The following is a 121,896-nucleotide window of genomic DNA, read 5'->3' on the forward strand; positions in this document are numbered from 1 at the left end:
TTACTGTTTTCTGCAAATAACTCAACCCACAACAATTAACGTCCAAATAGCTGGCAAGACAAGTGAGTACGCCTCACAGTGAACATGTCCAAATTGTGCCCAATTATGTTGTCGTCCCTCCCTGGTGTCAATGTTCTAGGTGTGAATGGGGAGCAGAGCTGTTAAATTTGGTGCTTTGGGTACAATTCTCTCATACATGTGTTCAGCATCTTATCCAGAGGTTGGCTTGATAAAAAAAAAAGGCATGAGGCATGAGTGCTGCCAGCATTGCTGCGGAGGTTGAAGTGGGAGCTCAGCCTGTCAGTGCTCAGGCCATATGCCGCACAGTGCATTAACTCTGTCTGCCTAGCCGTCTTCCCAGAAAGACGCTTCTTCTGAACCTCTTCTGAAGGCCCTTCAGAACCTGATGTGAGCCCTCAATTTGCTGAAGACAAGGTGGATTTGGACAGTAAAGGCGTGTAAATGCAGGGAAATGGCAGCTGCATGTTCACTTTTTTGCACAGGTAGATGTTTTATTGAAATGATGAACACTTTTCTGTGTAAATATGTTGATTGTGATAAACATTTTTTAGCTATTATGGCCCAAGTCCTTAAATTTGTCTCTTGCTTGTTCATTCAGTTTTCCTCAAAATGGCAATCTGTTCAAGCTTCACTTCTGGGGAGGAGGGCGAGGAGGGGGAGGAGATGGACAGCTCTCTCCACTGTTTTGAAACTGTATTATACAACCGGATTCCAAAAAAGTTGGGACACTAAACAAATTGTGAATAAAAACTGAATGCAATGATATGGAGATGGCAAATGTCAATATTTTATTCGTAATAGAACATAGATGACAGATCAAAAGTTTAATCTGAGTAAATGTAACATTTTAAAGGAAAAATATGTTGATTCAAAATTTCACAGTGTCAACAAATCCCCAAAAAGTTGGGACAAGTAGCAATAAGTGGCTGGAAAAAGTAATTTGAGCATATAACGAACAGCTGGAAGACCAATTAACACTAATTAGGTCAATTGACAACATGATTGGGTATAAAAAGAGCTTCTCAGAGTGTCAGTGTCTCTCTGAAGCCAAGATGGTAAGAGGATGACCAATTCCACCATTGTTGCGCAGAAAGATAGTGCAGCAATACCAGAATGGCGTTACCCAGCGTAAAATCGCAAAGACTTTTAAGTTATCATCATCAACCATGCATAGCATCATCAAAAGATTCAGAGAATCTGGAACAATTGCTGTGCGTAAGGGTCAAGGCCATAAAACTCTACTGGATGCTCGTGATCTCCGGGCCCTTAAACGTCACTGCACCTCAAGCAGGAATGCCACTGTCAAGGAAATAACAGAATGGGCTCAGGAATACTTCCAGAAAGCATTGTCAGTGGACACAATCTGCCGTTGCCAGCTGAAACTCTACAGTGCAAAGAGGAAGCCATAGAGGGCGTTTGCACTGGGTCAGGGGTCTTTTAAAATGGAGTGTGGCAAAATGGAAGACTGTTCTGTGGTCAGATGAGTCACGATTTGAAGTTCTCAATGGAACACTGGGACGTCATGTCATCCGGACCAGAGAGGACAAGGATAACCCAAGTTGTTATCAACGCTCCGTTCAGAAGCCTGCATCACTGATGGTATGGGGTTGCATGAGTGCTTGTGGCATGGGCAGCTTGCATGTCTGGAAAGGCACCATTAATGCAGAGAACTATGTTCAGGTTCTAGAACAACATATGCTTCCATCTAGACGTCATCTCTTTCAGGGAAGACCTTGCATTTTTCAACAAGATAATGCCAGACCACATTCTGCAGCAATCACAACATCATGGCTACATAGGAGAAGGATCAGGGTCCTGAAATGGCCAGCCTGCAGTCCAGATCTTTCACCTATAGAGAACATTTGGCGCATCATAAAGAGGAATGTGCGACTAAGAAGGCCCAAGACGATTGAACAGTTAGAGGCCTGTATTAGACATGAATGGGAGAGCATTCCTATTTCTAAATTTGAGAAACTGGTCTCCTCTGTCCCCAGACGTCTGTTGAGTGTTGTAAGAAGACGGGGGGGCTGCCACACAGTGGTAAAAATGGCCTTGTCCCAACTTTTTTGGGATTTGTTGACGCCATGAAATTTTGAAACAACATATTTTTCACTTAAAATTATACATTCATAGTTAAAACTTTTAAACTAATAGTTTAAACTTTTGATCTGTGATTTGTGTTCTATTCTGAATAAAATATTAGATGTTGGCACCTCCACATCATTGCATTCAGTTTTTATTCACAATTTGTTTAGTGTCCCAACTTTTTTGGAATCTGGTTTGTACTTAAGATTTTAAACGCTTGGTGTCAATATTACAGATTGCTCCTTTTAAATTTCCAAGACTTGTCTGACTTTGAAAGAAAATATGTTTATGTATAAAGATGTTTTTGTTGAAGTAAATGCCAATACTACTAAGATTTATTGGTGCCCCTAATGTCGGCCACCTCACCTGCTTGTGACAGTCAAACAAGACTGTTGCTACCAGTTTCAATTGTTTACAGTGGTTTACAATGAGATTATGTTTGCCCTGTGCTGGAATATGTAAGGATTTTTCCCTTTAAAGAAAATCAAGCTACCCGATAACTTTTACATGGAGAATAATATCTGTCGCAAAATGGTAATGCAGTGTGTTCTACATGCAGTTTTGCACACGCAGAATTGCAACATTGTTAGAGATACTTAAATATAGTTTAGATGTGTGAGTTTGTGCAAAAATGAACTTTAAATGCTCTACTAAGGCGTGAACTTATGTTTTATTGTTTCACTTACTGCGATTGGTGAAGAGAGAGAGCACCATATGTGACAGTGGCAGGAAATAGGGGTACAGCCGGGGTAAGGGGGAAGATTTATCTAAGATAACTTAGATATTTTCTCAGCGTGATTAATGAAGCTAATTAATCACTAGCATTAAAATTTGTTTTCCTTGGTATTTCCTGCAAACACAATACTAATCCTGTAAAAAACACTTTGTGAAATCAGACTACCCCTAACTATGACTGCTATTTGATAGGTTGTAGTTACACTCACTGTGCAGAGTCCTCCATATCCACTTTTTCCACAGAAGTGAAAGGAAAAAATGGCACTTGTGAAAAGTCAACAGCAACTGTTTCTCTGTGCTGGAGTCTTGTCAAAGGAGTGGGGAACATCCACTTACTGTTATTGAAACACCACTCTTTTAATTCTTCAAAACATGATTTAGATTAGTAGAATTAAATCATTCAAGATTGAAATAATTTTCATTTTTGAAATCATGTTCAGAAGACAAACATAAAACAAATTTGTAAAGTTTACTAACTCTTTACTAAAATTCCAGTGTTGTAGGCCAAGCATACTTGTCAGTATAAGCCAAGTATACTTAAGTATAATTGTGATTAGTATATCACTGATAAGTACATAAAAAGTTAACTGAAAATATACATATACATGCATTTTTTGTTTGTTTGTTTTAAAGAGGTATACTAATAGCACACTTAAATAAATTTCTTTATTGTAAGGGTTGACAGCATGGATGCTTCACTCTGGTGTATATTTATGTGAGATTATTTGTGTTGTAGTTTTACTGCGTTCCTGGTGCACTCTTCTGCTGAATAGTGACAACAATAAATCCATTTAAATTTCAAGAGTAATTGAACACGTTTATCTCTCTGCCAAGCTGTCAAAGTGGTTTACATGTGAGGGCAGAATAATCATATCTGTTTAAAATGCTAATTTGTATCATCCAAGAGTGTTGTTTATATGCAGCAATGAACTGATTTTGTACTAGACAAGTGGCACTGCACTCCTGTTCAAGCTAGAATTTCACATTCACCATTTCAACAGCAACGTTTGAGGACTATGCTTCTATCACTAAATTCCGCATCATTTGCCATAAATATGAAGCTCTTTAAACATAGACACTCACTAATAAATCCATTCTAGTCTATGAGTACATTTTCTGACAAGAGTTTTAACACTTTAGAATTTACATTGTGCAAAATTTATCATGCCTTCCTCAGAATGAGTACAATAAAAATGCATACTTAGCTAGACAAATAGAATTTTTATGCTCTAACAGGTCAAGCTAATTTTATTATTCTGTGGTCACATTTTTCATGAACATGCCACAATATTTAAACATCTCTCACTGGTTCAAAAATATTAGTATAATAGAAGAGCACACAACTGCTTAACAATTATGTCTTCTGAAGTAATAATTTCAGTACCATAAATCAAAAATCAAAAGTTTTATTAAATTAAACTTCACTTTTCCAGATTCTCTCACATAAAGGTAATTATCCATCACTGTTTAAGGGATATATGTTGACAGCATAACCAGGATTGTCACAAATCAACATTTAACACTAGAAATACTGACTTTTGACAATATCTGGTGAAACTGAAAAGTAGAATCCTTGATGTAACATGAACATTTTCATGTCATCAGCTTTTCTGCATTTAAAATCTTTAATATAACATGTCTGATTTCAGTACACTGCAGAGCATATATGAGAGGATTCAGAATGCCTGGGACAATATGGAACATCAGGGCTGCCGCTTTCCTGTACTCTGCAACACCAGAGAAACGATGGAGTATGATCATGATACACCCACATGACCACATGATCATATAAACGGTCAGGTGTGTGCTACAGGTTTTCAAAGCTTTGCTGTTTAGAGATTTATTTTTGCTGGATAGACAAACAGCTGCTATTTTTGAATAAGTAAGTCCAATAGTTGCAATGGAACAGCCAGCTACAGCTGCAGTGTACACAAGGCCATAAATGTTATTAATTTCAGAACTTTCACATGAGAGTTTGAAGAGTGATGCATTATCACAGAATGGGTTTGCTATAAATGTTCCACATCGATTCAGCCTTAGTGTGAGACCTAGCAAAATACAAACGAGCAACAGTGTCACACCCCAGGCTGATGCAGTTAGTTTAGCCACCATTTTAGTAGTCATAATAGTTGTGTAGTGCAGTGGATTACAAATGGCAACATACCGGTCAAAGGCCATAACCATAAGTACGTAGTTAGAAGCACAGCTGAACATATGATAACCGAAAGCCTGGGTAACACAATCTACATAACTAATGTAACGCTCTGAGTCTGGCTTCAACATATCCATCATTAATCGAGGGACAACAACAGAGTTTCCAAACACATCATTAAAGGGAAGGTTACAGAAGAGAAGGTACATAGGTTTATGTAAACTTCTTTCCATTATTATTAGCAGGAGGATTCCAGTGTTGGATATTACAACAAGCACATAAGCAAACAGTAAGGAAAGAAATGTTGGATAAATGTAATGCTCAGAGATTACCAGTCCCTCCAACTGCAAAACAGGGCTATTATAGGTCAGGTTTTCCATTGAAAAACGATAAAACTGTTGATAAAATAAGGAAAAATGTACTCTTCCACTTCCAAACCCTGAAATGGAAATTGCTTTGCTGTATTGATATCATTTACATGTTCAAAATATATACATAGATGATATATTTTCTCCTTGGCTGATTAAAAATGAACAAGTAGTAGAAAAAATATTTGGGAAAAGAAATATATCACACTATGGTTTCAAATTTTCAATTTTAAAAATTAGCAAACCCCAGCACTGTCATTCAGTTTTCTCTTTTATAAGGAACTTGCCAGGCAATACATCTTTTTATATACTCTAAAGAACTCATGGGATTTCCCATGGTGTGTCACTACAGCAGTTTTTTTTTTATTGATTACAATGTGTACCGACATGGATATGTCACATTTAGGGGAGGCGAACTCCAATATAATGTTTGGGCAGGAGTTCAGCATGGCTTTGAAATGTATGCGTGAAGCTATGAGACAATGTTGGACAGGTGAACTCGAGTGTCAGATGCAGAAATTGCAATCAATTTGTAGGGTATACCATATATATGACTGAGAGGGGGAGTTTGGAGATGGTTCTATTCCCAAAACTTTGGTATCACACGCTAGTTTGCTAGTATGTGTAAATGTATGTGAAGCCAAGTACCACCCCCCTCCCCCCACCAAAATAAGCGTTTTTGGAACACTATGTAGTATTTTACATTACAGCTTCTGAATGATTGTAATGTTCCACGGTGCTGTAATTGGAAGAATATGGCCTCTTTGTTGGCTACGATGGGTCCTCTGCTAGTTTACTGCACTAAGCAACTTCTGAATCACGGAGCGGAGGACTATTGAAAAACATGGGTAATGCTTAACGACACATAGCTTAGAAGTGGATGGTTGCCTAGCTACAAGAAGAATCTAGCTCTGTATTCCCAGTATGGACATTATATGGCAGAGAGAGAAAGGGGGTGCAAAGAGAGAGAGAATGAGTGGCCGTATAATAGTTAATACAGGACTAAATTTATACAGTAGAGTGAGCTGAAACAGACATGAGGAAACAAGTTGGGATAGTAAGCATATGTTGCCTTTTTCATGTGTTGCTAGTTAGTGAACATTTTGTTGACAAAAGAGTAATAATCAGTTTCTGAGAGTTACTGAACAGGGTTTGCAGCTATGGTTATAATGGTTGTTATAATTGTGCTTACATTGGCTAGTGTACCAGCGGAGTTACACTTTATGGTTGTAATAACATGGTCCAGTGTGTATTCTGAGCAATATATGGGCTTTATCATGTAGTCAACAATATTTTATTTGATTACACACATTCCCCTGGCTCAACATCAGCTGGAACCCTGAGAGCCATTCGCTACTTTTGTAAACATCACTCAATGAATGACTGAGAGAGAATGTGAGAGAGGTGTGCGTTTGTCTGTGAGAGAAAGGCAGGGAGTGTGTGTGCGAGAGCCGGTTGTGTTTGAGTGAGCGAGCGAGTGAGGGAGAGAGAGAGATATATGTGCAAGACTTGATTTCACGACAGTACTGTAAACGTGAATTACACTCGGCAGCAGGCAGGGGGTGCTCAGGAAACAAAAAAGCCCATTCCTACATTGTATTCCTTTAAGTGCTGTAGAAAGGTCAAGGATGAGAGGATGTGTACATAAAGGTGATAAGTTTGAGATATCCGATGTTTGAGGATTAATAAGATGACGATGCAAGCATCATCGGAGTGTAGAAGCATGACACAGTTATGAGATGGCTGAGGTAATCAGGCTGATGGGAAGTGGACAAATGCCCACAGTAAAACCCACTGAAACTATGAACAGAGCAGCATTAACAAAATGAGAGATCTTCAGTTGTCATTAAAAGGTTTAATTAAAATATTAGCATTCCATGGGCACCATGATGATTGAATATAGACACAAAGCCAAAAGAATATATGAACAAAGAACTGGCATACATACATAATGTTTTTGTAATTACTAGTTTCAGGTGTGGTTTTGGGCTAGCACCAGATGTGAATTGCTGGGGGTTTCCTATCTAGGGACTTCTCACATATAGTGAAGTGGTCTGTAGCAGTCTGTCTGTGGTATATCTATGTGGACCCTCCATGTTCTCTTTCTACACAAAGACAGGTCTCTCCTAACTTGGCTAAGTATCCTTACTTTAATCTTCTTTCCATTCAATAGCCCTCTCTTTTTCTTTCAACATGCATTTCTCAATTCCTATTCTCTCACCCTTCAGAGTCAGAAGACTCAGCATTTTTATCACAACACCAGTAATTTGTTAAAATTATCTATCCACCATAGTCATCTCAGTCCCAGACCAGGGTGGTAGGTGGACCCTGGAAATGCCAATCAGCAGTTCAAAAGGCAGACTTCATCTCAGCCCTGGCATTGCACCATCTCTGCACTTCTTGGCATTGAGACCTGGATCACCTCTGAGAACTCAGCTACTCCAGCAGCCCTATCCTCTGCTTTTAACTTCTCCCCCTCTCTGAGAAAATCTGGTAGGGGTGGTGGCACAGGTTTTCTTGTGTTCAGAAAGTGGACCTTCACTTTACTCACTTTTCCTCATCTTTCTATTTCATCTTTTAAATATTTTCTATTTATAGATATTGTAGTGTATGTTGTGTATATACTGTAATATATATAAATATATATATATTATATATATTTATATATTGTGTTTGTAGCGTTTGACCTTATTCAAACTCTTCTGATTACTGACGTTTTGACTAATGATAATAATTGTTATGATTGACTTAAATGAAAGTAGTTAGAGAGTGAATACCGTCATCGCTATGTGAGTTCTTCAGGATTTTCAGACTTTTAATGAACAGATTCCACACACTGTTATTTCAAATAATGGAAATATTTTATGAAAAGGAAAAAAGAATATTCACTTAACATAGCATAATCTCAAAATCTCACGGCATCAATGCAGGTGAAGCCGATTCGAATTTAAAGATAAGCTAGGCGATATGACTTGTAACTAATGTGTTGCTAACTGAGATTTAATTAACGTATACATTTATCAAGAGACTTAATTCAATTTTCAGCTCTGGAAGTGCATAGTTTTAGCTTACTTTTCATCGATCTTAACCACTCGACGGGTACAGAGGCTCTTTGAGGTTATGGAAGAGAGGAGTCCCGATTAGTTCCCGCAGTTCTTCCGTGGAAGTTTTCAGGCTGGGTCAGCGTGGATTTAGTCACCCGCAAGTCAAGCCGCCTCGGGCGTACTCAGAGTGTGGTGACGTAGACGAAAGGATTCCCTCTGGCTCACTGTCCTGAGTGGGAGGTTCCAACCATATGGAGGCTTTGGACGAGAAATTTCGCTGGTCCGTGCAGTCTCCAGAACTGAAAATCGAGTCAATAAGCTTATACTTATTTTACGATTTTCCTCTATCTCGGCGGTGTTTCTTACTCTGGACATGCTGTTCGTCCTGTGCGGATGGGTTAACAGGAGTTCAGGGCGAGGTCAATCCTGTTAGCCATCTGTTAATCTTGCATACGATAAGGTTTGCCATCTTGACGCCGCTCGTCATAAAACTGGATTGTTAATCCTAGTCTTCACCACTTTGTTTGATTTTCTTTTTGCCTAAAAGCATCATAAACTGGGTGTGTTATCTTTAGAGGAGGGGGTCATAGCCAGGCGTCCTTTGATGCAGACCTTAGGTGTGTGCATGTGTGTGTGTGGGGAGGGGAGCAGAGACTGTACGCACACACACAATTCCGTGGAATGTGGGGTTCTGTTCGAAAAAAAAAATCCTTATTAGAGTGGAGAGTCTTTCATTCAGAACTCTTCATTTCTTTATTCGATCCATACTCCACTACAATATATTAATATATCTATTGTCCCTATCTCCTCTAAGCAGCTTAATTGAGTCTCTCCCCCATCGATGGACCACCACTCATTCTCCTCAGTGAATTCAACCTTCCAACAGACAAGTTGCAGTCATCCTGCCTTGAATAACTGGCATCATCCTTCGACATCACCCTCAACCATTCTCCTCTGACTCATAGAGCAGGCAACACTCTGGAAATCACAGTAACACCCTTTCACTGCTCAGATCATCACTTTCTTTTACACTTTTTGACCCTGCTCTTCCTGACCATGTCTTCCCTCCTCTCCTCCATCTCTCACCTCAGTTATCTTGACTACCCTTCCCTACACTGACTCTCTCTTCTCTCTCCTTGGATACAGCCACAGATACTTTACTTTCCTCACTCTTATCTGTGGTTAACCTTTTATGTCGTCTGTCCTCCAGGATCCTCATCACCTGCCCCTTGGCTGACAGATGTTCTCTGCAACCACTGGAGAGAACTAAGAAAGGCAGAGAGAAGATGGGGGAAATCCCAGCTTCCCTCAGATTTTCATTCCTACCAATCTCTCCTATCAAGGTTCTCTAATGAAGTAACTTCTGCAAAGTCGTCTTTCTACAGAGGGAGACTGGAAGCATTAGCATCTGATCCATGCAAACACTTCAGAATTTTCTCCTCTCTCCTCAGAGCATCTACTAAACACTGTAAATTTAATGTTACTTGGAGTAATTTCCAGAAATGTTCCAACTGGAGCACCCAGAGGAAACCCACACAGACCAGTGACCAGAAACAAGTTATGACAAACTAGAGACATATTTCCCTCCTTAGCCCTAACCCCCATTTTGCCTAGGAGTAGGGTTTTCTCAATTCTTGTTGAAGAGGGGTAGGCCTGAGACAAAGGACTATATACACAACTTGAAACAGATTAGTCATGGGCACATTTTAAATTCTTTGTGAAGCAGATGCAATATGGCATTGACCAGAGATAATCACAAATATCAGTAAATATCCTTTAATAAGCAATTCTCATCATATACTATAACAACTATATTATCTTAGTTTCATGTGGTGTTAATGCATTATCTTTCTTTATATCTTAACAATGATAAAACATCAATAATATTTTTCTGAGGTCTCAGAATTTCCGGTTCAATCTTAAATGGCGAAGTGAACACAATCCACCGTGCCATCCGCCGTTGCCAGCTGAAACTCTACAGTGCAAAGAGGAAGCCATAGAGGATGTTTGCACTGGGCCAGAGGTCTTTTAAAATGGAGTGTGGCAAAATGGAAGACTGTTCTGTGGTCAGATGAGTCACGATTTGAAGTTCTCAATGGAACACTGGGACGTCATGTCATCCGGACCAGAGAGGACAAGGATAACCCAAGTTGTTATCAACGCTCCGTTCAGAAGCCTGCATCACTGATGGTATGGGGTTGCATGAGTGCTTGTGGCATGGGCAGCTTGCATGTCTGGAAAGACGCCATTAATGCAGAGAACTATGTTCAGGTTCTAGAACAACATATGCTCCCATCTAGACATCATCTCTTTCAGGGAAGACCCTGCATTTTTCAACAAGATAATGCCAGACCATATTCTGCAGCAATCACAACATCATGGCTACATAGGAGAAGGATCAGGGTACTGAAATGGCAGCCTGCAGTCCAGATCTTTCACCTATAGAGAACATTTGGCGCATCATAAAGAGGAAGGTGCCACAAAGAAGGCCCAAGACGATTGAACAGTTAGAGGCCTGTATTAGACATGAATGGGAGAGCATTCCTATTTCTAAACTTGAGAAACTGGTCTCATCATCTGTTGAGTGTTGTAAGAAGAAGGGGGGATGCCACACAGTGGTAAAAAATGGCCCTGTCCCAACTTTTTTGGGATTTGTTGACGCCATGACATTTTGAAACAACATATTTTTCCCTTAAAATGATACATTCTCTCAGTTTAAACTTTAATCTGTGATTTGTGTTCTATTCTGAATAAAATATTAGATGTTGGCACCTCCACATCATTGCATTCAGTTTTTTTGGAACAACTTTTTTGGAATCCGGTTTGTATATATATATATATATATATATATATATATATATATATATATATATATATATATATATATATATATATATATATATATATATATATATATTTAAAATTCCTAATGTTTAATTCACAAAAAGTCTAATTTCTTCAGTAACATGCTACTGACATAGAGAAATTCACAAACAAATCCACTCTAGTGTATGAGCACATTTTGGGCAAGAGGGTTGACACATTTTACAGCTAACAGTGTGCAAAATGTATTTAATGTTATAAACATTCATTCATTCATTCATTATCTCTAACCGCTTATCCAATTCAGGGTCGCGGTGGGTCCAGAGCCTACCTGGAATCATTGGGCACAAGGCAGGAATACACCCTGGAGGGGGCGCCAGTCCTTCACAGGGCAACACAGACACACAGATACACATTCACTCACACCTACGGACACTTTGGAGTCGTCAATCCACCTACCAACGTGTGTCTTTGGACTGTGGGAGGAAACCCACCCGGACACAGGGAATATTATAAACAAATAATTAAAATAAATAAATATTAAAATTATAAGCCAATCATTTTTATGGAAAAAGATCATTAAATTGAAGTAACAATTTCAGAACATTAAAAATGTTTTAATAAAATTAAACTTCAGTATTCTCTCACCAAACTCTTATTGTCCAATGTTTACAGGTTACACCTTGACAGCACAACCAGGACTGTCACATATAAACAGTTAAAATTAGAAAAAATTACTTGAGAATCCTTGATGTAACATGGAAATTTTTATCTTGGCGTCAGCTTTTCTGAATGTAAAATCTTTAATATAACATGTCTGATTTCAGTACACTGCAGAGCATATATGAGAGGATTCAGAATGCCTGGGACAATATGGAAGAGAAGGGCTGCTGCTTTTCTGTACTCTGCAGCACCAGAAAAACGATGGAGAATGAACATGGAAAACCCACATGACCACATGATCATAAAAACAGTCAAGTGTGTGCTACAGGTTTTCAAAGCCTTGCTGTTCACAGATTTATTTTTGCTGAAGAAACAAACAGCTGCTATTTTTGAATAAGTAAGTCCAATAATTGCAATGGAACAGCCAGCTACAGCTGTGGTGTACACAAGGCCATAAATGTTATTAATTTCAGAACTTTCACATGAGAGTTTGAAGAGTGATGCATTATCACAGAATGGGTTTGCTATGAATGTTCCACATCGATTCAACCTTAGTGTGAGACTTAACAAAATACAAACGAGTAGCAGTGGCACACCCCAGGCTGATGCAGTTAGTTTAGCCACCATTTTAGTAGTCATAATAGTTGTGTAGTGCAATGGATTACAAATGGCAACATACCGGTCAATAGCCATAACCATGAGTATGTAGTTAGTAGCACAAGTGAACAAATGATAACCAAAAGCTTGGGTAACACAATCTACATAACTAATGTAACGCTCTGAGTCTGGCTTCAATATGTCAATCATTAATCGAGGGACAACAACAGAGTTTCCAAACACATCATTAAAAGGAAGGTTACAGAAGAGAAGGTACATAGGTTCATGTAAACTTCTTTCCATTATTATTAGCAGGAGGATTCCAGTGTTGGATATTACAATGAATGCATAAACAAACAGTAAGAAAAGAAATGTAGGATAAATGTAAGGTTCAGAGACAACCAGTCCCTCCAGCTGCAAAACAGGGCTATTATATGTCAGGTTTTCCATTTAAAATGAATAAAGCAGTTGATGAAATAAGACAAAAAAGAAAATAAAACTACAAACACTGTCAACACAAAATAATTGGCAGAAATTGTAAGTCTTTCTTTAAATATTTTTCAGTTAACACATACATTTATATGTGTTGTCACTTCTGCTTTTCCATTTTCTCCATTGACACTGCAAAATTGAAATAGAAGATAATTTGCTAAATTAATAATCATTTTCATGTTTAAAATACACACATTTTCTCCTTGACTAACTAATCTGTCATAAAAATAAGATTAGCATACCCCAGCACTGTTATTCCGATTTCTTTTTATTTACTAAGGAACTTAATGTTTGGAGCAAAACAACAACTGCCAGGACAGACGGCCTTTTATTTACGGACTCTAAAGAGCTCATGGGATTTTGGATGGAGTGTCATTACAGTAAAGCATTTTGGTTGGAATGTGTACCAATATGGGGGCATTACAATTAGTTTAGTGTTTCAATACTTTGTTTTGAAGTTTTTATGAATTTTCCGTGCTCTGACACACCCAGATAGGCTCATTATATAATTTATTGATACTTGTTCATTATATCATTTTAAATCATTATTATCATCCACACATAAATTAGGGATTATTATAAATTATTTTAAGCACATTCAACATATTTCTGTCTGAGCCGCCAGTAAAACACTAATGTTAAAAGGTTGTATACACCAGGTGGTTAATTCAGTTGCTTGGATATAGGTCTACCAACTGAACGAAAAAAAACTTCCATAAAAATGCATTTATGATTAAATAGTAACTAAAAACTTTAAGTAAATATCTGATCATAACAGTTTTCTGTACAGAAAACACATATTGAGAAAAATCACATACATATTTGCCATTTTCTCCAGGGGAAGACGTAAAAGGTCACAATATGTGTCACATCTCGTAAATTCGTGTGTCATCTAGAATCCTGATTTTCCCAATGGGAATTATGGCTTGGCCAGTTATTTGGATGCAATATACAAGTGGGAAAATTAGTATTTCCCAGTTTCTGACCACACTCAAATACAGCATTACTTCTTGAGAATCCCAGATGTTTGACCTCAGGCCTAGTATTTTTTGAGATCTGAAAATTTAAAACTTGAATTTATGGGTTTGAATTAAAATTTATATCTGAATATTTCACACCATCACAAGATCCTAGTTAATCAAATGTTATATAATTCAAATATAAAACATTATTTGAACAAATATATTAACACATTTTAAATATTCATAATTCAGATTCAAATACTATAGTGAAAAATATAATATGTAATATAAATACAAATACTATTGTGTAACCTTCAAACAAAGGTAGCCTGTAAGATGAAGTATCAACTTCAACCTTGAAGAAATATTTCAAACTGTTGGTCATTATTTGTGTCTTGCCTCTTTTGCTTTTCATTACTTTTGTTTGCCTTGTGTCTGATATTTAAAAAAAAAAAAACTTTTCCAAATGATTGGTTTTAATGTCACCGCGACCCTGAATTGGATAAGCGGTTACAGATAATGAATGAATGAGTAAATGGTTTTAATGTTATTTAATGTCTTCATGCAACAATATTAAAGTACATGCCAATATTTTATGGCAGTACAAGAAAAGATCTTAAAAGATGTCAACTCAAAATACAAGCTAGTAAAATATTCTGTCATTAGTGAAATAAAGATTCAGGTGTAAACAGAACAATCATGTAAAGCCTTCCTGTGTATGAATATAAAAGACAAATCCAGTTTGGTGTAACCTAAAACATTGCAATGGTCTGTGATATATAGACTAAAACACACACAAACTGTAGTTATATATGTGAAACTATTATTTGTTATATTAGTACTTGAAAACACTTCTAACAAATCTAATCAATCTTAAGTACAACTTATTTTTCACCTTTACGTGGGGCTAAGGGTTTAATTTTCCAACACAAAGTATAATATGATGCATTATAAAGATGGTGAAAGAGGTCCTTTAAAATCCTCATTAAGGTGCCATATTTTTGAGGGTAGAATTTTTAATACAGCATGTCGTATCTCAGTAGTTTGCAAGGCATATATGACAGGATTGAGAATTCCTGGGCCAACATGGAACAACAGCGCCGCCCCTTTCCTATAGTCTTCAACACCAGAGAAACGATGGAGTATGATCATAGTAAAACCAGATATCCACATAATCAAATAGACAGTCAAGTGTGTGCTGCAGGTTTTCACAGCCTTGCTGTTCAGAGATTTGTTTTTAGTAGTGAGGCAGACAGCTGCTATTTTGGCATATGTAATTACAATGCACCCCATTGAAGAGCCAAGTAAAAGTGCTGTATACACAAGCCCATATATGCTATTAATATACGGATTCTGACATGACAGTTTGAAGAGTGAAGCAGTATCACAGAACGGATTTGCTATTCGTGTTCCACAGTGATTCAATCTTATTGTAAGAGCTAACATTATACTCACACAGACCAGGGACACACCCCAGGCAGATGCTGTCAGTTTGGTCACCATTTTCATAGTCATTATAGTTGTATAGCGCAATGGATTACAAATGGCAACATATCTGTCAAAGGCCATAACCATGAGAATAGTATGAGAAGCAGCAGCGTATGTGTGGTAGCAGAAAGCTTGCGTAACACAATCTATATAACTGATGTAACGTTCAGACACTGGCTGAAAAAGGTCCATCATTAACCGAGGGACAATAATGGTGTTTCCAAACACATCATTAAAGGGAAGGTTACAGAAGAGAAAATACATAGGTTCATGTAGACCACTTTTCATTGTTATTAGCAGAATGATTCCAATGTTAGACACCATAATGACCACATAAACAACCAGGAAAAATAGAAATGTAGGATAAATATAATGCCCAGAGACAACAAGTCCCTCCATATTTAAAAGAGGGCTATTAAATGTTAGGTTTTCCATATAGAATCAGTATAAAATCTAATTAAATTTTAAAACTAAAAAGGACATTGTGCTTAGAAAATATTTAGAAATGTAAGTAAAGGTAACAGTTTAACATGGTAGCAGGAAGAAAAACATGTCTTGTTTCAGTGTTGCTCCAGTACCTCCCATTATGATAAAATAAACAAACCACAAAATATTGCATACCAGTTATATATTGTAAAAATCTAGTTAAATGACTACACCACAAGAACTGTATTAGCTACCTGGCCTGCCATCCTTTTATTGACATTCTTTTACTCGTGGGACACCAAAAGCAGTGTGCAAAACCATGTAGTTTACAATAACATGTGACACTTCACATGTGACACTTCATTGTAATGTGCAGATTAAAATGAAACAACAATAGCAGAAAATCCATGGTATAGGTAAAAATGACAACTGAAATACATTGAAATGTGTAGTGAAGCCAGCAAGGTTGATATCTCCTTATCTACCTTCATTGTCTGTAACAGCTTCATTTTCTTCAGGGTCTTGGTGGGTCCAGAGCCTACCTAAAATCAATGGACGCAAGGGAGGAACACACACAGGACAAGGCACCAGTCCAGAGGGCATCACATACTCACTCACACCAATGGACAATTTTGAATAGCAAACATATGTTTTTTTAATTGTGGGAGGAAACCAGAGCACCCAGAGTAAAAAAGTGCAGACACTGGGACAACAAACCAAATTCCTCACAGACAGTGAACCAAGGTGGGGTTTGGACCTGCAACCCAGGATCCTGGAGCTTTTTGACAGTGACACTTCCTGTTTTGCCCATGCTGCCTATTATTCCTTTTCTTTCACTTTTTTTTGTTCATTGTTTATTTGTTAATTCATTAATTCATTCATTCATTCATTCATGCATTTATTCATTCATTCATTCATTTGTATCCACTTGAATGCAACTGCTACACCATTTTATGCCAAAGGGAATATTTCAAATTAAGCATAAAAGCTGATTGTTTACAGTATAATAAATATTGAAATCAGAATATTGTGCAAAATGGAATTCATTGCTTTGCCTGAACATACTCTGTGGTTGGGCGCATTGAATTTAATGGAGTGTTGTCACATTTTGTCTCTCTTCTGTGCTTTCTGTTTTCTTTTTGTTCTTTTTTTTTTGGATATTTGTTTTGGTCTCACCATGTGCTCATGTGTTCCTAAATTACATGTGGATCTAATCTTCCTGTCAGTTTAAAAGATGATTACTTTGTCTATGTATTTGCTACTCACAGTTTGTTAGTCTCTATCTTTTATTCATCTCTTTGTTTTGATGTTTAGGTCTTAGTGGGTCTTTGTCTTAATCTTGTATTCATTTCCTGGTTTGTCTCTGTTCTGGTTTAATCTTAAGGTCTCAGTTCCTTTATGGTTCCATCTAGTGTCCATGTAGTGTTTTTTCTGTTTTAGTCCTTTTGTCAATTTCTTGGTTTTCTCTGTACACATTCTTATAAATATTAGCTATTTAGTTTAGTGGCTGCTTGTTCTTTGTATTCCCATGTTTAGTGTCTTTCCTTCCAACCAATAGCACAACAACCCCCAATTGATTATTTGCATTAAGATAAATATCCACTGATTTGCATACATTTTAAGAACAAAATCTGAACAGTTGAAAAAGAGTGATCAACTGATTTACACAGCACAATTTAAAGTGTGAAAAACTGTGATAAATTTAAATTCATACATAATATAAATTCATTACAAACAGAGTGATCTATATTAAGCATTTATTCCTTTTAATGTTGATGATAATGTCTTACAGCCAATGAAAACCCAAAAATCATTATCTCAAAAAAATTTGAATAATCAAGACAAAACACCTGTAAACGTTTACGAAACCTTTAAAATTGTCCCTTAGTCTGGTTCAGTAGGATACACAATCATGGGGAAGACTGTTGACTTGACAGATGTCCAGAAGGCAGTCATTAATGCCCTCCTGCTGTATCCAAGCATATTAATGGAAAGTTGAGTTGAATAAAATGTGCACAAACAACAGGGGTAACCAAAGCCTTAAAAGGACTGTCAAGAAAAGGCCATTCAAAAATTTGGGGGAGATTCACAAGGAGTGGACTGCTGCTGGAGTCAATGCTTCAAGAGCCACTACACACAGACGTATCCAGGACATGGGCTACAACTCCTTGTGTCAAGCCACTCATGATCCAGAGACAACACCAGAAGTGTCTTACTTGGACCAAAGAGAAAAAGGACTGAACTGTTGCTCAGTGTCCAAAGTCTTGTTTTCAGATGAAAGTAAATTTTGCATTTCATTTGGAAATCAAGGTCACAGAGTCCTTGGAGGAAGAGTGGAGAGGCACACAATCCAAGTTGCTTGAGGTTGTGTTACATCAAGTCTAAAGTCAGCAAAGCAGTCTACCAGGAAATTTCAGAGGACTTCATGCTTCCCTTTGCTGGCAAGCTTTATGGAGATGTGGATTTCATTATCCAGCAGGACTTGGCACCTGTCCACACTGCCAAAAATACCTGGTTTAAACACAGTATCATTGTGCTTAATTGGCCAGCAAACCTGCCTAACTTAAACCGCATAGAGAATCTATGAGCTATTGTCAAGAGGAAGATGGGAGACACCAGACCCAGCAATGCAGTAGAGCTGAAGGCCACTATCAAAGCAACCTTCATAACACCTCAGCAGTGCCACAGACTGATCGCATCCATGCCACGCCGCATTGATGCAGTAATTCATGCAAAAGGAGCCCCAACCAAAAAGTATTGAATGCATATATTGTACATACTTGTCAGTAGACCAACATTTCTGTATTAAAAATAATTGGTTTTTAATTGGTTTTATGTAATCTAATTTTTTGAGACTTTTTTGAGTTTTCTGACATTTGGGTTTTCATTGGTTATAATCCATAATAATCAACATTAAAAGAAATATACGCTTGAAATAGATCACTCTGAATAAATCTATACAATTAATGAAATTAATTAATTAAATAAAGTAACTTTTTGATGATATTCTAACTTATTGAGATATTTGGATGCGATAACACTGCAGGAAAGAGTTCACTGACATCATGCGCTTTACTGCATGTTGCTTTTGAACATTTACTTTTTGTGAAATTAGGCACATCCTAACAAAGTGCAGGAAAATAAAGACAAATGTGTATTTTTAAACATTTCTTTTATGTATTCTATAAAGGGCTCAGAATTGACCAATGTGTGATAAAACATTTTTATGCATGACTTGAAACAGGGTACCTCTCCCATGTTGTTTGTCATGGGAATGAATCTACTCGTAAAAGGCAGCATAAAAATTATTCAAATAGATAAATATTAAGTCATATGAAGAATCCATGAATATGCCATAAAAGCTTCATCCCATGTGCAAGCCAAGTGGATCCTGGAGGCACTTGATTATGTAGCAGCGTGAAAAAAACAAAAAAAACAAAACATCAACAAAACCAAAAGTGTCAGGAAGCATGGTCATCAGAAATGGGAAACTCACCAGCAGATATCAAATGTTGTGTTGTGGTTCATCTTAGGACTGTTGCACACCACCAGATGTTGTGTTTTCCTGGTTAAAATCTTCAGAAAATAAACATTTATTAGTGATATAATGGTGACAGCAGACAGACCCAAATTCATAAAATCTTTAAGAATAGAGTGTAATAACAGAGATGTGAGGGAATAGAAAATTGCTAGACATAGGTGAAAAACTCAGGGAAATACTGTTAAAATCCCTGATTTACCACAACACCACTGAAAAACACTATCTGAGAGCAGTCAACCACATGCTCAGGTAGAAAGCCATGCATAAACAAAAGTGAAGTTATAAGAAATAACACAACACAAATAATAGAGGTAAAATTACAATCCAACTATTTTGGAGATTAACATCACCCATATTACTGGGAACAAGCTAGAAACATACTCTAGAAGGTGGGCCGTCTATGACGCGGCATCACACACAAACAATCATTCATTCACACATTACATTACAGGTCAGTCGGAGTGTCGGTTGTGATTTGAAACTGCAACCCTGGAGATTTGTGGCGGTGACATCACCTGTTACTCAACCATGCCACCCTCTATTAATTCATCTATTTATAAGATATTTTTAAAGCTGTCATAAACAGATTTTAAATTTCTCTTAATGTGACTAGTAGTTTCCAAATTGAGACTTACCAGTCCCCCAGCTACAAATGTTTGATGCTGAGTGTTTTGTCACAATTTTAATATAGCATTCAGCATGTGAGCTTAGTCAGCCTATTAATTAACCTGAAGGAGAAACTGAGTCTCTTTTGTTACTAAAGGTAGCTGTCCAAGAGCTCTGCCTATGTCCTCTGCTAGCTGCTGGTGATGTACACAGATTTCTTATAGTATTTGCACTTATATTTGATCCATCTGAGGCAGCATGATCTGTCAAATAGAACAGCTCCAGCTCCAGGTGACTGTCCATAAGAAGTTTGATGTGTTGTCTTGGTGGCTCTTCCCAGTGATCCGGTTTCCTTTTACTTTTCCACCATGTTTTAGTCTGGTGTTTTCTTATTTGTGAACAATAGTGCTTGTTTGTTTCAGATTAGTTTTCTTCTATTTTTGTTGAGAAATATCTTATTGCTCATGTCTTTTTTTTATTGATTTTTTTTTTTTTTTGCTTTTTGCTTTTCAAATTTGATGTTTTTCTCCAGTTTTGTTAATAAAAACTTGTTGCACTTGTATACAAGCCTCCAGTCTCCATTAATCATTATGGCAACTCGGTGAAGCTCCATTACTCCAGAAAATGCAGTTCCACTGCTCAAGAGACCAATACAATGGGGGTCTTGTACCCTACAAGTTCATGGCTTGCATTGCATGTTGGGACCTTAGAGCTACTGCTTCACATATTCTTTCTACTGGACCGGCTTTTTCTAGGAGGATTTTACAAGATGTGTGTGCTCAAATTAACAAGTATGCACCTTAAAATTTTGTTGCACTTCATTCTGTAGTTTTTCCCAGAAGTTCAGTCCAACTTAATGAGGATTTGCTTTTAAAGGAACACTAGGTAAAACCTTGAGTCACCATAATTTTGTTTTGAGTTTGAAGCTGTAATTGTAAGATACAATTATTATGTAGTGATCCTTTAAACCAGAAAAACAAATTTACAAAACAAAGCTACCAACACTGTTTAGAAGCTGTCTCAAATATTTAGAACACAGCATGTCATTTAGAGTCCAAGTAGATAAAAGCCAGTGTAAAATAGCTTACAAAGTTCTGGAAGGCTCTCAAATAAAAAAAAGGAATGAATGAAGGGGATGAATTGAAAACTTGATTTATGACTAAATGGGAATTTTATAAGCATTTCAAACACACACTTTTTCACACGTTGAAATGCCCGTTTGTTTATATTAGCTTGAAGCCAATGTCATTTAGTTGGAAAAAGTGCATTAAGATGTTCTAAATGAACAAAACGTTACATGTGGATCTTAGGTTGACAAGTGGTGCATATTAGAGATTACAGTAACACATTTGATATTTGTTTGGTGTAAGAATGCATAAATATTAGCTTTCAGCATTACTAATAACACATGAACTTCTATTCATTTACTTAAGATTGTTAGCCAACATTTTAATATAAAGATTACATTTACTGTTGAACAGGTAAGATTTTCCCAAGAAAAAATATATATTTATAATATATTACCATATAATGTATATTTCTACTGTGCTTGACATTTTCTTGGCCCATGTCAGAGTAGAGCAACACATGACATACATAACCAATAATAACAAAACCCTGCTTATCTAAAGGGCATGTCAGTGTTGTGTTACAGTTTTGCTGAAAGATGTTCTATAACAAAATGAGGCATGTTAAAAAATATATAATATTACTGACAATAGTAAATCTGATGAAGCTCATTTTGTCAGCTCATGTATATAACTAAATGAATATATAAACAAATAAAACAATTGTTATCAATCCTGTTATAAGATAAAATTGGTAATTAACATTTTATCTATGGGTGTCAAATGATTCAGATAATTGAAAATACAAGTTTGTTCACTATAATATTAGAATATTGGAAAATACATCATAGGCAATAAATGTACAAGCAAATATGACATTTCTTTAGACTAGAACTATTGTAAACCTTCCAGTCTAACTGGAAAACCATTATTGAATGGTGCATGAAAGTCACAGTTATGGCTTTACCTTCTTTGTTTTCAGTATTTTAATCATAACATGTCTGATCTCTCTAGACTGCAGTGCATACACAGCTGGGTTCAGAAGGCCTGGGACGACGTGGAAAAGCAATGCAGAGAGTTTCCTGTAGTCTGCAACATTGGGGAACCGGTGCAGTATGATGATGAGAAATCCAGATAGCAACATTATCAAATAGACAGCCAAGTGTGTGCTGCATGTTTTCAGAGCTTTGCTGTTCAACGTATGGTTCTTACTAGTAAGGCATATGGCTGTTATTTTAGAATATGTAAGTACAATGCTTCCCATGGAAGATAAAAGTAGAACGACAGTATAAGCCAGGCCATAAATGTTATTAATATAAGGGTTCTCACAAGACAGTTTAAACAGTGATGCATTATCACAAAATGGATTTGCTATGATTGTTCCACAGCGATTGAGCCTTATGGTGAGACCTAATAAAATTCCTACAAGGAATATTGCAGCACTCCAAGCTGATATGCTAAGTTTAGCCACCATTTTAGTAGTCATAATAGTTGTGTAGTGCAATGGGTTGCATATGGCAACATACCTGTCAAAAGCCATAATCATCAGTATAGTGTGAGAAGCAGTTGCATACATGTGAGTACAGAAGGCTTGAAAAACACATTCAGTGTAACTGATAGAGCGTACAGATGCTGGCCTTAAAAGGTCCACAAGCAAACGGGGGATTGTGATGGAATTTCCAATCACATCATTAAAGGGAAGGTTGCAGAAGAGAATATACATAGGCTCATGTAAATTTCTTTCCAGAGTAATAAGCAAGACAATTCCAGTGTTGGTAACCATAATAAGTACATAGAAAATCAAGAAGAATATAAATGTAGGATACAAAAACTGTTCTGGGACCACCAGTCCTTCCAATTGTAGAATGAGACTATTAAATGTCATGTTTTCCATTGAGAAAGAAATATGACAGCTGTTAAAAATAAGAAGAAAGCAAAAGTGTGTTAGAATGTTCAATATTTGAGTGCACAAAAAAGTCTGGGGTATTTATATATTTGGCTTATTTGTGTTTCTTAAATCCTGCTCCTTTAATTTTAATTCCTACATAATCATGTCTTTCAACTTTCCACTGTTTCAACTTTAAAAAACATAAGGTTGCTTACTTCTCATTTGTTATGATATCAACAAACACAAAACAGATAAAACTCAATATATACTAAACTAATTAAAAGTAAACCATAAATTGTGTTACTGTTTTGATCTTAAAATCATAAAGTTAACTATAAAAAGCTAAATAGTTTAGCATAGTATAAGTACATACGTTTATATTTAGCAAAAATTAAAAATTAATTTACTTGGGTTAAAAATATGTAAAGTAAACTACAGGACCAAAAAATGTGTTGTGCATATTACAAAAAAAAAAAGAATAACTGTAGTAGACACTTGGCTAGCTATCCTTTTATTAACACCCAGGTCTTCCAGTAAAGAGCTCATGGGAATCTTGATGAGGTGTCAAAACTGTTGTTTGAATCTGTAACAGACTAAAAATATAGTCATGAGCTTTTAAAAACAGAAACACTTCAGCTCCTTAGAACACAGTATACTGTACATTCTAAATGTTAATTTATATATCACTATTATTATTATTATTATTATACAATGTATAATGTCTTAGAATAATTATACATATAAAAATTACTCTTGTAATAACTAGTAATTTCATACTAAACATATGACTGTAGTTGTTTAAGGGCTGTGAAAAATAGTGCAGGATATAGGTTATATAATAATAAAGTAACCTCGCCCCTGAACTGGATAAATGGTTACAGACAATGAATGAATGATTAATACAGTAGGACGAACTTAGTTCTGAGTCTGCTGATAGAAAGTCAATTATTGTGTCTTTTTATGCAATTTAAGCACCCATAGATTGGACATGGTTTACTCTTATATAATTTTGAATCAGCATATGCATGCTGACTTTTTCATTTACATTGCAGTCAGTTTGCTTTATGTGAGAACCAGTGTCACTATTTAAAGTTATGCTTTATTTTTGCTAGTACAGACCATGCCCGTAAAGGTTGAAACAGGGAGGTGAACTTTTTTTTTGAGTAGCAGTTCAGGGTGGCTTATGGATGCATATGATGCCAGACTCCAAAAATTATAGCGTAGCTGCGAGCAGCTGCAAATGGAAGGTGTGGGTGGGTTGAAGGGCATGAGCTAGAAAGCTGTAGAGTATGAGAAGCACAGCAGCAGAGGGAGGGGGTCCAGGACAAGGGTCCACAGCAGCACCTAGAAAGAGAAAGTGAGAGTTGTAAAGTTAGAGGCTGGGTATGGCATGACTACAAAGTGAAGGGCTTGGGACAAATGTCCACAAGCTGTTGAGTTAGAGGCTGGGAGGATGAGGGCAGAGTGGGAAAAGATGAGTGGGCTTGATGATGACCAAACACAGCCCCGAATATGAGGCAAAGGATCAGCAGAAATGAACCCAGAGCAGAGGAGCGAGCAGACCTGTCAAGTCTGTCTCATGAGTCATGAGGCAAATGCAGCAAGTTTGATAAAGGGAAGGGGTGGGATGATAAAGGGAGAGGTTGGATGATAAAGGGAGAGGTTGGATGATAAAGGGAGGGGTTGGGATGATGAGTAGAGACAGAAAGAGGAGGAAGACGGTATAAGAGAGGAGAGAGGCTGTGTCTAAATGGGTGCAATGCTGTCATTCAAGGCATTGCTCTGAGGGAAGGAGGTGCGGATTCAGAATGAATGCTTAAACATGCTTTCTGTTCCAATATTTTCAAAAATACCATCATCTTGGCAAGCGCTGAAGCTGAACTACTATCCTGGTAATGTGCAGAAGTATAGCAGATTACAAGCCATTTTCTAATGCAGCTGAATTTCAAAGCAGTCCTCTAAGGCACTGACTAGCAAGACAGCAAGGACAATAAGACATTGAGGCTATTGCCTTCAGACACAACCAAGAAAAGTAATAAGATTAGGAACGCTCCAGCAGGGGGGAGATAGGAGGTTGTGACGCCATCCATTGTTGCACAAGGGCTCCATACATGGGCAGCAGGGTTCCTCTGGTTAGCTGAATGAGTGAAGGGGATGCCGTTGTTTCAGAGCACGTTATTGGAACACAGAGGCTGTTCAGTCAGAGAGGAGGAAATGGGAGGCCCAAGGCCACATGCCATTGGCGGAGGTAAAAGTTGGGTTTCACGTCACTGTGGGAAGAGAAATAGGAGAACAGTCAATGTAGAAGCATGCATTCATTCATTCATTCATTCATTCATTCATTATCTGTAACCGCTTATCCAGTTCAGGGTCGCGGTGGGTCCAGAGCCTACCTGGAATCATTGGCCGCAAGGCGGGAATGTAGGAGCAGGTGCGCTTAAAAGTTTTAGCAGTGCGATCACTGGGGAAGCAGGCATGACAAAGGCTGATCTCATTCCCCAAACACAAGGCAGTCCCATAGCTGTTTCACCAGAGGAAGAGGAAATGGGAGGCTGGAGGCAGAGGCAGTGTTACACTCTGAACGCTGCTCTTAGAGGGATGAAAAGCAGGAAAAGCCGGGTCTGCACTGCAGCGCTTGTAGCAGTGGAGCAATGGGGCAGCAGCCATGATGACAAGAGATTCGCTTTCCCCAAACACGTGGCAGTCCCGTAGCAGTGTAACCAGGGATGGGGGTAAAGGGAGGCTTGAAGCTGTGTGCCGGTGTCTGAGACAGATGTGGGTGGAAGAGAGAGCAGAGGCTGCACACGGATCTGGAGCTGGAAAGACCGGAACGCACCTCAAGGTTTACACTGAAACGAAGCAAAATGCTTTCTTCACCATCTTCTGGCAGCTTTGGGATGTGTCTCTTAAACCCAAGCAGGTTTTTCTGCGGCAAACAAGTGTGTGTGGTTGGAGTCAAATGCTGTGTGTGAATGAGAGACTGTTTAGTTTTTGGATATTGGACAAATTAAAATATTAAACCATGTCAAAAATGCACACGTAATTAATGAGATTAAACAAGTTTTAATAGCTTTACTGGTAGAATAGACAAGTCCAGACCCCTTCCGTTTGGTTTTAATACATGTTTGTAATCTTACAGAGACGTGTAAAGGACAGGGAAGGCTGAAACATCGGCTATCAGTCTCGCCTTCATTTTCTTACACTGAGTTCCACTTGGGGCTTGTGACATGACGCAGCCCTTTGCATGCAGCGCTGATGCACCGCGAAACTCATTTCTCATTTGCATAAAGTTGGAGAAATCTCAACTTTTTGCCGCTCGCTTTGACTCATTCTCACTGCTACCGCTCCCAGGGTCCTCTACGCGGAGCTGCCACTTGTCTCCATAAAAAACAATAGGAATCGGCACGAACGCAGCCGGAGCGACTAAGGTCGATCGCAGCCCCAAATACCAGACAGTCCATAAACTGTTTAGCCAGAGAAGGGGGGAATAGACGACAGCCAAACACGGCTCCAAATACGAGGCAGGAGGATCAGCAGAAATGAACACAGAGCGGAGGAATGAGTGGACGTTATGAAGCAGTTGAGTCCAGGTCCGTCTCATGAGCCAAATGCAGCAAGTTTGTCCGAAGCGGAAATGATGTGAGTTTGCAGGGTGTATATAGAGCTGAGGGGAGTGGTTCGGGTGTGGTCCTACTCCCAAAATTATGGCCAATTAATGTGGCACTTAAAATGTGTTTTAATGTGGCACTGTTATGTGTGTGTGTATTTTTATTGTTTTTATGGTTTGTTTTGTTTTAATTGGCCCCTTAATCTAGTAGTCTGGCAATTTTTAAGGTGATGATTTTATTAAGGTGTCACTATTTAAGGGGGTAATTTAATTAAGGTTATTTTTCAAATTAAATGCCATTTTTTAAAAGTTGGCATATTTTAATGAGCACCCTCCAGGGTGTGCCTTGCATCCAATGATCCTATAGGCTCTGGACCTACAATGACCCTGAACTGTATAAGTTGTTGTAAACAATGAATGAATATTTTAATGAGATGGTCAGAATATATTGGCAGTCTTTAAAGTAGCACAAATTTTAAGGTACAATTTGATTTAATGTTGTCAAGCACTTTGCTAGGATATTATCATGATTTTCCAAGCCAACATTAAAGATTTTCCCCCAGAAGCATCATTTTGAACATATGAATGTTGGATTTTTAAAGTCATCTGCATGGCAGTCAGTTTGCTTCATATGAGAACGACATGTAAATTGTTCCCACAAAGCTTCATAACACAATGATTTCTGCTGTTTCATATGCCTAGTAGTTTTTTGTGTTGTTTTGTTTTCACATACTTTTATGTGGTAAACAATTATGGTCTATATACATTCATAACATTATTTTCATTCTCTTCTTGAATTCACACCTTGTCTCTTGATCATCTATGTCCTTGAGCAGGAGACAGTCTTTTATATATTTCATGTGTCTTTAGGCCAGCAGACTGAATTAGCAATTCTTTCAAACAGCTAGTGCCAATGTAAGCACATTTGTAGCTCCGTACCATTACAAACTTTATTTGTGTCTCAGAAATAATATGAGGCCTGACAAAATCTTTTATTTGTTGTGTGCTTCACTGGTCAGTGGCTGCATAATCAAGGCAAGATGCCTGTTTGCTCCCCTAAAGTTAATATGCATACAAGTAATATTGTCATTAACTAAAATAAACAGTCAATTACAAAGGCCAACACTGACAGCTAATGGCCTTTGGGGTTGCTCACACCACCAGTGACCAAGAGTTTGTGTTATTGTTTCTAACGTATGCCATGGGACCCATTATTAAAATACAAAGGAAATCAATTGCCTAAGGTGACAATATATTCTGTGGGTTTTTCTTTTTTGGCTAATTGCCTGTGTGCCTTATTCACACCACTTATTTTCCCTTACATTTTCCTAAAAATGAACAAACATTAAATTGTGTTTACTTATGTAAAAGCCCATTTTTAAGACATGTAGGAATATTATGTAAATAATGCATAAAGGGTGGGTTTTGATAATTGAACATTAACTGACAAAAGTACAAATAAAAATTTCCAATGTTTTTTTTTTTTTTTTTTTTTTACTGAGCAATTAGATTATAATATGTAAAAATAAAAAAGTAACAGTGTAATTTGTGGCTTAAATGGAAAAGGAACAAAGAATAGTATCCTCTAAGGCACAACCCAGGCTGTAAATTAGTTCTATGTAATTAGTTCAGTTCATTTATGACTTATGTCCTGGTCATTCCAAATGTTATTAGGGCATTAATGACATTTCCTAAAATGGCTAATGGACAGAGTGTTGGCTCCTATGGCACTTGATTTCTCTTGGTCTCTTTTCCTACTTGTGCATGTGTCCACTCATTTTAGAACCACCACAAAGAGAGACAGGGGAGCTTGATATGTCTTGGGACTTCATTATTGTCTTCCCTCATTAGCTTAAGATTTAGAATAAGATAAACATTCATTTGGTTAAGAATTAGCTCCAGTGGGATTAATTATTATTTGACATGTTAATGCATTTCAAAAACACCTTATTTTAGAACTCATTAATTGCAGTGCTACAGTTATTTTCCCATTATGGAAACAGATTGACACAAGGGTCTCATTAACAACTTAGCAATGCTCATTAAGTCATTAATTGCTTCTTCAGTGTGGTTTGTTAAGTGCAGCAATGGGACAATGATGATGAAAGAATGTCCCTGAGAGTGCCTGGGCTGTAGTATACTGTATTTCTTCAAGTTTAAGTCTGTTTACAGATGACCATATCTCATATTTAGGAAAAATGCATTAGCAGATTATTTGATTCAATTAAAAATATCCAAAAGAATGAACCATCCTACCAATGTACAGAAATATAAATAACTGGTGCTAGAGGTCCAGAGAAGCAGATATATCTTCAGTACAGCTCAGAACAAAACATTATGCATTACATCCTATTCTTGAATTGATTTTGTGATTATGTAGAATAGGATGTAATGCGTATCTGAGATTTTAAACAGTAAAAAAAGAGAATCCTGCATCATTTTTAATAAAGTAAATAAGCTTCCCAGTGGTGTGTTCTTTGCATGATATGTGCAAGTGTTAGAACATTGCTTCACATATTTTATTTGTTGTTGTATTCTGTAGTATCATAATGGTTATTCGCTCACAAAATCAATTCTGTTCCTTACTGTTACATTACATTACCTTAGTTTTTACTGCAATATAAATCATTATTTCATCTTGTGAAATGTATTCAAGCGGATTAATATTATGACCTCAACCTCATTTGCACCGACAATTTAACATTCTAGGAACATTGTCTAAGAATGTTCTGAGTATGTGCAGCGTAAAATCATTCTCTTAACAATATATTAAATTTTGGAAAATTTGCTTTGGAAATGTTCCCTGAAAGTGAAAAAAAAATGTTCTTAATGTTTCCAGAACATTTTTCCCTTGAATGTTATCTCAACATTATTTACACTGACAATTTAATGTTCTTTAAAGGTTTCTAGTTCCAGTTTCCTTGTTCTTTCTTATTCACTCACTGCAAGGTAGTAGAATGTATACTCTATAACATCTTTTGTGCACGGCATTGGAGAATTTGTATTGTTGTTTTTGTTTTTTGCACTTTGTATCAGATATGAGGAACGGTTCCCATTTGTTAGTAAATAATAAAAAAAAAAACTTTCCTCAAATCACTCTGATTTGTTATGGTGGGCTAATCCAATTATGAATCAATGGTAAAATACATTTGGGGCAGATCCATTCATTCATTCATTCATTATCTGTAACCGCTTATCCAGTTCAGGGTCGTAGTGGGTCCAGAGGGGGCGCCAGTCCTTCACAGGGCAACACAGACACACACACTCATTCACTCACACACTCACACCTATGGACAATTTTGAGTCGCCAATCCACCTACCAACGTGTGTTTTTGGACTGTGGGAGGAAGCCGGAGTACCCGGAGGAAACCCACGCTTCCACGGGGAGAACACACCAACTCCTCACAGTCCATTTGGGGCAGATAAAACACAAAATTTTCTTGAAGTTATATTGCGGCTTTTGACTTACAAATAGTCAGTGTGAAAGGGTGTCTGTGACTTTTTATTCCTTCTTTATTCATGACTAAATTATTCACTTGTGATAAGGTTGCACTGTACAGCAGAAGTTAAAAGAAAAATGGCAATGGCCTTATTGAAGAACATATAGCAAGAACTTATAGCAAGAACACAATCGGGTAGCACTTTTTGTTTTCTTTTGATAGTTTATCTGAAGTTGGGAATAACTTTTTCTTTCAGCTTTTATTCCTTAGTCATACATCCTGTATAGTATCTATACATATAATATAATATAATTTATACTTATAATGTATAAACTAATGGCTTATATCCTCGTGATCCTGAGAGTCTACCCATTTGACCGATGAATAATATGTACACATTGACTCAAATGTGGCTCAGAGAAAAATCTGAATATCTGCACTAATGTTATAATGTCACAAATATTAGCACATATTGGTCCACTGGCATAAAAAGGCTGGCACACCACTACTGGTTGACTGTCGACCACTGCGGGTCTACCATCGGACCACTCAGATTACTGTTCTATGTACAGGATATAACTAATTTTTAGACCCTCAAACACTTTTATTATGGAAAACAAACTAATACAAATATTAGCAACAGCTATGCGAGATACAAACCGGATTCCAAACAAGTTGGGACAAGTAGCAATAAGTGGCAGGAAAAAGGAAATTGACCAATTAACACTAATTAGGTCAATTGACAACATGATTGGGTATTAAAAGAGCTTCTCAGAGTGTCAGAGTCTCTCTGAAGCCAAGATGGTAAGAGGATCACCAATTCCACCATTGTTGCGGAGAAAGATACCAGAATGGTGTTACCCAGCATAAAATAGCAAAGACTTTTAAGTTATCATCATCAACCGTGCATAACATCATCAAAAGATTCAGAGAATCTGGAACAATTGCTGTGCGTAAGGGTCAAGGCCATAAAACTACTGGATGCTCGTGATCTCCGGGCCCTTAAGCGTCACTGCACCTCAAACAGGAATGCCACTGTCAAGGAAATAACAGAATGGGCTCAGGAATACTTCTAGAAAGCATTGTCAGTGAACACAATCCACCGTGCCATCTGCCGTTGCCAGCTGAAACTCTACAGTGCAAAGAGGAAGCCATTTCTAAGCAAGCTCCACAAACTCAGACATTTGCACTGGGTCAGGGGTCAGGAGTGTGGCAAAATGGAAGACTGTTCTGTGGTCAGATGAGTCATCCGGACCAGAGAGGACAAGGATAACCCAAGTTGTTATCAATGCTCCGTTCAGAAGCCTGCATCACTGATGGTATGGGGTTGCATGAGTTCTTGTGGCATGGGCAGCTTGCATGTCTGGAAAGTCACCATTAATGCAGAGAACTATGTTCAGGTTCTAGAACAACATATGCTCCCATTTAGATGTCATCTCTTTCAGGGAAGACCCTGCATTTTTCAACAAGATAATGCCAGACCACATTCTGCAGCAATCAGAACATCATGGCTACGTAGGAGAAGGATCCGGGTACTGAAATGGCCAGCCTGCAGTCCTTCACCTATAGAGAACATTTGGTGCATCATAAAGAGGAAGGTGCCACAAAGAAGGCCCTAGACGATTGAACAGTTAGAGGCCTGTACTAGACATGAATGGGAGAGAATTCCTATTTCTAAACTTGAGAAACTGCTCTCTCTCCTCTGTCCCCAGATGTCTGTTGAGTGTTGTAAGAAGGGGGGATGCCATGCCATTTGTTGATGCCATGAAATTTTGAAACAACATATTTTTCCCTTAAAATGATACATTCTCTCAGTTTAAACTTTTGATCTGTGATTTGTGTTCTATTCTGAATATAATATTAGATGTTGGCACCTCCACATCATTGCATTCAGTTTTTATTCACAATTTGTTTAGTGTCCCAACTTTTTTGGAATCCGGTTTGTATAATAATGAGTATAAACCTGATAAAAAATGATTATGCTGAAAATTTTGACACTGTGCTGGATTCAAATTATTTACTAATCTTATTTATAAAGGATAACAAAAGAACCTAATGAAGGAAAAAATTGTAAATTGGACTCTGAATGGAAAAGTGCTAAAATGTGGCATTTTGTCTAAAATTCTGTTTAATCACCAGTGGTCCACCCAGAAAATGCTGTGCAGAGCACTAGTAGTCCTCCAACTTTGCCCTCAGTGGGCCAACAGTGGTCCGCCATCTCCTTGCTATCAGGGAAACTAATGTTTGCTCTTTTAAACTGAAATTAATATAGCTATTAATTAATTAATAATAGCTAGCTAAATAAAAGGCACTAAATCCATGGGATGTTTATATATAATGTTCTACAAACCTCACATAAAACAGGTAATAATATTAAAAAAATATTTTATTCCTCACTTCTAACCTTGGCTGTTTCTCAATACAAAATACGTTAAATTCAACTTGTGAGTTCAAACTTCCGAGGACGCTGTATACTTGATGAGTCACTGTCTCTTTGGCGCGAAATAAATGTATAGCACTGAGGTTGCATTCTGGGATATAGGACTCTCTCAAGGCTACAGAAGTCATGTCCTATTGCATGTGCATTCTCGAAACTACGGGTGGAGCAAGAACACATCCTGGTATTTTAACTGTACTTGGCAAGATGTGGACTTGGGCTGAGACTGATGATGTTTCCCACAAACATGAGGACACAGGTACAGACAAGAACACGTACTGAGAAACAGCTCTTGTCAGTACAGCACCCTGTCTAGAATAAACTGGACAAAACTGGTTCCACCTGGATTAAACTGGTTCCTCTAACTGCCAAATTGGTATAACTTTGGCAACAGGATTCAAAATGGGCTACATTGTAGAATACATGTGATTTCTCTTAAAAGTAGTTTCCATGCAGTTTTATGAAATTTCAGTTTGGAAAATTTAGGAACAATAAAACATAAAGTAAGTAAAATATAAAAAGTAATTAAAATATTATTGAATTAAATATAAAAAGAGTCAAAACATTTTCACATAGTTGAACACAATTAATGGATCTTTCAATAGTGGATATTCTTACAAGGCAAGTAATGTTAGATTTAAGCATGCATTCACTTTGATTCTATGCATTTAAATTGGCTGCCTAGAGCTATTTGAAGCCTGCACGAGTCCCATGACCACCAAGCATTCTGGAACCATGTTGACTTGTCTCTCTTCTCTATAAGGCTCTGGGTGAAACAACAATGACAAACTAAATAAATGAATCACTTAAAATGTACTGACATATTTCATCAGTCAGCTAGGAACAAACTTGTAAAGACAAACAAAAAGAAGTGCACTAATGTACTGCATTACAACACCAGTTGTAAAAGCCACTAAATTCCACTAATCTCAGTGTGCATTTCTCACACCTGGCATGATTATAATTATCAAAAAGCTTGATCATAATTTCCAAATGGTCTTAGATAGAATGATGTGTTTAAGGAACTGATATATTGCCTTATTTTTTTACCTTTTTTAAACTGTTTAAAGGCTTTAAAAACTAATATATGAATAATAATCTCTTAAACATCAACCAAGGCATTAATTATTTGGTATATTTGTGTCCTGAAAACACAATTTCAATCCTTCAAGATGTTCACTGGAGAGGGAGAGCTGCTATTTAAACAGACACAGAACTTTTCCACAAATGTGGAAATGAATCACATTCCAGTTTGTGCTTTTTGCATATTTCCCACAACTTGAAAAATATGTTACCAGATGGAACAAAAGAATGGCAGGTTTTTCCACCATGAATCATGATATCTTCTGTGGGTGTGTCATATAATAAGCTCAAGAAAGGGTGCAGAGACTGGAAAAAAGGTTATTACAGATTGAAGATGGATGGGGTGTTTTGCCAGTGTATTGTGTTGTCCTCAATATCATTCTGGATAATAGACCAGTAAGCCAGATGACTGGGGTGGTGTATTGAACAATGCAATGTCCTATGCTAATGACACAGCACAGAAAAATATAATCTGTGGAACATTAAGGCAAGAAAATATAAGTCACTTAAGCATGGAATGTGAACATAGCCTTTGACATATTACTGTTTTTGACCATTTATTTTGTGTCTCTACAATCTTTAGGTGCAAAAAACTTTAAGTGATGCCATAGAAAGAATCACTTTTAGTTCCATAAGAACTATTTTTGCTAATGGATAAAGAACCTTAAGATCGAGTGATGGATTTTTAAAACGTTATTCACACTCAAACATCTCTTAAACAGATATAAAAGTGGTTCATCTATGGCATGGCTCAAAGAACACGTTGTAGCACCTTTATTTTAGGAGTGTAAAGGAAAACATTAGAAAGCTTATGAGATACATTTGATTCATGTTACAGCAGTGTAAACGCATCCATCTATACCGGACACAAAAAATCCCTAGTACATATGTATGGAGTTATATTTGTGCCAAAATTTACACAAAATATATTCTGCAAACAAAATTCAAAACATATTATTATAGAGGGGTTGGACAATGAAACTGAAACACCTGGTTTTAGACCACAATGATTTATTAGTATGGTGTAGGGCCTCCTATTGCGGCCAATACAGTGTAAGTTCATCTTGGGAATGACTTATACAAGTTCTGCACAGTGGTCAGAGGGATTTTAAGCCATTCTTCTTGCAGGATAGTGGCCAGGTCACTACGTGATGCTGGTGGAGAAAAACGTTTCCTGACTCGCTCCTCCAGAACACCCCAAAGTGGCTCAATAATATTTAGATCTGGTGACTGTGCAGGCCATGGGAGATGTTCAACTTCACTTTCATGTTCAACAAACCAGTCTTTCACCAGTCTTGCTGTGTGTATTGGTGCATTCTCGTCCTGATACACGGCGCCACCTTCAGGATACAATGTTTGAATTGTTGAATGCACATGGTCCTCCAGAATGGTTTGGTAGTCCTTGGCAGTCCTTGGCAGCCCATCTAGCACAAGTATTGGGCCAAGGGAATGCCATGATATGGCAGCCCAAACCATCAACTGATCCCCCCCCCCATGCTTCACTGTGTTGGCATGCTACAGTCTGGGTCATACGCTTCTTTGGGGGATGTGGGGAAAACAGTAAAGGTGGACTCATCAGAGAACAATACATGTTTCACATTGTCCACAGCCCAAGATTTGTGCTCCTTGCACCATTGAAACCGACGTTTGGCATTGGCACATTGGCCGTGTATATTGACCCTGTGGAGCTCCCCACGGACAGTTCTGGTGGAAACAGGAGAGCTGAGGTGCACATTTAATTCTGCTGTGATTTGGGCAGCCATGGTTTTATGTTTTTTGGATACAATCCGGGTTAGCACCCAAACATCCCTTTCAGACAGCTTCCTCTTGCGTCCACAGTTAATCCTGTTGGATGTGTTTCATCCTTCTTGGTCATATGCTGACATTACCCTGGATAACGTGACTCTTGATACATCACAAAGACTTGCTGTCTTGGTCACAGATGGGCCAGCAAGACGTGCACCAACAATTTGTCGTCTTTTGAACTCTGATATGTCACCCATAATGTTGTGTGCATTGCAATATTTTGAGCAAAACTGTGCTCTTACCCTCTGCTAATTGAACCTTCACACTCTGCTCTTACTGGTTCAATGTGCAATTAATGAAGATTGGCCACCAGGCTGGTCCAATTTAGCCATGAAACCTCCCACACTAAAATGACAGGTGTTTCAGTTTCATTGTTCAACCTGTATGTTGCAAATACAGAAGAGAGGGGAACAAAAACTACATCCAATATATATTTTTAAAACACAGTTGCCAAATTTGTTCCTTTACAGATATTTGATACTTGTATTTGTTGGCATTTTACTTTTCCACAAGTAATTTTCCCATCTCCCATCTCCAGCAGTGCCCTGAATTAAACACACGTTGTACACGGTTTGGATACTGTGAAGGGAGATAGCTATTAAAAATGAGTCTGAAAATGTTAGATTTGCATTTAATGAACTGATCCAAAGCTAAAGGATTAATGGAATCCACTAAATTTTAAGCAAAGCCTGGAATCAAATGTGACAGTCACTGATTGAACCTATTTTAAAATAAATAATGAGTTGATCTGTGCATTACAAAAAAGAGCCAAAAATGTAATAGGACAGAAAGGATTCTGTAAGAATGTGCAAAATTTCCAAATAGTAGGACAGACATAATCCTTGTTAATGTTTTGCTGAGATATTTGCATTAATCCATTAACTCACTCATTCATTAATTCTGTAACCGTGTCATCCTGATCAGGTTCACAGTGGGTCTGAAGCCTTTAGCCTTTAGCCTCTGGTATCATGGGGAGCAACACATAACACTGAATAATATGCTAAATATATTAATATGATCAAGAACAAGATTTGTGGTTACAGATTTTGGAAGATTACTTTATTAATCTAAGGCCATTTGAGGCTCCCAATATTTTAACTTATTAAAGGAACAATTTCATCCTTTTCATTATCGTGAGATGCCCGAATGCTGTTTTCTCTGTGGTATCCAGAGGATCTGTCCCTAATGCCTTTGATGAGTGTCGTCTCTCAGGGACAATGTCTAACATGGAAGACAGATATAAAAGCCAGTGCATATTAATGTGGGACATTAATTATTTAAACTATTTAGGTTTAATTACCAAATATTCATCAAAACCCTAATTTTCCATTTTGAAAATGTTTCTTTTTTAATATATTCTCGTGAATTGTATAGAAAGTGAATCCTATAAGTTTAGCTCTTGAAACCTGATACTTTGAAATAATTTTAAACACATTAAGCATATCTCATGCAATCAAACTCTTCTAGCATTTCTTTGCTTTTGCGCATGGAATCTCTGGACATCCCTCAAACTGGTATCTTGCCCACTTTTATAATGGGGGTCATTGCCTACTGTTTAATCCTCTCCTGCAACCTCACAATTTTGCTGACCATAGCCCTGTACCACAATCTCCACAAGCCTATGTACATTCTTCTTTTCAATCTGCCAATCAATGATTTGATGGGTGCGACAGCTCTCTTTCCACAGCTCATTGCCACCATCCACTTGCAGAACCGCAGCATCTCCCTCCCAGCATGTGTGTTCCAGGCTTTGGTGGTTCACCTCTACTGCGGTGGAGCTCTCATCATCCTTACTGTCATGGCTTATGATCGCTATGTAGCCATCTGCCAGCCACTGAGTTACCATGCTATTATGACCCCTGGCAACTTGAAGAGGATGATTGTGGGCATATGGGTTACTGATGTGGCCTTAATAGGGACTTTGTTTCTGATGCTGACCCCTTTCAGCTTCTGTCAAACTGTTATTGCTGATATGTATTATAACAATCCCTCTATTATGAAATTGATCTGTGACAACACTGCTGTTAATAATGGATATGGGTTGTTTTTATCTGTGTTCCTGCAGGGAGTATCCACCATTGTGGTAATATATACCTACATTCAAATTCTAAAGACTTGTCTGTTTAATAAGCAGACTGACACAAAAAGTAAGGCCATTCGGACCTGTGCAACACACCTGGTGGTGTTTATTGTGTTTCAAGCCACCACAATCTTCTCAGTCCTCTCTCACAGATTCAGCCAGGTGTCTCCCTACCTGCGGAGATCTGTGGGCATATCCATTTTAGTTTTTCCTCCTATTCTAAATCCACTCATATATGGTCTCAACACCAAAGAAATAAGAGATAAATTACTGTTTCTCTTTAACAGCAATAAAATTAGCTGCAGAAAATGATTTAAAATAAGGATATATGATTATATTTCCTTCATTAGAATCGATCAGTTTATTGTGTTTTTAATGCAATGTAAATGATATGGATTTTTTTTTATATTTATCACTTGCAGTAAAAATCTCTCTTCAAATATATTTTGTGACTAAATTCTAAGTTTTCTGTAGGCCCCACATCCCTGAAATAAACATGAGATGAAATTATATACTCTATTACTATTATTAGTTCATATTGTATGCAAAAGTGCTTTTTGGATAAAAGAATGTGGTTCAAAAAACATGGTTCAGTTTAAGAAAATAAAGGGTATTTTAAGGAAAATGAGCTGTTTGATCTAACTGCATGGGAATCACATTTGATTTCACTCTTTCACTCCACTCAGTGGTGGGTTGATTGATTAATTCATTCATTGTCTATTAGGAAATTGTAGATGTATTCAGACTATGAATGAAAGATGCATGGCACAGTGAATGAAATCGAAAATTAAAATTTTACTATGATGAATGTCAACATCATGCTTAATATCAATAATCCTTGATAGGGATGTCAAGCCCAAAAGCAAGTAATAAGTAATTACTGTATTTACTTTATTAATTTATATATTTTTAGTTACAATAATAATGCTTCACAATAATTGCATTAACAAACTGCATTCTTACAAATCCATGATTAGGCTAAATACACTGTCAGTTCACTGTCTGAATAATATAGTTATTGCATAAAGAAAATTAAAAAATAAAATAAACCTCACTATAATTTATGAATTGCAGAATGTATCATTAATGAGTGCTGTCATTAGTTGGTAAGCATTGCCACAACAAGCAGAATTTATAGTGAAGGGGCCTCCCTAAACTCTTAGAGACAATGTGCAAAGCAGATATGGACGCGAAGGACACAGAGGATGGATACAGGGTTTTTTTTGCTGGACCGCCTGCCTGACCGGCCTACAAGAGGCATATGCACTTACTCACGGACTTGCTGACACCTAATGTTGAAACGCGTATGCACGAGTAGGAACTGTTATTTCAGCCATATTTTACAGAGAGAACTTAAGTTGGTGCCACAACACCACTACACCGTCTGTTGTTAGTTCAGCCATATTTCACTTTCCAGTTCGTGAACTAAATTTGGAACCATTGGGCGGTGACCAGAGGACCTCTTTTTTCCTGGACAAGTACTGGACCTAAAAAATGCGTGTTCAAGGGGTCAGATAGTTGAGAGCTAAATTGGAAAACACTCACGCTGTTTCAGTGCTGTAGGTCAACCATCCACCGCTGTGAGCAGCTCAGTGTTTTACTGGAGCCTCTAACAGAAATGTGTTGAATGTTGTTGAGGTAATATTTGTCATAGTCTCTTCTTTATGTTTGGAGAATGTTTCTGTGACCCAGACTTTTGTTTTCTAGATATATTTAATAAAAAGAAAGTCATCTTGTCTGTCCCTATAATGACACGAATACACAGACACTTCTCACCGTTACTGATTTTCTGACAAGCCAATTACATCTGCACAGCTTTTTGTTTAACTTTACACTAAAGCAGACGAAATTTCTGGATTACTAAAGTTAGAACCTCAGAGCAAGGTGTTACTCAAAATAAACGGGATTTGAATTAGTTACAGCACTGTTTTATCAGTCGGACGCTTATAGAAATGTAATTCAGTAATAAATATCTAGTTCCAGCGATGCCTTTATCAAGTATAGATTACTTGGTTGATAAAATGTTAAGGTGCTTGGTTTTAGAAATGTTCAAAAACAAAAAATATTTTTATAGTTCACACTTGTTATTATTGTAAACAAAGACATTGATATGAAATTATGAAAATATAATTATGCACATAGCCCAAGAATATCAGGCAAAGGAGGTGGAGTATGTGTAATTTACCAAAATACCCTAGAAATTAATCTTAAACAATGTGACACCTTCTCTTCTTTTGAGGTTCTCTCCACTATTATTACAAATCCGGTCACAAAAAAGGACGCATTTTTATTATGCAACATTTACAGACCACCAGGGCCTTACTTAGAATTTCTGAAAGAATTCAGCGATTTTGCTACAAACCTAGCGGTGTGCAATCATAAAGTTATAATTGTAGGAGATTTCAATATCCATTTTGAGAAGGAAAGTGACCCACTAAAAAGGCATTTACCTCAATCTTAGACTCTATTGGTATTACTCAAAATGTAACAGGGCCTACACACTACTGCAGCCACACTTTAGACTTAGTTCTGACACTAGGTCTTAACATTGACAAAATTAATATCTTACCGCAATCCTCAGCAATCTCCGATCATTACTTAATTTCATATGAGCTACGTTTTAGCCATAATATATGTAAGAACCCTCGCTATTCTACAAAGCGTATAATAAAACCATCTACCGCCCTACAATTTATAGAAAACCTACCAGAACTATCGACCCCAATTCCAACTCCATCAGACCCAATGGACCTAGATGTACTAACTGATTACCTAGAAAATACCTGTCGATCTACTTTAGAAAAGGTAGCACCACTTAAACATAAAAGTATAAGACAGAAAAAGCTCGCACCATGGTATAATGATAAGACCCGTACTTTAAAACAAACATTACGAAAACTAGAACGGAAATGGCGATCAACCAAGCTTGAAGTGTTCCATTCTGCCTGGAAGGACAGCCTTATAGAGTATAGAAATGCCCTCACTAAAGCTCGCTCAGCATATCTGGCCTCGCTGATCTCCAATAATAAAAATAATCCGAGAGCACTGTTTAGTGTGTTTTCTAGAATTACAAAAAATCAAGCAGGTTCTGAACAACTAATTCCAGCAACTCTCACCAGTAAAGATTTTATGGACTTTTTAAATAATAAAATTGAGAATATTAGACAACAAACTCAAGCCACAGGATCAAATCCATCCTGGCTGCCACCCGATGTGAATGATATAAAACATAATATAACTGTAAAAGAAAGACTTGAAACCTTTTACCCACTCCCACAATTAGAACTAGAGAAGATTATCACCTCCGCAAACTGTACAACTTGCACACTTGATGCAATTCCCACAAAGTTGCTCAAAGACGTACTACCAGCTATTAATGATCCTCTTTTAACTATAGTAAACTCATCCCTTAGTCTGGGCCATGTACCCAAAGCTTTTAAACTAGCAGTTATTAAACCTATGATCAAGAAACCAAATCTTGATGCTAGTACACTGTCTAATTACAGGCCTATTTCTAATTTGCCATTTCTGTCCAAGATCTTAGAAAGAGCTGTGGCCCAACAACTTAGTTCATATCTACATAAGAATCATATATATGAAAAATTCCAATCTGGATTCAGGCAACATCATAGTACAGAGACAGCTCTAGCCAAGATAACAAATGATCTTCTTCTTGCCTCTGATCAAGGCCACGTATCCCTGTTGGTGCTTCTTGATCTAAGCGCAGCCTTCGATACAATAGACCACAATATTCTCATAGAAAGGTTAGAAAACATGGTTGGAATCACAGGGACAGCCCTATTATGGTTCAAATCTTATTTAACGGAACGTTATCAATTCGTAAAAGTAAACAATCTAAATTCAAATTATTCTAAAATAAGATTTGGAATTCCACAAGGCTCTATTTTAGGACCATTATTATTTACATTATACATGTTACCGCTAGGCACAGTTATAAGAAACCATGACATTAACTTTCACTGTTACACAGACGACACACAATTGTATATTTCAGCCAAGCCCGATGACAAACACAGATTAAAGAAAATAGAGGACTGTGTAAAAGACGTGAAAGGCTGGATGTTGCGTAACTTCCTCCTTCTAAACAGCAACAAAACAGAGGTCCTGCTTTTGGGTCCAAAAGTGGCAAAAAATAAATGATCAGATTTAATTTTAAATCTCGCTGACTCTCCAATTAAACCTGGTTCAGCAGCAAAAAATCTTGGTGTCATAATTGACCCCGATTTATCATTTGATCAACACATAGGTAGTATCACTAGGACAGCTTTTTTACACCTTCACAATATTGCTAAGATTAGAAATGCCTTATCCCTTCAGGACGCAGAAACATTAGTATATGCCTTTATTACTTCAAGGCTTGACTACTGTAACGCACTACTGTCAGGATGCACCACCAGCAATTTAAGAAAACTTCAACTAGTTCAAAATGCTGCAGCTAGGGTCCTCACTAAAACTAGAAAATTTGAACATATCAGCCCAGTTTTATCATCACTTCATTGGCTGCCTGTTAAATTCCGCATTGACTACAAAATTTTGTTATTAACATATAAAGCTCTACATGGGCTTGCTCCTGAATATCTTCAAGATACAATTTCCTATTATGAGCCTCCACGTTCACTCAGATCACAGAATACTGGATTTTTAATTGTTCCCAGAATTCAGAAGGCCTCAGCTGGGGGAAGAGCCTTTTCTTATAAAGCCCCCAGACTCTGGAATGATCTTCCAGAAAATGTTCGGGACTCAGACACAGTCGCAATCTTCAAATCTAGGCTAAAAACACATCTGTTTAGTTTATCTTTTGGTAGCTAATGCTCCCCCATAGATAAAGGCGGCAGATCCGGGGGGTCCATGGACACAGGGAATTATAGTAAACTGAGACCCTGGTGCTGTCGTCCCGTCGCTTCTCGCGATCACTCAGGTTTGTTGACGGTGGAGCGGAGGGATGCCAGTGTTTCAGGATGCTCCCGTGTCTGTGTGTCCTCCAGGTTCTCTCCTTTTAGTTAAAGCTGTCATAGTCAGATCTGCCGGAGTCATTAGCCACACTCTGGAAATTTTCATATTTTCTACTTTACAAACACAAAACAGTTCAAAACTAATTCCATCCCTTTACATCTTTCCGAGTAAACAACTGCCCACCTGTCTGTCTGGACATTGATGGATGACTGTCGATGACCTCCACGCTTCAGACCAGCTGCCCACGCTCCAGCAACCACCAAGTGCCTTGAAGCTGTCCCTACACTGAAGTTCTCATGGACTACTAACTATCATCACCAGTAGATTGACCAGAGGAGGATGGGTCACCCCTTGTGAGCCTTGGTTCCTCCCAAGGTTTCTTCCTCAGCTGGGGGAGTTTTTCCTTGCCACTGTCGCCCCTGGCTTGCTCACTTGAGGGTTTTACATTTGTTTTTACATTTCATGTCAAATCTTTGTCTTACTGGAATTCTGTGAAGCTGCTTTGTGACAACATCAGTTGTGAAAAGCGCTATATAAATAAATTTGATTTGATATGAAAGCTTCTCCAGACCTTCCAATGACAAGGGGATGTATTTTGGGCTTTCCTGGTTTTGAAATGCCAGAAACACCTCTATGACACTGGCTTTATGGCTAATGGCAGTCTGGCTAAACTAGGCTTGTCTAGTTTCTAAACAAAAGCAACTAGTACTCACTTGGTGGTGTGATTTAAGGGTTTTCTCTATTTCAATGTTTCTCAGAATGAAACCTCAAAAAATTCACAAATTAAATAAGGAATTTATTAATAACTGAAATATGTAAATTACATAATGTTTTAGAGTTTATAATCATGCTTTAAGGAAATACTTTTGTGTTAAAAAATAACATACAACACAGGCATACACCATAGTTCATTGCGTCTGTAATGGAATGTGGGAACGGACAACGTGAAATTTATTACAAATGCCAAAGCAGGAATGAGAAAAACAAGCTGAGACCAAGCCCAAGAAATACTCTGGAGGCCAGAAGGACTAAATCTAGAAGTAAAAATAGAGAGAAACAAGCAAGAATTACGTATACATGGTCTAAAATGTTTTGAGAACCGCAGCAATGAATAAAATGATGATGTGTATCTAACAAATCAACAACACATGAATAAATTCTATTTCAACAAAAGCTACACTCATTCATACATTTAAAATGACCAAACTTTTAGTGCCCTAGTAACTGTAGTCTTCAAATTCCTTGAAGAATCAAATGCTTAATGATTTGTTAAAAGATTTAGTTTGAGCTCCTTCAAAGGTTTACAATTTAATACTGAATTGAATGTAATCAGATAGGAATACTCCGATATGGGAATTCTGGGCGATATCCGAAATGATAAATGTACGTATATGCCGATGCCAATATTAGTGATGTACAATGATATCGGATTTAAAACAGCATTGACAGAAAATTGCTATTTACAAATTCTGTATCTGCAGATAATTGCCTTGATTTTGCTGTTATTTCAAACCAACACATATTTTATGCCAGAAAACATGTGTATATTGGAATCGGCAGATATGTACATGTATAAGTTTGGATTTGGAATTCCCATATTGCTATGTCCTTAGCTGATGTACACATTAGTTAAGATATCCTGACAAACATTGACAAATTCATCATTATTTTCATAACATTTTAACTTAAAACACATTGTACACAAAAAAAATAAAAATAAAAAAGATTTTAGATTAGCAGGTCATGACCAGGTGCAGGTCATAAAATTAGACTATCATGAAAAATTAGATTTATTTCAGTATTTTAATTCAAAAAGTGAAACTAGTATATTATACTAATTCATTACATACAGACTGATATATTTCAAGTGTTTATTTCTTTTAATTTGATGATTATAACTGACAACTAATGATAACCCCAAATTCAGTATCTCAGAAAATTAGAATATTGTGAAAAGGTTCAATATTGAAGACACCTAGTGCCACACTCTAATCAGCTAATTAACTCAAAACACTTAAAATGGTCTCTCAGTCTAGTTCTGTAGGCTCCACAATCATGGGGAAGACTGCTGACTTGACAGTTGTCCAAAAGACAACATTAACACCTTACACAAGCAGGACAAGACACAAAAGGTCATTGTAAAGAGGCTGGCTGTTCACAGAGCACTGTGTCCAAGCACATTATAGAGATGCGAAGGGAAGTAAAAGATGTGGTAGAAAAAAGTGTACAAGCAATAGGGATAATCATACACTGGAGAGGATTGTGAAACAAAACCCATTCAAAAATGTTCACAAAGACTGCGAAATCAAGGTCCCAGAGTCTGGATGAAGAGAAGAGAGGCTCAGAATTCATGTTGCTTGAGGTCCAGTGTAAAGTTTCCACAGTCAGTAATGGTTTGGGGTGCCATGTCATCTGCTGATGTTGGTTCGCTGCTGACCAACTTTATGGAGTTGCAAATTTCATTTTCCGAAAGGATTTTGCACCTGCACACAGTGCCAAAGCAATCAGTACCTGGTTTAAGGACCATGGTATCCCTGTTCTTAATTGGCAAGCAAACTTGCCTGACCGTAACCTCATAGAAAATCTATGGTGCTTTGTGAAGAGTAAGATACAATACGCCAGACCCAACAATGCAGAAGAGCTGAAGGCCACTATCAGAGCAACCTGGGCTCTCCTAAAACATGAGCAGTGCCACAGACTGATCGACTCCATTGCCATGCAGCATTGCTGCAGTAATTCAGGCAAAAGGAGCCCCAACTAAGTATTGAGTGCTGTACATGCTCAAACGTTTCATATTCATACTTTTCAGTTGGCCAGCATTTCTAAAAATCCTTCTAATTCAAATTTTCTGAGATACTTAATTTGGGGTTTTCATTAGTTGTCAGTTATAATCATCCAAAAAAAGAAATAAACACTTGAAATATATCAGTCTGTGTGTAATGAATGAGTTTCACTTTTTGAATGGCATTACTGAAATAAATCAACATTTTCATGATATTCTAATTTTATGACCAGCACCTGTATATAAAATGAAAGGTGTCTCATGAGAAAATTGTCATCCACATTTATTTAGCTCACTGTTCCGTACAGAGATTAGTCACAGCTTTAAACACCTTTTTAATGTAACAAATTAAATTATAGATTTAAAACTCTTTAAAACTAAGAAAAATATGAATAATAAATAAATGAATGTTACAATAAAACAAACATAAATACTAGTAGACCTATAGCAACATATTAATTCTACAATACAGTAGTACAGAAACAAGACCTTAAGGCCTTTGTGCTTCTCTGCACTGCCAGATGTGGAAGAATCTGAGGCAATTTTTTTCTACACATTCATCAGTCTTTTTTTTTTGATCATCCTGTCTCCTTCTGGTATAAAATAAAGATGTCAGTTTGAAAACTTGCAAAATAAAAGCTATCATTTGTCAATACTTTCACTCCGATATCATTCATCACTAATCAAAGACTGAATGCTACAGCAGAATACTTTTTAATATGTTAGAGTAACATTGCTTCATAAATATAACCACTAGAATAAATAAGGAGCAGGCAAAAGTACCACAAAAAAAATTTGCTCTGTGTATATATTATGCTATTGTATACATTTAATAGTGATAAAACAAATAAATTTATGCCAGCAGTCAACAAATCTAAATAACTCAAGTTACAACTGAGTTTCTATGGTAAATCAAACTGTCAAAGTGTATAAAAACTTAAAAAGACAAGTTAAACTTCAGCCACATACAAACAATTGTCATTTTTCTCCTCAAACATACATTTCACCTTAAAAGGTGAAACCAGAGAGAATTACAGTTCCCCACATAGACATTGCCTTTTTAAGGGTGGTGTGGCCATAAAACACCACAGGCCACTTCACCATGTATAGCAAAATACAAGTAAATTAATTCAGTAAATTCCAGTTGAAAATCTTTATTGATTATATAGTGGAATGCGTTGAGAACAAAATAACATTAAAACAGAGGTCATTTTGCAGGGTGCTGACACTGTTCCTTCTGTTCCTCCTTACACAAAGCAGGAGGTAGCAGTCCTGCGCTGGGTTGTTCCAGATAGTCATTGTTAGTAACTAGACTCTAAAGTCACTTTTTCCTTTGTGTCTATAAGAATGAATTATCATGAGGTGGCTAAGTAACGTTTTCTATTTCTGTCCCCAATGCCTTTGATGAATTTTGTCTCTCAGGGACAATGTCTAAAGTGGAAGACAGAAATAAAAGCCCATGCATTTTGGATGTGGGATTATGGTTGCACTAATGTGGATGGACACAATGTTATTCTAGATGGATTATATTTAGGTTTAACAAAATATTTTCTTTTAATTTACTTTTTTAGGTATTCTCATGAAATTCATTTAAAGTTTAAAGTAATTCAAACTAATTAAGCATATCTAATGCAATCAAACTCTTCTAGCATTTCTTTGCTTTTGGGCATGGAATCTCTGGACATCCCTCAAACTGGTATCTTGCCCACTTTCATCATGGGGGTCATTGCCTACTGTTTAATCCTCTCCTGCAACCTCACAATTTTGCTGACCATAGCTCTGGACCACAATCTCCACAAGCCTATGTACATTCTTCTTTTCAATCTGCCAATCAATGATTTGATGGGAGCGACAGCTCTCTTTCCACAGCTCATTGCCACCATCCACTTGCAGAACCGCAGCATCTCCCTCCCAGCATGTGTGTTCCAGGCTTTGGTGGTTCACCTCTACTGCGGTGGAGCTCTCATCATCCTTACTGTCATGGCTTATGATCGCTATGTAGCCATCTGCCAGCCATTGAGTTACCATGCTATTATGACCCCTGGCAACTTGAAGAGGATGATTGTGGGCATATGGGTTACTGATGTGGCCTTAGTAGGGACTTTGTTTCTGATGCTGACCCCTTTCAGCTTCTGTCAAACTGTTATTGCTGATATGTATTGTAACAATCCCTCTATTTTGAAATTGATCTGTGACAACACCACTGTAAATAATCTGTATGGGCTGGTTGTGACTGCATTACTGCAGGGAGTATCCACCATTGTGGTAATATATACCTACATTCAAATTCTAAAGACTTGTCTGTTTAATAAGCAGACTGACACAAAAAGTAAGGCCATTAGGACCTGTGCAACACACCTGGTGGTGTTTATTGTGTTTCAAGCCACCACAACTTTCTCAGTCCTGTCTCACAGATTCAGTCAGGTGTCTCCCTACCTGCGGAGATCTGTGGGCATATCCATTTTAGTCTTTCCTCCCATTCTAAATCCACTCATATACGGTCTCAACACCAAAGAAATAAGAGATAAATTACTGTTTCTCTTTAACAGCAATAAAATTAGCTGCAGAAAATGATTTCTGAATATGATGTATTTATCTTTTTCTTCATTATAAACTACATATTTTTGTCTTGTTTAAACTGCAGAAATTGATTAACATCCCTGACATGGAATAAGTGGACATGAAGATCAGCTGAGATTTTATAGTCCTATGTATGGGAATCACAAATTTGGACTTCACGGAATCTGTTGGGTTAATTCAGAAAGCAGAATATTTCCAATGTTTTCAATGAACAACTGAATATTTATTTTGTAAATAAGATTACACTTTATTGATCTGGAAGGAAATTGCAGCATCACAGTACTGTACATATTACACAAAAGCAGATGTTTATTAATCAGAATAAAATGGGTTGGGGTTTCAGTACAAGTACAATTAAACACAAACTAACAAGAGAAATATGTCAATTATTCTTAAGTAAGTATATACTTACAAGAGCTGCATCAATATGTATCAGATCAATAAAAATTGGGAAAGAGGAAAGTAAGACTGAAAAGTTCATAGAGTACTCAAGACACATTTAAATCTGAACACGTTCCACAATAAACAGCATGGCATGTGAAACTGTGATGCTACTGTGATAAATATATCCAAATGGGCTTGGACCTCTTTGAAAAACACTTGTCACATAACACTATCTACCAACACATCAAGAAATGCAACATGAAGCTCTATCACACAAGGAGAAAGCCACATGTCATATGTGTACATAGGCTAGACAGCTGTGTTCTTTGGGCCTAATCTTACCTCAAATAGTCCACAAAACATTAGAAACGTGTGCTGTGCCTGAATCAAAGTTTCTTCATAATAACTTGTACAAGCTGATCTGAATGACTGAAAACTACAAAACGAAGCCAAATGCAAAATGTGTGAACTAATATCCCTAATTTACTCATGTAACTTGCCTTTTGAAATTGCACTGTAATAAATATACATTAGAAAAATGATGTATGCCTTCAGATTACAAATACAATATGTTTTGGTTTAAATGTAAATCCACTCACAAGCTGCCATCAAGGTCTTTTTTAAATCCTGGGGAGTCAGTAGTTTTCAGCAAGACAGTAGAAGGCCTCATTCTGTAAGTGCTTTAAAAACATACAGAATGTATGTGCTTGACTAAGCTGCCTGCAGTCTATATATGTCTTCTATGGCATATCATAAAAAGGAAAATCAGTCAACGGCGTTTAACCACTGACCACCTTAAGTCTTATAATAAGCCAGAATGGACAAAAATTCCATTTGCAATGTTTTAACAATTTGTATCCCTGGTTTCCAAAGGATTAAACAGGTGATTTAACAGAAAGGTGATATAACCAAGTAGTAAATATGAATCTGTCCCTGTTTTTTGAGGTGATGCAGGTGTCAAATTTAAAATATGTTAATATTTGCAAAATAAAATCAAGTTGATCCCTGAAAACAGGGATCAGTTATTAGACCTACAAGTAAGTTTTAAATTCTATACTCTAAGGAGATTAAGGAGAGTGGCTGAGGCTAAATGTCTAAATCCAGAGGAGAGAAATTTTATTTTCTCAAGGATGAACCAAATGAAAATACAACATTATCTCTGATACACACATGTGCCAGAGCCAGTCTCTTAGGCTAGCTATATAATTGCTGTTTGGCCAATGTATTAATGTGGACAACAAAATATTATTTTACTACATCATATGAACACATCTGTCCTTCACGTTGTGTGAAAATTTCATGATGATGAACAAATAGATATTCTCCAAAATTGGCTGGAATATAATCTTTTTACATTGACTTCCATCGAACATTAAGGAGGCTTTTCCCTTCTATTGTAAAGTGAGGGATATTTGCTATTTTGAGAGATATATGTTTTAATTGGACAGTGACATATTCAGTTTTTCTTTTCTCCTGTTCAAAATATATATATGTAACTTCAACAGTAGAGAAATAAGACAGAATATCGTTTTTTATTCACTGATGCACACATTGTTCAGATGGGAAATTTCCACCAGAGGGCAGTGTTATAAAACTAATAACCAGGGCCCAGATTCCCAATCATCTTAGTGTTACTATCATCTTGGGAGATAGATAGATAGATAGATAGATAGATAGATAGATAGATAGATAGATAGATAGATAGATAGATAGATAGATAGATAGAGAGAGAGAGAGAGTGAGAGAGAGAGAGAGAGAGAGAAAGTGAGAGTGTTCAGTGAGATGCTCACTCTACCAATTACATAATCTTCTTTATTGTGACGTTAAATTGACATCCATAAAATAAAGATGTATACAAAGACTGCATTTATTTTGTCCTCTTGTAGTCAGAAAACGTAGAGGTACACAGAGTGCACCATTTGATGTGTGTTGAAATGTCCCAGGGGTCAGTGCTCTGTGCTAGTTCTTTTAGGCAGATTATTTATTTGCTTACAGGAGGCATAAAGGTCAACATTGGTGTCCATTTCTATAGAGTTATTGGGTAAACAGATGCTTTTCCATTGATCAGTGCGTGCTGGAAATGTTATTTATCAAGGTGGGACATGCAATTGCTTACATAAGAGAGTGAATTAATGGTTTTGTGGGTTGTCCTTTGATAGTTTGCTTCATCCTGATCAGGGCTGTGGTTGGTCTGAAACATGCCCAGATTCATTAAACATAATGCAACACTTCTGGATATCTGGCTAAAATGCATCTTAGACCACCACCTGAGGTATAGAGATCAGTTTAAAATGTATATTAAGATGGTGCTAGCTTTATAAGAAGCCTTGATGTTTGTGGTGAAAATGGATGGCTCTTGCTTCCTTTGCATTCACCACATAATATGTGGAACCATATACCTATCCCGCTCTCATGTTCAGCAATCACTCAAAAGTTTGTGGAGCTTCCAATGGTATTCTTCACTGGACCCGACCAGTTCTTACTGAGACTGAGAAGAGACCAAGGGAAGACTACCCTCACCACCCCGGACTGAGTGGGATTTAATTTGCACCAGTCACTATTCATTAACCGACAGAGCACTACTTTGGAGAATAGAAGAATGAAAAACGTTCTCTTACCCCTTATCAAATGTGTAGTAGGGGCAATATACTCCATAAGAACTAAATAAAAATGTTTTTGTCTAAGTCAATGAGTATTTGCTGTATCATAGACATGACTATCCTTTTAAAACATGCGCAAGATTAAAAGGAAACAGATGTGCCTTTCAATCTTGTAAAGCTCACACTGTGCCAAAAAAAAAAAAAAGAAAAGAAAAGAAAAAAAGCCCGCCCATTGCAGCCTGTTAAAGTTGTGGAAAACTTCCTCAAAGTGAAAGCAGGATAGACTACAACTCAGCAACTCCAAGTAAGTGCACTTATGCTGATCTCATTTTTTTAAACACATGATATTGAGTTGCAATAATTAATGATTATATTTACTTATTACCTTAGGGTAAAATGTGCAATTTTTAAATAATTACTACAAATTATACATTATAATTACTAATTATATTAATGCAAATAATTTTTAAATATTGATTTACAGTTAATTCTGTATAAGAGACATTCTTAAACCTAAAGTTTTAGAAAGCTAGAGAACATGCAGGAGTGCATGTAATCTGAGACATTCTGTAGGGAATGTAATTAAGCTTCCCATTGGGGAACATGTTGGCAGAAAGAAACATAATGCATAAACACTGGCAGTGGCATTTGATCTACATTTGTAAAGGTTTTGAGAACAGTTTGACAACAAATTGGGAATGTTTATGTTCACATGTGCATGCTTTAGCTTTGCCAGTTTCTAAGAGAATATTCTGACACTAAAAAGTAAAAACAAATTCATGCCACATTATATATGCTGCGTTAGATTTTGGCTGCTGTGACTATTTTTTCTATCTTTAATTCTGTTAAAATATATCTAAAATCATCCATTCTGTTTGCTGTCAATGGCAGGTTTTTTTTAACTATTAACCACTTAGTGTCATAACAAATGAATTATGTTTTATAAAGAATGTGATATTAATTCTCATTAGTAATTTATCAAAGCAAGCTGGTGTATGTTTTTCAGTGTGCAGAAAAAACCTTTAAGCAATATTTATTTTTTCATATTGAAATTAAAAGACATTTTCTCTTCAATGCTCTTCAATTTTTACATCAAGTCATTGTGTCATTTCATGTAAATATATGTGCATTTTAACACAACAAAAACAAACATGGCATAGGCAAAAGAAACAGAACACTAGAGAAACTCAGGGACAATAAGAAACACAAGAACATCTACAAAAGTACACAAACTGAACTAGGTGACAAAATTAAAAGTGACACAACAAAGACAGCGACACAGAGCTTAAACACTTAAGACAATGGAGAGAACCTGTGAGCTAAGTTACATGACCAACCATGTAACCATGTCTGGTAGTCAACACACAAGGGAGCTTAAGTGCATGGCAACCTAAACCAACAGAGAACGTGACTTAAATATGACAAAAGTCAAGAACCCAATTAAACAAAAGATCTTGACATTACCACCCCAAAAAGGAATGAGGAATAAACAAAAATGGAATGGGAAATAAAATTAACCAGAGAGACTAACTAAACAGACTATAACACAGGAAATTGCATCAAATACAGAATAAATCTTAGGAGAACAAGATGACAAAATTAACCAAATTAAATATACAAAACACAAAAACCCTGGTATGAGAGCTAAGTCACATGATTATCCAAACGTTTACATGTGTGGGGCATTGTAGATGAAAAACATGAGAACCTAAACACATAGCAATCTAAACAAATAAAGAATGTGACCCAAATACAGCAAAATGCCGGAACATAATGAAACACTTGACTAGAACGAACACAGGTCAAGTTTGGTCCATAAGTTGCTCTGGAGGTAGTCAGCTACAGTTTGAGTAAATTGTGTTATTTCCAACAGTAGTTAAATCTAGTGCACAGGAGAGCTATTCTTCTGATCTGTCCATATTTAAATCTCTTTTCAGATCTGTATGTAATGTATGAGTTAATGTTGTCTATTTTCACAGCTCAGCTTTTCAGTTCTGCTTTTTAATATATGGTTTAGTTTTGTTATATTTTTTATTGAATTGCATTTTATTCTAAATGTTCCTATGCATGTTTGTTTCCTCTGATTGTCTTTAAGGTGACAAGTGACTCTGAGTATCCTTAAAAGCACTATATACAGTAAATATTATTATTATTACAGTTATGAATCAACTGCTAAATGATTTCCTGGGGGAAAATTAATGAAGGACAAAATGTATTCAGTGTGTTTTCATTCACCTTTTCATTATGTTAATGTTCTCCAGACAATATTTAGATGTGGTCACTTTGGGCAAAGATGCATTATTGCTGACCAACTGACCATATGACACAATTCCTGTGAACAAACTCTCCCCCACCTATCAAATAGCAGACTGCTTAAGTAAAAATGAAAGTGGGGAATATGAGCCAGACCAGAGCAAGACAATGTGCTGTCTGTAAAGCACATTGGGCTGCCAAACAAAAAAAGAAATGCAATGACAAGCTTATTTTCTTGGAGGAAGCATGTAGCATTGTATAATTAGAGGAGACCTAACAATTGAATGAAAATGTCAATAACAAAGTTGGAGAGAGAATTGAATTATAAATATATAATTACACAAGGACATAGTGTCCTTAAAGCAAACCAGCGAATAGCACCCCTTGTGGAACTTCCCTACAGATTATTTCAGTGCAATGGAAAAAAATGATCCCAACACATGCTCAGTCAATACATAAATACACCGACTCTTTCTCTAGTTGTTCTCACCTGGCTAATCAGGCAAGGCAAAACATTAAAAAATATAGGAACATAATAAAGCACAAATATTCCAAAATCTAGCAGGGCAACTCTGATTACCAAGTACAAGTATACCCAATGTCCTTATTTAGCTTAGTTCTCTGTGATAGATGAGAGATTATATTAATATTTGTTGTGTTTCTCAGGCTGTGACTTGGTAAGAAGAAGCAATGACAGCTACAGGTCCACAAGGAAACCCACAGAGGGTGAAATCTTGCAGGGTCCCAAACATTTTTTATAACATCAAGGTAAGTTTTCCAAACAAATATAGGATATATATATATATATATATATATATATATATATATATATATATATATATATATATATATATATATAAATCTGTTGGTGTAAGAGCTACTATTTGTTAGATTTGATTCTTCTGGTTTTTGGATATTGTTTGTCTTAAATTAAACACCAGACCTCAAAAGGGAGAGGTGCTGCTAAGTATTTCAGGTTATGTCAGTAATGCAATACATACCAAAAAAGGGAAAAAATAGATTAATAACTACATTAAATAGCTAAAAGAGTCTTTTGCTGTCAAAAATATACTTAAAAAGTGAAAGTGAATGTATCTGTTACTGAGTAAACAGGGTAGCCTGGAAATCATTAAACTAAACAAACCCCAAGGAATGCTGTATATTGGACTTCACAGTGAAAGGCAATGAGTTTGAAACACAGCTAGAATGCTTCCTTACTGTCATAACACTGCAGAAAAGCTTAACCCACCTACATTTCCTGAACTGTGTGTCGGGAGGATTGTTTTTTTCCTGACATTCAGTACATATCCTCACTTTGTTCTTCAGACAATGGAGGAAAATTAAAATGGTAAAATGATATTAATATAATCATAATCAATAGAATAAGCTATTGAGATTTTTGTATTGCAGTCACAACACTGTGCTATTTGTTTTTACATTTATTAATGATTATATATGACAACTTAACATTTTTTCACATTTGTGTAACAGATGTGACATGTACAAAAGATGATACTGTCAATGATCTGGGGTAAAAGTTGTTTTTGTACTTTCTGACACTCTGAATTCTGTTACTGTATTTGTTGTCATGGCACATAAATAGATTGCGTGCTTGACTGGCAATCTTGAAAGAGAAAGGTGTGGTTAAGAGCAGAGCAGTTCAGATAATGTCTCCCTTACACAATACATATGAGCATAATAAATCCTTATTTTACTTAATAAGTTTTTATTTTCACAGGCCTCCATTTCAAAGATCACAAATGTCACATATTTTCAAAGAAACGTGGCAGATTGGTTTATTTAATTAATTTATTTATAGTTACATAGATGCATAGTTATATATGCCTTTTTAGACACCCAAGGACACTTTACAACCAACACTGCACAGAATGCTATTCCATTCAACATTCTGTCCAGACAAACTTGTGAGAACTGGCAGAGAAATGTGCATTTATGAATTTATGTAGTTACATACTACTTAAAAATTCATTAATTCATTGTCTGAAACCTCTCATCTAGTTCAGGGTTGTGGTTGGTCAAGAGCCTACCTGGAATCACTGGGTGCAAGGCAGGAACACACACTGGAGGAGGTGCCAGTCATTCACAGGGCGACACACACTCACTCACACATTCACTCACACATATGGACACATTTAAGCCGCCAATCCACCTACCAGTGTGTGTTTTTGGACCATGGGAGGAAACAGAGCACCCAGAGGAAACCCATCAGACACAGGGAGACCAAATCAACCTCTTATGTGCTGCGCCACCATGCTGCCCCACTACATAAATTACTATATCAATTAAAATGACATAAAATAGCCTGCCATAATGGTTGATTGTGAGCCTAGCGATGGTATTAGACTCAGAGATGAAAATACTTGTCAAAATAATTAGTTGGGATAGACAGGCAGTGTCATGCTAGGTTGGCAAGATACAGGTGTTTTAACAAATTTTATATAAAGTTACATTAATACACTCAGTTGTAGCATTTAAGCATTTCTTTGTAGCACTTCCCTGGGAAAGTTCTACTCAAATGATCTCCAATCATATTATATTAGAAAGACCTTTTTTTATTCATTGGCCCTCAGTAGAAGTACATGGAATTTGTTATTTTGTTACTTTAGTTTTTTTTTATCATTTCACTGGTGTTTTCCATAATGATCATATAGGGTGTTTCTAGGAATTGGAACATTACACATATCTCTTCCATAGATATGAGTCTATGTGTTTGTTTCTTCTGAAATTCAGAGTTATTTCTTATTGAGACACTTACAGCATATATTGGTTTTTGTTTCAGTTCTTCGTACTGTGCCATGGAATGCTGCAGCTTGCTCAGCTATTGGTATCTGGCTATCTGAAAGGCTCCATTTCCACCATAGAGAGAAGGTATGGCCTCTCAAGTCAGAAGTCTGGACTGTTGGCTTCTTTTAATGAGGTAAGCAAATTTTGTACTCCTCACTAAAATGATAAATTAGTGCTAAATTCCAACTGACCAAAACCCTCTTCAGGTCAGAGAAAACCTAAATTCTACACAATTATGTCCCTGAAGTAATTTCTGGATTGTAGTTGCATTACTTATAATAAAGTTCCTTCACTTTCAACCTTGTAGACACATGTACTCAGTTGTGCACATACAGCTTGTACAACCACCACAGAAAAGCATCAGTCTAAGGTCACCAGGTCAATAACAAAGGTTTGCAAGAATGGTAAAATGCCCCTAGCCTTGGACTGTGAATCAGTGGATCTCTATACCTTGGATCCAGATCCAGAATGAATTATCCAACATAACTTTCATTCATTCATTCATTATCTGTAACCGCTTATTCAATTCAGGGTCGCGGTGGGTCCAGAGCATTGGGCTCAAGGCGGGAATACACCCTGGAGAGGGCGCCAGTCCTTCACAGGGCAACACAGACACACACACACATTCACTCATACACTCACGGACACTTTTGAGTCACCAATCCACCTACCAACGTGTGTTTTTGGACTGTGGGAGGAAACTGGAGCACCTGGAGGAAACCCACGCGGACACGGGGAGAACACACCAACTCCTCACAGACAGTCACCCGGAAAGGGAATCGAACCCACAATCTTAAGGCCCCTGGAGCTGTGTGACTGCAACACTACCTGCTGCGCCACCGTGCTGCCCCAACATAACTTGACTTCACTAAAGTTTCTGTGGCTCAGTGACATTTAATCCTTAAAAAAATGTATTTCTGTTCAAATCCAACAAAAGTCATTTAATTTCTTGTGAACAATAGTTGATTTATGCTTCAACTCCTTTCAAACTACTGTAAATATCTATTATTAATATTCTAAAATGTCAATGTCAAAATATCAAGTAAAAACACATTTGTTAACAGCTTAAATATTCATTCATTCATTGTCTGTAACCGCTTCCAGTTCAGGATCACGGTGGGTCCGGATCCTACCCAGAATCACTGGGCGCAAGGCAGGAACAAACCCTGGAGGGAGCGCCAGCCCTTCACAGGGCAACACGCACTCACACACTCACACATGGATACTCATTGGTAGCCAGTCCACCTACCAATGTGTGTTTTTGGACCATGGGTGGAAAAAGCTTAAATAGCTGAACAGAATTCAGCTTAACCTCATACTACACCATGTTTGCCTGCTACCAAAAACCAGCAGGGAAAGTAGACATGAGTCAATTACTCCACATACTCTAGAAAAACATATGTTTTTAGTCTGTGCATGTTTCAAATACCAGCTGTTTAGTACACAGTAGCACCATGTGTGGCTATTTTCAGCATGTCCATAAGCTTATTTCAGACTGCTCTAGTGGAGCATTGCCTAAAACAATAATAATTCCAAAAGCACAGGACTTACTTTTGGATAAAAAGTCTATTTGTGCTGCTTAGAATACCTCACGTAGTGGTCACAAGTGGTCGAACGTCAGCAAACCTCGGCTTAATGCAATTCATTTTCAGTACTCAGGTGTTTGTTTCTGTGCCTGCAGGTAGGGAACACTGTTCTCATCGTGTTTGTGAGCTTTCTGGGGAGCCGTGTACACAGACCCAGGTGCATCGGGATTGGAGCAATAATAGCAAGTATGGCTGCATTCCTCATAGCACTGCCTCACTTCATCAGTGGAAAGTATGAATACGCAGATCATGTAAATGGTGAGTGGTTTCTACACATCTTCTGTGATGTTTTCTTTTCTGATAAATCTCTTACAAAACCTAGTCTAAAAAAGGTAATCAGATAAAATACAAATAAAACAGAAAGCACAGGTTTGTAGCTCCACTCTGAGCTCTATTAAAATTTAACACAGTACAAAGATTAGATGTTAAACTTTTTTATCATATCAGCTTCAGTGTTAGTTGTAAATATACACTCATTCTGAAATGGGAGTTTGCAACATGAAAAATCCATGATACTGAAGAGCCACCTTTTGCTTGGGTGTCGCCTTCCAGAATTCGCTTTCTATGTTCCAAACTACCTTTAACTAATTTAAAATCTTACATCGTCTGTGTCTGGGTATCAGTGTGACTTAATTAATATGGCTTAACAGGTAGTATCGCTGTCACACAGCTCCAGGGACCTGGAGTGGGGAGTTCTAGTCCCGTTCCGGGTGACTGTCTGTGAGGAGTTTGGTGTGTTCTCGCCGTATCCACATATTTTTGCCAGGTGCTCCGGTTTCCTCCCACAGTCCAAAAACACATGTTGGTAGGTGGATTTACGACTCAAAAGTATCCATAGGTGTGAGTGTGTGAGTGAATGTGTTCTCACCTTTCACCCAGTGATTCCAAGCAGGCTCTGGACCCACCGCAACCCTGAACTGGATATGCGATTACAGACAATGAATGAATAAATTGTATACTGGACTCAGAGTGGGATTCCATAGACTACATATTAGGCTACAGAATCAATCTATTTTACTCACCTGGCAGATAAAAAGAATGGGCAATTTCTGTAAACATTTTCTATTTCTTGACTCATTGAACATATCCATTGTGAAAGTGTCCACAAATGTCTTAAATAGGTGAATGTAATTATGCATGAAAATTAATGACACCCCCAATAAAAACAGCCTAGTCTTTTAAGATGAAAATTGGCTCACTGAAAAACAATATCCAGCTAATCAAACAGTTTAGGTGCAATGGGTGGTTGCAAGGATTTTAGATATATGTTTCCATCTTTCAGAACTGGAGTAATTTGGGTCTTCTATCCCAAAAAGGTTTAATGTTGATAAAATATATACATAATGTACTGCACCTGTCACATAGTTTTGGGATCAGATTTGGAAAGAATACAATCTCAGAAAAACTGTCACTGTGATGGTCCCCTCAAAGGTACATATAACAAGGAACATATGCCATAATAATTGTATATTTTAAAGCTATGTTGATTTCATATGCCACATTTCACCTCCAGGAATTTTACACAGTTCTATAATGAAAGCTTAACAATATTCACCTCTCCTCCTGGAGAAGAGAATATAATGTACCTTGAGGGAACGCAGTTTGACTGTAAAACCTATGATGTACCTTTATTAACAATTACATAATTGCATCATACATGTTTCTTAAAATTCATAATTAGGACATGATATGTTGTGTTTATTTAATTAAATAGATCTTGCTATTTGTTGTGGTATTTCAGATACTGCCTCTGCTTTTTAAATATTGTGGTTTATAAAATGGCTGTGATTATTGAATTCTTATAAGGAAAGCTGTTCTCTGTTGTTCCAACTAATATCCTTTAATTGATATTCTCAGAGGGAGATGTCTCTGGACTTTGCAAAGACCTCCAGGCATCCAATCAAACATGCCCAGATAATGAGGGTCATGCCCCCCATGCAGTGTTTCCCATTCTCCTCCTGGGCCAGCTGCTGCTGGGCATAGGTGGGGTTCCTATACAACCCTTTGGCATTTCCTACATAGATGACTATGCAAATAAGAAGAATTCACCCTTCTATCTTGGTAAGAGTGATTCTCATGTTCAAATGTGTGTTTCTCAGTTACAATGGAATCTCCTTCATGAACAGCTTTGCTGTGTAAATCCCACAGGGATACTGTTTACTTTGACTGTGATTGGACCAGGACTTGGTTACCTGATGGGGTCAGGCCTGCTCAGTTACTACGTTGACTTCAACATACTGTCTGAGGGTGAGTTGCAAGCTTTCATTTCATGCAAACCCTTGTATCATTACTGTCAGAATCAAAATCTTATACCTTTGTGGTTGTCATTTTTTTTCTTTTTTACATGATTGGAAAATGGCAAATATTATCTGAAAGAATTCCATGACAAATGAATCATTCTATGACAAAATGTTCATAGCACTGTAGTAGAAAATGTCCAACGTAACAAAATCGTATGTTAAATTGCATTGTCATGTTTAATTTGGAACAAAATCTCAATTTTGTGTTTTTATGCATTGTTTATCACTCTGTTGAAATTTCATGGTTCAGATTTACTAAGAATAAAATGTTACAGTAACATACATTGAAATATAGAAACAAAATTTCCATCTCCATTTAAGTTAATTATATCTTAACATCCATATTTGTGAAACATTCTGCACAAATGTTTTAAACAGTTAACTACATAAATTATGCCTGTAAAGTTGTTCTGAAATATTTTTTTTATTATTATATTTTAATAAAAGATCTTCACAAGGTTTTAAAAAGGAACATTTATCCTCTGTGTAACAGAGGTAGCCAAATACTGTTCAACTCAGTTAAAGTCTGTGTCTCTACATTCTGTATTTGAAATTATAGCTAGATCAAGAATTCTTGGTTCCTTGATTATAAAAAGGGGGCCTTTTTAAGTCAAAAGCATATATTTCTAATGTCAATAGCAGAATGAGGGAAATAAAATAACTTACATGGAGAACAGAAACTTGTTGATAACAGATGTGTGAAAGGTAAAAGTAAAGTACATGTTCTAGTCCTCTAAACCTCTCAAACCAGAGGTGTCAAGGCTGTTGAAACTTTCTGGGCCTGAATATGCCACGAGTGGTTGAAACAACAAAAGCTTTGGGAGATTAAGTGGGGGGATGTTTGGAAAACTAAGATTCAACATGTTAGCTGAATACAGGATGATTATGTTAACTGACATATTGATGTGAAAAAGAATAATGAGATAAGGCAAGGATGGACTTGTCTGTGTGTTCTAACATGGTAGAAGATTTCTCTTTTTATTGTCTTTACTCCTCAAAAAGGATTACTGAGGTAATGCCATAGTGGAGTGTTTACATGTTCCTGTTTGAGAAACAAAATGGCTAGATGATATCCAATTTGTCAACAGATGAATGAGAAGATTATTTTATATTTTAAAAATATTGGAAGGGATTTTGTATATTTCTCCTAAATTTGAATAGCATATATTGACAATTCAAGGAATCTGTTTCTGTGTAAAAAAAAAAGGAATGGTAACATTAGAAAATGTTCAATGTTTTACTTTTAAGCTGTGATTATCTTCAGGTATCTTCAGATATCCACAGTATTGCCCCTTCTTGCCTATGATCAAAATGCAGCTATGATGATATTCGGTTTAATATCACTCCCTGTTGCATGATATTGATTAATTATATATTGTCACTATCAGAGGAAAAGGAACGAAGTTAATTTACTTTTATATAAATGAATGTAAATAGATTCATTAATTTTAACTTTTTATTGGCCTTTGTTTCATAACATTTTGACACAGCACAAATGACAATTTACCTTAAAAACATAACAGAAATGAAAAGTTTTGTTCTCAAGGTAATGATACACTGATTAAAAATATGATTAATATGTGTGTAATTTTGGACTGTTTTTATTGATCTGTTCAGTATTAGCTTTTTGCCAAATGTAAAGAGTATCCAGCATTTTCAAAATATGTCGAAATATTGAGAGCGAAATATAGGGATGTGTATGTTACACATGCAATGACAACACATGTAATTAATTAATTCCTTCTTAAAGAGTATTGTATTTTCAGGTTTTTTACTGATTATTACAGGTATTTTCCTGTCTGTGTTTAGATCCAATATCCAAAGATGACCCAAGATGGGTTGGAGCTTGGTGGCTGGGTTTTATTCTTGCTGGGACTTTCCTTTTCCTCACCTCCCTGCCTTATCTGTTTTTCCCTAGAACTATGACAACAGAGGTATGTCATTTTCTCATCAATTATTTTAAATTCTTCCAATAATTACCATGTCTACATAAGACTTAATCATTTTAATTATTAGTACAAAGTCTTTGCTGGAATGTACTGTAATGGAGACCAAGCTTGTTGTATAGAAATTCAATGAAACATGATTAGTTAAACTTTAGTTTTAGTGCTGTAACTGATCACTGATCTGACATTACCCTTCTAGCTGTTGTATTCATGCCAGGTCAATGTTTGTGGTGAAAAATATGAGATAGAGCTTTGTTATATAAACTCTTGCTGGTCTGGCTGTGCGGGAAAGTGAAAGTATAAAAGGTAATATGAGTAACTTGGAGACGTCCAAGCATTTACTAGAATGTTTAGTTTGCTTGCCAGCTCTTGCTCAACTAAATGGATGACTTATCATACTAGATTCCCATGGAAAGCCAGGGAGAGGGTTTTCATGGAACTGTTGCACTGACGCACATTGTGGAGGGGGGTTAGTGGAAGTGGGGTTGGGTGGCAGGGAGGTTGAGTGTAGTGAGCACATTCACCCCACGTTTTTTTTTTCAGTTACCCTTTTATCTCAGTCACAAATGTAAAGTTAAACAGATTAAAGAGTTCAAGGATGTTGTGCCTTTACCAACATATAAATCTATACAAATATTTATATATAAAAATAATATTATATAATGTTCTTGGGGACAATATTGTATCCAAATGTATTTGTGAGTTTTGGTATAGACAATTTAACGATGATGGGGAGGCAAAAAAATAAAAATATATAAAAATAAAGAAAAAGCCACTGTTTATTACATCTGGCATACTCTCTACAACACCCAAGCTTGATTCTGACAAAAAATAAATGGTGCTGTGTAAAGCTCATTTAAAATAAATTTAATTTAATTTACCAAGAGGCAATTATGAGACCAATGTGATGCCATAGTATATTATGCATAGACAGTGCAGAAGAATCTCCTGCTTATATGGCAGTATTCATGGCCTAATGATTAGAGAAGCATAACTTGGACTGAAAGGTCACTGGTTTGATTGCCACAAAACTGAGGGCAGGGAAAGTGAAGGATACTTTTCATGACTTTGGTGCCCTTGACCAACGTACTTAACCACCAGCAGCTCCCTGGGCACCTCGGAAGCCTTCCTGCTGCTCAGGAGCTCATAATAGAGCTCTGTCCCAGTGATTCTAACTGTTGCACCACTTTTACTGAAAACATCTTTGACTCTTCACATATGTGAATAATAGAGCTGAGTAAGACAAATCAGAAATGACTAAGTTTGACCATAAACAGAATGGAGGTATTGTTAGTAAATGCCTTAACTCTGATCTCTGTGACTGATCTTCACCAGCCACATCAAAGAAATCACAAAATTGCCTTCTACAATTTTAAAACATACATCCAGATTTAGGGGTCTAGTGTCCCGGAGAGCCGGGGAAGATCATCCATACTTCATCTCCATCAGTGTGGACTGCTGTAATGATCTCTTTACTAGACTTTCTAAAAATACAAATATACAGCTCCAGGTCATTCTGTTTGCTGTGGCTAGAGTTTTAACCAGGACTAAAATGACTCAGCACACTAGTCCAGACTTTAAAATGCTGCTACAAGTCTGAAATCACTGAATAAATCGGGCACGCATTACATTCCTCATATGTTTATAGAATATGAACCAATAGGTCTCTGAGAATCTTATAATCAGGGCAGCTAACCCAGAGCTCAGACTAAACATGGTGAAGCAGTATTTAGCTGTTATGTCACACACAGCTGGTACAAATTGGCATATGAAGTTGCCCCAAATGTATCAAATTTACAAATCCAGCTAAAAAAATGGCCTAAAACTGAGCTTCATATCTCAATCTGGTTTTAATCACACTATTTTAATTGTTTTAATTTCATTTTTTAATTCTTGTTTGTCAATAGATTTATACATTAGGGAAAAGGGGGGGGGGGGGGTTGTGCATAAAACATCTGCTTGTTAAGTCATGATGTATCGACCTTGTGAAACGTCATGTCCAAACCACTGCTTGGTATAGACAAGTTAGTGATTTTTCCCGCTAAATTTAGTGGCTTTTCAGACCATAACAAATTATTATGAAGAAAATAATGACCGGCACAAAATCTAGCTCCTTTCTTTACAATCCTTAGTTGCTTTATATCAGATAACCGATAGTACAACTCGTTAGAACACCAGGACTGACCGTGAGCAGGAGATGTCTCTCTCTGCAGCTCCTGTACTTCCAGAGATGGAGCAACGGGAGACACGGCACTCACTCTCCGCGGTTTCTCGGCTCCCAGAGCTCATTCAGTCCGCATGACAGATCACACAGAATGAATCAGAATGAGCTGCGAATGTGCAAACAGTACTGCCAAAGGGACGTTGCTTCATTTTACTTATGTATTCCTTTTAATGAACCCCTGAGCCAAAATAACATAATTGATTTAGATATTCAGCTTTGTAACATAAACACATGCCTTATTAATGTAAGTGATGGGACCAAAGGCACAATTGGACCCGGAAATGGCAAAACGTCACACATGGCATCACACTTAACAAGCTGCTAACATCAAATAACAAATATGAAAAACCCAGAGTACTCTCAGTTAATGAGTAAACAAATGCATGTATATGTATTTACATACAAACCAAATATCCATATCTTATGTGTGTGTAATATGTGTATACAATATGTACACAAATTTAGAATGTTTTATTTGCCCAGTCTTTATAATATGTGTTTCATGGTCTATATATATATATATGGGTATATATATATATATATATATAAAAGTATATATATAAGCATAAAAGTATGATATATCTATAAAAAATATAAAAAGAAAAAAAAACAAAACAAAACTGAATTTAACTGTATTTGTACAAATGGTTGTACTATAGAGAAATCAAATGAAAACCACTAAATACACCCATAGTAATAATGATGCAAAATAAATCTGTGTTATGACATATGCAACTGAAAACACCCCTTTCATTTCTTTTATACATTACAAACCATTTTATTAGTTTCATTATGATTATTGCTATGTTTGTCTCTTTAGGAAACCACAGGAATTCCAGTTCAACCAACTGTCCAGAAAGTAATACAAGAGAAGAAATCTGAATCAGACATTGCACAGGAACTTTCTCTTCTCCAGTTCCTCAAAAGTAGGTCTGGTCTAAATTTGGGCTTGCGACTAGTCTGCTGAAATAGGCTTTAGCTTTAAAATATTTGTGTAAGATTTAAAGGCTTTAAATTTACCCAAACTGGATCCATTCGGTTGCAATTGACTTACATTAGCTTATAGTTGGTTGAGAAACCATCAGCACTGAAAGCTCATTTCAGTAAAAATGCTGTTCCAGGGTCAACAAACAATCTTCCTTTTAAGTTTACAGTAATGGTCAGAACCGGAAAAGAAAACCATCTATTTACTTCACCTCCCATGCAGTAATTACGACAGCAGAAATAACATGCCACTCCCTACATCCGTAAAGCATGACCTACTTCAGTAATTCAATGAAAAGGCAATGCTATATAAAAATGACTTTGAAATTATAGCATGTATTAGTGCACATAGATTAAATTTCACCATTTGAATTATGAATGTTACATTCATTTTGGATTTTCAATTCGAATTTCTTAATTCTAAATTTCTTAGATTTCAAAGAAAATATTTTTTAAATATCCAAAGCTACTGTGTGCCACAACTGTTATGCAGAGTGATAATTATGGAGTTCATTCTGTCACATATTGCTAATAAAGACCTTATTTTAAAAAAACACTATATGTCGACTATTGGAGGTGCACCTTATGATGAATAAATTCAGCTATGTTAAGGTGTTTCCATTGCTGACACCTATGAGAAGAATGTAGAAAAGCATGTAAACACCTACATATTTTGGTCAACTTTGTAGACCTCTGCAGCTTATGTTGGTTGTTCTCTAGTCCTTCAGTGGTCACAGGAAACTGCCCACATGATGCAGTTGGCTAGAATTTTGGTTGGGAGCTATTATAGAGAATATGACATACATTGCCATGTGAGACTTGTTAAAACAAACGTGAGCATATGTTGGGCCCTTTAACCAAAGTGAGTTTCATTTGATCATTTACCAGGTGTCAAATTACCAACATTATATCCATGCGATATATACAATTAACCATTCATAATTTCTTTCAAAATAGAGATCAGCCTCTCAGACCAGCAATGCCTAATAGAAAAACATTTCTAAATATTTATTCCATGTCTCTCTGACAGGAAATTCTGCATGGAAGAAGCATTTAGAAATGTTTATCTAAATTTAAGCTGTTTTATTACCTTTGTCTGGTGTAAATATAAATTATCACAAAAAAACAAACAAAAAAAAAACATGGATATAGTATAGCAGATGCCAATGTTTTGCTTGTCTTTCATAGAATTTCCTCATGTCATGCTGAGAACTTTAAGGAACCCCATCTATCTTTTGGTGGTGCTGGCCCAGGTCAGTCTAGCCGCCATGGTTGCCGGGTTGGCCACATTCATGCCTAAATTCATTGAGCGACAGTTCGCAAAAACAGCATCCTTCTCCAACATCATGATTGGTAAGCTGACAGAAAAAATAGTTCAAACTCAATGCTAGGAAAATGCTTGGGGCTTGTTCCTTTACTTTTTAGAAGCATACAGTAACATAATTTTATCAGCTTTTACAATAAGACATGACCATCACTTCTGTATGTTACCTGAGTTTCACCAGTGGACCTCTACTTTTAATATTGTTTGGTTAGAGATATGACTAATCACCTGTAAAATATTTATTTTCTGTATGATGGAAACAAATTAAGAAGACCTAGAATAAAGCTGGAGACTTTTTTAGTTCTTTATGCTGAGTAAATTTGTCTTCAAATTGCAGATTGAAGACTTGCTACTGAGTCTATAATAAATATTTCTCCAAAGCAGGGTCTCAAACTGTTCTAGAGCTGCTCTTCTCCAGGAAGGTGTAGGTTAATGTTAACAATATTAATAGCAGTAGTAGTTGGTTTATAAGATGTTGTATAAATACACAGTGCTTATTACAAACACCATTTCCAGAAAAATTCTAAACAAGAGTCAGGTCTGAATTTAGATCTGTTATCACCTACCATAATTAATACTGTTAAATTATTTAGAAAATCTGTAGAAATTCCAGTCTGTGTAGTCTAAGGCTGGACACCAGTGTTGAATGAGTGTGAATTTTGAGCCCTCAGATTGACACTGAATAAAAAAAGTCATGCTTCTTATCACAGTGATAAGAAAATATCTGGCCTTTCTGTGGTTCAGAGTCCCCATGAATAGGATAATCAGGCAATGATTACCACAGACCCATTTCATGTGCAACTGAAATCTTGTATCAAGCATGAATTCACAAAATTACACTTGCAAAATATGACCATGGGGTATACTAAATTCCAGATGATTAAACAGTGTAATTAAAAGGAAAGATAAAATAACATGACTGTCTGCCAAATTTTTGGAGTGCGTTTCAGGCATCATATTCTAAAAGTGTTTACACACTATATGGAAAAAATATTGGGACACAACTCCTAAATATTGTATTCAGGTGTATAATTCAGTCCCACTGCCACAGGGGCATTAAATCAAGCACCTGGCCCTGCATATACAAAAAATTGTGAAAGAATGGGGCATTCTAAAGAACCCACTGAATTCAAACACTTTGCTGTAATAGGATGCCACAGTTGCAACAAGTATGTTTGTGAAATTTCTTCCCTCCTTGATATTCCACAATCAAACGTGAGTGGTATTTTTGAAAATTAGAAGTCTCACAGTGAGGCACATGGTGCATAAAAATTGCCAACTCACTGCTGACTCGGAAAATGCAGAGTTACAGACTTCCTCTGGCATTAAGCTTCATGACATGTTTTTCCATGGCTAAGCATCTGCATGCAAGTATTAAATCACCAAGCATAGTGCCAAGCATTGGATGCAGTGGTGTAAAGCACACTGCCACTGGAATATGGAACAGTGGAAGTGTGTTCTGGGGGTGTCAAATCACACTGCTCTAACTTGCAGTCTGGCCTAAATGCCTTTGTTCAAATGAAGTGAAATGTTTAGACGTCAGAATATGGGAATAGTTTGTGGCCCTTCTCTGTTCCAGCATGACTGTGCCCCAGTGCACAAAGCAAAGTCCATAAAGACATGGGTGGGTGAATTTGAAGAGGAAGAACTTTACTGGCCTGCACAGAGCCCTGATCTCAGTGCCATTGAACACTTTGGGATGTACTAAAACTGATATTGCAATTAGATCTCATCCAATGAACCAAGTGAACCAACCATGATTCATTTTGTTTGGCTTAAAATTTGCAGGACAGATTATCATCTTAGAACAGAGACATCAAAGCAGGTTTGCTTTCCCTAAAAACCTTTGATTTGCTCCCATTTTACATGAGTTGACCTAAAAAATCTAAGACTTTTTCTATGCACACAAAAGGCATGTGAGATGCATGGATTATCTCTCCAAAGGGGAAGTGGTAACTAACACAGATTTAGACAAACGTGAACAACATTTGAGAGAAAAAAGGTATTTTGTGTGTACAAGTTTTAGATCTTTGAGGGTCAGTTCCTGAAAAATGGGAGCAAAAACTAAAGTGTTGCATTTATATTTTTGTTCAGTATACAGTACTGTGTAAAAGTTTTAGGCACCAGAGATTGAGATTTAAAAAAGATATTTATCTGAGCAGTAAGTGTTTATTTGCTAAAAAACAAACAAACAAACAATAAATAACGCCCAGCATTAGAATAAAACCAAATAACATTATTCCAGTGAGTGTGATATTCTCTGTGTGAACGTGTTGGTTTAAATTTTTCCAAATCTCTCCTTGGGGCTGTCCGTATTACTTGAGGTTATCATCCAATACCTAGTTTTACTGGTTAATAAATAATGATTTTAAATAATTAGTGCTGTTGATTTAACAAATTCATGCAATCAGGGAGAATCTGAACATTGTTCTTCAAACTCACTCACACCTACTACATTATAGAAAAAAATATCTTATATGTCTTATTTTCTATTGTTATTTTTTTTTATACTTTGAGATTATATATAACTTTATACAAGCACTCCGCTTACTGAGAAAGCATTAGTTTAAATATAAATAATTATCTTAGGTGCCTCAGTACTGTATTATGATAAACAGATGTTCAAACAAAAAGTCCTTTGTTAAAGGATTTGAGTTACACAGTAATGCCATATGAGCTCTTCCAACTTCATAGCATGTGTAGGTTTTAAAGAGCATTTTTTTCACAAATAACATGTTTGTTATGTCTTCAGGTGCTTTGAATATTCCCTCAGCAATGCTGGGCATCATGGCAGGAGGCATGATTCTGCGCAGATTTAATCTGTCTGTTAGAACCTCTGCAGCCATATGCACATGTGCTGTGCTGATGGCAATCATTTTCGCCCTTCCGCTTCTTTTCCTTGGCTGTTCCACACAAAGGATTGCAGAGATCAAGTGAGCCTTCAATTATCTTAATCTTAATCTCCTAAAAATACACTATATTTCCAAATGTTTATCATGAGTGAATTCAGCTGACACAAATGCCAGTTGTGCACAGTTTGTGTAACCACCACTGACAAGCTTTATCAATAGAACGGGATGTAGCAGCACATAAGGGCACCATGCTCAGAGTCAAACCTGAGACAGAAGGGAAGGGAAATGTTCCATAACAGTGGACAAAAAGCAATAAAACTGGATTCTTTGGAGTGATTAATCATAAACTAAAGTCTTTGGGATGAGTAAGAATGGGTTTTGTTATAAAAAATGACTCGTCTATTTATCTGTACTTGACCCAACTGATTTGTAACTCTGTTACTGCAGCAAGCGGTGGGCAAACTACATATCTATTAATACCCTTCCTTTAAAAAAATGTTGGATGAGCATGTTTTGACCAATATTTGACCATAAAATATAATCAAAGTTCAGTAGATATAGGCCAGTTCTACAATATATCTGCCAATACCTTACAGAAAAGTTGTGTCCCATAGAAGCAACCAAAAGCAAGATGTTGGTCTTTTATAATTGTACTGCTTTAAATTAGATGTTGGTTGCTAAATTGACAAGAGTATATAATGTTTAAAGTTTGGTGAAAATAAAAAGATATTTATATATTTATTGACATTTAATTAGGTCATTTAGCAGTTACAATTAGAATGTGGCTTTGGCACAGTGACACACACAAGATTTGTATTTGACTCAGTTCTCTCACTTCTAACTCACTTAATTACCCTGCATTTGGTAATATTCATCATGTTTGTACTTGCCAAATATAGAACAAAATGTTTCTTCAGTAGAGCAGTACAATAGTCAAAGATGAGAAAATTGGGAACATAATTGGTTCTGTGGGCTTTCACTTTATCATGCTCTAGAGCTGTCCATATATCCATAATGTAGCCATAGTTTTGTGTATTGCTAGTTGCACATGTGACCTTTAGAGCAAACTAGACAGTCTAACTTCATCATCTTCAATATATGATATGCAACTTTATTATCCCTGCTATCAACCAACCATTATATTCTCATACTGTGAGTTACCAGTTTTCTTCTGTGCTGATTCTACAAGGTTTTTTTTAGCTTTGCCCAATATTTTTTGTTGTTAAATAATTCATATGTTTGTAATGTTCACCTCTCATTCTGCTCAAATTCATAATTATCTTTAAATATCTAAACCAGTTGGATCTAAATATTCTAAATCATTCTTGTTTTTTGTACAGTGATTCACACAACATGAGCTCATGCAGTCAGGATTGTAAATGCTTTCCCAATACCTTCAATCCCGTTTGTGGATCTGATGGCAGGGAGTTCCTGTCTCCATGTTATGCAGGCTGCATGAAGAATATCACAGAATCAGAAACCAACAAAGTTCTGGTAAATTACTTTAAATCTCCTTACAATTATCTTTATTATCTGCAAATGATTGCACTTAGCCAATGGATGAATATTTGCAAAAACAAATATTTCATTAAGGAACCAATAAAATACAATGATGATTGGTTCTTGTAAGGCATGAATGTTTCCTGAATGCTAAAGTGATATAAATGACGATTTCCTTCTTATGCATATTTATGTATAATCATAAATAGAGTGAATACAGGTTTAGAATTTTCTTAACAATTCAGACTTTGTCTAAGAGTAACCATTTCTACTCTGAAAGGAAACATACTACACCATCTCCAAAAATATGTGTGGTTATTTTTTCTGTCTTTTTTTTTCTTTTAAATCAAAGAGATTGCGTGATGCATGCTGGTGAAGTAAGGGCTGTCACGATTGGGTATAAAAGGAGCTTCTAAAAGCTTTGTGTCTACCTTCATGAAAGCATTATTAGACTGTTCAAACATTTCTTAAATCAAGCTTGCAAAATGTTCAGGTCATCCTCAACCGCTGTGGAATTTTTTAACTTTGATCCCTTAGATTGCATTGAATGATAAACTGTCATGCCATGTTGATAAAGACAGGCCATTGTCATTTAACACACTCTGCTGCCACGTCAAGAAATACAAACTAAAAGTATATTATGCCAGGAGAAAGGTGTACATCAATTCTGTGCAGAAATGCTGCCTACTTGCCTGGGCCCAATCTGATTGCAGATAGTTCAAAATAGAGTGGAAACACCTGCAGTATCAGATTAATCGAAGTTTGTGCTTGTTTTTGGAAAATGCAGATGGCAAATTATTTGTGCCAAAGATGAAAATAACCACCCAGCCAGTTAAAAGCAAAAGGTGCAAATGCCAACACCTGTCATAGTATAGTGGTGCATCAGAGCCCACAGCATAGGTAACTTTATATGTGTAAACCAGTGGTTCTCAATCCTAGTGCTTGTGGTAGCTTCAGAAGGGGTTGTTAATTAGCTCATTAGTTGCTTCATGTGTGTTGTGGGCAGAGAAATATCTAAAATGTGCAGGGCAGTGGCCCTCTTTTAAAATGACCCCGACCAGGATTTAAAACCACTCGTATAAAAGTAACATTGCTTTGGTGGCATATATCAGGATTCTAGAGAGAATCCCCATTTTGAAACAACAAGAGCAAAGAGAAACTAGGCAAGCCTAGTTTTGCCAGACCACCAATTGCCATATAGCCATTGTCACAGAGGTGTTTCTACCATTTCAAAAACAGGAAAACCCAAAATACATACCCTTGTCATTGTAGGGTTGGGAGAAGCTTTGGTGCTTCATATTAATGTCGTTGTTTAAGTGTGGGTTTTATTATGTGATTGTGTTGTACAGAAAATATGGAGGGCAGGACTAATAAATGCAGAAATGAAAAAAGGAGCACAAGTTTTGTTTATAATAAATAACACTGCCATCTGAACCCTTGTTCATTTTATTTAAAAACTAAATACTAAATGATCTACTAAAAAAGATGATCTAGAACAAAGAAAACCAAGAACATTTTGTTGATTTTAAGAATTATAATGGCTTATTTATTCAGTGTAACCGGTTAAAGCATGTGAAGTTTAAAGAGGCTGTGCACAGCTGTATGGAGTTTCATGAACACACCAATGCCACAAAATGTCTCCCCACCACTTCCGTTTATAACATTCCAGGCAAAGACACACAGGTGAAATAATACAAATTCAGCAGTCCTCCTCTGTCTGTGAGATATAATATGTGTGGAAATGTTGCAGAGTTCCGAGCTGTCCTGCTGAGTTTTTTCTCGTTCACAAATCATTTTATGTTGGTGGAAATATCCAGAATGGTTTTCGTGAAATTTAGTTTCTACTCATGCATGTGCATTTTAACATTAGTCAATCAGTCGGTGAGTCAGTCAATGAGTCAGTCAGTAAAAATGCGTCCTCAAGGCTGGCCCAGTAGGTGGTTCAGCAATAAGGTAACATCAAATGGCAGAATTTTGTACTGTCAACTTACTATAAAGTTTCAGTTTTCTCAAACATTGTTAACCTGTTGGCAGATGATACCTATTTTTTTTTTAATTGCTGTTGAAGTACCATTTCAGTAAGAAGAATTTCTTGTCCAGCAGTGATAATCTTTTAAGATATCTTGTTGGATATGCTGTGCAGTTCAAGAGTGATTCATCCTGACATTTCCACACTGCTGAACATGTTAAAGCATGAGTCTCTATATCTTTGCAACAGACCTAATTAAAAATATTCGTTTTTCTGCAGAAGTACACAGACTGCATATGTGCGGGATCAGAGGCTTCACCAGGCTTTGCTACACCAGGCCCATGTCAGAACAGCTGCTCTCATTTTATTATACCATTCATGGTCCTGTCATCTCTTACATGCTTCTTGGCCTCCCTCTCCCAGACTCCATCCTTTATGATGATACTCAGGTATATGATCCATGTCATAATTGTATTTATTTCCTTTGAGTAATCCTTTAATAGCTAACATCAAAGCCACAAACTGAGACAGATGTTTCCCACTCTTCAGTAGCTGATTTGGTTCTCTCCCAGACCAAGCTAGCAAAAATTCAGTCAGTAAGAAATCCCTTAGCAACACACTATAATACAACACACAGTTCAACAAAAGATACCATAAAAAAGCCAGAGAATAAGTTACAAAAAACTGTAAGAAATAACAAAACATAAAGAAAATGTATTGTTTAGAACAAAAGAAAAATTGCATAATATTCCTTGATTTACAAAGAATTGTTAATATACATTGAAAATATTTTTAACATTAAACAACAGTTTGCAATTCAATGCATTGAACAATTAAAGAAAGAATCTGTAGCATGCCATGATAATGTTCTGTCAAGTCACAAGTTCACATCATTACATGGTAGGGCACATGTAGACAACAAAATAGAAAAGTGAAATTGACTGTGTTTTGAGTTTTATGCTCCTGTGTTTACGTGTTATACTGGAATGCTAGCAAATCACAGGCAGGTTGTGGCTTGCATTGAGTAATCTAACCTCAGGCAGATTGCTAAACATACCACCTTTTATCTTTGTCATTCTCTGTAAGATCAGATTCTACAGGACATTCTACAGCCCTTTATCTGAGTACCTAGTGAAATTTAACCCTAACTGCCTTTATTTCATAATCAGTGTGAGCTATGGCTTGAACATATGGCTAAGAGAACTAGCAATAATTATAAGAGCAGGAGAAACTTTTGATTACAATTTTATTTCCACAAAAAATTATGTCAAGTGTATACAAACCGGAAAATGTGTGTAAAATGCCATAAAAACAAGTATCTATAATTAAAAAAAAATTAAACTTTATTTAACTGACAAATGTGCAATCGCAGAGCAAGTGTATAGTAGAGGAAATTATTAGTCATTAAAAGTGCAAACATCCATCCATCCATTATCTGTAACCATCCATTATCTGTAACCGCTTGTCCAATTTAGGGTCGCGGGGGGTCCAGAGCCTACCTGGAATCATCGGGCGCAAGGCGGGAATACACCCTGGAGGGGACGCCAGTCCTTCACAGGGCAACACAGACACACACACATTCACTCACACACTCACACCTACGGACACTTTCGAGTCGCCAATCCACCTGCAACGTGTGTTTTTGGACTGTGGGAGGAAACCGGAGCACCCGGAGGAAACCCACGCGGACACGGGGAGAACACACCAACTCCTCACAGACAGTCACCCGGAGCGGGAATCGAGCTGTGTGACTGCGACACTACCTGCTGCGCCACCGTGCCGCCCTAAGTGCAAACAGTGTAAATGTAAATTTAAAGGTACAACAGTTGTTTTAAAGACCAGTTGTTTACCTTAAAGATACAATAGATTCTATTCTCCCAAAGGAGATATGAATATTTGTGAGATTTCATTATAGAACTGTGTAAAATAAAACAATTTAATATAAGCCTTGAAAATGAAATGGGTTGTATGAAATCAACACAAATATAAAATCTACAATTAGAATATGGTACAATAATGTTCCCTAACTAAATATACTGAAAATATGCCATTGAGGGGTTTCACCACAGTTTTTCTGAGTGTGTACAAAGAAAATTATTCCAATATTTTCATTGACCAAATTGATAGCTTTTTTGTAAATATGAAAAATAACACTTGCTTGGGAGAATTTCAAAAAGAGTATGCCACTGAATTAAGAAGTATCGTATGGAACTATTAGGTATGAAGAAAGCCATACATCAGTTCTTTGTGGAACTGTTGACAAGTTCACTGGGCCCAAGCTCTTCTTTGATGCACAAGAAATGTGCATTGTGGTCAGATGAATCCATATGTGAGAAATTTCTATTGATGTGGAGGTTTGTAGAGAGAGACCTGCTGCCATCAAGGTTGATACCTTGAATAGGTGAACCAGGTAGCTGCATCATTGGATTTTGAGCAACTGAAATCTTGTATCATGTCAGAAAGAGCAGAAATTCCACTTACAATAACAATTAGTCTCCTCACTTCCCAAATGATTATGTGGAGTAATTTAATTAGCTTCAGGAAATGAGATTTCGTAGGGAGAGCAGGTTATTTAATTTTATAATCAAATGTAGTATTACAGGAAAAAGAAGAAATAACTAATCAAATTGTTTTAATGAGTTTGTTGTTTGCTTGTAAAGTAAAAAAAAATATTGGTGTAAACTTATTTGTGTCAGCCCAATAGTTTCACAACAACAAACCATTATCAATATTTGACCCTTCAAGACACCTGTATTTCCAGCTTGAAACCAAACTACTTGTGCACTAGCTGTATCATTTATCTAAAATAATTAAAATCAAAATTTTTGCTTATGTCTGCTTTAAAAAATCTGTACTTGGTCCTTCAACTGCCCTGTATCATTTGGCGCTTTTCCACTGCATGGAACCTACATGACTCGGCATGGCTCTTTTGCTTTTCCACTGGCCAAATCTGGGACCTGGTCCCTATAACTGGGTAGGTTTTCAGTCCCAGCTCGCTTTGGTTTCCAACCGTGCTGAGTAGGTACTAAATAGTGATGTTTAAGCCCTGCAGAGCACTGATTGGTCAGAGCCATGTCAATAACCACGAAATGCAGAGCCCATTCAAATCTAGCACAAACCACCGCTTGTAAGAACTCTTATATTACAGCAGTTTTCACATTTATTTTTATCAGACTCACAACGGCAGCTCGTAAATTTACCTTGAGGTGTTTTGAAAAGGTTTAAATGCTCCTTGGGCCAATGACAGACGAAAATTTCCAGTGAAGGCCAAACGTGCAACAAGTAAAACTGATCTGAGTGTGGATGTTCAGACTAAAAAACTAAAACAACACATGAATATATATATATTCATGTGTTGTTTTAGTTTATATATATATATATTCCTGCTCCATATTTGGGTAATATTAACTTATTTTTGCAGTAGTTATTACATAAAGTGGAACTGATTCCAAATTCTGGAGAGTGCTAATTGCATGAAAGTAAACAGACCAAAAGCTCTACCAAAGAGCTCAAGTTACAAATGCGTTTCTGTGGTAATTCAAACAGCGAATAAAAACTAACCGACAAGTTAACAGTCATATGTATTTCTTCAAATATACTCCTTAAAAGACACAGGGCGTCTGAACATAAACAAACAGAATCACTGCCTTTAAATCACAGATTCTGTTTTTTATTTCACAAAACATTGTTTGTTTTTTGTATATGTTTTTCTATGTGAAATGTTTAAAGAGAAAAGCAGTGCTGCAGCCCTCTCAAAGAGCAATTACAACTGTTTCATGTGTGCTCGATATGATCAGGCAGCCCTGAGATTAATAACAAACTCCAGAGAAATGAATGCATTGCTGACAGATAACATGAAGTCATGAAATAAGTGATAAAGGTGGGTGGCTCAAGGATAGAAGTCCGTTCTGGATGTTTTTTTTTTTCTTTTTTTTCTTCTTTTTTGTAGTTTTGTTGTGTATTATTGGAAATGTCAGTCTCTGTTAGGGCAGAGGTTTCTGTTCATTGTGTATTTCCCCCGATGTTACCACAATAGTTTTTGGAAGTTTGGCAGGAAGGCTGAGCTTTGGGGACATATCTGGCTTCTGCAACAACTCCTGCATGTGTTAGGGAACATAGCCATACAGAGTGACTATGGACATCAGGGCAATCCCCCAACTGAAAGACACGTGATTAGTTGCATTTTAGTAGTGTTGTGTTTGGTTTATTGGTTATATCTTTTTTTAGTTATATACAAGAGTGGTGGGTTATGTTGCTGTATGTTTATCCACCTCCATCTAGTGTCTTTTGCCCCTGTGTTACCCCAGTGAAGTTTGGTGGTGTGAGGAAGTAAGAATAAAGCTAGTGCAATTCTAATGTAAAAATGACTTAATGCTTTCAGATTGAAAGAGGCTTCACTTACAGATAATAATAAAAGAATTGTTAAACAGGAATTAATAATTAATTCCTAATGCTATGCTATTCCTATATATATATATATATATAGATAGATAGATATTTTTTTTTTGTCGAACCACATTTTGTCTCTCTTCTTGGAAAAAGTACAAAGAATGAAGAAAGACCCTGTCTGAATCTTCCCCCCTCCCCCTCCCCCTTAGCTTCCTCTATGTTCTCATTTCTCCATGACACCCCTTGTTCCTTCTGAATTCCTGTTCTTTGACAGTCAGCAAAAACAGAAGCCCCCCCAGAACACCAGCCAAATATCTCAGATTACAGCAACCCCCTCTTACTGCAGGACTAAAAGCTTGCATAAAATACACAGTTGTTCTTTTAAGTAACTTGAATGAAATGGAGTCAGTTCTTTCTGTATGAATTAAATGTATTATTTCAACAGTTAATGCCAAAAGCTAGCAAACTGAAAGCCAAAATTGCACAGGTATAGTTTACTATATTCTATGTAGTGCAAATGTTTTAGGCTTCTGAGAACTATCTGAAGTATTAAATACTGATTAATTTTAAATCAAAGCTATTTTATTTGCTCTACACTGAAATGACAATAAAATAGTTTTTCCATTCTACAGCAGTACAGTTTGCTATAAGTGAACAAAATGAACATTTCTATAAATTTGTTACATTCTATATTCCAAGAACTGTATTATTATCTGTTCTAATAAGGAGAATCTTGTAAATGTGACCTTGTGTTTTTCCCCTTCCCCCTCTTGCTTTAATACTTTGGGATTTTTTTCAAAATTTTCTTTATATCTTCCCTTTCTCACAGGACTGTGACACCAACTGACAAATCCTTTGCTCTGGGGATCCAGTTCATGCTCTTCAGAGTGCTTGGTTAGTGCCAAACAAAACACTATATATTATATTGTATCATTATGAGGATGCTGTCTTAAACCCTAGTTGCAGTTCAGTGAAAAACAGTATAAATACATTACTGACAGAACGTCATGCTGTTTTGTCAGTTACCTAACACACCATATCCAGTCACACACCTGTCCTGTTTTTTTTTTTGTTTTGTTTTGTTTTGTTGATTTTGTTTCTGCTTCCTTGGCATGAATGTTTTGCCAGAAGCAATAAATCATATCTTTCAACGTCAGGTAAAATCCTCTATAATGAGTCAGATTAATAATACAATAGCAGTGCAAAACCCATAATGTGACAACAGAGGTGAACAGTGGCTGAGTTGATTAAAACAGGTTCACGTTCCTCTAAAAGTTTAGACTTGCACGTATTGCAAGCCATATGTACAATTAAGATATTAAGCAATTTATAAGGGAATTATTATTTGTTATTTAAACCTTTTTGGTTTCTGCTGTTTGTTTTTGTTGTTTTTAACAAATTTGGCTTCTGCCTTGCATCATTTGAATGGCCCTAATGATTTTCATATATTTAATTTCTAGTCAAAACAGCAATTAATTGCAAGTTATTCATTTTTCAGGATATATTTTTGGAGATATGTAGAAGAGAAGGAAGAATTCAAAAGAAAAGTGGGGTTGCATAGTGGAGTTCATGAAATGATTAAAATGTGCAAGACATGCTAGACCAATAAAAGTGTAACCAGCAGATAAACATTACATACTGTAAAAATGTTAAGCTCCACTTATGCTTCAGATGTGTCCATCCATGCACTGTGAAGATTCAGCCCTAAATATCTCAATGGATGTGGAGATGTCAATAAGTCTGGTTATATAAACTCTGGGAAAGTGTTTAAGGAATTGTCTCAAACCTTTATGTACCTGACAATAGTAAATGTAATGTAAAAGTAAATAGTAATGTATACACATTTAGAATTTGATGCCTGCAACACACTCCAAAATGAGATGTGACAAAGGCATGTTTACTATATTGTTATATCATCTTTCGTTTTAATTACACTTTTTAATCATTTAGGAACCGAGGATACTCATTGTTTATGTTTTGCAAGTGGAAGGTGTTGCTTTGTGTTTTCTGATTCTCCTCTTCGTGATGTGTCATAGGAGACAGATCAGTTTGACAATTCTCTCATAAAGTTTGGAACAAAATGTTGAACCTTGACCATCTTTGCTTGAAAGGTCTGAGCCTTTGGTGGATGTTTTTATGCTTAGAGAATTCTTTTTTCTTGACCTTTACCAGTTCATGGTCTTCAGAGAATTTTTACTGCATAATGAAAACTAAATAAATTTTACTTGCTGTTTTGGCTAGAACTGTCTGACACTGTTAGGCACTGCCTGACTTGTGCAGTGTTGAACAGTGTATTAAATTCAAAAAAGTGTATTTCCCACTCACAGGAAGTTACTGTATATACAAGTTCTTTTGTTGATAAGGCAGATTCTTAAAACCATTACTGTAAAATTGTGTTAAAATTTTGTTTACTTTTGTTTCACTGACAGCTTTTCTACCTGCTCCTGTACTGTACGGAAGTGCCATTGATTCCACCTGTATTCAGTGGGGGAGAAAATGCAACAAGAACACATCATGCAATTACTACGACTTAGACCTCCTTAGACAACGGTAGGCCTGACTCGGTCAACACTCACAACTACTACTTTACTTGAAAATTAACTGAGGCTGAGGAGGGCCAGCTGCTAAAGAAATGCACACACATGAACATACCAGGCACCGCTTACTCATACACACCTTTCCTTGCACATGGATTTTTCTGAACAAATGGCTTGTTTTTTATTTCTGCTTTGACTGTTAAAATGTAAAGAAAATGTAACATGTATAATAATAAGGCCTCTAACTAGTGCCCCTCCTCACCTCCCTTTTAAATATTACATGTGCAAATATGTTTTTAAGCAGGTTTTGTTTTTAACAATGTATAATTGTGCTATGAATTTGAACCATTCTCATGCTCTTATATCATTTTATGTTGCATTGTTGCATATTAAAAATGACATTTCTTTCATTTCATTCAACAAAAAATTCCCTATGAGCAAGAGAACATTAGAACTTTTGCATAGCAACTTAAAACTATGTTATTCCTTCAACAGTAAATCATTGGAAATTGCTACTTTTCTAAGCCCATCAAACACTAGTCATACATTCCCTCCAAAACCAGCCATTAAGGAAAGAATACACATTTTGATTGACTTTAAAGAACAAAAATATATAATGTAATGCAATACTCTCACTGGTCATGCAGTTCCAACCACAAACTGCTCCACTTTCTCAGGGATTCATTAGAGAAAAGTAAATCAGTGTTAGGTAATGTTAATTGTGGGGGACTGCAATTACAGGCTGTGTGGAATATTCAGCAGACTTTGTCTGGAGACCTACCAAATGTCCTATGTTAGTTAATCGTTTTCCCTAAATCCACACAATCATATCAGGATCTGAGTAAGGCCCTGAAAAACACGAGGGTCACAGCTAAAGTTTCTTTGTTTTTTTTCAGATTCCTGGGGCTTCAGATATTTTTCATCTTTGGGGGCCTGATGTTTTTCTTGCTTTCCTATGTCGTTCTGAAGCGAGCAGTTTCAGCACAGCAGCAGCAGAAAACAGAAGAAATGAACAACTCAGGAAAAAAAGATAAAGAACAGATAAAACTGCTAATGCAGTCAAATGAACAGTGTCAGAAACTGAACAAAGTGTGAGTTTTTACATGGGAATATGTATTTACTATGCATCACTTTTTTGGAGGCATCTATACACAGGAGCTACGGTGACAGACAACCCAAGGCCAAGCCTAAATGTGAGGATTGCTGTGTGCCTACTGTAAGTAGCTGTTCAGAAAAGATATTCTATGTTATGTTCTCAACCCTCAAATGTGGAAGCACATAACCACTCCCATAATGTGAACTGCTCATGTTACACTGACAGTACTCAGTAACTGGGACTGCAAATAACATTCAACCTGTGACAAAATTTCACTTTGAAGTCATTAAAACACTCTTGACCTATGATGCATTCTGTGAAACTAATCTACTTCCATAGGCATCTCCAGTTTTGCTCCTGGATAGATATCCATTATACATAACTGTGTTTAGAAATGCCTTTTATAAACTTATATTTGTATTTCCATTTGTGAATATTCTGGGTTGTGTTAGTGCTGTTGACTCCTATATTCCATGCTAAGAATGTGAACTAAGCATATTTTGATGAATTCCTTTTTTTTCATACTTTTGTTTTCATTTACTATTTTAAATGATTATAATCTTTTCTACCTTGTAGAATAATCTATATTGTAAGGATTCTTTTTCATCTGTATATGCCAACATTTTATATTGAATCTTTTTTTTAACATTACTTTTTGTAATCTTTTCATGTTTATGATAAAACTGTCATGGTATTTGCAATTAAGCTGATGAACACTGCTTATTAAGCATGTTTCAGAAACACACACACACACAAACTGCCTAAATTAAGCAAAGTCTACAGGCAAGTCCAAAATGGGCAGTATATGAGATGTATCTTTTCATAATTCAAAATAGGTTTTTGTATTATATTCCTTTTAATACAGGTCAAACAGCATAAACTAATGAATGCTTTGCCATTTTAGCTATGTTTCACATAAAGTCCTTGAGGTTTTGGAACTGACATTTGTGCATTACAAACATTACAGCAAAGATAAAAAGAATAACCACCATAACCAAGATAAAGCACAGGTTTTGAAAATGTATGTCATGGTTTGTAACCAAGTCAAAGCACAGACGGATGTAGGATCTCTGCTGAAACAAGTTTGCATAAAATAACAAGCTTTCTTGTCAGTACTTGCTGGTGACATTATGTTCTGTTTAATTAACCATGTATGCTTTTATGTCTTGTATAATCTGGAATGAACATATTTTGATACATTACACAGCTTTGGATAAAAGTTGTGTTATGTTTTCCCCCCCTCCCCACCCCACATTTTTGATAATGAACTTCATGTAATTTCTGTTGATATAAACAGTTGAAATAACACTGAGGCTTATACAACAGTTTCTTTTTATCCCCAGCTGAATTTAAGCCATACAACAATTTTAGTAAACTTGTTATTAAAATGCTAAATACTTTTGCAAAAGTTCCAAACAGATATGTCTGGTCTCCAACATTTCAATCTGTAGTTGACCACCATTTTAAACAATGGGTATTGTCCCAATTTCTAATTTAAAAGTGACTGGGACCCTTGCCAGAGGATGCTGGGAAATGTCGTCCTAAGACCCATTAGACCTGGCACGGCCGGGAAGCATGAGAATTAACAGCTGTTTATAAATAAAACAATAAAACACACCAGTTTAAATCACAACTTTGAATTTAAACATAACACTTGTTTTCTAAAATACCTGAATTGTTTGGCATTTTTAGCATTTTAGAATTCATTGTACATCATACAGTTTCTTAAATTGTGTATACATGTATGAAGACCCTCTTGCAGTTTAAGAGTGTTGAGGATGTATTTATGTTTGGTTAGAAATATAAGCTTGCAGTTACAGTGACATTCGGACATCGCATATCTTGGCTGATCAGCTACACCTGGGCATGTGCAAAACTGCAGCGATTTCCCTAAATCTGTCCTTCCAAAACATTTCCTCATCAGAAATAAGAACCATTTCTGAATAACAAAACCTGTGGCCTTAATTCTTTCCTGACCTTAGTGTGGCTGATTAGACTATATGCTAAAATTTACAGCATTTAGCATATAGAGCATCTTGCCCAGCATTTCTAATGAAATCAAAGGTACAGAGTTCACCTTTGCTGCAAACACAGTGTCTGTGCTCTTAGGATTTACACTAGATTTCAGGATATTGCTTACAGTTTTTGAGCTTTATTACCCTCTAGATGCTTCTTGGCTTTGGTGGACTTGCAGCTGCTCCAGAGCATCCAATTCTTTTGGCAGTGCTTCTAATCATGGTTATACAAGCTGTGTGCACATTTTCTAATGTCTGTATTAGCAAATGTGTGTAAAGTAGCAAAAATCACTTTCTAGAAACATTTGATCTTAGGACATTCCATTTTATGTTTTTAGAACTTTGTCGTGTTATGACGTTTTTTTTTTTTTTTTTTTTTTGTTCCTAGATTAAAATCAAGTAAATACTGAAAGCTATGCGGAAAAGATTGTATCTGACCTCAAGCTTGATGTTTATACTTACTTTCTGAAAATACTGTATATAATACTGTAAATAATAGGGATGGATTTATTACAGAGCTTATGCAACATAACTCAGGACCTTGAGAAAGTGCACATGTACTGACACAAATTACACACACAATCTCACCAGCCATCCACAATTACTAGAAATAGAAAAAGAGCCATCACTAGGGATCAAACTTGAGATCTCCCAGCCTTCCGGTGATATGGTCAATGCTTAGGAATTTGCACTACATGGAAGCAGGTATATTTTTATACTTTGTTAGTGTTTGTAGTCATGCAAAAAAATCTGGGACTAAATAAAAGAAGTTGGCATTACTTTCTAAATTACTACAATAGGTAAAACCATTCAATGGCACTTTTACACTGCATTGTACCTACACTACTCCACTCGTAGGGCCTTTAGGAACACCATTTTAGTGGCAACTTGTTTGTGGTTCCACGCAAGCCAAGTCAGGACTAAATATATTGTGTAAATGTCTGCATGATGAAATGCAGCCATTTGACACAAACTAGCCATTTGTAAAATCTCCAAACTACAGTAGCAACCATGTGTTTTTTTTTTGTTGTTGTTTTTTTTTTTAAATGACTTAGAATGGCAGTGTCATAAATTTCAGTCTTACAAAATGTTTAGGAGTCAGTTGCAGGTTTATTCAAGAGACAAAAGACCAAGGTAAAGAAGAGTCAAAAAATCATGAAGACCGGTAAACCGATCAAAGGAATAAACCTAGTCCAAAGCCAAGATTTAAAAAAACAGGAAAAGCTTATACAAAAAACGAATGCTCGGAATTGCCAATTTAGTTCAAACAATACTTCACAACCTGTGGAACAAAACAGTGAGCTTAAATGTTCTACAAATGATTTGGCTAATCAGAGACAGGTGAGGAATCTAAGCTAGAACTCAGGTGAGTGTGACTGCTGGTGGTTTGGACGAGAAACTGCTTGGACTGATGTGACAGGCAGCTTGTAAAATTATACAGTCATACTAGAGGTTCAAAGGTTCTTTGGATTGCTGCCAGAGGAAAGACTAGAGAGAGAACATGGAGAACAACATGGAAAAACATAATGATTAAACAATGTTACAGCTGCTGTGATTGAGGTTTTCAAAGCCCACAGTTCCCATAAGTGAGGTTTAATGCTTACTCAGCTACAGAGTTGTTTTAATCCTTCTCAGAAAACAGACTAATTTTATAATCCCAAAACAGAAATCCATTTACATTACAAAAACTATTTTAATGAAATTTTTTCCTAAATGTAGTTGCCAGTTCCTCACCAATTCCACATTTCAGCTAGGACTCTTAATAGTGCCACAAGCAAGAAAAAAGTGAGGGCAAGCACATAATTCCACTGGGATATGTGAAATCAACTACTCTAAACAGCTGGCAATGCCACTGCACAACTAAACACACCTGACAAACTTTAATTTTAGAAATATGTTATGTAGCAGACAACCAGACTAGCTTTTTCATTCTCTACTACTATCTACCATTTTCACATATAAACTAGAAAATAAGTTCAGGACATTTTCCAGAGTTGACATTTCACACAAGCTGTGTACCAACCAGAGACTGTTCCTGTCAGACACGTTCTTAGCACAGCAAAAGTTCAGCATGAGGTTGCGCATGTGCAGTATGTGTAGACGGCACTGAATAAACAACTCTGTTCACACATGGGCTTGCTCAGACATGAGGGCTGTCAGCATAATTTTAAAATTGTTGTTTTTTTTCATCTATTTGTAATTTATTGTCTGGCTTATTACCCAAAAAACAGCTATAAATTCAGAACATACCTGTAGAATTGGTTTTTTTCTGGCAGTGGACAGACAAACAAACTACAAAAAAAAGTAGTGAAATTTTTTCTATTTTTCTTTTTTATATATATATATATATACACACAAACACAGGGATGCAGGCTGCCAGCCATGACACCCTGTAACCACATTCGGGGTTAGTTGCTTTGCTCAAGGGCACTTTACTGATATATGAATTAAACTAGTGACCCCCAGGGGCCCAAACTCATGTCTCTAACCTTAAGACCATACTACCCCCAAAATAAATCTATGTCTTCTCAATCTCAGCTGGGACCCAGATATGAACTTCAGCATGCCTCCTCAGGGCATGTTTGGGGAAATGTGGTCTTGGCAGTAATAACTATCGCTCCAGTCCAGACATTTAGCAAATATCATGTATCGTTACATAAACCATGACCATTAGCTCAGTCTTCACATTTAAAACATTCACCAGAGCAGAGGTAAAGAGCAGCAGGCCCTTTCATAGATTAGCAGTTACAAAATGATGAACCTCATGTCCCACCCCCAAACTGAATTAAAGGTTTTAATTGGTCCTGCTTCTTACTCAGGCTTGTGCCTATAAGTCAGTGTGCTGAGCAGTTCAGTGGAGTATTCCACAAGGCTTGATTTCTCAGTTAGTCAGCTAAGCTTAGCCCAAATTTAAGAAATGTCTACTAATGTCTTTACCTCAGCTACACTATACCACCAAAATTATTCACTCACCCACCTAAATAATTGAATTCAAGTTTTCCAATCACTTCCATGGCCACAGGTGTATAAATGCAAGCACCTATGCATGCAGGCTGCTTCTACAAATATTTGTGAAAGAATGGGTCGCTCTCAGGAGCTCAGTGATATCCAGCATGTCTGTGGTAGAGCAGGGTCAGCAGATGCTGAGATGCATAATGTGCAGAGGTCGCCAAGTTTAGCAGAGTCAACTGCTACAAACCTCCAAACTTCATGTGGCCTTCAGATCAACTCAAAAACAATGCATAGAGAGCTTCATGGAATGGGTTTCCATGGCCAAGCAGCTGCATCCAAGCGTTACATCACCAAGTACAATGCAAGGCACAGCACAGCACCACTGGACTCTACAGCAGAAGAGACGTGTTCTCTGGAGTGACGAATCATGTTTCTCCGTCTGGCAATCTGATGGATCAGTCTAGGTTTGGTGGTTTCCAAGTGAAGCATACTTGTCAGACTGCAATGTGTCAAGTGTAAAATTTGTTGCAGGGGGATTATGGTGTGGAGCTGTTTTTCATGAGTTAGGTACAGCGCCTTAGTTCCTGTGAAAGTAACTCAATGCCTGAAGATTTTGAATAATTTCATGCTTCTATTTAGGAACAGTTTTGGGTTGGCCCCTTCCTGTTCCAAAAAAAGTGCGCAAAACAAGGTCCAAAAAACACAGATAGGCGAGTTTGGTGTGGAAGAACTGGTGTCTGACTTCACAAATGCACTTCTGGACAAATGGTCTAAAATTCCCACGACTACACTCCTAAACCATGTGGAAAGAGTGGAAGCTGTTATAGCTGCAAAGGGTGGGGCGACATCATATTAAACCCTAAGGATTAGAAATGGGACATCACTCCAGTGCAAAGGCAGATGAGTTAATACTTTGTATAATTATGCTTTGCAGAATACACCCAATAAATTCTTTGATGTTGTTATAGTTGTTGTTGAGCCCAGTATAAGCAGCTGGGCCATTTCACAAATGGAATACAATTTTTGTATAATTTGTGGCCATTTTTGCAACAAAATTATTTCAACAATTATTATGCAACAAAGTATTTCCTCTTAAAATACACATATGAATCAAATATTTATTATTGTATGTGACACAAAAGAGGATTGACAAGAAAGGAAAAAGAGACAGATTTGAAGGGCAAATTAAAAAAAAATTTTTTTTTACATATATCTTCTGAGATACTGAATTTGAGGTCTTCAATAGTTGTTAGTTATAATCATGAAATAAAAAAAAAATAAACACTTGAAATATATCAGTCTGTGTGTAATGAATGAGTATAATTTACAAGTTTCACTTTTTGAATGGAATTACTGAAAAAAATCAACTTTTTCATGATATTCTAATTTTATGACCAGCACCTGTACATATATATATATATAGAATATAACAGCCATGTTTGAACATTTTTATGATCTATTAAATATATCTTACTTCAAAACCCAATTAAGTAAATAAATACTAAAATATAATTAGGCACAGCTATCTTTTGTAGCACCTCTAACATGCTAGGCTTACTCATGGTGACAAAGAGAAGCAGGAAGTGCATTCTTCAGAGCTGAAGTACAGAGTTGGAAACTTTGGCCACTTTAAACTTCAGCTGCACATTATTGAGTTCAGCAGCCTGTCTGCATCTTATTTATGCACAGTGTGTGCTAATACTACTGCCTAAAAGGAGACATACGTCATAGTAATATCCTTCATTTCAGAAGAAATATTCAATGAGCAGTTTCCATTACTGTGTCATATTTTCTGCCACATTCCAGAAACTGTGCTCTAAAATTAGTAGCAAACACTAGTGTTGGGTTATCTTTTATTGAAATGGGAGAAAGAGAGAAGACCTTCAGTAATGCTTCCAGGAAAACATGCCAGATGGTGAAAATCACTTCTCTATTTTACTTTTTTGAGAGAGATTCATTCCTTCATTACACAAAAACTTCCCATTTGTCTTGCACTTTAAGACTTTGGGAACTACAAAACTTTCTCTAAACATAGTTTAAACATCCTTTAATGAAGGCATACCAAAATCTAAGGCAATACTGAGTCTAAGCTGCATACTTTTGCTAACCACAAACTGATGGTATTTATTTCCATGTGTGCCTACATAATAACAAATCTATGAAAACAATGGAACTCCTTCTGATATCAGGGTAATTGTATATTCTCTCCTCTTTCTGTGGTATCCAACTGAGTAGAAATAAAATCACGTCATTAGTTATTTAAACCATCTGTGGGAATTTAAACTGAATGGGTGGGAAGTACATAGTTAGCAAATGTGAAAATTCTGTTGGCAGCTGTGAACTGCTGCTAATGGCACTTACTGACATTGGGCTAGTGTACCAGAGAGGGTTTAGTTCTAGTCATGACCTGGATTTCTTTCACAATATATAAACTCTATATTCAGAATGATGTGAAGTGTGGGAGTTGGCCAATGTGCATGGTGAAATATATCTTAGATTTACTATACGTGAGTCCAAAAACAAACAAAAAATCGCTAAAATTTGTTATAGGTAAGCAAGTAGTGTTGCTGCCACACAGTCCTGTGGTTGTGTGTTCAAACCCCACCTCAGGTCACTGTCTGTGAGGAGTTCTCCCTGTGCCTCTGTGGGTTTCCTCTGGGTGCTGCAGGTTCCTCCCACCATCCAGAATCTCATTTTGACTGGTGGATTGGCTGTGCAGAGGGTATTGGGAGTGAGTATAGTAACCTGTGATGGACTGGTGCCCCATCTAGGGTGTTTTCCTGCCTTGTGCCCAATGATTCTGGGCAAGCTCTGGACCCACCATAACCCTGAACAGGATGAAGTTGTTACAGAAAATGAATGAATGAATGAACTAACCAACCAACCAACCAAAACATTAAAACATTTTTAAAGAGGAATATCAAATGGGTTGACAACTGCTTCATAAATAGAAAGTGAAAGTAACAAGCTCCATCACAATCCTAGAACAAAAGTGTTCTGTTCTGGTCACTCCATAATTTTTTTCCCCCAAAGTTCCCAGAGGAGAAACAGATAGAGAGAAAAGGGACTGATTCTAGGAAGATATATTAAATATACTCAGTATATTGGGCTAAAGGTCAGAGTGAGCTCATTGCCATCTGAATTAGGGAATAATCCCCAAACCCTTGAGATCTTTAAATTAATCTTTGGCAATGCTTAACAGAAAATAACTGTGCATTCTATTCAGTTTACTTAACATCAAGAAGGCTGGGTTATGTGGCAGGTTTATAAGCATTAAAGGTGTTTTTAAAAAATGTAATGCAATTTCACAGTCATTGGTTTAATCTGTTTCTGAAAAAGGTTGAGCTCTTTTGCAGAATGTCAGTAAAAACAGAATGCAATGAGATATTTTTTTTACATAAAATAAAAGCATAAAATTTCAAATGTTTAAATTTCTAAATAAAAATCACAAAATTGTAGTGGTGCTGGTCTCTGTAAAGGGCTCAGGGGCTCACTTGGGGGCTCCAATCACGCTACAGACAACACATTCATTATTTTGAGGTTTTATGTCATAATGTAGGGGTTTGGACTTGAAGGGGAGAGTCTTCATTTATTTTTATATTTGAGTATACCTGCTTGATGTGTAGCGACATGTGTTTGTTATTTGGGGGCTCACTGCCTGGCAGAAGGGTTTCTGCAAGCATGTGTTTCCCCTAAATATCATAACTCAGCAAGCCCCAATACTGCACATTCACTTGAGGCTTTCTGCCATTTTGAAAATTTAAGAACAGAAACACAGGTTGCTTTTGATGTTATGACTGTGTCTGAATCTCTGCCGTCAACAAGGTTTAAAAACCAATTATTAGGTTATTTATTTGAAAATGCCTGTGCATTTTAGAATGCATATTAAGATTCTCTTATTTGTTTTTAAATCTTTAAATAGACTTGCCCCACCTTAACTTGCTGATCTCCTACATCCCCACGTCTCTGCTTGGTGCCTCAGGTCAGCTGATCTTCTGCTCCTGGAGGTGCCAATGTCGAAAAGTAAGCTGAGAGGGGATAGAACCTTTTCAATTGCTGATGTGCTCTATAAATAAAGTTGAGTTGAGTTAACTAGGAACAGTTCAGAAACATCTGCATATACAGCGTCCTCCATAATTATTGGTGCCCCTGGTTAAGAAGTGTTCTTTGGGTTCTAATAAATTCTTTTTTTTTAATAAACAATAAAAAAAATGTATTATTGGCGCTCCTGGTGTTAGTACTTTGTACAACCTCCTTTTGCCAACAAGACAGCACTTAATCTTCTCCTATAACTCTTCACAAGATGGGAGAATACAGAAAGAGGGATCTGCGACCATTGCTCTTTGCACAACCTCTCTAAACCTCACCTATGCGCTCTCCTCCTCAGCTCATCCCACAGGTTTTCTATTCTGTTGAGGTCTGGAGACTGAGATGGCCATGAGAGGAGCTTGATTTTGTGCCTTGTGAACCATTTTTGAGTAGATTTGGCCACATATTTAGGGTCATTATCTTGCTGAAAGACCCAGTGACGACCCATCTTCAGCTTTCAGGCAGAGGCCCCCAGATTCTGATTCAAAATGTCCTGATATTTCAAAGAGTTCATGATCCCATGTATCCTTACAAGGTTCCCAGATCATTTGGAGGAGAAACAGGCCCACAGCATCACCGATCCTCCCCATACTTAACAGTGGGCATGAGGCGTGCTCATCCTTGGTGTTATGCCAGACCCACGTAGAGTGTTTGTTGCGAAAAAACACAATCTTGGTCTCATCTGACCAAATCACCCGGTCCCAGTTAAATCCCAGTACCTCTTGGCAAACTCCACCCATTTACCCTTATGAGTATAACTCAGAAAAGGCTTTCTCCGTGCATGCCTCCCAAACAGCTTGTTGGCATGTAGATAGCGCTTGATGGTTGTTTGGGAGAACCTCGTAACCCCAAGATGCTACCATTTGATTCAGTTCTCTTACAATGAGCTTTGGTGATCTTTTTACTTCTCTTACCATCCTTCTCACTGTGTGTTTTTTTTTTCTGTGTGGCTATTTTCTTGTAGCCATTGCCTGATTTATGAAGGTCGACACACATCTGCCTTAGTTGAATAGTGTGTTCTCTTGTCTTTCCCATGTTTAAGAGTGAGTAAGAGAAATAGGCCTCTGTGTAACACCATATTTATACCCCAGGGAAACAGGAAGTGATGAATTACTAACTAAAGGTTCATAGATACTTTGATCCACTTTATACACTACAGCAGAAATGACATAAATGGTTCAAATACATTTATTTCCAAGAAATTGTTAAGGGTGCCAATAATTGTGGAACAGGTCATTTTATGGGAAATAATCGTTTTGGGTTTTTTTTACTTGAGCTGAAGGTTGCTTTTTTCAACATTTTTTCAGAGTGAGATTACTTATTTTAAGGCTTTTAATACATTTTAACTAGGGGTGGCGATAATTATTATCGTTACACTTATATAGCGCCTTTCTAGATACCCAAGGACGCTTCACAATCTACACTGCTCAGAACGCTCAATTCACACACACACACTGGCGAGAAGTGGCAGCCAAACACGCACAGTGTACTCTCGACCGATGCAGTCCACCTGGAGGACTGCATCGGGCACTAGGATTTCACCCAGGACAGAGTGCCAATCCATATCTGGGCACACACACATTCACTCACAAACCAGGACAGTTATTACAGAAGCCAATTCACCTACCCTCCATGTTTTTGGACTGTGGGAGGAAACCCACGCAGACACGGGGAGAACATGGAAACTCCACCCAGATGGGACTTGAACCCAAGATCCCAGTGCTGGGAGGCAAACGTGCTAACCACCAAGCCACCGTGCCACGGTGGTTCCCCGCGGAGGGGAGTCTTTTAGAAATAAGTGTAAACATGGAGATTTAATTTTGTATGTTGCCTAGTAGTAGAATTTAAAACATACATACATTTTTATATTTATTGTAATTAATTTCTCTCATGTGACCAAAAAATATCATAATTATCTGCTTTTATAATTACTCTCTTATGTGCTACACATACCCCTTGTCCCATTTCTTGCCCTAAGGCCTTCCTGGAAGTGTGCACTTTGATGACGTTTGATGATGTTGCCAAGAGGGGCTTGAAGGTTCAATGTCTTTCCAGCAAGTTCACCACAGCTTTTCTTTAAAACTTTACACAAAATGTACAGATTAATGCCACAACACCAGAGAGTGAGTTGCTCAGTATGTTTATTAAAAGTCTGTGACCTCCATAGAGCACCCTTTGCTAATCAGACTTTTACACAGAAATGTAAATATTTGTGCATAAACATTGTTTCCAGCAATGTCCTGTTCTTCTGCCAAGTATATATTACTTCTGTTTGATAAAATATAAAGGAACTTGCGTTTAGTAATGTTAAATTAACACTGTTAATGCAAACTGAGGTGGCACAGTGGCACAGCAGGTAGTGTCGCAGTCACACAGCTCCAGGGACCTCCTGAGGAGTTTGTTGTGTTCTCCCTGTGTCCGTATGGGTTTCCTCCCACGGTCCAAAAACAAAAACTTTGGTAGGTGGACTGGCGACTCATGAATGTATGAGTGAATGAATTATTGAATGCAAACTGAACTGTCAGATATTTATGCTTACATCACTCCAGTTAAACATTTTCAGAGGCATCTTGTTATTGGTTTCTTCGAGAAACATCCCATTGTCTGCTGCTGACTTAAGGGAGGGCTGCATAGACTGTACATAGGGGGAGGTCTGGAACACCCTTTTTGAGGAAAATAAAAGAATCGTGACCCACTATAACATTTCACAGCTGGTCATTTTCTAGCCAGCCCTGATTTGACCCTTTTCCTTGCTGTAAAGCTGTTGTGAAATGGGGCTTATGAGGAGCAGCCTAAGAACAACATGTGCTTCTTTTCCGTTAACAAAAACAATCTGCTGAGTGTGGATAACCACTCAGTCTCTACAGAACACAAGAGTGTGAAAACTTCTTCCTCTTCAATGACAGGCAAACTGTTGCACTCGATTTATCTCAATTCAAATGACAGACTTTGGGCTATTTCACCTTATATGGATAAAGGAGAAAACTGATACATACTGGGAATGCTCTGGGGTCTAGAAAACTGCAAACACTCACATCTGTCATACTACACTACATGTTTAAAAATATACATATACGGCCCTTATAATTAGAAGAATGGGAAATTCGGAAGCAGCTGCACATGAGGCTATGGAGTACTGTACTGCCTTTACTGGATTGGGAGAGAACCATCTCAACTCATCATTTCAACTTTGGCTTGAAATGGAATTAATGACTGACCTTACTAATGCTTTCCTCAGGTATGCAATCAAATGGGTAAAGCAGCATTGTAATATCTGGTGTAGAGACCTCCCAAAAAATTACAAGATTTTACTGCAGCAAAGAGAGACAAAATATTGTGTGATCATGTCTACAAACTGCCATATAGTGTATGTGAATTTTTCTCACCTAGTTCCATTTGACCTCATACACCACAAAGAAAAAAATGCTGCAAGGATCAGTGCAGTGTTCTTTTTTCCTCTAGCAGTCTAAAAATGATCAGTGGCATATTTGAGTTCACACCCAGTGGCTTATCTAAGCAAAATAAGCAAAACCGGTCGTAGATAAGTCTGAGCCACTCCACTACACTAATCAACACAGAACATCAGCAGTTAGAAACTTTCTCCCACACAGCGTTTAACTGACAAAATAAATTGAAAGAAAACTCATTCAAATCACTCTTGAAACTCACTCACTATGATGTTCATGTAATGTTACGATAATGATAGGAAATGAGGAGTCATGTTTACATAAACAACTAGTAAAGCTACACTGTCTTCTAAATTTTAATATGCACTTTAAGTTCAACTTCAACCTGCTCAGGTTGTGGTGGGTCTGGAGCCTACCTAGAATCACTGGGTGGAAGGCAGGAATTCTCCCAGGACAGGGCACCTGTCCATCTCATGACATCACAAACTCACTCAAACACTCACACCTATGGACAGTTTTGAACAGCCATTCCTCCTATCAACATGTGATAGGGACCCGAGGTGAGACTTTAACCCAGGACCCCATAGAGCTGTTTGTCAGTGACACAACTTGCAGCAATGTTGTCCCTCCTTTGACATGGACATGTTAATACAAAAATATATGAATGCTTTTAGATTAACCAAAGAATGCTTGTTTATACAAAATATAATAAACTCCATGTCTTTAAAACAGCCTTTGAGCAAACATGCCATGTATTTGTTTAATTTTGTCTTAATTTAAGTGCATTTTTAGTTATCAATTTATTTGTATCTTAAAGAACAAGATGAATGAAACATGTAGATGTTTTTCTTGTAAGGTCTTTAAATAGCTGTTTTTTAATGTGTTGGATATGTTTTGTTTAATGTCATATATGTTGTATTTGATGTATTTGGAGTCTATGGCTGCTGTCTCTGCTAGGTCTTTAAAGATTATCTGTTGGACTTCCTGGTGACCTATAGGGAACAACAAATGTACAACCCATTTGCTGTTTTAAAAGTTCAGGACACATGGTCCCTATCACTGCCACTCTGCACGATTCTGGCTTGGTGGGTTTCTCTTGGTGAGTGTATTCTTTTCAACAACTGCATTGTTTGTTTGTTTGTTTGTTTTCAACAAGTGAATTATGCTGAAATTCAAAATCTGTGAAATGTCCAACTCAAGGGAATAGCTCCCATTCTATGACTTTCTTACAGATTGAAAATACAGAAATGCTTAACATGTTTAAACAATGCATTGTTTAAAATGCTGCTGCACACAGGAAATGTTTGGACAGTCAGTCTGGCGCAATCCTTAAAAGCCTTGTAAGTTTGATGGAACACATTACGCATAGCCCATCTTTTGGCGCCAGTTGGTGGTCTTGGTCGGTATTACACCCAGAGCCTGGGAAGATGATAAAGTTGATTTATTTCAGTAATTCCATTCAAAAAGTGAAACTTATATTATACTCATTCATTACACACAGACTGATATATTTCAAGTGTTTATTCCCTTAATTTGATGATTATAACTGACCCCAATTCAGTGCCTTAGTATTCAGAAACTACACAACAAATTCTCGTGTTAAATTAGCACTATTAGTGTTAAATTAATGCTGTTAGTGTAATAATTGAACACTCACATTGTCTAATCTAATGTAACAAGTGAACAAGTTAGTGCAGGCTCCTAAAAAGATACAGGGCATACAGTGCAGTGCAGCAGGTTGTGTTTATGTCTGATTAGATACAGACAAGTCAGAAAGCCTGAGTTCACTGTTAAAGGGTGTGGGGGTGTATGATAAAACGTTTTAGCAGCAAACACTTTTGTTTGTCAGTCAAGACATCAAAGACACAGAGATATTCAGGGAATCTTCATGGGCTCTGTATAATTTCTTCATATATACTGAACTGCTAGTTCGTACTGTATATGTCTTTGTTTATTTCAGACTCAATTGGTATTCATCATTAATCAATATCTCTGTCATTTAATTCTACTGCTCAATATTCCATGCTTCAGATTCAATGTCAACCCAGTCTCCTTCAGTACAACAATATCCAGAATATCTCTGTCTTTGATGTCTTGACTGACACACAGGAGTGTTTGCTGCTTTTTGTCATACACACACACGCACACGCAGACACACACACACACACACACACACACACACACACATACACACACCTTTTAACAGTGAGCACAGGCTTTCTGACCAGTCTGTATCTAATCAAACACAACCTGCTGCATGCCCTGTATCTTTTTAGGAGCCTGCACTAACTTGTTCACTTGTTACATTAGATTAGTTCTTCTGTGGGAGGTAAGATGGGCTGTCCTTCACTTCACCATGTGTATCACTGACTCTGTTGCCAGTTAATGGTTGCTCCTTCTTGGTTCACTTTTGGTAACACTGCACATTGGCAAAACCACAAAAACCTGCTGTTAAATTTGACTATTGGCAGTCATTCACTTGCCCATGTTTCCTGCTTTTAATACTTCTACTTAAAATACAAACTGTTTACATGCTGCCTAATCCTGTATATCCCACGCCTCCAAAAGATCCTTTGTAGTAACATAAGGTTATTCAGGACTGTCACTAGAGATATGATAAATAATTATTTTTGGTCTAAATATACCTTGCCAGGAAAGTTATGAAAAATTATTATTGACAGTATAGATATTCAGATCTGTCACTGAGCCAGATTTGAGTCAATGTGTACTTATAAATAATGTACTATACAATAATGTGTTATTCAATTTGTCAATGTATACAATGAAATGTGTCTTCCACATTTAACCCATCTGTGGCAGTGCTCTAGGACTGTGAACACACTCCCTGAGCGTCGGGCAGCCATCCCAGGGAGTGTTTGGGGGTTCAGTGCCTTGCTCAAGGGCACTTCAGTGGATGTTCCTGCTGGTCCTGGGGATTGAACCGGCAACCTTCCGATACCAAGCCCAGTCCTTTAACCTTATTATACATCAGTGAACTGGCAGACTCTCTGGATTACGAGGATATAAGCCATTATACCTTACAATGACTAAGGAATTAAAGCTGAAAGAAAAAAGTTTTTTCCAAACTTTAGATAAACTATCAAAAGAAAATAAAAAGAGTTACCAGATTATGTTCTTGATAAATTCTTCAGTAAGGTCATTGGCATTGCTCTTAAAACTTCTGCTGTACAGTGCAACCTTATCACAAGTGAATAGTTTAGTCATGAATAAAGAAGGAATAAAAAGCCACAGGCACCCTTTCACACTGATTACTTGTAGGTCAAAAACTGCAATATAACTTTGTGTTTTATCTGCCCCAAATGGCTTGGGTAGACTGGAACAATGCTTTATATGAACTGATACAAAGTAATATTTAATAAAACTGTTTTTTACTTTGCAGGTGGAGCTTACAGAGACCCTCTAAAAAGTTTAGATTTTGAACTTCATTTAAATGTGATGATGATGGTAATAATAAACATTTTATATTCATTAAGCTTGCACTGATTTTGTCATTGTCCTATCAGTTGAGTTTTGTCATTACTGAATTAGACCACCATAGCAAATCAAAGTGATTTGGAGAAAGGTTTTTTTGTTTTGTTTTGTTTTGTTTTTTAACAAAAGGGAATATTAAAATGGGGATTAAAATAACTACATACTGAGAAAATTAATGAAATGTTAAAAGGATCAGCCTTGCACCCAGTGATTCCGGGTAGGCTCCGGACCCACCATGACCCAGAAATGGTTAAGCGGTTACAGACCATGAATGAATGAACTAAATAATTAAAAGGACCATCATTTTGACCTTGCACTGTTGACTGTTCCTTGTATCTGACACAAGGTGTGAAAAAACAAAACCACTGCTCCAGTGCCATGCACAAAAGATGTTATAGTGTATACATTCTACTACCTTGCAATGAGTGAATAAGAAAGAACAAGAAAACTGGAACTATACACCTTTAAAGAACATTGAATTGTCAGTGTAAACAATGTTGAAGTAATATTCAGGGGAAAGATGTTCTGGAAACATTAAGAAAAATTTACTTTTTTGACTTTCAGGGATCATTTCCAAAGCAGATTAAAGAAAAACCTTCTGATGAGAAAAAAACGGGACATTCCACTGGAACGTTCCCAACAACTAAAATAGAACATTATGATAACATTCTAAGAACATAATTTTGCAAGGATCTAAAAACGTTCTAAGGCAACTTTTCTAGAATGTAAAATTTTTGGTGTAAATAATGTTGTAAGTTCCCAGAACATTTTTGTAACTTATAAAAAACGTTCTGAGAATGTTAAAAAAACTGGACAAATTCACAATACATTAATGTTTAGGTATGACAACTTCCATGAGCGTTTTTATCCTTGTATATTGTTCTGTACTTTATGTTGGTATTAAAAAGTTAAATAAATAAATTAATTAATAATAATAATAATAATAATAATAATAATAATAATACAAATTTTAAAAATCATATCAGATAATCTGTCCCCAATATGGGGCCCATGCCAAGTAGGCTAGTCAGTAAGACAATGTGTCATTATTAACTGCTAATTTATTATATTGATTTGGGCTTAAAATTAACAAGATATCAGTGTAGTCACATGTGGGATGTGCTGAAAAAAAACTCTGAACCATAAGGACCTAACATACAATGTAATAAATTGTATTTAATACATAGCTTCATAAATATAATTATTATTTAATTATTTAAATTATATATTTATTTCATGCAAGATGTAATATAACAGAAGTATCTGACACTTTAATTAGTTTTTTTATTTATTTCTTAACCTGTAGTCACTATTTAAGCCTGAATTCATCATTTTCACTGCACTGTCTCAGTGTTTGATAACAGTTCTTTTATTCTTACCTCACTGACCTCATTTACAACTAGAATTATATACATATAACTACACATTGTTGTGAACTATTATTTTAGCATTAGCTAATATGAACTATATGTTTTCAATTAAAATAATGACAACAAAGAAGAAAAAACAAAAGAATAAAAAATAAACTAAAAGCACTGAATCAGCTGACTAATAAAACACCTGCATGAAATAAAATTACAATTAATCCATCATTTATGAGCTGTTCTGCAGTAATTATCTAATTCAATTTCTGATTTTGAGAGTCAGGTGATGGAAGAGAGAGCAAAGAACTATTATGGTGTATTTTTGTTAATTTTCCAAACACTTAATAAGGTACAGAATAAATATGTCGCTGTTCTTATTCATTTGGAAACAAATAGTTTTTTTTTTTGTCAGTAAATCATAATGTGTGCTTATTTGGAACACACATTGGCTTAAATGGTGCCACAGTACCAATTAAGCCCATGCTATACATTTGACAGATTTAATATGGATAAAATATCTATATGTCATATTCTTAAATGTACATTAATTTAATGCACACATTTTCAAATGAGAGATTAATTTAGCATTTTCCTAACAGATATCCATAAATCAGGACAATATATATTAAATATACCTGAAAGTTTCTGGTGGGCTTAATGGGTACACTTATCATATCATTTAAAATGTATGTTCTTTAAAAAATGTATAATAAAAATGGACTGGTGTAAAAAGGCTTGCATTCGTTCATTGTTCCACACACAAGCCACAGGTCTGTAAGGAATTTTTTACAGCCAAATAAAACATTCCTGAGGCGCCTGAAATCTTCCCAGAATAGAGTCACAGGCTACCGGTTTACTTTGGTCAGATTCCTAAGTGAAGAAGGTCCCACTGTATATTTACTTTGAAGGATAACACCCGAAGGAAGCTATACTTTAGGACACAAAATAAGACTCACCGTGGAAATTCTCAGTCACTGTTATATTATCAATGACAGCCAGACTTAATGACTTTTGAGATCTGTTCAAGTGAAGCAGATGTGTAAAAAGAAACTATATTTCTTAATGCTTGACTCTCACTTCTGTTATTTCCTCAAACTACATGCATATGGAAATGTTTGTGTACCCTTGGGCCAATGTAATATTCAGCTGATTTTTAAAGCAATTCTTCAAGTGTTAGTGGACCATCATGGCCTTACCATAGATCAGTGTCAAACCAATTCATTTCAGATTGGACCAGCAGAGTTCATATTCTGTGTATGGTTACCAGTCGGGTTTATGTTTGATTACCTTAAAATAATGAAAAGAAATAATATATAAACAGCAAATGCAAACATGTAGTAAATTAACATTTTATTAGAAGCACTTGCAGTTTGCATGCCACTTGTTTTATCCATTTGCCAAAAGCTAAGATAACATTAATAAACATTAATTAATAAACTTAGTTTTTTGAGGGGGTGATACCCAAGGTGCGGCGGCACGGTGGCAGTCACACAGCTCCAGGGGCCTGGAGGTTGTGGGTTCGATTCCCGCTCCGGGTGACTGTCTGTGAGGAGTTGGTGTGTTCTCCCCGTGTCCGCGTGGGTTTCATCCGGGTGCTCCGGTTTCCTCCCACAGTCCAAAAACACATGCTGGTAGGTGGATTGGCAACTCAAAAGTGTGTGTGTGTGTGAAGGACTGGCGCCCCCTCCAGGGTGTATTCCCGCCTTGCGCCCAATGATTCCAGGTAGGCTCTGGACCCACCACGACCCTGAACTGGATAAGCGGTTACAGATAATGAATGATTAATGGTACTGAATATCACCTAGCAATAATTGTAAGATTTTAATAAACAAAAGAGATTGAGACTGGATTTTGAATAAGTATAGGCTGCACAGAATTAAAGCAACAGAGCTTCAGAAATACTTCAGAAGTACTTATATAATAATAACCTAATAATAGAAAAATATATATTTTTAGGTTTTTTACATTTTCTAGTCTCTTTGTTTTTAATGAGACCTATTTATTACAAACATGTCAGAAGATTGTTCTCAAGCTGTTGTATTTCCTTTACAGTGCAGCCAAGGTCTGAATCAATGCCCATCTTCACTGTATAATACTGTTGCTGCAGCACTGCAATCAGAGCTGGTGCCTCTCCATCCAGGTGGAACTCAGTTGGATAAATGACCCTCCCAGATCCTTAAAGCCACAAAGGCATATGTACTGCTGATTTCTTTGTTTTCCTGCTGAGCTCAGAGTCCCAAACTGAGGCAATGCAAACAAGACAACCCCCCCCCCCATCATGATTGTGTGCAGAGGCAGCATTAGCCACAGTAAAACCAAAGGAAACAAATCACCTGCTCCTATAAACTTTATGTACCTTCCCTGAAATATTTTATATGGACACACAAAATGCACAAAAATAATAAAAAAAAATAATGAACAATTTTAACAATTTCAAACAATTTTAGTATTCTCAACATACAATTTCAGATGACTCCTGTTGGTAAATATACAAATAGGTCTGCCAACCTCTGCAATAAGTTTTCCATTATCATACACTTTAGATTATATTTCATTTAAAATGATAAAGAGAGCATTGAAATACAATTTCAAAGAATTCTAATATACAAAATCTGAAAAAGTGGGTATGCCAACATATGGCATAAAGAAGGGAGAGTTATGAGCATTGAGGTTTTATACCACATAATGCATATAGAACAAAAAAAAGAGGAATAAATCTGCTCTCTGTTTTTTCTGTGGGAAATGATAACCTGTCTTTATTTAAAGGACCAATATAAATCACATTTCTAGTATATGGAAAATAAACTTAAAAAAACGTATGATTTAGGATCCAAAGTTTTTGTGATGCTATGAAAATCCATTAGTTTTTATGCATTCATATATGTTTATAAATGAATAAATGTAAATAGCTTATCTCCATATATATTTTTAGCTGCACTCATCCATGCTGAGGATATTCAGTTATTTCAGCTTGGATGGAGTTTGTAATGAGATACAATTGCAACAGCCAATAAAAACAGAGGTTAATTACATAACAAAAAGAGACCATTTATTTGTAAGAAAAGACAGGGTAGAAGTGTAAAAATATATATTCATGTTTTTAAAACAAATACAAATGTATTTAAGTGGACATAAAGCTAAAATAAAAATACAGAAAAATGTAAGATATGGGTCTTTAAAGAATACAGACACAGTTGTATGCTGTTTTGCATAGGAAAATTTGTTTATTTTTATTAAAATGTTCATATATACATATGTGAATGTGCTTAGAAGTTAGAGGACATGGCAGTTTTCATTTACTCAAATTGAGGTCATACATTTTGCTGTTTTATTCTATGTTGACATATTTCTTTCATAATGTTCTTTCTTAAAGCCAATGTTAAAATACAGAAGCTTGTAACTGTTGTATATCAGCACTTATATGTGTGTGTGTGTGTGTGCTGCTCTCATACACTTGCCAGATGACGGGGGTTTAGGATCTTTCCAATGAAGAGAAGTGCACCAGAAGTCTCGTCTCGAATCAGGAAGAGGAAGGGACGGTCCACGTTGTAAGAAAGGGCCAAAGACTGAACACTGCCAGATGGAGTGGTGCTGGCATACTTTGTGCCCTCTGGAGCCGTTTCCAAGACTGCTTTGTGGCGCACAGCGCTTAGTTTAGCTGCTTGAGTTGTGATTTTGATCAGATCTGTGTTCTCCAGCCATTCAGAGAGCCCTTGGAGTAAAAGAAATTTATGCATAACAACACATGATGTATAAAAAATGTGGAGAGAGAAGGACAGCGTTGAACTAAACAGGTACAAAAAAAATCTAACAGAAACAATGAACCCATTTCTTTTCATATCAAGCAAAAATACATTTTGCAATCTTTGCCGATTGTACTATCTTTGTTTTTCACAAAACAGTTTAATCTTTGCTTCTGTTCAATCAATCATGTCTGTAAATAAAGTTGTGTGGAGTTTGTAATTTGCTTTAAAATAATTGACTAAAAAAATACCATATATAACTATTATAAATGTTGCTGTAGAAATGATCTCATAAATTACAGTTTAAAAAGCTAAATCAGTATGTTTTTATAACCTGTCACATGATTGTACCACATTAAATAAAGCTGTTTTGTGGACCTCTGTATGCTCTTTGGGTTATGGAACAGCATGTGGCTGAAGGGATGGGCATGGCTGTATAAGGAGTACTGTTTAGGATCTGAGATGCTGCTGCTCCAGTGTGACCCCTGGTGGCAAAATTTCAGAAAACGTCAGTGAAATTTTTAAGCCTGTCTTACCCAGATCGGAGAGAAGGCCCAGCAGGTCAGTGCTGTAGCTGAGTTTGAGCACAGGGAGGGTAAGGTGCACATGGACTTGGTGTAGAGTGTTGGCCAGGTCCTGAACAAACTCTGCAGTTAAAGCCTCCTCAATCAGAGTGAAGTTCTGAGTCACCTCGTCAGGCAGGAAGAAGTACATGCTAACACTATCCTCCATGGGAACCTGTGCTATCTGAAGACAACAGAGTGGGGAGGGAGATTTTACAGATTTTTATTGTAGGCTATTAAGCAGTACATGAAGCTTTGCTCTTTTAGCATGATTAATAGCCTAACAGCTGACCCTGTGTGAAAAAGTGATTTTCTCACATAGTTCCACAATCCATCAGCTGACCAAATGTAACCACATATTAAAAAAAAACAATAATAAAATAAATCTATTGATATTAGGGCATTGGAGGGACCTGGAGGTTGTGGGCTCATGTCCCGCTTTGGGTGTTTGTGAGGAGTGTGGTGTGTTCTCCCTGTTTACTCCGGGTGCTCCGGTTTCCTCCCACGGTCCAAAACACACATTGGTAGGTGGATTGGTGACCAAAACAAAGTTTCCCTAGGTGTGAGTGAATGAGTGAGTGTGTCTTGTCCTGTGAAAGACTGGTGCCACCTCCACGTTGTGTTCCTGCTTTGTGTCCAGTGATTCTGTGTAGGCCCCGGACCCCCCGCGACCCTGAACTAGATAAGAGGTTACAGAGAATGAATGAATGAATGAATGAATGAATGAATGAATGAATCTACTGATATCTATGAAAGTACTGGCCACTGATCCCTACATTAGAAGGAGAGTGGAAATGTGGGAAGGAGGCATAAATACACCAATATAAAAAGGCCAATATGTGTGTTCATACTGATCATATGTTGTTCATATGGTATCAATATAATATCACTGAAAATACTATTGTGGGAGTTTTAAATTAGTCACGCCCTTCAATTTTTGAATAATGTGAACCTTTCTTTTAAGGTTTCCATTTATTTGCCAATTGGGGGCAATTTCAGAAGCTCTTAGGAGCAATACACTGTGGACCCCTGATTACGGGTGATATTGTATTGCTCTTTAGACAGGTACAATTGAATAAATGTAAAATACACTGCACACTGAAAGGAAAACAAGTGGGTAATGCTATACAAAGATAATAAAAACACTGTGTCCCAGAACGCAGAATCCAAAGTCATTTAGTGCATTTAAAACTCTTTTTAACAAGATTGTATTAAAATGTGTGCATATATTTATTGTAGTATATTAAATAAACTTTTTTTTTATTTCTGTACATTACTTTACATTTAATAGTCTACATTTATTTGTGTTTTTGTATGATACTTAATTAAAACAAAGCCAAAAGCTGGTTCACAAGCTGTAAAACATGTATATATTTTTACCGTGCAGCCAAGGTCTGAATCAATGCCCATCTTCACTGGATAATGCTCTTGCTGCATCACTGAAATACGAGCTGGTGCCTCTCCATCCAACTGGAACTCATCCATTTTACGTGCTTGATTGAACCTGGTTACCCACTTCCCTACAATCAAACCAGGTGAAGCAGCATTACTGAAAAATCAGGACATAATGTGACATGAAATCTTAAAAGAGGACATCTCTAACCTACATTTGACAAAACAGAACTGAAGACTCAGTAACTAGTTCTATTTAATCAGCTTCTTTGAGCATTTTCATTTTAAATGCTATTTATTTGAAATGTATTTGCATCTAATTTCATTTCTGCAGGTTTTAGGTATAAAAGTTCTCATGTAACAACAAATATTTCCTAATAGCATGGTCCAGTGTGTGCTTTGGACCCACCACAGCTCTGATCAGGATTAAGTAGTTACACAAGATAAAGAAATAAATGATGGATATAATAAATGAATAAATGATAAATGAATATCCAATGATTCAAAGTATGATCAATAATGTATACAATAATGTTTCTCTGAAATAAAGCAAAAAGCTTCAAACCACTCCTATTCTTTTGCCTATAATTAAATGTTTTTATGTGAGTTTGTGTTTAGGATACTCTACACAATTTGGGAGATAACAGAAATAATGTGATAGAAGACCTGCCACAGGCTTGTGCTTTGTCTGAGGTGTGTTTCTGGCTTACACCCAGAGGTCAGGGGTAGGCTCTAGGCCCCCCACAGACCTGATCAAGAAGTGGTTACATAAAATGAATGAATTAATAAATTAATGTGACAATTAAATGTCAGGTAAATGTATTTATTTCACGTCTGCTTGCATTAAAATGAATGGTGGCAGTAGTGTGTAAATCAGTGCATATATGGGCCTGTCTACCTTTGAAATAGGCTGCTCCCACAGGCACCACTGCCACGTTACGTGGAAGAGAAGGTCCCAGAACTTGGTCCACTTTGCCACCTGTCTTCTGTTTGAACCAGTCATTGACAGCTTTCTGGTCACGGGGTCCACCCATCAGGGTCTGGGGGCGTTCTCCGTACTGCGTCTCCACGGTGTTGAGGTAATCCAGCTTGAGACGCAGTTCTACAGAGAAAAGGAATATTAAAAAATGGAGAACACACCAGACTCTTCACAAACAGTGATCCCAGTGTGTGACAGCAACACTACTTGTTGCAAGACCATGTACCTCTATTCCTCCCCCATTTCCATAATTTATATTTAAATGAATTTTTATCCATATCAAATGAATCCTGGTGAAAATTAAGACAATTTGTTTCTGAAATTTCTAAATATCTGCAATCAAATCAAATCATTAGCGGAAGTGCTCCAATTCATTCCAGGTCTTCCAAGTCTTCTCCATGGACACCTGCTGGTTATATCTCTATAATGTATGGCTACACCATACTAAAGCTTGGGAATCAGATCCCAATGCCCTGTGTGGCCAGGCATTACAGTTTTGTTCCCACACCTTAAAGTGTGGTCATGCATTATTTAATTATGTCATACAAGCATTTTTTAAGGGATGTCATATACAAGTTTCAACGCTACACAAATGTTTAACTTCCATGTCTCTTTTTCTTTTTTTACAGCCTCGTGTATACTAACTTCTTGCCAGTAGGACACGTTCCACTGAACTGAAGCCCTTGCCAGAGGCTCTAAGAGAAGCCAGCAGGTCTCGGAGGGTGTCATGGAGCTTGATGTCCTGTAGGTTGTGGTAGCGCAGGACTCGGTAGAGCTGCTTTTCTGCATGCTCTGATGCGCCTGAAAAAACACAACACCAGATGTGTTTACAGACAGAATGTCTTTATATCCATTACCTGTTGCGTAGCCAGAAGCTTAGAATAGCTCAGACATGCAGACTAATCTTACTACATAAGACATTTAAGCTGTTGTACTTAACTTGCAAGGCAGTGGTTCTTCATCTTGATACATTAATGTAGGGCCTCTCCCATAGTCCACATTTGTGGATTGTGGTTGTGTATAACCTGCGTTCACACATGCCCTGCATATGTCTCTTTTGGCTGTGTTCGGTACCATTTGTGGTCAACTGTCATCTTGAGTCAAGGCTGAGGACCTCAGACAATGCATCTCTGTGATTGGTTCAAGGAACTGTCACATGCAGTCATTTATTTTTGTTACATCTACACGCTTTAAGTCATTTCCTTATAACAGAGGAAATTTCACCACCTTTTTTGGCTTTTCACTTTGTCATTTTTCCACTGAATATTTTTTTTCTTTTTTTTAACTATAGACGTTCTGTGCAGGATAGATGACAGTTAAGTAGAATTTATTCATTCCTTGTTGCAATTTTTGCTGAATTATTTAATGTGCCACAACACAAAGGAGCGCTATAAACTCTTCAAAAAACAGAATCATTTTACAAGCTGCTGTTGTGAGTTGGAAAAAAATGAATGTGCTCTCTGCTGTAGGTTGGAGATTTTACTGTCCTAGTTCACTGGAAAATCATCTGCTGTGGTGTGCTAAACCACAAGTGCCTGTTAGCTGGCCAGCTATGCTTCTAAACAGTGAAGAGCATGCTTTATTTTCTTTTCCTCCAACACCAGTCACTAAAATTTGCTCCCCGAGAAAGGTTTTTTTTTTCTTTTAAACGTGTGTCTGTGTGCATTGTCGGGCTACGCTGGGCTGAACTGCAGAGTGCCAATAACCAATCACTCAATCCACATTCACAGATATGAGGCTCAGGTAAGCTGACGATACAACCCACCCCCATGGTAATACTGTGTTAATATTTTGAGACGGTATAATGGTATGAAAAATGTGGATACCAGCCAACCCTACTTTTAACCACAAATGAACAGGGACTAAAAAAGTACCCAGTTCCAGGTACCAAACAGAAAAGAGAGCAGAGCTGAGCTGAGAAGGTACCATGCAGTGGAAAAGCACCATTTGTCACTATGTCCATTGCTGTCTCACAAATCGCCTGCTCTCATATTTCCAAATCAAGTGCTCATAGAGGCTATACATTTGAAATATGAAAGAAACATTGAAATTCTAAAGGGATTTAGACATTTTCAAACATATTAAGACCCTAAAAATAAGAAAAAATGTAGAAATAATAATCCTTACTGTAACATCCTGCTGTACCTTTGCTTGTGCTGCTTTCTGGTTTTTTCCTCTTATCTCTTGCTGTGCAATATTGTTTCCATATTTGTTCCCTGTTGTGCATGTTTGTTTTATTTATTTAATTTTAAAGTTAGACTTCAACATCGCAAACCATGCTTGCACCAATCAATTTCTTCCAACATTCTAAGTCTGTTTTACAGTTAGAAGAGCTATGGTTTACCCATGGAGATTTGCGTGAAGGCTGCTGAGATGCTCATAGGGGACAGGAGGACACTGGTCTTGGGGTCACGGGCAGCCAGTTGACGGAAAAGATTGTAGCCAAAGTCAGAAGTGGCAGCGGCCAGTCTAGTGTTAGGGGTGGTGAAGAGGTTAACCACCTCCTCCTCTCCACCATCCTCCTCTCCATCTGTCTGTGAGATCGGTGATACAGCTTAAGATCTCTTTGTTTCAGACTCAGTTTGCTCATCAGTATAAAACACTTGTAAAAACAAATGTATAACAGCATTCATTAGAATGTGTCACTTTACCATGAATTTAAAGCATTTATTGTATGAAACTGATCACTGTATGGTTTTTTTGTTCAAACACATGGAACATATTGTATAACACTACTAATTAGTAGATTGGGAGCTTAGAGGGTGGTCTTACCTGCTGAGCAGTGGAGAGGGGAAGAAGACACCAAAGACAAAGCAGCAAGGCTGTTCTCTTCATCATGTGAACTGTAAAGAGATGCTACACACACACACACAAATATATATTGCACTGTTGACACTAAGCATCACTCTATGCACAATTAATACACAGCTCAGCAGTTTCAGCAGAAACACCCGTAGCCTCCAGACAAATGAGGCAGAAGGAAAGTGTGATTTATATAAATTCTTGATAGCATAGATATGAGATTTGCTTTTTTAATTTCATAGATGATTTCTATCTATCAATCAAATATTTATGTAATAAAAGGAAACTGCTTTTACATAAGCTTTAACGTAGTCCATGTATTTTAGGGCAACTTTTAGGTGGAGTCCCTAAAACAGTTTCCAACAGATCTCTCTCTCTCTCTCTCTCACACACACACATTCTCTCTCTCTCTCACTCGCACACACACACACACACACACACACACACACACACAGCTCTTCTTTTCTGCAGCACATCTGGTTCCCATTGAGGTTGTCTAAGAGTTTCCTACTGCGAGAACGAAGAACATCCATCACTGAAGCAGAAAAGATATTTGACTCCAACTTTTCCACACAAGCACATTCCCTCAACATCAGATTCACTTCAGTTTTTAACATAGAAAGTTTTACTGAAGGGAATGATTGAGTATTTAATTGGTCACTATTCTCTAGTACAAAATAGCATGGAATTTGCAATACACTGTGCATCAACATATGTCCATGAGGTTATAAGTAGATCAAAGGTTACAAATCAGCAAAGCCATTGAGCTGACAAAGAAAAGGTTGGCAATACTTTACTCTGAAATCTCCCAGGGCTAGGCACAGATCTGGGAAGAAGATCCCACAAGTTTTTGGCCCATTGTGTAGTTTAAAAAACCCTATAATTTAGAAAAAACCTAATTGATGCATGAGAAAATTTCATGGAAAAAACTGTGCCTGAAATCTGTTATCTTAAAAGGATAAACATGTGCACACCAGAGACGGCACAACAATACGTTTTTTCTGGTAAAAAAACAGACCCTGATCCAATATTTAGTTCTTATAAAAATAACTAAAATAAGGTATATTTTGCTTAAATCAGGCATCAGACAAACAGTACCCACAGTGAACTGTAAGTACAACACTGTTTAAACTTTTGAAATCATTAAATCTACAGAAAACTTTGATAAGTCTGACTTGTCCTCTTCGTTTTATTCTGATATGGCTTTTATTTCCTTTTTACGTTTTGTAATGTATAAATTCATTAAATTATACGCAGCAGGGTAGTCATAGCATGGCTGTTTATATAAACGAGCGAAAACTGTAATAAATGGCAAGAATCACGATAATAGTGCAGTTAAACTAGCTGTTTAATAGCGAAAGAAAACTAAATTAATAGTTCATAGTTGCTACGTTTAAACGTCAAGTAAAGACAAAATGTTAAAATCTTTGCAAATGAAGCTGTTATTTGAATTTTCTAATTGAAAATACACTTACTTTTTCCTGCTTTATCTCCACTTTTCCTTCGCCTACTCCGTGGCACTGCCGTCCTCGCCCAGTACTTTCTCTCTCTTTCTCTCTCTCTCTCTCTCTCTCTCACACACACACACACACACACACACACACACCTCTCAAACACACATTCTCTCTCTCTCTATGGGTGTGTGTGTGTCTCTCTCTCTCTCTCTCTCTCTCTCTCTCTCTCTCTCACAGACACACACACACACTATTAATGAAGTAGAGAATGGAATTCGTTTGAACTGTGTGTCTAATGAGTTTTATGAATGACAGCTTGGATTCATCTGATTCTATTCCCGGAGGTGTGTGTGTGTGTGTGTGTGTGTGTGTGTGTTTGGAGTTGGAGTTGGATGGTTGGGAGGGTGGGAATGGATTGAGGGTGGAGGTAGCAGAAAAAGAAAGAAAAGAACAGAAAGAAAATCTGCTGTAACATTCATCATTATATAACCATCTAAGGCTACGAATCCAGAATCTGTTTGAATCAAACATGGATGCCGGGTTAATTTTAACTGATCTGTTTACAAGAACGTGGAGGTCCAACTTAATTTAACATGTCCAATGGGTAGAATGTCAAGGCCTTGCTCATTTTAATTTTTGAGTCATAAGTGTTGGCCCAGGATATTATAACCTGTCTGTTAAGCTGAAACAACTGGCTCATACACTACATTGCCAAAGATACTTGGTCAGTTGATGTCCCATTCTTAATCCATAGGAGTTAATATGATTTTGGCACACCTTTTGCAGCTATAACAGCTTCAACTCTTCTGGGAATGCTTTACACAAGGTTTAGAAGTGTGTTTGAATTTCTGACCATTATTCCATGAAGCACATTTATGAGGTCGGACACTGATGTAGGACTGAAGGCCTGGCTCACAGTCTCGGCTCTATTTTATCCCAAAGGTGTTTTATCAGGTTGAGGACAGGACTTGTCAACATGTACAGACCAGTCAAGTTGTTCCACACAAAACTCGCCCATCCATGTGCAGTCATATTGGAACAGGGGGCATTCCCAAACTGTTCCCACAAAGTTGGGAGCATGAAATTATCCATCATATCTTGGTTTGTGGGCGGCACGGTGGCGCAGCAGGTAGTGTCGCAGTCACACAGCTCCAGGGGCCTGGAGGTTGTGGGTTCGATTCCCGCTCCGGGTGACTGTCTGTGAGGAGTTGGTGTGTTCTCCCTGTGTCCGCGTGGGTTTCCTCCGGGTGCTCCGGTTTCCTCCCACAGTCCAAAAACACACGTTGCAGGTGGTTTGGTGACTCGAAAGTGTCCGTAGGTGTGAGTGAATGTGTGTGTGTCTGTGTTGCCCTGTGAAGGACTGGCGTCCCCTCCAGGGTGTATTCCCGCCTTGTGCCCGATGATTCCAGGTAGGCTCTGGACCCCCCCCGCGACCCTAAAATTGGATAAGCGGTTACAGATAATGGATGGATGGAAGGATCTTGGTATGTTTAAGCATTAAGAATTCATTTCACTGGAGCTCAACGCCTGAAATTAAACACCACACCATAACCCTCACTTCACCAAACTTTACACTTGGCATTGAGACATGTACTGTTATCCTGGTACACCCAGACTCTTCCATAGGATTACCAGACAGAGAAGCATGATTCGTCACTCCAGAGAACACGTCTCCACTACTCCAGGGTCCAGTGGTGATATGCTTTATTATTATTATTATTGCATCCGACACTTTGCACTGCGCTTAGTGATGTAGCTGGGATGCAGCTGCTGGGTCATGGAAACCCATTCCATCAAGACCTCTATGCATAGTTCTTGAGCTAATCTGAGGGCCACATTAATTTGAAGGTCTGTAGCATTTGACTCTGCAGATAGTTGGTGACATCTCCTTACTATGTGCCTCAGCATCTGCTGACACCTCTCTGCCATTTTACGTGGCCTACCACTTTGTGGCTGAGTTGCTGTGGTTCCAATCACTTCCAATTTGTTAGAATACCACTGAGATTTAACAGCAAGAAAATTTCACAGCTGGACTTGCACAGGTGGCAATCATCAGGTGGTACCATCATATTATGGTACATGGTACAATATCACAGAATTCCTTGAGCTTCTGCAAGAGACCCATTCTTTCACAAATGTTTGTAATAGCAGTCTATATGCCTAGGTGCTTGGCTATTGAAGTGATAGGGACACCTGAATTCAATTATTTGGATGGGTGAGTGAATACGTTTAGTCATATAGGGTATATGTAAAATTACTGACATTATTTATGTTATGATTATTTTAAATTGGGACATTACTTGAACCTGATTATAAACATATGCTTTAGTTCATGTTTGCATTGCTTCTCTTACACAGACTGTGTTGTCTTACCTTTGAGTTCACCATAGTGTTCTAGGCTCACTTTGAGTTGAATGTGGAAGATTAGCTTGTTATAAATGGATTGTTGAATCAATTTTGGAAACTGGTTGTTTTTTGCTGTATACAGTCTAGTTGGGCCATATATTTAGCCCATCCTGGCCCCACCACTGACCCTAGGGGTATCCACATGATGTCAACATTTAACCCATAGAAACAACTTGGCGCTACCCAAATTTTAAGCCCATATGGGCTCTACATGGGTGTGTTGGCTGAGAATATTTGCTAATGGCTAATATTTGGTATTTTGTCTTATGACTTAACAAGGTTAAACTTTAAAAGTATCAATCAAACTTTATTATGTATTGAACATATAAAAGATGTAAAATAGCTACAGGAATGTTTGAATCAGCCACAATTAGTAATTCATTTTAATGATTCATTGATAAGAGTGTTTAGAAGAATAATTTGTTCATGAATTGGACATTATTAACAATTTATTGCGAGCACAAATCAAATAGTCCAGGCACTATCAGCCAAAAGAGAATTAAATTTAACAAAAATAAAATAATAATTCAAAACAAAATACAACAGTTTTAAAAGAAATAATGTCTAACTTCACATGTGCCTTCATCTTCCCAGCTTGGTTTTATTGTGTGATGAGTAATTGGATATATATATATATATATATAATTTTACATACCTTGTTAGTGTAAGTGGTTGGACATGGATTAAGCTTATTCTTGGACTAACCTGGAGTGCCAATTATGAATCACGTTTGAGCCCTCTGTTGTTGTGAAATGCAGAAAAACTTTCTACACGTTTATTTAAACATAATATTTTAATTGCCACTATATACCTTATGACAATTCTAAGAAAGAAAACAAGTTACATCACTTTGACCATCTTGAATCATGCAATTCAGGTTGACAGAAAACAATGAATTGCGCCACAGTGAAAATTGTGATCAACATCCCTTTGCAAATACCGGTGTGCTCTTGTCTGAAAATTGTCCATTGTATACAACTGCCCTAGCATAAAGTCATCACAAGGCTTGAATTTATTTTAACTGGATGCCCTTTAGGGTTACTTATGACTGACTTTGCATGTCAGGTGTAAGCACAGTGTGTGAATGGATATGATTCATACTTTGTGCTCTTTTTTAGGCCATGATTCCCCAACTTCTAATATTTGATGAATTGCCTTGTCTTCCCACCTTCATCTGACACGTCATGGAGCATGTTATCCCAGTAAGGGTCATCACCTTGTGGCACATCAGTTGGCATACTGCTGCTCCATGGCCTCATCTCTGGGTCGTCACTTAGCTCAACGGTTGCTCCAGGATTTGGGTTGGTGACCATGCCAAGGAACAGAGGCATGTGGGAGACATCATCCACGATGGCAAAGAAAAAGGGCATGTTGACTGCAAAAGTAGGGATGGTCCGCACAAGTATAACTGAGGTGGTAGCTGAGGCCTCTGCACCCTCCTCATCCAGCTCCATGCTGGAAGCATGCTGAACACCTGAGACTACAAGTGGGCCCGCAGCAATGCCAGATAAGTCTGGCCCAGAGAACAAAGACCCCAAACCTGAGCAAGAAGAAGGAGGCCAAAGATTGGCTGAATATCCAGTTGCAAAGTGAAACATTTGTTGCTAATTTTTTTTAGCTTGCTTCAGGTAAAATACCTGTATTGTAAACAATACCCTTTTTGGTATTTAAAGATCTTCTAAGCAATGAAACCACTAAAAAGATTCTCTTGGAACAATTGTCATTTTCCACTGCATGGTACATACTCGACTACACGCTGTTTGGTCCCTGGCACAGGTTGGTTTTCCATTACAATGGCTCCCCCAGAAATGTAGCCAGTGACGTGGCAAAACACTGTCTCTAAAGTGAACCACAGGCTTTGGAAACTACAACAGCATGGTAATTTTAAGCATTGTTTACTCAATATGTATTCACATGTTATATTTCTATTTTGGTACTGAACATGACTCCATGCATGAGTACAGACAGATCAATGGGATTTTTTCAATCCTTGACCCTTGCTGGGGTTTTTGTTGGCCACAACTCCAAGGGGCGTTTGAACCTCTTCTTCAGAACACAGTGTAATTTTACAAGCTGCCATTGTGAGGTGGATAAAACCAAATGTGATCTCTACTGTAGCCTGGACATTTTAAAAATGACTAGCTGCCATTTGCCAGGCCAGCCAGCACTGCAATGTTTGCACATCACATTTAGTTCCTGCTTGGATTATTTGGAGCCACAAGCTAACAGGGACTAAATAAGTACTCTTCTCCAGGTACCAGGTAACAAATTTACCTGATGGAAAAGCAAAAAAAGCAGAGTGGAGTCAAGTAGGTATCATTCAGTGAAAACCGCATGTGTCCAAGCTGTGGTCCATTTAGGAGCCAATTTGGGAAAAGAAACATGACCATATCAGTATATACATTTTAAACATTTCATTAGAAATTCTAAATGTATCAGAGCAGACATTTTCTTGAAAAGAATGGTTAATGCTCTTACCCATGTTGATGAGTGCTGATTGCAAATCCTGTTTATATTCAAGTTTGAACTTGGGTAGTTTGACAAGCATGGTCGTCTCACTTGGAAGACGTTCATACAAGTCTGTAATGTTGAGATTGGCAGCAGCTCTTGATAGATTATGTGTTGGCATAGGCATGACCACTAAAAAGCTTGTATTTCCTTGGAAAGGGAAGCGTGCAACCTACACAGGGTAAATTAATTCACTTGAACTTCTCTTTACATTTACCCAAAATATAGATCTTCATGATGTAGTCACACTACAATGCTATACCAAAGTAACAGCACAGAAAGCAAAACAACCTGTAAATTATCTAAAGTTCAATATTTATTCTGGAAAGTGTGCAAAAAAAAAAAGTTCTCAGTAACAAGACAAGTTATTTTTCAGTTTCAGTTTTCATCAAATCAATAACTTTCTCTACCTGTGTGCCTTGCTCTCCATCCACAAACATGCTGAGTGGATATTTAGAGTCCATCATCATGTCCACTTTTACAGCGATTTGTTTGTCAATGAAGAACAGATCCTTGGTAGTAAAGCGTGGGTCAAAGCGTGATTTCCACTCTCCTAAGAACAAGAAATAAGGGTTTATGTCTACATTATTTCATTATAAACATCTTTGTGTGGACTGGTAGGATTGATACAATGAATTCAATTTTAAATACTGTATTAAAATAATTGAGCTTCGGTATAAATGCTATTCAATCATGCAATGCAAATCACTAAGTACAATAACATTCTTTTATTTATTTTGCAATAAATATCACATGCATCATGATACAATCAAACAATTTTCTGTAGGTTTAATATTTAAAACCTATAATCATGAATTATCAAGAAGCTTACCCTTAAAATGAACAGCATTTATCAACATCAAGATAACATTGGGTGGAAGGCTCGACAAAAAGTTGTTTATTTGACCACTGGTGGCCCCCTCCACCCACTGATTGACCTCCTCTACAGAAGTGAGTGGTGTGGGTATTGACTTGAATAGATGAAGGGATTTCTCTACAAAGTCTTTCTTCAGGTCAAAACCTGTTTATGTACACAAAAAATTGGGCATCAAGTACTAATAATGACGTAATTTCATATTGCATTTTACCACACTTATGTATACCTGGTTTGAGGTAGATACGAGAGGCCACATTTATGGCCTTGGAAATTAGTTGTTCCTGGAGGCAGCTTAAAGTTTTATAATAGTCAGGTAGATCACTTGCATGCAAAACTCCTAGAAGGTGCTTCTCTGTCTCATTCAGGGCACCTGAAAAAAATCAATAGTGGTGATAATAAACAGATTATTTGAGAAATGCAAAATTGAGAAATTGTGAAAATAAAAATGATCACATGGTTCAGCCTTCATACCTAATGCCAACTGTGAAAGTGCTAGAGAAACACTGAGTGGAGACAGAACAACATTTGGATGCTCAGGCCCAGGTTGAAGGTTCTCCAGAAGCTTCAGTCCCAGCTTAGCTACAGCACCACCAACTGCTCGCTGAGTTTCCAGGCTAATGGTAGAGCATTCCTCTTTAACCTGATGTGGAGGACTAGAGCCATGGGATGTTGAGGGGCTGTCAGAAGCACTGCCCTCTGCAGATGCTGTACTGACTTCACCCTTGAGGTAGAAGTGGGAGTAAAAAGATTATCTCATTTTACCCTGAAAGGTCATTAGCCAATTCTATGTGAAAGTTATTCCTGTTATATTTTATGTTGTTTTCATTTAAAAACCAATAATGAATAGTAATGCATTTTTATGTGGAATACCAAGCATCCTGGTTGATTAAATTTTAAGTTTATTGAAGTACATTGTGTTGTACATTTATTAGCTTTTTGCATGTTATGTAGCTACAAATATGTAAAAATAAAAACTTGCATTTAAATCAGTTGTTTAAGTTTTTTATCAAATATTCATTTATTTATTTTGGCACAAACATTGTTCTCCCTCCTCTCTTACAAGTCTCACTCCAAGCTCAAATGAAAACATAGCAGCCGTGACAAAAATATAAGTGTAATATTGTCAGTTGCTTATCAATGTACTTTATAAAAAATATATTGCTGACAGATGCATTTCTCATTTCACGCACACGTGTATGTTTCTGCACGGTATGTTTTTTTTTTGCTCATGCTAAGATTTCTGTTCCTTATGCAAAGTGTTTTATTCCACTTGCTAATTGAAACTGGTGTCATACATTGAGAGGATGAGAAATTGCAGGCGTGGTGTAAGAGATTGATATTAGAACTCATTGCCTACTGCCCAGCATGAGGTTATCTGTTTCTAAAAAAAGACCCAGTTCCCCATTTTTAATTATATCAAGAACGGTACACAGACCTCTGGGTGACTCACAGAGAAAGCTAAGTGAACATAGATTGATTTATTCAAAACGGGAAAATGAGTCATTCTCTGTTTTTCTATTAACTGGTTTTCTGTTTTTGATTTTGACCAGTTATATGTATAAAATTGAGAAATGGGTCATACTATTTCCACAATTACTGCTAATTCTCTCCATTCTTCCTACTTATCGATCCTTGATTCTTCTGCCTTTTCTGGGGTAAGGAGCAGCAGGAAGGGAGAGGAAGAACAGGAGCAGTGGTAAACATTTCTGGAAGTCCGCAGATCTTTCAAAATAGTCATGTTGAGCAGGAGCAGGAGTGCAGATATATGAAATAAATTTTTTAAATGTTTGAAAGATGAATATTATACATTGAGAGGAGGATGGTGCTCTGATGGAACACTTTTCTAACTTGAACAAAAATTTTTTTCATTCATTTATTACCTGGAATAATTGGGTGCAAGGCAGGAACACACCCTGGAGGGGGCGCCAGTCCTTCACAGGGCAACACACACACTCACACATTCTTCAACAAAACTTGTACATGCAAAACACTCAGATTCCTTTCAAACTTTACAAGTAAACCAACAGTCCGCTCTTAACATAGTAGAAATGTGGAATTTGTTGTGACCCATTTTCAGCGTCAGCTCAACAAATCTCTGTCAGGTTTCACATTTGCTTGATGCAAAAATTTGAAAGTGTTTGTCAAAACTCCTATCAATCAGAGAGCTCTTGGGGCTGTTCCTTTCATTGTACAAAACCAGGCATGGTTTCCTAAGCACCTCTGTATTCCTGTCAGTCAGTTAGTGTGTTTGATATAATTGTCCTGAGTCTAGTGTGATTAAAACTAGTAGTACACAACAACAACAGGCTTTCTAGAGTCGACTCATACTCAAATCCTACTGCCAGTGTTGCTGCAATGGGTTTCTCTGCTCAGTTTCATTATATCTTGTTTACACAGAAGTACTTCCGAGCATTTTCAAATTTCTCAGAAGTACAACTACATACCGATTTTCAGCTGTGTACACACAAATTATCAGCACATTGCTCTGCAGGAGTGCTATAGCATACAAATGGCTAAAGGTTTTAGACACTTTGAAAATGTATATGGAACACAAAGAAAATGCTGTGCATTTATTTTCTTTAATTTGCACAAATTGAAGTTAAATTATAGAAATAAAAGCCTGGAATTGAATGAATCTTTGGCCCAAGTGTCTGCTTTTATTTAAGCTCTGAATTATCATTGTATAATGTATGTATTTATGCATAACTTAAGATAACTAGTTTTAAAATGTAATAAAAATTAGCCTAACTTAGATCTGCAAAGCAAAGGGTCGACTCAGTTTATCTCACAGAGAATAATTCTTTTAGACTCAGAGTACCTTATATGGTTATAAGAAAGCAGTTACAGCAGGCAGGTGCACAGATAGACCCCTAGTGGTGCTCAAGCACCTGCCCATTTGCCCTGGATGAGAAAAGTGGCCTTTCTGCTGGAGCCCAATTTTTGTCTTCATTCATTAATATTTAAAAATAAAAATTACCCTCTCTGATATCAATTTCCCCCACAAGTGTTTTAATATCTGGACGGGCACTTATTTGAGTTCTTGACAGAATTCTGGCCCGATCTGATCTGCGGCACACAAGCTCCTGCTTTGCCCCTCCCTGCTCCTCCAGTTAGCCCCTCATCCAGTGCTGAGCGCCAGGCCAAACCGCTGTTACACACTTCTCCTCTGAGCCGCAGCATACAAAGAACATTCATTCATTCATTATCTGTAACCGCTTATCCAATTTAGGGTCGCGGTGGGTCCAGAGCTTACCTGGAATCATTGGGCGCAAGGCGGGAATACACCCTGGAGGGGGCGCCAGTCTTTCACAGGGCAACACAGACACACACATACATTCACTCACACCTACAGACACTTTTGAGTCGCCAATCCACCTGCATCGTGTGTTTTACGCGGACACAGGAAGAACACACCAACTCCTCACTGACAGTCACCCGGAGCGGGAATTGAACCCGCAACCTCCAGGCCCCTGGAGCTGTGTGACTGCGACACTACCTGCTGCGCCACCCATACAAAGAACATCCATGCATAACTTTTATTGTTTTAAAAAAGTTAATATGAGTTAAATATCCTATTGTGTTTTGTTTAAATTTATGAATAATTCTCATGATGGGTGACCTTCTTCTTGGTTGAGCACTTGCCCCCATTGCCTCCTTTTTCTTGAATAAGTCAGGGAAAGGGGTGTAATAAGTGCATTGAGAAGTTTGTCTTACCACTAGTCCATATTGAAAGAGACAAAGCAGCAAAAGCAATGAAGAATTGAGCTTCATTTTCTCCATGTTGACCTGGAAGAGTTCAAATTTTAAAAGCATGATTCAATAGTTTAAAATCGGTATTCTTAAACTATTAAATAAACTGTGATTACTGAATTATAAAATCAAGTCAACTTTTCAAATGTATTTTTAATGCAGAATTTTTTTATACTTTTGAAAGGATAATGATACAATTAAACAGTATATTATGTATCAAAACCTTATTTCTAAAATTAACAACAAATTAAAACATGAACTAAAAGTCCAAAATTTTACACAGGTGGCAAATATCTGAATTCTGAGGTGTTAAAATAATTTGTGTAAGGTTTTTAATTAAAATTAATTTGGATGTGTGATTTTGTGTGAAACCAAGTACGAACAAAATATAAAATAAAAAAGCAGTGTTGTACAAGTCACTGAAACCATATATTTAGATAAAATCCAAGCTCAAGTATTAAACCTGAAAAATTAGTTTTTTGAAAAATATTTGGCTGTTTTGAATTTGATACCTGCACCTGAATTTAAAAGTAGAAGTAGTGACCGGACTTAGTGACCACTTTTAATAGCAATCTGTAAGCATTTGACAACTGAGGAGACTGATTTGGAAAGTGAAATGTTTTCCCATTCTTTTAGAATATAAAAAGATTCACTAGTCAAAACTTAGGGGACTCCTTTGTTAATTGGTTTTATAACATTTTCAGTGGGCGAGAGGTCAGGACTGCAGTCAGGCCAGATATCACTCAGACATATTTACTACATGCTGTTGTAATATGTGCAAGATGTGTTTGACTTCATCTTGCTGGACTTCCTTGAAAAAAAAAATCTTAATGGCAATATGTTGCTCCAAAACCTGTGTATATCATTCAGCATTAAAGGTGCCTTCAAACATTTGCCTGTCACCATGCATCATAGATGCTGACTTATGAAGTGTGAACTGATAAAAAGCCCGACGTTCCCTCATCCATGATGTCCAATTAGAATTTAAAATTTTCAAGATCAAATTTTTTGACAATTTAATCACTGTTATTTTCGGTTTGAAATTGAGAAAACGTATTCTTGAATTGTTGCACCGAATATTATGCCTTTATTGTAGACTGAAAAACTCTCTGGGATACTCTTTTATTTCTGAGCATGTTACTTACCTCCTCTCAAACTGTTTTTGTTGTTGCTGTTGTTGTTGCCCCATTTAGCTGGCAAATGTTTTTGAAACATTTAGCTGGCATCAAATTTATTTAATTAAATCAAATAAATTTCCCAATTTCTACCTACTTCCTTACTACCTAATAGTCTGGCTGTACTCTCTGTATTTGCATGTGCTACCTGAAAGAAAAGAAAGTGGAACTACAGAACTAATAAGAGAGGACAACAGTGTCAGTATTCATTCATTCGTCTTCTGTAACTGCCTCATCAATTTCAGGGCCATGGGGAGTCAAGACTCATTGTGCACAAGGCAGGAACACACCCTAAGGGCACCACACACTCACCAAGTCATCCACATTCTCACATTTATGGGCAATTTTTTTCTGCCAATATACTGCCAAAGTAAGATTTTTGGATTGTGAGACGATCCGAGCGTTCTGAAGAAGCCCACACAGACATGGGGCCCCATTTTGAATCCACAATTTGAAAAGCAATCATTAAATTCTGGGCATAATAAGAACTACTTTCTATGTCCATGTCCCCAAAAGTCATACTGGATCAGGGAGACAAATATAGATATTTGCTTATCCAACATTTCTTTTGAGGTTGTGTAATTGTTATTTCATTTAATGAAATAAAATCAGCTACTAAACTGGGAAGGCATTACACATTATTTTGGAACATTTCTGTAAGGATTTAATGACATTTAGCCATGAGAACATTAGTGAGGTCAGGCACAGATGTTGGATGATAAGTTCTGAATCATACATGGCAGTCCAATTTATTCCAAATGGGGTAATGGATGGGGTTTTATTACTCCAGACCACAAAGATACAGTGTTCCACAGCTCATATACCTTTATACTTCTCTTGCACCCACATGGCTTTTGCTCATGTACAGCTGTCCCAGGGCATCCCATTACATTTCATGTGTTTCTGTAAAGATTATTTAAGTTGTGCATGACAAATTGAACAATTTTGTCCACACGGTTGCTGAATTGAATAACTATTCAAGGACTTTGGACATATACAGTAGTATACAATTGTGTTTGGTCTGCATAAGTATGAGAATTGTCCCCATTCTTTGTGATAATTGTGCCATAGTGGAATCTGTCTGTGAAACCCTTAGAATGTAGTCACCTTAAATAACAAATATCTCTTTTTAAAAAAGTTTCAGACTGTTTTAGCACATTAGAAAAATACATATACTCATATTTACTGAAGATTTCATGAAGAGCGTTTTTAAAAAGAGAGATATACTGAAGTACCTTAAGATCTCTCTAAACATTTTGAAAACCATTATTTTTGCAACTAATTCTAAAGGTGTCAACAATCTTGTTCACTGTATGATTTACTAAATCATAAACAGCTAGGAGTGTCCATAACTAAAACATATACTAAAAAGTATATATATATATTGTATGTTTCTCCACCACAATCAGTTTAAAAATGCAAAAATCTAAGCTGTCTAAAAGAAAAATTAATTCATACATGTTTTATACAGGATTTGTTAAATGCACAATATTTTATCCATGTGATAGCCCCCCCTAACCCGTCCTCTAAACATGAGCACATAAAACAGTGCTATAATGATGTTTGCATTTGCAACGTGCAAGTTTTCACTGCTGCACAGGGTCAAGGGGCTTAAAGTTAATGGTAGAAGCAGACATGCTTTCCATGATATGATTCATAAGCTTTGTAGTGCTTTGAAATATTTACAAATGTAAAAAATATTTGGAGATTTTCAAAAGTTTCTCAAATAATGTCTCCAAATTTATATCATTTTTACAATTGGATAATTACTGTAAAATTTCACTAATAAATTTATGAAAAACAAAGCAAATTGGTTTATTCTTTCTCAGGGAACAAAGTATTAAAAACCCAAAAATCTTGTGTATTTAATTTTTGCTGAAAAGTTTCTTTTAGATACAGTAACACAAGATACGTAATTCTGACATATTGAAGTTCCTAAATGAAAGGATCACATTTTACATGTTGGTCAGTGTGAGTAAGATTAGCAAGCAGTCAGAGGCATTTTGGAAACATAAATAGGAGAAACTTACCAAACCGCTGTTTGGCCTGGAACGTGGTGATAAATATAGGGCAAGATGAGTGATGTAGCTCCTACTCAGATTACTGTGGCTCTAACACATCCAAGCCCCCCACTGCTGGTTAATGTTTTATTACCCATTGATTCATGCCTCAGTACTTACTTTTAAAATACATACCAATATATATATAATATAGAAGTCAAACTTAAATAACCAGATGGCCACTTTGCCAAGAATGTGTGTACTTTAAATAAGCCTTCAAAGAAAAAGTAAGAATATATTGTAACTTCTTATCATACAGTACTGGTAAGGTAGTTTCTAAGCTGCAATTTATTTACCTTGTGTGCTCTGGACTGTTGCCGTTCTCCACCCACGCAGGACCTTGGAGCCTCCCACCCCCATAGTGCTGCACGG

General features: G+C 36.9%; 9 protein-coding genes across 9 annotated transcripts; 3 read left to right on the plus strand and 6 right to left on the minus strand.

Annotated features, from left to right (window-relative positions):
• Positions 1-4,434: 4,434 nt before the first annotated feature.
• LOC136668051 (olfactory receptor 2AT4-like) lies at positions 4,435-5,373 on the minus strand. The gene has a single exon (XM_066645296.1). The coding sequence runs from the start codon at positions 5,371-5,373 to the stop codon at positions 4,435-4,437; it is 939 nt and encodes a 312-aa protein (XP_066501393.1).
• Positions 5,374-11,996: 6,623 nt separating this feature from the next.
• LOC136668052 (olfactory receptor 7D11-like) lies at positions 11,997-12,938 on the minus strand. The gene is made up of 2 exons (XM_066645297.1): positions 12,571-12,938; positions 11,997-12,453 (listed from the first exon to the last, which is right to left on the minus strand). Exons 1-2 carry the CDS (start codon positions 12,936-12,938, stop codon positions 11,997-11,999), a joined length of 825 nt encoding a protein of 274 aa, XP_066501394.1.
• Positions 12,939-14,890: 1,952 nt separating this feature from the next.
• Positions 14,891-15,865, minus strand: LOC136668053 (olfactory receptor 52D1-like). The gene is made up of 2 exons (XM_066645298.1): positions 15,484-15,865; positions 14,891-15,381 (listed from the first exon to the last, which is right to left on the minus strand). The coding sequence occupies exons 1-2, from the start codon at positions 15,863-15,865 to the stop codon at positions 14,891-14,893; spliced, it is 873 nt and encodes a 290-aa protein (XP_066501395.1).
• A 6,160-nt stretch (positions 15,866-22,025) lies between these two features.
• LOC136668463 (olfactory receptor 1500-like) lies at positions 22,026-22,964 on the minus strand. The gene has a single exon (XM_066645994.1). It carries the CDS (start codon positions 22,962-22,964, stop codon positions 22,026-22,028), a length of 939 nt encoding a protein of 312 aa, XP_066502091.1.
• Positions 22,965-36,778: 13,814 nt separating this feature from the next.
• LOC136667958 (olfactory receptor 52K2-like) lies at positions 36,779-37,723 on the plus strand. The gene has a single exon (XM_066645149.1). It carries the CDS (start codon positions 36,779-36,781, stop codon positions 37,721-37,723), a length of 945 nt encoding a protein of 314 aa, XP_066501246.1.
• Positions 37,724-46,796: 9,073 nt separating this feature from the next.
• LOC136667933 (olfactory receptor 52L1-like) lies at positions 46,797-47,741 on the plus strand. The gene has a single exon (XM_066645109.1). It carries the CDS (start codon positions 46,797-46,799, stop codon positions 47,739-47,741), a length of 945 nt encoding a protein of 314 aa, XP_066501206.1.
• Positions 47,742-50,987: 3,246 nt separating this feature from the next.
• On the plus strand, positions 50,988-82,922 carry slco2b1 (solute carrier organic anion transporter family, member 2B1). The gene is made up of 15 exons (XM_066645953.1): positions 50,988-51,035; positions 53,651-53,752; positions 55,785-55,922; positions 57,471-57,633; positions 59,233-59,436; positions 59,524-59,622; positions 61,485-61,609; positions 64,666-64,771; positions 66,018-66,182; positions 68,906-69,086; positions 70,346-70,499; positions 72,754-72,923; positions 77,693-77,757; positions 79,293-79,413; positions 80,297-82,922. Exons 2-15 carry the CDS (start codon positions 53,675-53,677, stop codon positions 80,493-80,495), a joined length of 1,968 nt encoding a protein of 655 aa, XP_066502050.1. The 5' UTR covers positions 50,988-51,035; positions 53,651-53,674; the 3' UTR covers positions 80,496-82,922.
• An 18,004-nt stretch (positions 82,923-100,926) lies between these two features.
• On the minus strand, positions 100,927-108,861 carry serpinf1 (serpin peptidase inhibitor, clade F (alpha-2 antiplasmin, pigment epithelium derived factor), member 1). Its single transcript, XM_066646517.1, has 8 exons — positions 108,770-108,861; positions 107,265-107,348; positions 106,837-107,026; positions 105,138-105,293; positions 104,412-104,615; positions 103,502-103,641; positions 102,095-102,305; positions 100,927-101,527 (listed from the first exon to the last, which is right to left on the minus strand). Exons 2-8 carry the CDS (start codon positions 107,328-107,330, stop codon positions 101,262-101,264), a joined length of 1,233 nt encoding a protein of 410 aa, XP_066502614.1. The 5' UTR covers positions 107,331-107,348; positions 108,770-108,861; the 3' UTR covers positions 100,927-101,261.
• Positions 108,862-111,602: 2,741 nt separating this feature from the next.
• On the minus strand, positions 111,603-121,560 carry serpinf2a (serpin peptidase inhibitor, clade F (alpha-2 antiplasmin, pigment epithelium derived factor), member 2a). The gene is made up of 8 exons (XM_066646392.1): positions 121,495-121,560; positions 118,254-118,325; positions 115,011-115,260; positions 114,766-114,909; positions 114,495-114,683; positions 114,073-114,215; positions 113,633-113,834; positions 111,603-112,694 (listed from the first exon to the last, which is right to left on the minus strand). Exons 2-8 carry the CDS (start codon positions 118,317-118,319, stop codon positions 112,291-112,293), a joined length of 1,398 nt encoding a protein of 465 aa, XP_066502489.1. The 5' UTR covers positions 118,320-118,325; positions 121,495-121,560; the 3' UTR covers positions 111,603-112,290.
• Positions 121,561-121,896: the final 336 nt, after the last annotated feature.

The sequence above is a fragment of the Hoplias malabaricus genome, chromosome 15 (genome assembly GCF_029633855.1).
Source record: "Hoplias malabaricus isolate fHopMal1 chromosome 15, fHopMal1.hap1, whole genome shotgun sequence".
Taxonomy (NCBI): Eukaryota; Metazoa; Chordata; class Actinopteri; order Characiformes; family Erythrinidae; genus Hoplias; species Hoplias malabaricus.

What these genes read in the sequence shown, in the direction of transcription:
- LOC136667933 (XM_066645109.1), top strand. Translation starts at nt 46,797, where the DNA reads ATGCAATCAAACTCTTCTAGCATTTCTTTGCTTTTGGGCATGGAATCT.
- LOC136668463 (XM_066645994.1), bottom strand. Translation starts at nt 22,964, where the DNA reads ATGGAAAACATGACATTTAATAGTCTCATTCTACAATTGGAAGGACTG.
- LOC136667958 (XM_066645149.1), top strand. Translation starts at nt 36,779, where the DNA reads ATGCAATCAAACTCTTCTAGCATTTCTTTGCTTTTGCGCATGGAATCT.
- serpinf1 (XM_066646517.1), bottom strand. Translation starts at nt 107,330, where the DNA reads ATGATGAAGAGAACAGCCTTGCTGCTTTGTCTTTGGTGTCTTCTTCCC. An exon ending in CCCTCTCCACTGCTCAGCAG is followed by an intron (nt 107,027 to 107,264) that starts GTAAGACCACCC and finishes CCGATCTCACAG; the next exon opens with ACAGATGGAGAGGAGGATGG. An exon ending in ATTCAGACCTTGGCTGCACG is followed by an intron (nt 102,306 to 103,501) that starts GTAAAAATATAT and finishes TGTTGTCTTCAG; the next exon opens with ATAGCACAGGTTCCCATGGA.
- LOC136668052 (XM_066645297.1), bottom strand. Translation starts at nt 12,938, where the DNA reads ATGGAAAACCTGACATATAATAGCCCTGTTTTGCAGCTGGAGGGACTG. An exon ending in ATGGTTATGGCTATTGACCG is followed by an intron (nt 12,454 to 12,570) that starts GTATGTTGCCAT and finishes TATTTTGTTAAG; the next exon opens with TCTCACACTAAGGTTGAATC.
- serpinf2a (XM_066646392.1), bottom strand. Translation starts at nt 118,319, where the DNA reads ATGGAGAAAATGAAGCTCAATTCTTCATTGCTTTTGCTGCTTTGTCTC. An exon ending in TCGTATCTACCTCAAACCAG is followed by an intron (nt 114,684 to 114,765) that starts GTATACATAAGT and finishes GTACATAAACAG; the next exon opens with GTTTTGACCTGAAGAAAGAC. An exon ending in ATCAGCACTCATCAACATGG is followed by an intron (nt 112,695 to 113,632) that starts GTAAGAGCATTA and finishes CTTCTTGCTCAG; the next exon opens with GTTTGGGGTCTTTGTTCTCT.
- slco2b1 (XM_066645953.1), top strand. Translation starts at nt 53,675, where the DNA reads ATGACAGCTACAGGTCCACAAGGAAACCCACAGAGGGTGAAATCTTGC. An exon ending in TCTTCTCCAGTTCCTCAAAA is followed by an intron (nt 64,772 to 66,017) that starts GTAGGTCTGGTC and finishes TGTCTTTCATAG; the next exon opens with AATTTCCTCATGTCATGCTG. An exon ending in CTTCTCCAACATCATGATTG is followed by an intron (nt 66,183 to 68,905) that starts GTAAGCTGACAG and finishes TTATGTCTTCAG; the next exon opens with GTGCTTTGAATATTCCCTCA.
- LOC136668053 (XM_066645298.1), bottom strand. Translation starts at nt 15,865, where the DNA reads ATGGAAAACCTAACATTTAATAGCCCTCTTTTAAATATGGAGGGACTT. An exon ending in TGACAGATATGTTGCCATTT is followed by an intron (nt 15,382 to 15,483) that starts GTAATCCATTGC and finishes GTATAATGTTAG; the next exon opens with CTCTTACAATAAGATTGAAT.
- LOC136668051 (XM_066645296.1), bottom strand. Translation starts at nt 5,373, where the DNA reads ATGGAAAACCTGACCTATAATAGCCCTGTTTTGCAGTTGGAGGGACTG.